Genomic DNA, 143,153 nt, shown 5'->3' with positions numbered 1-143,153 from the left:
ATTTTCTTTACCCTATTATTAAAATGGTAATTGACAAAAACAAACTACATTGTCACCAGAAGAGCAATACAAAATGTACAAGTGATATATTAAAATCATCTTTCCAGCTTGAATTTCAATGATGCATTGGGGCAACGATTTTGTGAGAAACATCTTCACCCTTAAATAAAGATTTTCTTAATTCCTTACCTGTGTGCTAATTAGATATCACCTTGTTTTCACATTAAACAGACTTCCACATGAGAAAGCAGCAAGGATGCAGTGGCGTTAATGTTTCCTGGTGTCAACCTGTATTATTTCAGTAGATATTGAAATGAGGATGCATCTTGCTGCCTTTCCAATGAAGCAAGTTTAATTTAGTAATAGGTGAAAAACCATCCCTACAAATATGTTAATCAGATACTTGGCTTTGTGGACACTTTTCAGAGAACAAATTAGTTAGCATAAAAATAAAGCCAGAAAATGAAGAGCTGTTTAATCACTCAATTGGATTTTTCTGCCAGCATTTTTCTTTTTCTCTGCAACCCACTGCTAAATTGTGCTTCCTAGCTGTTTTTATAAAATCACTGAATCAAATCTAACTCTGATTACATCAGAGAAGGCCAGGTACCCTACACCATAACAGGGGGTTTGAAATTTTGACTTGTCTACTTAAAGATCACCAAAATCTGATAACAAGGTCAATTAAGTCCCTGGGTGGGATTGAACCACCAACCTTTTGGTTAATAGCCTTACACACTAACTGATTGCGCCACCGCGACACTTTGCAAAAGTACATACTGACAAAGGCTAATAAGCATTCATCTAGAACGATTCCTAGAAACATTTTAAAAAGTCAATAATGTGGAGAGTTTTTGTATGATGTTTCTTCCATCAACCAATGAAGAAACACATTGGTACTTTCCCATGATGAGTGAGTGCTTCAGGATCTCTTGCACTTACATGTGCAGCAGAGTACTGTAATGGAAGCATGCTGGGTCCATAACCCAGAGGTAGGCAGATTGAAACTATCCTCTGCTATATGCATTTTTTTTTTTGTTAATTAAAGTAATCCAAAACTGGGATTGATATTTTTGCTCTTTTATTTTTACTTAAAGTACAATAACTTTTACCATTTTAATTTGTTTTAATAGTATATTGACAGTATTGTTTTCTTTCAAAAATCCAATTAATTTTCTTTACCCGATTATTAAAATGGTAATTGACAAAAGCAAACTACATTGTCACCAGAAGAGCAATACAAAATGTACAAGTGATATATTAAAATCATCTTTCCAGCTTGAATTTCAATGATGCATTGGGGCAACGATTTTGTGAGAAACATCTTCACCCTTAAATAAAGATTTTCTTAATTCCTTACCTGTGTGCTAATTAGATATCACCTTGTTTTCACATTAAACAGACTTCCACATGAGAAAGCAGCAAGGATGCAGTGGCGTTAATGTTTCCTGGTGTCAACCTGTATTATTTCAGTAGATATTGAAATGAGGATGCATCTTGCTGCCTTTCCAATGAAGCAAGTTTAATTTAGTAATAGGTGAAAAACCATCCCTACAAAGATGTTAATCAGATACTTGGCTTTGTGGACACTTTTCAGAGAACAAATTTGTTAGCATAAAAATAAAGCCAGAAAATGAAGAGCTGTTTAATCAGTCAATTGGATTTTTTTGCCAGCATATTTCTTTTTCTCTGCAACCCACTGCTAAATTGTGCTTCCTAGCTGTTTTTATAAAATCACTGAATCAAATCTAACTCTGATTACATCAGAGAAGGCCAGGTACCCTACACCATAACAGGGGTTTTCGAAATTTTGACTTGTCTACTTAAATATCACCAAAATCTGATCACAAGGTCAATTACGTCCCTGGGTGGGATTGAACCACCAACCTTTTGATTAATAGCTGAACACACTAACCGATTGCGCCACAGAGACACTTTGCAAAAAGTACATACTGACAAAGACTAATAAGCATTCATCTAGAACGTTTCCTAGAAAAACTTTAAAAAGTCAATAATCTGGAGAGTTTTTGTAAGATGTTTCTTCCAGCAACCAATGAAGAAACACATTGGTACTTTCGCATGATGAGTGAGTGCTTCAGGATCTCTTGCACTTACATGTGCAGCAGAGTACTGCACTGGAAGCATGCTGGGCCCATAACCCAGAGGTAAGCAGATTGAAACTATCCTTTGCTATATGCATTTTTTTTTGTTCATTAAAGTAATCCAAAACTGGGATTGATATTTTAGCTTTTATTTTTACTTAAAGTACAATAACTTTTACCATTTTAATTTGTTTTAATAGTATATTGACAGTATTGTTTTCTTTCAAAAATCCAATTAATTTTCTTTACCCGATTATTAAAATGGTAATTGACAAAAACAAACTACATTGTCACCAGAAGAGCAATACAAAATGTACAAGTGATATATTAAAATCATCTTTCCAGCTTGAATTTCAATGATGCATTGGGGCAACGATTTTGTGAGAAACATCTTCACCCTTAAATAAAGATTTTCTTAATTCCTTACCTGTGTGCTAATTAGATATCACCTTGTTTTCACATTAAACAGACTTCCACATGAGAAAGCAGCAAGGATGCAGTGGCGTTAATGTTTCCTGGTGTCAACCTGTATTATTTCAGTAGATATTGAAATGAGGATGCATCTTGCTGCCTTTCCAATGAAGCAAGTTTAATTTAGTAATAGGTGAAAAACCATCACTACAAATATGTTAATCAGATACTTGGCTTTGTGGACACTTTTCAGAGAACAAATTAGTTAGCATAAAAATAAAGCCAGAAAATGAAGAGCTGTTTAATCACTCAATTGGATTTTTCTGCCAGCATATTTCTTTTTCTCTGCAACCCACTGCTAAATTGTGCTTCCTAGCTGTTTTTATAAAATCACTGAATCAAATCTAACTCTGATTACATCAGAGAAGGCCAGGTACCCTACACCATAACAGGGGGTTTGAAATTTTGACTTGTCTACTTAAAGATCACCAAAATCTGATAACAAGGTCAATTAAGTCCCTGGGTGGGATTGAACCACCAACCTTTTGGTTAATAGCCTTACACACTAACTGATTGCGCCACAGCGACACTTTGCAAAACTATATACTGACAAAGGCTAATAAGCATTCATCTAGAACGATTCCTAGAAACATTTTAAAAAGTCAATAATGTGGAGAGTTTTTGTAAGATGTTTCTTCCAGCAACCAATGAAGAAACACATTGGTACTTTCCCATGATGAGTGAGTGCTTCAGGATCTCTTGCACTTACATGTGCAGCAGAGTACTGTAATGGAAGCATGCTGGGTCCATAACCCAGAGGTAGGCAGATTGAAACTATCCTTTGCTATATGCATTTTTTTTTGTTCATTAAAGTAATCCAAAACTGGGATTGATATTTTAGCTTTTATTTTTACTTAAAGTACAATAACTTTTACCATTTTAATTTTTTCTAATAGCATATTGACAGTATTGTTTTCTTTCAAAAATCCAATTAATTTTCTTTACCCGATTATTAAAATGGTAATTGACAAAAACAAACTACATTGTCACCAGAAGAGCAATACAAAATGTACAAGTGATATATTAAAATCATCTTTCCAGCTTGAATTTCAATGATGCATTGGGGCAACGATTTTGTGAGAAACATCTTCACCCTTAAATAAAGATTTTCTTAATTCCTTACCTGTGTGCTAATTAGATATCACCTTGTTTTCACATTAAACAGACTTCCACATGAGAAAGCAGCAAGGATGCAGTGGCGTTAATGTTTCCTGGTGTCAACCTGTATTATTTCAGTAGATATTGAAATGAGGATGCATCTTGCTGCCTTTCCAATGAAGCAAGTTTAATTTAGTAATAGGTGAAAAACCATCACTACAAATATGTTAATCAGATACTTGGCTTTGTGGACACTTTTCAGAGAACAAATTAGTTAGCATAAAAATAAAGCCAGAAAATGAAGAGCTGTTTAATCATTCAATTGGATTTTTCTGCCAGCATATTTCTTTTTCTCTGCAACCCACTGCTAAATTGTGCTTCCTAGCTGTTTTTATAAAATCACTGAATCAAATCTAACTCTGATTACATCAGAGAAGGCCAGGTACCCTACACCATAAGAGGGGGTTTGCAATTTTGACTTGTCTACTTAAATATCACCAAAATCTGATCACAAGGTCAATTACGTCACTGGGTGGGATTGAACCACCAACCTTTTGATTAATAGCTGAACACACTAACCGATTGCGCCACAGAGACACTTTGCAAAAAGTATATACTGACAAAGACTAATAAGCATTCATCTAGAACGTTTCCTAGAAAAACTTTAAAAAGTCAATAATCTGGAGAGTGTTTGTAAGATGTTTCTTCCAGCAACCAATGAAGAAACACATTGGTACTTTCGCATGATGAGTGAGTGCTTCAGGATCTCTTGCACTTACATGTGCAGCAGAGTACTGCAATGGAAGCATGCTGGGTCCATAACCCAGAGGTAGGCAGATTGAAACTATCCTTTGCTATATGCATTTTTTTTTGTTCATTAAAGTAATCCAAAACTGGGATTGATATTTTAGCTTTTATTTTTACTTAAAGTACAATAACTTTTACCATTTTAATTTGTTTTAATAGTATATTGACAGTATTGTTTTCTTTCAAAAATCCACTTAATTTTCTTTACCCTATTATTAAAATGGTAATTGACAAAAACAAACTACATTGTCACCAGAAGAGCAATACAAAATGTACAAGTGATATATTAAAATCATCTTTCCAGCTTGAATTTCAATGATGCATTGGGGCAACGATTTTGTGAGAAACATCTTCACCCTTAAATAAAGATTTTCTTAATTCCTTACCTGTGTGCTAATTAGATATCACCTTGTTTTCACATTAAACAGACTTCCACATGAGAAAGCAGCAAGGATGCAGTGGCGTTAATGTTTCCTGGTGTCAACCTGTATTATTTCAGTAGATATTGAAATGAGGATGCATCTTGCTGCCTTTCCAATGAAGCAAGTTTAATTTAGTAATAGGTGAAAAACCATCCCTACAAATATGTTAATCAGATACTTGGCTTTGTGGACACTTTTCAGAGAACAAATTAGTTAGCATAAAAATAAAGCCAGAAAATGAAGAGCTGTTTAATCACTCAATTGGATTTTTCTGCCAGCATTTTTCTTTTTCTCTGCAACCCACTGCTAAATTGTGCTTCCTAGCTGTTTTTATAAAATCACTGAATCAAATCTAACTCTGATTACATCAGAGAAGGCCAGGTACCCTACACCATAACAGGGGGTTTGAAATTTTGACTTGTCTACTTAAAGATCACCAAAATCTGATAACAAGGTCAATTAAGTCCCTGGGTGGGATTGAACCACCAACCTTTTGGTTAATAGCCTTACACACTAACTGATTGCGCCACCGCGACACTTTGCAAAAGTACATACTGACAAAGGCTAATAAGCATTCATCTAGAACGATTCCTAGAAACATTTTAAAAAGTCAATAATGTGGAGAGTTTTTGTATGATGTTTCTTCCATCAACCAATGAAGAAACACATTGGTACTTTCCCATGATGAGTGAGTGCTTCAGGATCTCTTGCACTTACATGTGCAGCAGAGTACTGTAATGGAAGCATGCTGGGTCCATAACCCAGAGGTAGGCAGATTGAAACTATCCTCTGCTATATGCATTTTTTTTTTGTTAATTAAAGTAATCCAAAACTGGGATTGATATTTTTGCTCTTTTATTTTTACTTAAAGTACAATAACTTTTACCATTTTAATTTGTTTTAATAGTATATTGACAGTATTGTTTTCTTTCAAAAATCCAATTAATTTTCTTTACCCGATTATTAAAATGGTAATTGACAAAAGCAAACTACATTGTCACCAGAAGAGCAATACAAAATGTACAAGTGATATATTAAAATCATCTTTCCAGCTTGAATTTCAATGATGCATTGGGGCAACGATTTTGTGAGAAACATCTTCACCCTTAAATAAAGATTTTCTTATTTCCTTACCTGTGTGCTAATTAGATATCACCTTGTTTTCACATTAAACAGACTTCCACATGAGAAAGCAGCAAGGATGCAGTGGCGTTAATGTTTCCTGGTGTCAACCTGTATTATTTCAGTAGATATTGAAATGAGGATGCATCTTGCTGCCTTTCCAATGAAGCAAGTTTAATTTAGTAATAGGTGAAAAACCATCCCTACAAAGATGTTAATCAGATACTTGGCTTTGTGGACACTTTTCAGAGAACAAATTTGTTAGCATAAAAATAAAGCCAGAAAATGAAGAGCTGTTTAATCAGTCAATTGGATTTTTTTGCCAGCATATTTCTTTTTCTCTGCAACCCACTGCTAAATTGTGCTTCCTAGCTGTTTTTATAAAATCACTGAATCAAATCTAACTCTGATTACATCAGAGAAGGCCAGGTACCCTACACCATAACAGGGGTTTTCGAAATTTTGACTTGTCTACTTAAATATCACCAAAATCTGATCACAAGGTCACTTACGTCCCTGGGTGGGATTGAACCACCAACCTTTTGATTAATAGCTGAACACACTAACCGATTGCGCCACAGAGACACTTTGCAAAAAGTACATACTGACAAAGACTAATAAGCATTCATCTAGAACGTTTCCTAGAAAAACTTTAAAAAGTCAATAATCTGGAGAGTTTTTGTAAGATGTTTCTTCCAGCAACCAATGAAGAAACACATTGGTACTTTCGCATGATGAGTGAGTGCTTCAGGATCTCTTGCACTTACATGTGCAGCAGAGTACTGCACTGGAAGCATGCTGGGCCCATAACCCAGAGGTAGGCAGATTGAAACTATCCTTTGCTATATGCATTTTTTTTTGTTCATTAAAGTAATCCAAAACTGGGATTGATATTTTAGCTTTTATTTTTACTTAAAGTACAATAACTTTTACCATTTTAATTTGTTTTAATAGTATATTGACAGTATTGTTTTCTTTCAAAAATCCAATTAATTTTCTTTACCCGAGTATTAAAATGGTAATTGACAAAAACAAACTACATTGTCACCAGAAGAGCAATACAAAATGTACAAGTGATATATTAAAATCATCTTTCCAGCTTGAATTTCAATGATGCATTGGGGCAACGATTTTGTGAGAAACATCTTCACCCTTAAATAAAGATTTTCTTAATTCCTTACCTGTGTGCTAATTAGATATCACCTTGTTTTCACATTAAACAGACTTCCACATGAGAAAGCAGCAAGGATGCAGTGGCGTTAATGTTTCCTGGTGTCAACCTGTATTATTTCAGTAGATATTGAAATGAGGATGCATCTTGCTGCCTTTCCAATGAAGCAAGTTTAATTTAGTAATAGGTGAAAAACCATCCCTACAAAGATGTTAATCAGATACTTGGCTTTGTGGACACTTTTCAGAGAACAAATTTGTTAGCATAAAAATAAAGCCAGAAAATGAAGAGCTGTTTAATCAGTCAATTGGATTTTTTTGCCAGCATATTTCTTTTTCTCTGCAACCCACTGCTAAATTGTGCTTCCTAGCTGTTTTTATAAAATCACTGAATCAAATCTAACTCTGATTACATCAGAGAAGGCCAGGTACCCTACACCATAACAGGGGTTTTCGAAATTTTGACTTGTCTACTTAAATATCACCAAAATCTGATCACAAGGTCAATTACGTCCCTGGGTGGGATTGAACCACCAACCTTTTGATTAATAGCTGAACACACTAACCGATTGCGCCACAGAGACACTTTGCAAAAAGTACATACTGACAAAGACTAATAAGCATTCATCTAGAATGTTTCCTAGAAAAACTTTAAAAAGTCAATAATCTGGAGAGTTTTTGTAAGATGTTTCTTCCAGCAACCAATGAAGAAACACATTGGTACTTTCGCATGATGAGTGAGTGCTTCAGGATCTCTTGCACTTACATGTGCAGCAGAGTACTGCACTGGAAGCATGCTGGGCCCATAACCCAGAGGTAGGCAGATTGAAACTATCCTTTGCTATATGCATTTTTTTTTGTTCATTAAAGTAATCCAAAACTGGGATTGATATTTTAGCTTTTATTTTTACTTAAAGTACAATAACTTTTACCATTTTAATTTGTTTTAATAGTATATTGACAGTATTGTTTTCTTTCAAAAATCCAATTAATTTTCTTTACCCGATTATTAAAATGGTAATTGACAAAAACAAACTACATTGTCACCAGAAGAGCAATACAAAATGTACAAGTGATATATTAAAATCATCTTTCCAGCTTGAATTTCAATGATGCATTGGGGCAACGATTTTGTGAGAAACATCTTCACCCTTAAATAAAGATTTTCTTAATTCCTTACCTGTGTGCTAATTAGATATCACCTTGTTTTCACATTAAACAGACTTCCACATGAGAAAGCAGCAATGATGCAGTGGCGTTAATGTTTCCTGGTGTCAACCTGTATTATTTCAGTAGATATTGAAATGAGGATGCATCTTGCTGCCTTTCCAATGAAGCAAGTTTAATTTAGTAATAGGTGAAAAACCATCACTACAAATATGTTAATCAGATACTTGGCTTTGTGGACACTTTTCAGAGAACAAATTAGTTAGCATAAAAATAAAGCCAGAAAATGAAGAGCTGTTTAATCACTCAATTGGATTTTTCTGCCAGCATATTTCTTTTTCTCTGCAACCCACTGCTAAATTGTGCTTCCTAGCTGTTTTTATAAAATCACTGAATCAAATCTAACTCTGATTACATCAGAGAAGGCCAGGTACCCTACACCATAACAGGGGGTTTGAAATTTTGACTTGTCTACTTAAAGATCACCAAAATCTGATAACAAGGTCAATTAAGTCCCTGGGTGGGATTGAACCACCAACCTTTTGGTTAATAGCCTTACACACTAACTGATTGCGCCACAGCGACACTTTGCAAAACTATATACTGACAAAGGCTAATAAGCATTCATCTAGAACGATTCCTAGAAACATTTTAAAAAGTCAATAATGTGGAGAGTTTTTGTAAGATGTTTCTTCCATCAACCAATGAAGAAACACATTGGTACTTTCCCATGATGAGTGAGTGCTTCAGGATCTCTTGCACTTACATGTGCAGCAGAGTACTGTAATGGAAGCATGCTGGGTCCATAACCCAGAGGTAGGCAGATTGAAACTATCCTCTGCTATATGTATTTTTTTTGTTAATTAAAGTAATCCAAAACTGGGATTGATATTTTTGCTCTTTTATTTTTACTTAAAGTACAATAACTTTTACCATTTTAATTTGTTTTAATAGTATATTGACAGTATTGTTTTCTTTCAAAAATCCAATTAATTTTCTTTACCCTATTATTAAAATGGTAATTGACAAAAACAAACTACATTGTCACCAGAAGAGCAATACAAAATGTACAAGTGATATATTAAAATCATCTTTCCAGCTTGAATTTCAATGATGCATTGGGGCAACGATTTTGTGAGAAACATCTTCACCCTTAAATAAAGATTTTCTTAATTCCTTACCTGTGTGCTAATTAGATATCACCTTGTTTTCACATTAAACAGACTTCCACATGAGAAAACAGCAAAGATGCAGTGGCGTTAATGTTTCCTGGTGTCAACCTGTATTATTTCCGTAGATATTGAAATGAGGATGCATCTTGCTGCCTTTCCAATGAAGCAAGTTTAATTTAGTAATAGGTGAAAAACCATCCCTACAAAGATGTTAATCAGATACTTGGCTTTGTGGACACTTTTCAGAGAACAAATTTGTTATCATAAAAATAAAGCCAGAAAATGAAGAGCTGTTTAATCACTCAATTGGATTTTTCTGCCAGCATTTTTCTTTTTCTCTGCAACCCACTGCTAAATTGTGCTTCCTAGCTGATTTTTTATAAAATCACTTAATCAAATCTAACTCTGATTACATCAGAGAAGGCCAGGTACCCTACACCATAAGAGGGGGTTTGCAATTTTGACTTGTCTACTTAAATATCACCAAAATCTGATCACAAGGTCAATTACGTCCCTGGGTGGGATTGAACCACCAAACTTTTGACTAATAGCTGAACACACTAACCGATTGCGCCACAGAGACACTTTGCAAAAAGTCCATACTGACAAAGACTAATAAGCATTCATCTAGAACGTTTCCTAGAAAAACTTTAAAAAGTCAATAATCTGGAGAGTTTTTGTAAGATGTTTCTTCCAGCAACCAATGAAGAAACACATTGGTACTTTCCCATGATGAGTGAGTGCTTCAGGATCTCTTGCACTTACATGTGCAGCAGAGTACTGTAATGGAAGCATGCTGGGTCCATAACCCAGAGGTAGGCAGATTGAAACTATCCTCTGCTATATGCATTTTTTTTTTGTTCATTAAAGTAATCCAAAACTGGGATTGATATTTTTGCTCTTTTATTTTTACTTAAAGTACAATAACTTTTACCATTTTAATTTGTTTTAATAGTATATTGACAGTATTGTTTTCTTTCAAAAATCCAATTAATTTCTTTACCCGATTATTAAAATGGTAATTGACAAAAGCAAACTACATTGTCACCAGAAGAGCAATACAAAATGTACAAGTGATATATTAAAATCATCTTTCCAGCTTGAATTTCAATGATGCATTGGGGCAACGATTTTGTGAGAAACATCTTCACCCTTAAATAAAGATTTTCTTAATTCCTTACCTGTGTGCTAATTAGATATCACCTTGTTTTCACATTAAACAGACTTCCACATGAGAAAGCAGCAAGGATGCAGTGGCGTTAATGTTTCCTGGTGTCAACCTGTATTATTTCAGTAGATATTGAAATGAGGATGCATCTTGCTGCCTTTCCAATGAAGCAAGTTTAATTTAGTAATAGGTGAAAAACCATCCCTACAAAGATGTTAATCAGATACTTGGCTTTGTGGACACTTTTCAGAGAACAAATTTGTTATCATAAAAATAAAGCCAGAAAATGAAGAGCTGTTTAATCACTCAATTGGATTTTTCTGCCAGCATTTTTCTTTTTCTCTGCAACCCACTGCTAAATTGTGCTTCCTAGCTGATTTTTTATAAAATCACTTAATCAAATCTAACTCTGATTACATCAGAGAAGGCCAGGTACCCTACACCATAAGAGGGGGTTTGCAATTTTGACTTGTCTACTTAAATATCACCAAAATCTGATCACAAGGTCAATTACGTCCCTGGGTGGGATTGAACCACCAACCTTTTGACTAATAGCTGAACACACTAACCGATTGCGCCACAGAGACACTTTGCAAAAAGTCCATACTGACAAAGACTAATAAGCATTCATCTAGAACGTTTCCTAGAAAAACTTTAAAAAGTCAATAATCTGGAGAGTTTTTGTAAGATGTTTCTTCCAGCAACCAATGAAGAAACACATTGGTACTTTCGCATGATGAGTGAGTGCTTCAGGATCTCTTGCACTTACATGTGCAGCAGAGTACTGCAATGGAAGCATGCTGGGCCCATAACCCAGAGGTAGGCAGATTGAAACTATCCTTTGCTATATGCATTTTTTTTTTGTTCATTAAAGTAATCCAAAACTGGGATTGATATTTTAGCTTTTATTTTTACTTAAAGTACAATAACTTTTACCATTTTAATTTGTTTTAATAGTATATTGACAGTATTGTTTTCTTTCAAAAATCCACTTAATTTTCTTTACCCTATTATTAAAATGGTAATTGACAAAAACAAACTACATTGTCACCAGAAGAGCAATACAAAATGTACAAGTGATATATTAAAATCATCTTTCCAGCTTGAATTTCAATGATGCATTGGGGCAACGATTTTGTGAGAAACATCTTCACCCTTAAAAAAAGATTTTCTTAATTCCTTACCTGTGTGCTAATTAGATATCACCTTGTTTTCACATTAAACAGACTTCCACATGAGAAAGCAGCAAGGATGCAGTGGCGTTAATGTTTCCTGGTGTCAACCTGTATTATTTCAGTAGATATTGAAATGAGGATGCATCTTGCTGCCTTTCCAATGAAGCAAGTTTAATTTAGTAATAGGTGAAAAACCATCCCTACAAATATGTTAATCAGATACTTGGCTTTGTGGACACTTTTCAGAGAACAAATTAGTTAGCATAAAAATAAAGCCAGAAAATGAAGAGCTGTTTAATCACTCAATTGGATTTTTCTGCCAGCATATTTCTTTTTCTCTGCAACCCACTGCTAAATTGTGCTTCCTAGCTGTTTTTATAAAATCACTGAATCAAATCTAACTCTGATTACATCAGAGAAGGCCAGGTACCCTACACCATAACAGGGGGTTTGAAATTTTGACTTGTCTACTTAAAGATCACCAAAATCTGATAACAAGGTCAATTAAGTCCCTGGGTGGGATTGAACCACCAACCTTTTGGTTAATAGCCTTACACACTAACTGATTGCGCCACAGCGACACTTTGCAAAAGTACATACTGACAAAGGCTAATAAGCATTCATCTAGAACGATTCCTAGAAACATTTTAAAAAGTCAATAATGTGGAGAGTTTTTGTAAGATGTTTCTTCCATCAACCAATGAAGAAACACATTGGTACTTTCCCATGACGAGTGAGTGCTTCAGGATCTCTTGCACTTACATGTGCAGCAGAGTACTGTAATGGAAGCATGCTGGGTCCATAACCCAGAGGTAGGCAGATTGAAACTATCCTCTGCTATATGCATTTTTTTTTGTTAATTAAATTAATCCAAAACTGGGATTGATATTTTTGCTCTTTTATTTTTACTTAAAGTACAATAACTTTTACCATTTTAATTTGTTTTAATAGTATATTGACAGTATTGTTTTCTTTCAAAAATCCAATTAATTTTCTTTACCAGATTATTAAAATGGTAATTGACAAAAACAAACTACATTGTCACCAGAAGAGCAATACAAAATGTACAAGTGATATATTAAAATCATCTTTCCAGCTTGAATTTCAATGATGCATTGGGGCAACGATTTTGTGAGAAACATCTTCACCCTTAAATAAAGATTTTCTTAATTCCTTACCTGTGTGCTAATTAGATATCACCTTGTTTTCACATTAAACAGACTTCCACATGAGAAAACAGCAAAGATGCAGTGGCATTAATGTTTCCTGGTGTCAACCTGTATTATTTCCGTAGATATTGAAATGAGGATGCATCTTGCTGCCTTTCCAATGAAGCAAGTTTAATTTAGTAATAGGTGAAAAAACATCCCTACAAAGATGTTAATCAGATACTTGGCTTTGTGGACACTTTTCAGAGAACAAATTTGTTATCATAAAAATAAACCCAGAAAATGAAGAGCTGTTTAATCACTCAATTGGATTTTTCTGCCAGCATTTTTCTTTTTCTCTGCAACCCACTGCTAAATTGTGCTTCCTAGCTGTTTTTTTTATAAAATCACTTAATCAAATCTAACTCTGATTACATCAGAGAAGGCCAGGTACCCTACACCATAAGAGGGGGTTTGCAATTTTGACTTGTCTACTTAAATATCACCAAAATCTGATTACAAGGTCAATTACGTCCCTGGGTGGGATTGAACCACCAACCTTTTGATTAATAGCTGAACACACTAACCGATTGCGCCACATAGACACTTTGCAAAAAGTACATACTGACAAAGATTAATAAGCATTCATCTAGAACGTTTCCTAGAAAAACTTTAAAAAGTCAATAATCTGGAGAGTTTTTGTAAGATGTTTCTTCCAGCAACCAATGAAGAAACACATTGGTACTTTCGCATGATGAGTGAGTGCTTCAGGATCTCTTGCACTTACATGTGCAGCAGAGTACTGCAATGGAAGCATGCTGGGCCCATAACCCAGAGGTAGGCAGATTGAAACTATCCTTTGCTATATGCATTTTTTTTTTGTTCATTAAAGTAATCCAAAACTGGGATTGATATTTTAGCTTTTATTTTTACTTAAAGTACAATAACTTTTACCATTTTAATTTGTTTTAGTGCAAAAGGCATATCAGCAGTCAGCACTAACTGGTGACATGCCATTTATACAAGTAAGCCATGTGTGACTAATATATAAACATACTTTATTAAATAACACCTCAAACTATCATACCCTGGATTCAAACCTATAACCTGTTGAATTCTAATCAAACACCCTACCCATGGAGCTACTTGATCCTGCATCTTTTCTAACCTCCAAAAACAGATTCAGTTGCATTTTCCAGCGTGTTTTGTTTGCGCCTTTGCAAATGTCTTACATCGACAAACTTATTTAGTACTATTTTGCAAATAGGGTTACATTGTCGCAACATTGTGTTCCCTAATTGCTTGATTTTTTAAATGCAACAATTGATAAAGACACCTGATAATTGCTCTGTGGAGTCTTATTTTGTGTTTTGTGTTTAGTCTTTAGATCTGAATTTGAATGTACTTGTGAACTAACTTAATTTCCTACTTCTAAATTCATTCCTAAATTCACTACTTACATGAATCCTGTAGTTGGGCATTTTGGGACTTCGATTGTGGGCATTGTTTTGTGTCCAGACCAGCAGCAGGTGGTGTGCATTTGCTGGAAAGGCATCGAAGACCTCCGATATGCTGCATCTCCTGATGTGTGTCTCCCTCAAGTGGCTGTCAGCAAATGCCTGCTAGACACCCCATTCCAAGCTGATTGTGACATCATGGAACATGCATCATAGAACAGGCATGCTAAAACATGGGTCTTCAACCTGCGACCCTCCAGCTGCTGTGGAACTACACATCCCAGCATGCCCTGCCTCAGTTTTAGCATACCTTAATAGCAAAACTGTGGCAGGGCATGCTGGGATGTGTAGTTTCACAGCAGCTGGAGGGCCACAGGATGAAGACCCATGTGCTAGAGCCAAGCCGCAGGTACATTGAATGCTAGCAAGCTGAATATTTAAATCCTTTTTGTTCCGCAGCATTCCAATGCGGAAGATTCCATGGAACCAGAGATCCTTCCATTGAGAAGGACATGCTGCCTGGATGACTACACTGTGCAAATTAAATCACGGAGCCAGTTGGCTTGTGGGTGGCTCTGGTGACTGGGTGGTTGGGTGGGTGGTGTGTCGGAAGTGGAGCGCATGCAAATGATTGTGTATCATCCAGCTAGTGAGAGAGAAAACTCATGCAGGAGTGTGCCTGCTTGTCAGTGGGTTCTGCACCTTGCCAGACGTTAAATCTACATAGAGCAGCTGGAGGGGACAAGAGCAGGTTTGCAAAATATAGATAGAAGAGCATATATGCTGGCGCATTCTCCATGATTGTGTCAGCTTATGTTTTGGTGCACTGCACTTTCCTCCACTAAGTTTTAGCCATTTTTGTTAAGCTCAAGTGTAGTTGCTTCTCGGCCTTTTGGCTGTGATCTTGTATCGTGGTTGAAGGGTCTGCTGGAGGGAGGGATTGTTTTCTTCATTGGCGAAAGACCAAAGATATTCCAGGATGGAAGGCTTGGGAACACTATCTGTTTTTCAGTTGTGGAAGAGCACAGAGGTCGGATTGGACTACATTCTATAGTAAAGGATATCTTTCTATTTATTGACCCTCCCCTTATATGTGTCTGTGTTACAATAAAGCTTCGGTTTTGTGAATCCCTCACCCTCTTACACTCCACACCCATAGCCTTATTAACTGTTGTATTATTGTATAGTTTAAATGTATAGTGCAGTTCATGATTTATAGTGTAGGCTGGCCTGTGCTGTAGTTCTGGAACTGTACTATACCGTCAGCATTTGTATTGTGTTTTGGCTGTGCTGCAACACTGTACTTATGTGTGTAATGTTTATGTATGTTTTTTTAATGTCAATAAAAACTGCTTTTTCAAGCCAATATCTGAAAACAATCAATGTTTATCTTTGATGGCAATAAAAGTGGTATGATATTTGATGCTTTTGAAAGGCAATATCTGATATGTCCCCTATCTGGGAACCATATATTAAATGGCTTTTCAGAAAAGGGAGATGGGAGAAGAGCTTTCAGTACTTGTAGGACCGATGCACATAAAGAAGCAAAAAAACATACATAAACATTACACACATAAGTACCGCGTTGCGGCAATGCCAAAACACAATAGAAATGCTGACGGTATAGTACAGTTCAAGAACTACAGCACAGGCCAGCCTACACTATAAATCATGAACTGCACTATACATTTAAACTGTACAATAATACAACAGTTAATAAGGCTATGGGTGTGGAGTGTAAGAGGGTGAGGGAATCACAAGCCCAAAGCTTTATTGAAAGACTGACACATATAAGGGGAGGATTAATAAATAGAAAGACATCCTTTACTATAGAATGTAGTCCAATCCGGTCTTTCAACTCTTCCACAATTGAAAAACGGATAGTGTTCCCAAGCCTTCCATCCTGGAATATCTTTGGTCTTTCGCCAATGAAGAAAGCAATCCCTCCCTCCAGCAGACCCTTCAACCACAATACAAGATCACAGCCAAAAGGCCGAGAAGCAACTACACTTGAGCTTAACAAAAATGGCTAAAACTTAGTGGAGGAAAGTGCAGTGCACCAAAACATAAGCTGACACAATCATGGAGAATGCGCCAGCATATATGCTCTTCTATCTATATTTTGCAAACCTGCTCTTGTCCCCTCCAGCTGCTCTATGTAGATTTAACGTCTGGCAAGGTGCATAACCCACTGACAAGCAGGCACACTCCTGCATGAGTTTTCACTCTCACTAGCTGGATGATACACAATCATTTGCATGTGCTCCACCTCCGACACACCACCCACCCAACCACCCAGTCACCAGAGCCACCCACAAACCAACTGGCTCCGTGATTTAATTTGCACAGTGTAGTCATCCAGGCAGCATGTCCTTCTCAATGGAAGGATCTCTGGTTCCATGGAATCTTCCGCATTGGAATGCTGCGGAACAAAAAGGATTTAAATATTCAGCTTGCTAGCATTCAATGTACCTGCGGCTTGGCTCTAGCACATGGGTCTTCATCCTGTGGCCCTCCAGCTGCTGTGAAACTACACATCCCAGCATGCCCTGCCACAGTTTTGCTATAAGGTATGCTAAAACTGAGGCAGGGCATGTTGGGATGTGTAGTTCCACAGCAGCTGGAGGGTCGCAGGTTGAAGACCCATGTTTTAGCATGCCTGTTCTATGATGCATGTTCCGTGATGTCACAATCAGCTTGGAATGGGGTGTCTAGCAGGCATTTGCTGACAGCCACTTGAGGGAGACACACATCAGGAGATGCAGCATATCGGAGGTCTTCGATGCCTTTCCAGCAAATGCACACCACCTGCTGCTGGTCTGGACACAAAACAATGCCCACAATCGAAGTCCCAAAATGCCCAACTACAGGATTCATGTAAGTAGTGAATTTAGGAATGAATTTAGAAGTAGGGAATTAAGTTAGTTCACAAGTACATTCAAATTCAGATCTAAAGTCTAGGTAGGCCTCACGTCCTGGCAGCCGCCAGCATTTAAAAATGCCTTGATTAGAGGTACGGAATTAAATGTAGATAAGAAGTAGACACAAAATAAGACTCCGCAGAGCAGTTATCAGGTGTTTTTATCAATTGTTGCATTTAAAAAATCAAGCAATTAGGTTGCAACAATGTAACCCTATTTGCAAAATAGTACTAAATAAGTTTGTCGATGTAAGACATTTGCAAAGGCGCATCCAAAACACGCTGGAAAATGCAACTGAATCTGTTTTTGGAGGCTAGAATAGGAAATGTGCATCGGTCCTACAAGTACTGAAAGCTCTTCTCCCATCTCCCTTTTCTGAAAAGCCATTTAATATATGGTTCCCAGATAGGGGACATATCAGATATTGCCTTTCAAAAGCAGCAAATATCATACCACTTCTATTGCCATCAAAGATAAACATTGATTGTTTTCAGATATTGGATTGAAAAAGCAGTCTTTATTGACATAAAGAAGCAAAAAAACATACATAAACATTACACACATAAGTACTGTGTTGCAGCACAGCCAAAACACAATACAAATGCTGTCGGTATAGTACAGTTCAAGAACTACAGCACAGGTCAGCCTACACTATAAATCATGAACTGCACTATACATTTAAACAATACAATAGTTAATAAGGCTATGGGTGTGGAGTGTAAGAGGGTGACGGAATCACAAGCCCAAAGCTTTATTGAAAGACAGACACATATAAAGGGAGGATTAATAAATACAAAGATACCCTTTACTATAGAATGTAGTCCAATCCGGTCTTTCAACTCTTCCACAACTGAAAAACGGATAGTGTTCCCAAGCCTTCCATCCTGGAATATCTTCAGTCTCTCGCCAATGAAGAAAACAATCCCTCCAGCAGACTCTTCAACCACAATACAATATCACAGCCAAAAGAGCGAGAAGCAACTACACTTGCGTTTAAACAAAATGGCTAAAACTTAGTGGAGGAAAGTGCAGTGCACCAAAACATAAGCTGACACAATCATGGAGAATGCGCCAGCATATATGCTCTTCTGTCTATATTTTCCAAACCTGCTCTTGTCCCCTCCAGTTGCTCCATGTAGATTTGACGTCTGGCAAGGTGCATAACTCACTGACAAGCAGGCACACTCCTACATGAGTTTTCTCTCTCACTAGCTGGATGATACACATTCATTTGCATGTGCTCCACCTCCGACACACCGCCCACCCAACCACCCAGTCACCAGAGCCACCCACAAGCCAACTGGCTCCGTGATTTAATTTGCACAGTGCAGTCATCCAGGCAGCATGTCCTTCTCAATGGAATAATCTCTGGTTCCATGGAATCTTCCGCATTGGAATGCTGCGGAACAAAAAGGATTTAAACATTCAGCTTGCTAGCATTCAATGTACCTGCGGTTTGGTTCTAGCACATGGGTCTTCATCCTGTGGCCCTCCAGCTGCTGTGAAACTACACATCCCAGCATGCCCTGCCACAGTTTTGCTTTTAAGGTATGCTAAAACTGAGGCAGGGCATGCTGGGATATGTAGTTCCACAGCAGCTGGAGGGTCGCAGGTTGAAGACCCATGTTCTAGCATGCCTGTTCTATGATGCATGTTCCGTGATGTCACAATCAGCTTGGAATGGGGTGTCTAGCATGCATTTGCTGACAGCCACTTGAGGCAGACACACATCAGGAGATGCAGCATATCGGAGGTCTTCGATGCCTTTCCAGCAAATGCACACCACCAGCTGCTGGTCTGGACACAAAACAATGCCCACAATTGAAGGCTCAAAATGCCCAACTACAGGATTAATGTAAGTAGTGAATTTAGGAATGAATTTAGAAGTAGGAAATTAAGTTAGTTCACAAGTACATTCAAATTCAGATCTAAAGACTAGGTAGGCCTCACGTCCTGGCAGCACCCAGCATTTAAAAATGCCTTGATTATAGGTAGGGAATTAAATGTAGATAAGAAGTAGACACAAAAGAAGACTCCACAGAGCAATTATCAGGTGTCTTTATCAATTTTTGCATTTAAAAAATCAAGCAATTAGGGAACACAATGTTGCGACAATGTAACCCTATTTGCAAAATAGTACTAAATAAGTTTGTCGATGTAAGACATTTGCAAAGGCGCAAACAAAACACGCTGGAAAATGCAACTGAATCTGTTTTTGGAGGTTAGAATAGATGCAGGATCAAGTAGCTCAATGGGTAGGGTGTTTGATTAGAATTTAACAGGTTTTAGGTTTGAATCCTGGGTATGATAGTTTGAGGTGTTATTTAATAAAGTATGTTTATATATTAGTCACACATGGCTTACTTGTACAAATGGCATGTCACCAGTTAGTGCTGACTGCTGATATGCCATTTACACAAACATGCCATGTGTGACTGTATATGCATTTAAGGAGGGCACCCCTGCAATACCACAAACCATTGAGTGTCAAGTATACTAGATATATCTTCATATCTCATGTGCTTTCTCTGAGACCAATCTTGTTATGCCCCTTCCCCACAAGGCATGCGCCTTTTGTCCATATTGCAAAAATGGGGGGGAGGGCATATAATTCTCTGTCACAGGGCACCAAAAAGTCTAGTTATGGCTCTGGTATGCATTATGTAATCTGGCAGACCATCTCTCCAACACTGGCTGGTTGGAATAGAAATCCGGTTATCTATGTGAGCAAATGACCATCAACGATTTACTCTCAAACACTAAAAAATGGACAAAAATGGTCCCCTAAACAAATTGGTTAAATTTTGGGTTTAACCAATTTGTGTAATGACCATTTTTGACCACTTTTCTAGTGTTTGGGAGCAAATGGTTAATTGACATTTGCTCCTATACATTACCAGATTTTCATTCCAACCATCCAGACTGGATAGATAGCCTGACAGATAATTGTGTAGTGTACGCCCAGGATAACTGTTAGTCATGCTTTATTTTATGGCGGCACATAAATGGGTGGACAGATCCAGGGCAAGCACTGCCCACTCATGCATAGTTGTCAACTGATGTGAAGTTCCAGGGGGCAATCTCAGTTATAAAGGGAAGTATCTGGAAATTGTCCCTAGTTAAAAAAAAAAAAAAAATTTGATCAACTCCATTTATTTAGTATGATATCCCAGGTGATAGGATGCCGGCAGTCAGAACAACATACTTTATTAAATAACACATCTCAAACTACCATACCCAGGATTCAAACCTATAACCTGTTGAATTCTAATCAAACACCCTACCTATTGAGCTATTTGATCCTGCATAAAAATTGTGAACATTATATGAAGCTATTGGTACTTTGCAAAAAAAAAGAATCAGCATTACAACGCAGCAGATCCATGCAGTTTGCAGCCACACACTACATGTATCTGCTCAGCCACAATGCTGATTATTTCTTCACAAAGTACAAGGTGAGCTCCAAACAGAATTCTCTAGCTTAGAATTATACCTTTCTTTGCCAAACCTAGAAGTCGGGCCCCCCACCCTGGGATCCCCCAGAGGGAGGCCTGCACCGTCATGCGGCAGGCTTGTCCGTTTTGGAAGCAGGCTGATGGGCAGCCCAGGATTGCTTCAGTCTGGGCTTGGCAGGTCTGGAAACATGAGCTTGCTTTGGGTATGCCTGACCTTGGGTACGCTTTACCTGGAGGATGAAAGGGCCAAGAAAAGTACTTTTAGCCTTCTGCGTGGTAGGAGTCATACTAGGTAGGCAAGCTGTTTTAGCAGTAGCCAGATCAGCTACAATCTTATTGAGGTCTTCTCCAAAAGGAGATTCAACTGAGGCAGCACAAGGGAACTCTCATCTGGGGACAACAACTGCAGGGAGAACACATATTTTCAGATGAACATGGTAGGGCAGAAGGCTGCCTAATACTGAAGCACCCCCAAACAACAAATCAAATGCAACTTACTTGACAGAGATGTGCCTGAGCAACGGCCCTCCCCAGCCCTATCCCAAATCATACTTATTTTGCATAGGAGATACCATGGTCATGAAGATTGTTCTCCCAGGGTTAGGTTCATTCATTGCATTCTGGGTATGCTGACCCCTGTGATTTCCCCAAATGTGGGAAACTCGACTGCATTATTTGTGGTAGTGGGGGACTGTATTTGTGCTTTCCTCTGGTCAGCTCTGGTAAAATTCAGATTTCTTTGTCTCAGATCTTCCTCTAGCCTTGTTCTTCTTTCGAGAGTTCCCTTGTGCTGCCTCAGTTGGATCTCCTTCACTTGACAGGGGGGTGCCCGAGCAGCGACCCTCCCCAGCTCTAGCCCAACTCCTACTTACCTGCCAGGTGAGATACTATGATCATGAAGTTGCTTCTCCCAGGGCAAGGCTCACCCATTGCACTCTGGGTGTGCTGCCCCTGCGATTTCCCCAAATGTGGGAAACTTGACTGCATAATTTGAGTTTTCCCTGGTCGGCTCTCATGTAATTCAGATCTCTTTGTCTCAGGTCTCTCTCCAGCCTAGTTTGCTGTCTGGTTCCACTTCTTTTTTCTTGAGCCCCTCCCTTCTATACCCTTGTGCACTATCCTGACTTCTCCTCCCGTCTGCTTACTTTGTGCCTCCCAATGCACAATGCAAACTACGGGTAGTGCTGCAGGGCCCACACCCTTTTACTTGCTTTACAGAGCAGCTCTGGAGCTGTTACAGTGCCCAGCTGCTGCAAGAAATCAGCTTGAATGCTTCAGGGGCTGGGGAATGGCCAACATGAGCCCCACACTGAAGGAAGGTGGGGGTGCTTAATGCCAACTAGGGGTCATCCAAGCACCACAAAAGGCCTCCATGCCCTGCACGCTCCTTTTCTCTTTTCATATGCAGACAAGGGTTGAAGCCACCTTTGACCCACTGCTTGGATGACATCACCATATTCAAATCCATCTGCTGCAGGCCATCCCCCAGGAATGCTTGCACTAGTTGTTGCATTTGGTTTGTTGTTTGGGGGTGCTTCAGTATTAGGCAGCCTTCTGCCACCCCATGTTCATCTGAAAATATGTGTTCTCCCTGCAGTTGTTGTCCCCAGATGAGAGTTCCCTTGTGCTGCCTCAGTTGAATCTCCTTTACTTGACAGAGATGTGCCTGAGCAGCGGCCCTCCCCAGCCCTATCCCAAATCATACTTATTTTGCAAAGGAGATACTATTGTCATGAAGATTGTTTTCCCAGGGTGAGGTTCATTCATTGCATTCTGGGTATGCTGACCCCTGTGATTTCCCCAAATGTGGGAAACTCGACTGCATTATTTGTGGTAGTGGTGGACTGTGTTTGTGCTTTCCTCTGGTCAGCTCTGGTAAAGTCAGATTTCTTTGTCTCAGATCTTCCTCTAGCCTTGTTCTTCTTTTGAGAGTTCCCTTGTGCTGCCTCAGTTGGATCTCCTTCACTTGAAAGGTAGTGCCCGAGCAGCGACCCTCCCCAGCTCTAGCCCAACTCCTACTAACCTGCCAGGTGAGATACTATGATCATGAAGGTGCTTCTCCCAGGGCAAGGCTCACCCATTGCACTCTGGGTGTGCTGCCCCTTGCGATTTCCCCAAATGTGGGAAACTTGACTGCATAATTTGTGTTTCCCCTGGACGGCTCTCGTATAATTCAGATCTCTTTGTCTCAGGTCTCTCTCCAGCCTAGTATGCTGTCTGTTTCCACTTCTCTTTTCTTGAGCCCCTCCCTTCTATAACCTTGTGCACTATCCTGACTTCTCCTCCCGTCTGCTTACTTTGTGCCTTCCAATGCACAATGCAAACTACAGGTAGTGCTGCAGGGCCCACACCCTTTTACTTGCCTTACAGAGCAGCTCTGGAGCTGTTACAGTACCCAGCTGCTGCAAGAAATCAGCTTGAATGCTTCAGGGGCTGGGGCATGGCCAACATGAGCCCCACACCGAAGGAGGGTGGGGGTGTTTAATGCGAACTAGGGGTCATCCAAGCGTCGCAAAAGGCCGCCATGCCCTGCATATCCCTTTTCTCTTTTCATAAGCAGACGAGGGTTGAAGCCAACTTTGACCCACTGCTTGGATGACATCACTTGCTGCCTTTCCAATGAAGCAAGTTTAATTTAGTAATAGGTGAAAAACCATCCCTACAAAGGTGTTAATCAGATACTTGGCTTTGTGGACACTTTTCAGAGAACAAATTAGTTAGCATAAAAATAAAGCCAGAAAATGAAGAGCTGTTTAATCACTCAATTGGATTTTTCTGCAAGCGTATTTCTTTTTCTCTGCAACCCACTGCTAAGTTGTGCTTCCTAGCTGTTCTTTTATAAAATCACTTAATCAAATCTAACTCTGATTACATCAGAGAAGGCCAGGTACCCTACACCATAAGAGGGGGTTTGAAATTTTGACTTGTCTACTTAAAGATCACCAAAATCTGATGACAAGGTCAATAACATCCCTGGGTGGGATTGAACCACCAACCCTTTGGTTAATAACCAAACACACTAACCGATTGCACCACCGAGACACTTTGCAAAAGTACATACTGACAAAGGTTAATAAGCATTCATCTAGAACGTTTCCTAGAAAAACTTTAAAAAGTCAATAATCTGGAGAGTTTTTGTAAGATGTTTCTTCCATCAACCAATGAAGAAACGCATTGGTACTTTCCCATGATGAGTGAGTGCTTCAGGATCTCTTGCACTTACATGTGCAGCAGAGTACTGCAATGGAAGCATGCTGGGCCCCTTAACCCAGAGGTAGGCAGATTGAAACTATCCTCTGCTATATGCATTTTTTTTTTGTTAATTAAAGTAATCCAAAACTGGGATTGATATTTTTGCTCTTTTATTTTTACTTAAAGTACAATAACTTTTACCATTTTAATTTGTTTTAATAGTATATTGACAGTATTGTTTTCTTTCAAAAATCCACTTAATTTTCTTTACCCTATTATTAAAATGGTAATTGACAAAAACAAACTACATTGTCACCAGAAGAGCAATACAAAATGTACAAGTGATATATTAAAATCATCTTTCCAGCTTGAATTTCAATGATGCATTGGGGCAACGATTTTGTGAGAAACATCTTCACCCTTAAATAAAGATTTTCTTAATTCCTTACCTGTGTGCTAATTAGATATCACCTTGTTTTCACATTAAACAGACTTCCACATGAGAAAGCAGCAAGGATGCAGTGGCGTTAATGTTTCCTGGTGTCAACCTGTATTATTTCAGTAGATATTGAAATGAGGATGCATCTTGCTGCCTTTCCAATGAAGCAAGTTTAATTTAGTAATAGGTGAAAAACCATCCCTACAAAGATGTTAATCAGATACTTGGCTTTGTGGACACTTTTCAGAGAACAAATTTGTTAGCATAAAAATAAAGCCAGAAAATGAAGAGCTGTTTAATCACTCAATTTGATTTTTTTGCCAGCATATTTCTTTTTCTCTGCAAACCACTGCTAAATTGTGCTTCCTAGCTGTTTTTATAAAATCACTGAATCAAATCTAACTCTGATTACATCAGAGAAGGCCAGGTACCCTACACCATAACAGGGGTTTTTGAAATTTTGACTTGTCTACTTAAAGATCACCAAAATCTGATAACAAGGTCAATTACATCCCTGGGTGGGATTGAACCACCAACCTTTTGGTTAATAGCTGTACACACTAACTGATTGCGCCACAGCGACACTTTGCAAAAGTACATACTGACAAAGGCTAATAAGCATTCATCTAGAACGTTTCCTAGAAAAACTTTAAATAGTCAATAATCTGGAGAGTTTTTGTAAGATGTTTCTTCCATCAACCAATGAAGAAACACATTGATGCTTTCCCATGATGAGTGAGTGCTTCAGGATCTCTTGCAATTACATGTGCAGCAGAGTACTGTAATGGAAGCATGCTGGGTCCATAGCCCAGAGGTAGGCAGATTGAAACTATCCTCTGCTATATGCATTTTTTTTTTGTTAATTAAAGTAATCCAAAACTGGGATTGATATTTTTGCTCTTTTATTTTTACTTAAAGTACAATAACTTTTACCATTTTCATTTGTTTTAATAGTATATTGACAGTATTGTTTTCTTTCAAAAATCCACTTAATTTTCTTTACCCGATTATTAAAATGGTAATTGACAAAAACAAACTACATTGTCACCAGAAGAGCAATACAAAATGTACAAGTGATATATTAAAATCATCTTTCCAGCTTGAATTTCAATGATGCATTGGGGCAACGATTTTGTGAGAAACATCTTCACCCTTAAATAAAGATTTTCTTAATTCCTTACCTGTGTGCTAATTAGATATCACCTTGTTTTCACATTAAACAGACTTCCACATGAGAAAGCACAAAGGATGCAGTGGCGTTAATGTTTCCTGGTGTCAACCTGTATTATTTCAGTAGATATTGAAATGAGGATGCATCTTGCTGCCTTTCCAATGAAGCAAGTTTAATTTAGTAATAGGTTAAAAACCATCCCTACAAATGTGTTAATCAGAAACTTGGCTTTGTGGACACTTTTCAGAGAACAAATTTGTTAGCATAAAAATAAAGCCAGAAAATGAAAAGCTGTTTAATCACTCAATTGGATTTTTTTGCCAGCATATTTCTTTTTCTCTGCAACCCACTGCTAAATTGTGCTTCCTAGCTGTTTTTATAAAATCACTGAATCAAATCTAACTCTGATTACATCAGAGAAGGCCAGGTACCCTACACCATAAGAGGGGGTTTGAAATTTTCACTTGTCTACATAAAGATCACCAAAATCTGATAACAAGGTCAATTACGTCCCTGGGTGGGATTGAACCACCAACCTTTTGGTTAATAGCCTTACACAGTAACTGATTGCGCCACAGCAACACTTTGTAAAAGACCATACTGACAAAGGCTAATAAGCATTCATCTAGAACGATTCCTAGAAACATTTTAAAAAGTCAATAATGTGGAGAGTTTTTGTAAGATGTTTCTTCCATCAACCAATGAAGAAACACATTGGTACTTTCCCATGATGAGTGAGTGCTTCAGGATCTCTTGCACTTACATGTGCAGCAGAGTACTGTAATGGAAGCATGCTGGGTCCATAACCCAGAGGTAGGCAGATTGAAACTATCCTTTGCTATATGCATTTTTTTTTTGTTCATTAAAGTAATCCAAAACTGGGATTGATATTTTAGCTTTTATTTTTACTTAAAGTACAATAACTTTTACCATTTTAATTTGTTTTAGTGCAAATGGCATATCAGCAGTCAGCACTAACTGGTGACATGCCATTTGTACAAGTAAGCCATGTGTGACTAATATATAAACATACTTTATTAAATAACACCTCAAACTATCATACCCAGGATTCAAACCTATAACCTGTTGAATTCTAATCAAACACCCTACCCATGGAGCTACTTGATCCTGCATCTTTTCTAACCTCCAAAAACAGATTCAGTTGCATTTTCCAGCGTGTTTTGTTTGCGCCTTTGCAAATGTCTTACATCGACAAACTTATTTAGTACTATTTTGCAAATAGGGTTACATTGTCGCAACATTGTGTTCCCTAATTGCTTTATTTTTTAAATGCAACAATTGATAAAGACACCTGATAATTGCTCTGTGGAGTCTTATTTTGTGTTTTGTGTTTAGTCTTTAGATCTGAATTTGAATGTACTTGTGAACTAACTTAATTTCCTACTTCTAAATTCATTCCTAAATTCACTACTTACATGAATCCTGTAGTTGGGCATTTTGGGACTTCGATTGTGGGCATTGTTTTGTGTCCAGACCAGCAGCAGGTGGTGTGCATTTGCTGGAAAGGCATCGAAGACCTCCGATATGCTGCATCTCCTGATGTGTGTCTCCCTCAAGTGGCTGTCAGCAAATGCCTGCTAGACACCCCATTCCAAGCTGATTGTGACATCATGGAACATGCATCATAGAACAGGCATGCTAAAACATGGGTCTTCAACCTGCGACCCTCCAGCTGCTGTGGAACTACACATCCCAGCATGCCCTGCCTCAGTTTTAGCATACCTTAATAGCAAAACTGTGGCAGGGCATGCTGGGATGTGTAGTTTCACAGCAGCTGGAGGGCCACAGGATGAAGACCCATGTGCTAGAGCCAAGCCGCAGGTACATTGAATGCTAGCAAGCTGAATATTTAAATCCTTTTTGTTCCGCAGCATTCCAATGCGGAAGATTCCATGGAACCAGAGATCCTTCCATTGAGAAGGACATGCTGCCTGGATGACTACACTGTGCAAATTAAATCACGGAGCCAGTTGGCTTGTGGGTGGCTCTGGTGACTGGGTGGTTGGGTGGGTGGTGTGTCGGAAGTGGAGCGCATGCAAATGATTGTGTATCATCCAGCTAGTGAGAGAGAAAACTCATGCAGGAGTGTTCCTGCTTGTCAGTGGGTTATGCACCTTGCCAGACGTTAAATCTACATAGAGCAGCTGGAGGGGACAAGAGCAGGTTTGCAAAATATAGATAGAAGAGCATATATGCTGGCGCATTCTCCATGATTGTGTCAGCTTATGTTTTGGTGCACTGCACTTTCCTCCACTAAGTTTTAGCCATTTTTGTTAAGCTCAAGTGTAGTTGCTTCTCGGCCTTTTGGCTGTGATCTTGTATCGTGGTTGAAGGGTCTGCTGGAGGGAGGGATTGTTTTCTTCATTGGCGAAAGACCAAAGATATTCCAGGATGGAAGGCTTGGGAACACTATCTGTTTTTCAGTTGTGGAAGAGCACAGAGGTCGGATTGGACTACATTCTATAGTAAAGGATATCTTTCTATTTATTGACCCTCCCCTTATATGTGTCTGTGTTACAATAAAGCTTCGGTTTTGTGAATCCCTCACCCTCTTACACTCCACACCCATAGCCTTATTAACTGTTGTATTATTGTATACTTTAAATGTATAGTGCAGTTCATGATTTATAGTGTAGACTGGCCTGTGCTGTAGTTCTTGAACTGTACTATACCGTCAGCATTTGTATTGTGTTTTGGCTGTGCTGCAACACTGTATTTATGTGTGCAATGTTTATGTATGTTTTTTTTTTATGTCAATAAAGACTGCTTTTTCAAGCCAATATCTGAAAACAATCAATGTTTATCTTTGATGGCAATAAAAGTGGTATGATATTTGATGCTTTTGAAATCCAATATCTGATATGTCCCCTATCTGGGAACCATATATTAAATGGCTTTTCAGAAAAGGGAGATGGGAGAAGAGCTTTCATTACTTGTAGGACCGATGCACATAAAGAAGCAAAAAAACATACATAAACATTACACACATAAGTACCCGCGTTGCGGCACAGCCAAAACACAATAGAAATGCTGATGGTATAGTACAGTTCAAGAACTACAGCACAGGCCAGCCTACACTATAAATCATGAACTGCACTATACATTTAAACTGTACAATAATACAACAGTTAATAAGGCTATGGGTGTGGAGTGTAAGAGGGTGAGGGAATCACAAGCCCGAAGCTTTATTGAAAGACTGACACATATAAGGGGAGGTTTAATAAATAGAAAGACATCCTTTACTATAGAATGTAGTCCAATCCGACCTCTGTGCTCTTCCACAACTGAAAAACAGATAGTGTTCCCAAGCCTTCCATCCTGGAATATCTTTGGTCTTTCGCCAATGAAGAAAGCAATCCCTCCCTCCAGCAGACCCTTCAACCACAATACAAGATCACAGCCAAAAGGCCGAGAAGCAACTACACTTGAGCTTAACAAAAATGGCTAAAACTTAGTGGAGGAAAGTGCAGTGCACCAAAACATAAGCTGACACAATCATGGAGAATGCGCCAGCATATATGCTCTTCTATCTATATTTTGCAAACATGCTCTTGTCCCCTCCAGCTGCTCTATGTAGATTTAACGTCTGGCAAGGTGCATAACCCACTGACAAGCAGGCACACTCCTGCATGAGTTTTCACTCTCACTAGCTGGATGATACACAATCATTTGCATGTGCTCCACCTCCGACACACCACCCACCCAACCACCCAGTCACCAGAGCCACCCACAAACCAACTGGCTCCGTGATTTAATTTGCACAGTGTAGTCATCCAGGCAGCATGTCCTTCTCAATGGAAGGATCTCTGGTTCCATGGAATCTTCCGCATTGGAATGCTGCGGAACAAAAAGGATTTAAATATTCAGCTTGCTAGCATTCAATGTACCTGCGGCTTGGCTCTAGCACATGGGTCTTCATCCTGTGGCCCTCCAGCTGCTGTGAAACTACACATCCCAGCACGCCTTGCCACAGTTTTGCTATAAGGTATGCTAAAACTGAGGCAGGGCATGCTGGGATGTGTAGTTCCACAGCAGCTGGAGGGTCGCAGGTTGAAGACCCATGTTTTAGCATGCCTGTTCTATGATGCATGTTCCGTGATGTCACAATCAGCTTGGAATGGGGTGTCTAGCAGGCATTTGCTGACAGCCACTTGAGGGAGACACACATCAGGAGATGCAGCATATCGGAGGTCTTCGATGCCTTTCCAGCAAATGCACACCACCTGCTGCTGGTCTGGACACAAAACAATGCCCACAATCGAAGTCCCAAAATGCCCAACTACAGGATTCATGTAAGTAGTGAATTTAGGAATGAATTTAGAAGTAGGAAATTAAGTTAGTTCACAAGTACATTCAAATTCAGATCTAAAGTCTAGGTAGGCCTCACGTCCTGGCAGCCGCCAGCATTTAAAAATGCCTTGATTAGAGGTACGGAATTAAATGTAGATAAGAAGTAGACACAAAATAAGACTCCGCAGAGCAGTTATCAGGTGTTTTTATCAATTGTTGCATTTAAAAAATCAAGCAATTAGGGAACACAATGTTGCAACAATGTAACCCTATTTGCAAAATAGTACTAAATAAGTTTGTCGATGTAAGACATTTGCAAAGGCGCATCCAAAACACGCTGGAAAATGCAACTGAATCTGTTTTTGGAGGCTAGAATAGGAAATGTGCATCGGTCCTACAAGTACTGAAAGCTCTTCTCCCATCTCCCTTTTCTGAAAAGCCATTTAATATATGGTTCCCAGATAGGGGACATATCAGATATTGCCTTTCAAAAGCAGCAAATATCATACCACTTCTATTGCCATCAAAGATAAACATTGATTGTTTTCAGATATTGGATTGAAAAAGCAGTCTTTATTGACATAAAGAAGCAAAAAAACATACATAAACATTACACACATAAGTACTGTGTTGCAGCACAGCCAAAACACAATACAAATGCTGTCGGTATAGTACAGTTCAAGAACTACAGTACAGGTCAGCCTACACTATAAATCATGAACTGCACTATACATTTAAACAATACAATAGTTAATAAGGCTATGGGTGTGGAGTGTAAGAGGGTGACGGAATCACAAGCCCAAAGCTTTATTGAAAGACAGACACATATAAAGGGAGGATTAATAAATACAAAGATACCCTTTACTATAGAATGTAGTCCAATCCGGTCTTTCAACTCTTCCACAACTGAAAAACGGATAGTGTTCCCAAGCCTTCCATCCTGGAATATCTTCAGTCTCTCGCCAATGAAGAAAACAATCCCTCCAGCAGACTCTTCAACCACAATACAATATCACAGCCAAAAGAGCGAGAAGCAACTACACTTGCGTTTAAACAAAATGGCTAAAACTTAGTGGAGGAAAGTGCAGTGCACCAAAACATAAGCTGACACAATCATGGAGAATGCGCCAGCATATATGCTCTTCTGTGTATATTTTCCAAACCTGCTCTTGTCCCCTCCAGTTGCTCCATGTAGATTTGACGTCTGGCAAGGTGCATAACTCACTGACAAGCAGGCACACTCCTGCATGAGTTTTCTCTCTCACTAGCTGGATGATACACATTCATTTGCATGTGCTCCACCTCCGACACACCGCCCACCCAACCACCCAGTCACCAGAGCCACCCACAAGCCAACTGGCTCCGTGATTTAATTTGCACAGTGCAGTCATCCAGGCAGCATGTCCTTCTCAATGGAATAATCTCTGGTTCCATGGAATCTTCCGCATTGGAATGCTGCGGAACAAAAAGGATTTAAACATTCAGCTTGCTAGCATTCAATGTACCTGCGGTTTGGTTCTAGCACATGGGTCTTCATCCTGTGGCCCTCCAGCTGCTGTGAAACTACACATCCCAGCATGCCCTGCCACAGTTTTGCTATTAAGGTATGCTAAAACTGAGGCAGGGCATGCTGGGATATGTAGTTCCACAGCAGCTGGAGGGTCGCAGGTTGAAGACCCATGTTCTAGCATGCCTGTTCTATGATGCATGTTCCGTGATGTCACAATCAGCTTGGAATGGGGTGTCTAGCATGCATTTGCTGACAGCCACTTGAGGCAGACACACATCAGGAGATGCAGCATATCGGAGGTCTTCGATGCCTTTCCAGCAAATGCACACCACCAGCTGCTGGTCTGGACACAAAACAATGCCCACAATTGAAGGCTCAAAATGCACAACTACAGGATTAATGTAAGTAGTGAATTTAGGAATGAGTTTAGAAGTAGGAAATTAAGTTAGTTCACAAGTACATTCAAATTCAGATCTAAAGACTAGGTAGGCCTCACGTCCTGGCAGCACCCAGCATTTAAAAATGCCTTGATTATAGGTAGGGAATTAAATGTAGATAAGAAGTAGACACAAAAGAAGACTCCACAGAGCAATTATCAGGTGTCTTTATCAATTTTTGCATTTAAAAAATCAAGCAATTAGGGAACACAATGTTGCGACAATGTAACCCTATTTGCAAAATAGTACTAAATAAGTTTGTCGATGTAAGACATTTGCAAAGGCGCAAACAAAACACGCTGGAAAATGCAACTGAATCTGTTTTTGGAGGTTAGAATAGATGCAGGATCAAGTAGCTCAATGGGTAGGGTGTTTGATTAGAATTTAACAGGTTATAGGTTTGAATCCTTGGTATGATAGTTTGAGGTGTTATTTAATAAAGTATGTTTATATATTAGTCACACATGGCTTACTTGTACAAATGGCATGTCACCAGTTAGTGCTGACTGCTGATATGCCATTTACACAAACATGCCATGTGTGACTGTATATGCATTTAAGGAGGGCACCCCTGCAATACCACAAACCATTGAGTGTCAAGTATACTAGATATATCTTCATATCTCATGTGCTTTCTCTGAGACCAATCTTGTTATGCCCCTTCCCCACAAGGCATGCGCCTTTTGTCCATATTGCAAAAATGGGGGGAGGGCATATAATTCTCTGTCACAGGGCACCAAAAAGTCTAGTTATGGCTCTGGTATGCATTATGTAATCTGGCAGACCATCTCTCCAACACTGGCTGGTTGGAATAGAAATCCGGTTATCTATGTGAGCAAATGACCATCAACGATTTACTCTCAAACACTAAAAAATGGACAAAAATGGTCCCCTAAACAAATTGGTTAAATTTTGGGTTTAACCAATTTGTGTAATGACCATTTTTGACCACTTTTCTAGTGTTTGGGAGCAAATGGTTAATTGACATTTGCTCCTATACATTACCAGATTTTCATTCCATCCATCCAGACTGGATAGATAGCCTGACAGATAATTGTGTAGTGTACGCCCAGGATAACTGTTAGTCATGCTTTATTTTATGGCGGCACATAAATGGGTGGACAGATCCAGGGCAAGCACTGCCCACTCATGCATAGTTGTCAACTGATGTGAAGTTCCAGGGGGCAATCTCAGTTATAAAGAGAAGTATCTGGAAATTGTCCCTAGTTAAAAAAAAAAAAAAAAATTTTTTATCAACTCCATTTATTTAGTATGATATCCCAGGTGATAGGATGCCGGCAGTCAGAACAACATACTTTATTAAATAACACATCTCAAACTACCATACCCAGGATTCAAACCTATAACCTGTTGAATTCTAATCAAACACCCTACCTATTGAGCTATTTGATCCTGCATAAAAATTGTGAACATTATATGAAGCTATTGGTACTTTGCAAAAAAAAAGAATCAGCATTACAACGCAGCAGATCCATGCAGTTTGCAGCCACACACTACATGTATCTGCTCAGCCACAATGCTGATTATTTCTTCACAAAGTACAAGGTGAGCTCCAAACAGAATTCTCAAGCTTAGAGTTATACCTTTCTTTGCCAAACCTTGAAGTCGGGCCCCCCACCCTGGGATCCCCCAGAGGGAGGCCTGCACCGTCATGCGGCAGGCTTGTCCGTTTTGGAAGCAGGCTGATGGGCAGCCCAGGATTGCTTCAGTCTGGGCTTGGCAGGTCTGGAAACATGAGCTTGCTTTGGGTATGCCTGACCTTGGGTACGCTTTACCTGGAGGATGAAAGGGCCAAGAAAAGTACTTTTAGCCTTCTGCGTGGTAGGAGTCATACTAGGTAGGCAAGCTGTTTTAGCAGTAGCCAGATCAGCTACAATCTTATTGAGGTCTTCTCCAAAAGGAGATTCAACTGAGGCAGCACAAGGGAACTCTCATCTGGGGACAACAACTGCAGGGAGAACACATATTTTCAGATGAACATGGTAGGGCAGAAGGCTGCCTAATACTGAAGCACCCCCAAACAACAAATCAAATGCAACTTACTTGACAGAGATGTGCCTGAGCAACGGCCCTCCCCAGCCCTATCCCAAATCATACTTATTTTGCATAGGAGATACCATGGTCATGAAGATTGTTCTCCCAGGGTTAGGTTCATTCATTGCATTCTGGGTATGCTGACCCCTGTGATTTCCCCAAATGTGGGAAACTCGACTGCATTATTTGTGGTAGTGGGGGACTGTGTTTGTGCTTTCCTCTGGTCAGCTCTGGTAAAAGTCAGATTTCTTTGTCTCAGATCTTCCTCTAGCCTTGTTCTTCTTTCGAGAGTTCCCTTGTGCTGCCTCAGTTGGATCTCCTTCACTTGACAGGGGGGTGCCCGAGCAGCGACCCTCCCCAGCTCTAGCCCAACTCCTACTTACCTGCCAGGTGAGATACTATGATCATGAAGTTGCTTCTCCCAGGGCAAGGCTCACCCATTGCACTCTGGGTGTGCTGCCCCTGCGATTTCCCCAAATGTGGGAAACTTGACTGCATAATTTGAGTTTTCCCTGGTCGGCTCTCATGTAATTCAGATCTCTTTGTCTCAGGTCTCTCTCCAGCCTAGTTTGCTGTCTGGTTCCACTTCTTTTTTCTTGAGCCCCTCCCTTCTATACCCTTGTGCACTATCCTGACTTCTCCTCCCGTCTGCTTACTTTGTGCCTCCCAATGCACAATGCAAACTACGGGTAGTGCTGCAGGGCCCACACCCTTTTACTTGCTTTACAGAGCAGCTCTGGAGCTGTTACAGTGCCCAGCTGCTGCAAGAAATCAGCTTGAATGCTTCAGGGGCTGGGGAATGGCCAACATGAGCCCCACACCGAAGGAGGGTGGGGGTGCTTAATGCGAACTAGGGGTCATCCAAGCACCACAAAAGGCCTCCATGCCCTGCACGCTCCTTTTCTCTTTTCATATGCAGACGAGGGTTGAAGCCAACTTTGACCCACTGCTTGGATGACATCACCATATTCAAATCCATCTGCTGCAGGCCATCCCCCAGGAATGCTTGCACTAGTTGTTGCATTTGGTTTGTTGTTTGGGGGTGCTTCAGTATTAGGCAGCCTTCTGCCACCCCATGTTCATCTGAAAATATGTGTTCTCCCTGCAGTTGTTGTCCCCAGATGAGAGTTCCCTTGTGCTGCCTCAGTTGAATCTCCTTTACTTGACAGAGATGTGCCTGAGCAACGGCCCTCCCCAGCCCTATCCCAAATCATACTTATTTTGCATAGGAGATACTATTGTCATGAAGATTGTTCTCCCAGATTTTATTAAGTGATTTTATAAAAAACAGCTAGGAAGCACAATTTAGCAGTGGGTTGCAGAGAAAAAAATAACATTTTAAACCTACCGGTAAATTTTTTTTCTCGTAGTCCGTAGAGGATGATGGGGACTCCGTAAGGACCATGGGGGATAGACGGGCTCCGCAGCAGACATGGGCACTTTAAGAAAGACTTTAGATCTGGGTGTGCACTGGCTCCTCCCTCTATGCCCCTCCTCCATACCTCAGTTAGAGAAACTGTGCCCAGAGGAGACGGACAGTACGAGGAAAGGATTTTTGTTAATCCAAGGTCAAGATTCATACCAGCCACACCAATCACACCGTATAACTTGTGATATACTACCCAGTTAACAGTATGAAAACAACATAGCATCAGTCCAAGACCGATGAAAACTAACATATAACCCTTATGTAAGCAATAACTATATACAAGTCTTGCAGAAGTAGTCCGCACTTGGGACGGGCACCCAGCATCCTCTACGGACTACGAGAAAAAGATTTACCGGTAGGTATAAAATCTTATTTTCTCTTACGTCCTAAAAGATGCTGGGGACTCCGTAAGGACCATGGGGATTATACCAAAGCTCCCAAACGGGCTCCTGCGGATGACTCTGCAGCACCGATTGAGCAAACAGGAGGTCCTCCTCAGCCAGGGTATCAAACTTATAGAACTTTGCAAAGGTGTTTGAACCCGACCAAGTAGCAGCTCGGCACAGCTGTAGTGCCGAGACCCCCGGGCAGCTGCCCAAGAAGAGCCCACCTTCCTAGTGGAATGGGCCTTGACTGAATTAGGCAACGGCAATCCCGCCATAGAATGCGCCTGCTGAATCGTGTTACAGATCCAGAGAGAAATAGTCTGATTTGAAGCAGGGGTGCCAATCTTGTTGGCTGCATACAGGACAAACAGTGCTTCTGTTTTTCTGACTCTAGCCGTTCTGGCCACGTAAATTTTCAAAGCCCTGACCACATCAAGGGACTCGGAATCCTCCAAGTCACGCGTAGCCACAGGCACCACAATAGGTTGGTTCATATGAAAGGATGAGTCCACTTTTAGCAGGAATTGAGGACGGGTCTGCAATTCCGCTCTATCCATATGGAAAACCAGATAGGGGATTTTATGTGATAAAGCTGCTAATTCCGACACTCGCCTAGCGGAAGCCAAGGCTAATAACATGACCACCTTCCAAGTGAGATATTTAAACTCCACCATTTTAAGTGGTTCAAACCATAACCTTAACACCACGTTAAGGTCCCAAGGGACCACCAGAGGTACAAAAGGAGGCTGAATATGCAGTACTCCCTTCACAAAAGTTTGTACTTACTTCAGGAAGAGAGGCCAATTCCTTTTGAAAGAAAATGGATAAGGCCAAAATCTGAACCTTAATAGAGCCTAATTTTAGGCCCAAATTCACTCCAGTTTGTAGGAAGTGAAGGAAGTGGCCCAGGTGGAATTCTTACGTATGAGCATTCCTGGCCTCACACAAAGAAACATATTTTTGCCATATACAGTGATAATGTTTAGATGTCACGTCCTTCCTAGCCTTTATTAGCGTAGGAATGACCTCATCTGGAATACCCTTTTCCGCTAGGATCCGGCGTTCAACCGCCATGCCGTCAAACGCAGCCGCGGTAAGTCTTGGAACAGACAGGGCCCCTGTTGCAACAGGTCCTGTCTTAGAGGAAGTGGCCACGGATCTTCTGTGAGCATTTCCTGCAGATCTGGATACCAGGTCCTTCGCGGCCAATCTGGAACAATGAGAATTGTTCTTACTCCTCTTTTTCTTACTATTATCAACACCTTGGGTATGAGAGGTAAAGGAGGAAATACATAGACCGACCGGAACACCCACGGTGTCACTAGGGCGTCTACAGCTACTGCCCGAGGGTCTCTTGACCTGTTGCAATACCTCTGTAGCTTTTTGTTGAGGCGGGACGCCATCATGTCTATCTGGAACAGTCCCCACCGACTTGCAATCTGTGCGAAGACTTCCTGATGGAGTCCCCACTCTCCTGGATGTAGGTCGTGTCTGCTGAGGAAGTCTGCATCCCAGTTGTCCACTCCCGGAATGAACACTGCTGACAGTGCGCTTTGATAAAGCTAAATATTTATCTTATTTAAAACCCTTTGTGAGGTCTAAGAACACAGTACGCTATTTGCGTATGGAGTACCGTAAGGGTACGCTCGTTGCGTAACAATCGCTTAGCCGTGGTCGAGACGCTCAAGCGTCACGTTCGCTCACGGCCAAGAGATCACAGGCAGGCACGCTATTGGCTGCTGACTAACGTAATGGTTCGCTATAGCGTAACGGACGCTGTATCGGGAGCGGGCTGCTCGAGCGATACAGACGCTCACGAGAATACGCTGTTGGTATCGGGCACACTTATAGGTGAGCGACTACCGTAATGCTACGCTATCAGCGTAGCGGACGCTCGAGACCACGAGGAGATCACGAGCGGCGCCGACGCTCACAATGTTAAACCTTTATGTCTAAACCACAAACAATGTAATTTGCTGTAAAACCTTAGTGTAGAGATAGGGTGTAAATGCAACACTGTATAACCTTATTAACTCAAAAGCTGTTCGAGCGTCACCGACGCTCTGAGAATACTTAACACTATAAGAAATACACAAATACCGTGCTTAGGGTCCAACGCCTAATATATATATTATGAATGTTATACTTGCAAAAGAATTAATACAATACAAGTCATACACTACAATATAACATAGACTAACTAACCAGGTAACTACACAGTAAATACAATACAAGTACGTTTAAGAGAAAATGAGAGAAAGAGAAGAGAGAGAGAGAAAGATATGGCCCATAATAACAAGAAAAGACAATATGATTACGGAGAAAACTTACGCACAAAGGAAACGATCGCATGCGCCTCTGGACATCCAGCTCCCGATTTTCAGCAATGATAACCGATGAAGAGTGAGTGCTGGATGTGATCGGCCTGTCTATTTATGCCCCACACACAATACAATTCAATGGTCCCTACAATCTCATTGTTCATTGGACACAGGAATTCGTCTTCGCATTATAACAAAAGGTCATAGGTTGATTCATACAGGTGGGCTGTGACTATTTCCAACAGCTCAGGTGGGAGGGAAACTGGGTTTCCCGCCGCATGGATAAGTAAGTGCAAATACAGTAAATGTTCATAAACTTCTTATGTCCATAACTATTCGCACGAGCGATTGATCCGCTTCAAACCAACACCGGAATATTGCTAATTAAATACTCTTCCGATGGATACTAAACACCACTGTATTACTCCTGTCTGACCCTTCGTATCAAACAATGAGGGATCTCTCTGTCCAGGAACATACTACATTAACTAAACTTTCAGAATCTATCAAAGGGACCATAATCTACAAAATGCATTATATGGTGAAAATATGTAACGAAAGAGTCGCCCGCTAGACGCACATAATCTCTACCGTAAATGTGCATACCGTGCGCCTGCGGGTGCCCGCAACAGCGAGTATGCGCACGCACGGTAGAGCGCACGCATGCGCAGCAGGGACACATATGAGGTGCAAATATGGCAGTGTGCATCGTGATATTTTTCTGACTTTGACAGTCCACCCTTTGGCAGTCAACAATAACTGCCACTTCCTAAAACATTTCAAAAAGAGAAAAATATATGTCAGGGGTTAATACATTTACATGGTTGGGTAGGGGAGGAGAGGAGAAGGTAGGAAAAGGGTATGACCTAGTGAGATAGCAGAAGCATGTGTGTATGAATCCATGTTTGGGGGGTCATGTATCATCGTGCCGTACGTGTTTTAAATCAAGCTTTGAGGTATTGCGAAGTATACATTTGAATTCCTTCTTATCCCGTGGTACGGGTCTGTGGATGGGCTGTCAAACTTTACCGAGCTTTTTTCGGATTTTGGTTGTAACAAAAATGGGGAGCACATTTTAGTTGATGATACATGAATGGGGGAATATGTGATTGCTGATATCTGTGCCTGTATTCCCTATACTATGTGTGTAATTACCTGAAGGTTGTAGAGATGAAGAAAATACATAGTTACGGTAAATGCAGTGGTATTCTATGTCAGGTTAATGAACATTCGTCGATTGAGGTCTTGTTTGGTGTCTGTTGAATGCAGTCTTCTTTGTGCTTTTGCCCATAAGGTGCGAGCAAAAAGCTTTGTCAATGTCCATAGATTTACAAAAGTGTTGGGCTAGAGTAATTTTAAAATTTCTAGGGAAACTGGGGATCTATGGCATAGTTCATCAAAAATCTGTGTATAAGGTTGTCAAAACTTCTTCTTTAATCCATCTGTTGTCTGTATATCGGCTCATCAAATTCCTCGTCCAAGTGGGTCTTTTTACCTCAGAGGAAAACGGAAAAACAGGTGAAAGAAACGGACCGTAGAAATCGCATTACAATTTCCTCACTCCTTAAACTCATCACCCTGGTACTTCGTTTGCACTTCGTTAAAGCCTGACCGCATCTAAATATCAAGCCAATCGTTATGATAACACCTAAGATACATAGGAGAAACTTCCCTACATCCATTATAACTCCTTGAGCCCATTCTCCTAAACCGGAGAACCAATTTCGCGGGTTCAACCATGACACCCAACTAGTCAGCTCATTACTCACAGCAGCAAGGGTGAGATTGTGTCTCCTGCGAAATTCCCACTTCAATTGGAGAATATCGTCCATCTTTTGGTCTATGACCTCGACCGGGTCCTCGGTACTATTCGTTATATATGTGCAGCATTTCACGCCGTACTGCGTTGCCAGTGTGACACAATATCCACCTGTTACTGCTGTGAGATAATTGAGAATCATTCTATGCTGAACTAGTTCTGTTTTATAAGCTTGAAGTTCTCTTCCAGTATACCTAAACGTGTCATCATACATTTCTGTGATATTGTCTAACAAATTTGCGAGCGCAGATATGTATTTATAATTCAACACTCCTCTGGCGGTGCGAGTGAGGTCTAACGCAAGTAGAAACTGAATCCCGGTGGATTCATGGATCATGTCAGAGGCCGGGTGCTCTGTTCTTTCTATCAGGTGCCGTTTAACTACGTGCTCGTAATGGGTGTGAGTATAAGGAGTTTGGGCAACACAGTGTATGTCTTTCATTTTGGCATGTGATACAGTCATTACCTCAGGCAATACTTTTCCAATATAACACAATCCTTCAGAGTTTGGGGCAAGCCACTTATACGCCTTCCTCCCGCATATGAAATATGCATCATCGGGGAGAACATATGGGACGGAGTAGGACATAACCATATTACACATTTTCCATGTGAAATCTCCTAACCCTAATTCTCCCATCTGTCTAGTACACGTATCAGCTTGTACGATATGTGCACAGTATCCTGGTGATACCTCTCCAACTCTCGTAATCCTACTTCCTAGGGTATACCTATACCGGAAAGATTTTCCTCTACTGGCTATGTGGCGTATAAGCTCTGTATCTGTCGGCATTCTATCTGCTCTATATGAAAAGGTCATGGTTTGGTTACTCCATGACACTTCCCAATTTCCCGGCTTTCGGGGATTGGAAATGTTAAAACATATGAGGGATCTATCCACATGATATTGGTGGAGCTTCAAACTAGGAGGACTGGAGATATTAAACCTCCTGTCCACCGGTCTCCCACCACTTAGCTCAAGTACCTCCCCTATCGTTAAAGGAAATGGTACTAGTCCTGATTTGCTATGACCTTGAGGTACTTGAGAGCATACCCAACAATCTGTTTGATTTAACACGCTACCCACTAAGGAGTGATAGTCACTCAAGGGATGCCGGTCCATGTGGATATTAAAACTGGATTGGCATTTCTTAATGCACCCATCCTCGACTACGTTGTCACAGAGCCTACAGATACAGTTTTCTTCAGCTAACAATCCTTCACAATTCCTTCTATTGTCAATGCTATCGGATCGTTTTCTGATACTCGCCTTTGCTTGTTGATTATGTTGTTCTCGGAAAACTACGCCTCCATCTCTGTCATCAGAACCCATTCCAGAACCTCTCTCGACCTCCATGGTACTCTCGCCGGAACAGACTGCTCTGGTCAACATCATGGTCAACAGGAAAATCCGGATCACAGTCTCTTGGGGCAAGTCCATCTTATAGGAGGAAACGAAGAAGAATGAGAAGGGGGGGAAAATAATTTGAGGGAGAGGGGATGGGAAGTTGGAGAAAAACAATAAAAGGGAACAGGGAATCGACAACTGCTTTTGATCTTGTGATTTTCAATGCTCAGGTGCCGCCTCAGTCCTCCTGGAACAGACACTCCAGTGATACAACGTCCTCTACCGTCTGTTCCTTATCACGGGACCTCTCTGGATCAGCAACCTTCTTACAATGGGACGAATGAACCCAAGTCTCTCTCTCGGCAACTTTCAATGCTGTAGTGCTAGTCAATAAGACTTGGTATGGTCCTTCCCATCTGTCAATAAGGCAACCTGAGCGTAGAAAATTTTGTATCATTACATACTCCCCAGGTTCAATGTCATGACAATTACTATCTGGTAAATCAGGAATCACCAACTTCAAATTATTATTTTGATTCCTTAGCTGTTTACTCATATTAACCAGGTACTTTACAGTCACTTCATTGTTACACTTCAAATCATCCTGAGGGTTAATCATAACATGCGGTTGTCGACCAAACAAGATTTCAAAAGGGGACAGATTAAGAGGGGACCTGGGAGTGGTTCTGATGCTGTACAGTACAATGGGTAAAGCTTCTGGCCATGTCAATCCTGTTTCTGCCATAACTTTGCTCAAATTATTTTTAATAGTGCTATTCACTCTTTCCACCTTCGCACTCGCCTGTGGACAGTATGGAGTGTGCAGCTTGCTATCAATTCCCATCAACTTACACATTCCTTGAAAGACATCACCTGTAAAATGGGTACCCCTATCACTTTCGATAATTCTAGGGATACCATATCTACATACAAATTCCTGCACAATTTTCTTAGCAGTAAACATAGCGGTATTTGTGGCCGCCGGGAATGCTTCAACCCAATTTGAGAACACATCTATACAAACAAGTACATATTTCAAATTTCGACAAGGGGGTAATTGAATGAAGTCAATCTGTATTGCCTGGAAAGGACCGCCTGCAGGTGGGATATGAGATGGTTCTGTTGGTATTGCCTTTCCGATATTCTTTCTCAAACAGGTAAGGCATGACATTGCTCTCTTACTTGCATGAGATGAAAATCCTGGGGCGCACCAATATGCTCTTACCAACTTGCACATTCCTTCCTTGCCCAGATGAGTCAGCCCGTGAGCTGCCTCAGCTAAACATGGAAGATATGCTCTGGGGGCCACCGGTTTACCTTGTCCATCCGTCCAGAGTCCTGAGGACTCCTGGCCATATCCCTTCGCCTTCCAGACTGCCTTTTCCTGTGTGGAACACAAATTTTGCATTTCACACAACTTCTGTGTGTTGATGGTATTAAATACCATCAGTTGTGTGGTGTCTGTCTGTCTGGGGGTACCAGCTGCTAACTTAGCTGCTTCGTCTGCTCGGCTGTTACCAAGTGATACTGGGTCCTGGCTATATGTGTGTGCTTTACACTTGATAACAGCCACTCTGTCGGGTTCCTGTATCGCTGTTAGAAGCCTTTTGATGTGAGCTGCATGCGCTACCGGTGTACCAGCTGCCGTCATGAAATTTCTGAGGCGCCATAGGGCTCCGAAATCATGGACTACCCCGAATGCGTATCTAGAGTCGGTGTAGATATTGGCTGATTTGCCCTTAGCCAATTCACATGCTCTGGTTAGGGCGACCAGTTCAGCAACCTGGGCTGAGTGAGGTGGGCCTAGCGGTTCCGCTTCTATGGTGCCTTGGTCATCTACGACTGCGTATCCAGTACACAAGTCTCCCGAGTCTGACTGTCTGTGACAACTACCGTCCGTGTAGAAAGTTAGATCTACATTTTCCAGCGGGTTGTCACTGATGTCAGGCCTTGCGGTAAAATTTTGGGTCAAATATTCCATACAATCATGTGTGTCCTCCTGTGTGTTAAATTCTCCTTCCCCACCACTCTCATCCTCCACCCTTTGTGCCTGTCCAGGCACACCTGGGAGATATGTTGCAGGATTTAATGCACTGCATCTCCTTATGGTGATGTTTACGGGGGCCATTAGTGCCAATTCCCATCTTGTAAACCGCGCTGATGAGACGTGCCTGGTTTGGGCAGAATTTAGCAAGGCTGACACTGCATGTGGTGTATGAATTGTGAGGTTGTGACCTAGCACTACATCTTCGCTTTTCGTTACTAGCAATGCTATCGCAGCGACGCTTCGCAAGCATGTGGGGAGGGATCGCGCTACCGTGTCTAGCTGAGCGCTGTAGTATGCTACTGGCCTGCTGGCATCACCGTGCTTTTGGGTTAAGACGCCTGCCGCGCAACCAGCACTTTCTGTTCCGTACAGCTCAAAGGGTTTCCCATAGTCTGGCATACCTAATGCTGGTGCCTGCGTTAGGCACTGTTTAAGTCTCTCAAATGCCATCTCGGACTCGTCTGTATGCGAAATCCGATCAGGTTTGTTTGAGGAGACCATCTCCTGCAGAGGTAACGCTAGAATGGAAAACCCTGGGATCCAGTTACGGCAATACCCACACATTCCTAAAAATGTTCTGATCTGTTGCTGGGTTTTTGGCAGAGTCATGCCTCTAATTGCTTGAATTCTATCAGTGGTCAGGTGTCTCAGTCCTTGTGTTAGACAGTGTCCCAAATATTTTACCTTAGTTTGGCATAATTGCAACTTGTCTTTGGAAACCTTGTGTCCTGTGTCTGAAAGATGAAACAGGAGCTGTTTCGTATCCTTCAGGGATGCTTCCAATGAATCAGAACACAGTAGTAGATCATCCACGTACTGTATTAATACTGATCCACTCTCTGGTTGGAAAGACTGTAAACAATCATGCAAAGCCTGGGAAAATATACTTGGACTGTCTATGAAACCTTGTGGTAATCGAGTCCATGTGTATTGGACTCCTCTGTATGTGAATGCAAACAAATATTGGCTGTCAGGGTGCAGAGGTACCGAAAAGAAAGCGGAGCAGAGGTCAATAACAGTGAAAAATTTCGCAGTGGGAGGGATTTGCATAAGGATGACAGCTGGATTTGGCACTACGGGGAACTGACTCTCAACTATTTTGTTGATCCCCCTTAGATCCTGCACTAGCCGGTAACCCCTCCCCCCACTCTTTTTCACAGGGAAGATGGGACTATTGGCAGTGCTGGACGTTCTTACCAGAATACCCTGTTGTAGCAAGCGCTCTATTACGGGATACACTCCTAACTCCACCTCTGGCTTCAGAGGGTACTGTGGGATTTTTGGAGCTATCCTACCATCTTTTACTTGTACAACTACAGGAGCTACGTTTGCCATTAATCCAGTGTCCTGTCCATCTTTAGTCCAAAGTGACTCTGGTATCTGGGATGTCATTTCTTCTACTTTGGATGGAGTCCTATTTGTCATAATGGTATGTGACATTAATTTTGATGGGGAGTCTAACATGTCTCGCACTTCCTGAGCGTGATTCTCAGGTATGTCCAAGAATACACCTTCAGGAGTACAATAAATGACGCACCCCATTTTACACAATAAGTCTCTTCCCAGGAGATTAGTCGGTGCCGATGCAGCCAGCAAAAAGGAATGCTTGGTATGTAAAGGCCCTACTGTAATCTCGGCTGGTTTGCTAACAGGGTAGTGCTGGACTACTCCCGTTACCCCTATGGCTGGAATTGTCTTACCAGTGGTTCTCATGCCCACTGTCGAATTTATCACTGATTTGGCCGCCCCTGTGTCTACAAGAAAGTTTAATGATTTACCAGCTACATTGATTGCAATTTCAGGTTCACTCCCAAGGCTTGCAATCAATTTTACTGGCTGCAGATTACAGGTATGGCTACACCCCTATTGGGTATGGTGACCTCCCTGAATCCCGCTGGCAGCAACTACTTGTGAAGGGGTTAAATGGGAACTGCCAGGAGTTTGCCAGTCTCTGTTCGGGGGGTATCTTTTTGTTTCTCCTGCATGTGGCTCATAACTCCGTCTCTGCGGACCTTGCTCCCAATGTCGTGTGTCGTGTCGTTGTCTAGGGGGTTGGTAAGATCTTTGCGAATTTTTCGCTCTACAGTCTCGTGCTATGTATCCCTGTTTATGACAAAAATAACATGTTACCACATTTGACTTACCCACAGGGTTTGGTGATATAAACACAGGCTGTTTTGTGGTCAGGGCCTGTATACTTACTGACATTAACTTATCACCTTGCGACTCCCTGTGTCTGGTGATATTCCGGTCGTGATCAATAGCAGCCTCTCTCAAAGTAGCCACTGACAGACCTCGCCAACATGGTTGCGTGGTCTGTACCCTTGTCTTTAATGCTTCTTTTAAACCATCCATTAGCACAGATACTGCTACTTCTTGATGGTTTGCATTGGTCCTAATGTCCTCTATGCCAGTGTACTTTGCCATTTCTAATAATGCCCGGTGAAAATAATCAGCAGCTGTTTCTGTCTCTTTTTGTTTAATGGAAAAAATTCTATTCCATTTGGCTACAGCTGGGAAATACTCCTTTAACTGTAAATTTATTCTTTTTACGTTATCTTTGTTGTACACATCTGTAAGAGGTACATCCAGATCCAATCCACAGTCAGCTAAAAATTGAGCTGAGTCGACATTGGAGGGTAAACATGCCCTCAGCAATATCTGCCAGTCTTTGTTATTGGGCTCTAAAGTGTTTCCTAGGTCTCTGATGTATTTTTGGCTAGCAACTAAGTATTTTCTGGGGTCAGGGAATTCAGACACTATGGTCCTTAATTCCATTCTGGAAAATGGGATATACATGGCAATGTTCCTGATAGGAGTGACTCCTGATGTGTCAGTTTTCCCATTTGGAACAGCTATTACCCTAACAGGATTAAGTCTACTAACATCATTCTGTGTAGATTCTACAGCCTGTGGTGAAATGGTTTCAGCATAGTGTAAGGTGCCGTACTTACCCGTTGATACGACCTCACCTGTCCCTCCGCTAGGGGGCTTTGTTACTAATCTTATGGGTTGGGCCGTGCCTACTGTCGTTTCTGATATAGTGGCTGCTAGAGAGAGCGCCGATATTGTTGCCGATTCGTCCTCTTGATCACACTCCTGGGGAAAGTTCAAAACAGGGTACAACTTGCACGGGTTAATGCTTGCATTGGTTAACTTATTAACATTATCCTTAACATTTATACAGTTGCTAAGTGCCTGTTTGTTACCCCCTGATGCGTCATTCTCCGCAACCAATTTCTCTCCTGATATGTATGGTGGCGGCGGGGCCGTGGCTATCAGTTTCCTGATAGGGCCAGATCCCGCAGCCAGAGCCAATCCTCTCTGTATTTCACCCTCCTGTTGCCATAGCTGCAAATAATCATAATGTTGGATTCGTCTCTTTGTTGATTTAATGAGACATATCCTCCTCCTTAAATTCATTAACACTTCTGGGCTGAAGCTACCTACTCTTGGGAATTTCTCCCCGTCATGTACTGTCATTCTCTCCCATTCATCACATAAAATTTCTGTATGTAAACCATATTTTTCACACATTACATACCTTGCCGACCCGACTGGTCGGTTTACTGAATCAACCCGAACCGAGGTTGATCGCCCCCTTCCTGAACAACTGGCCCCCATAATTTGCAGGTGTTGCTTGCTCTACCTCTGACCTTTATCTCAGGGTCTTCTGCGAACCCTTACAAAAAACCAAAATATTAAAAGATAGGTTGACGGTGAAGTTTACCGAGCACCTCACTCACTCGCCCACGCCGACCAATACGCCCACACACTGATATAGCGCTGGCGTACTCGACCCAGGGCCCCTATGAACCTCTATTTACTGGAACATGCGAGAGATATCCGAAGAACACTTACTCTTTCCAGTAACTATTGGTTGTTGGACAATTCCTGAGTGACCAGCGAACTTCCCTTCAGAAAATAAAAAATTACACAAATAACGTCAGAATGTACAAATAGTTTTATGACCGGGTTTGTACACAAATGGTACTGGTCAGACTAACTTAATGCACACAATTACGTGCGGTACAATCGTTCAGCACATAAGCAACTAATCTTATGTACGGAGCGACCAGTGGAATCGACATTCAGCAGCTGCGAATTCCTTCAGCCTGAGCTTTTTATGGCCTATATGGGTGTCGCACCAACCCTTCTTGGTGTTGTGCCTTGTCTCTATAGCGGACTTCCTTGTCTGCTGTACTTGGACCTCCTGGTCTGTTATGCGACCTCCTGGTCTGACCTCCTGGTCTGTTACAGTATGACCTCCTGGTCTGCTACACTCTAATGCTCAAATTTTATGTTTAACCAGAGATGCCTCCCTAGCCACCACGTATGTCACTTACACGTATGTACTTCACGAGAACTCGATGATTTCTGTGGTTCAATCCCCAAAATTGTAAAAACAAACACTCACTCACCACATACACACTTTTGTTTCTATTTCTATTTCTGCGCAGAAATTTTTCTTTAGACCAGATGTGTTGTAAATTTGGAGAAGGATCTGTTAATTTAAATTTCGGATTTAAAATAGATTTGCGCTATTTATCGCCTGTTGCGCTATTTATCGCTTGTTGCGCTATTTATCGCCTGTTGCGATATTTATCGCTTATTGCGCTATTTATCGCTTATTGTGCTATTTAAAAATCAACACTATCGTGTGACTTGAGTTACGTGGGCGTACCCAGACGCTCCGTTGCATAATTTACGCTGCGTGCGTCGGCCTTTGCGTACGCGAGTCTCAGCCTTTTGTTAGAGACACGTGTATACAAAACCAATGTCCACCGTAACACAACTAACACGTTTTATCAATGTAGATGATCCTCAGTCGTCTACCGTGCAACACACCAATCTCTCCTTTTACCTTTAGGTAGAGCTGCGTGTGTGCTTTACACTTTATCCCTTAACGCATTACTTTTACACTTTAACTATGAAATAGCGACAAATCTCTCTTAGCACGTTTTATCAATTATAAAATGGCAAACAGGAGAGTGATATATGAAAATACATGAATGAAAAAGAAATGCAGATATGCGTGTGTGCGTACGCAAGATAGAAATAAACAGTTTTAAAAGACACTAGTGTGTTGTTCTTACCTCCGGTTCCCGGATTCCTTCAGCACCCTTTACTAAGCGAAACAGACGCTTATCCCGTCAGCACTGCGAAGAATATGATCTCCCGCCCTTTGCTGATGGATAATGTCTGCTGAAATTACCTAGCAGAGATATGTGAAGGACAGGACGAGCCGCCAATTGATAAAGCTAAATATTTATCTTATTTAAAACCCTTTGTGAGGTCTAAGAACACTGTACGCTATTTGCGTATGGAGTACCGTAAGGGTACGCTCGTTGCGTAACAATCGCTTAGCCGTGGTCGAGACGCTCAAGCGTCACGTTCGCTCACGGCCAAGAGATCACAGGCAGGCACGCTATTGGCTGCTGACTAACGTAATGGTTCGCTATAGCGTAACGGACGCTGTATCGGGAGCGGGCTGCTCAAGCGATACAGACGCTCACGAGAATACGCTGTTGGTATCGGGCACACTTATAGGTGAGCGACTACCGTAATGCTACGCTATCAGCGTAGCGGACGCTCGAGACCACGAGGAGATCACGAGCGGCGCCGACGCTCACAATGTTAAACCTTTATGTCTAAACCACAAACAATGTAATTTGCTGTAAAACCTTAGTGTAGAGATAGGGTGTAAATGCAACACTGTATAACCTTATTAACTCAAAAGCTGTTCGAGCGTCACCGACGCTCTGAGAATACTTAACACTATAAGAAATACACAAATACCGTGCTTAGGGTCCAACGCCTAATATATATATTATGAATGTTATACTTGCAAAATAATTAATACAATACAAGTCATACACTACAATATAACATAGACTAACTAACCAGGTAACTACACAGTAAATACAATACAAGTACGTTTAAGAGAAAATGAGAGAAAGAGAAGAGAGAGAGAGAAAGATATGGCCCATAATAACAAGAAAAGACAATATGATTACGGAGAAAACTTACGCACAAAGGAAACGATCGCATGCGCCTCTGGACATCCAGCTCCCGATTTTCAGCAATGATAACCGATGAAGAGTGAGTGCTGGATGTGATCGGCCTGTCTATTTATGCCCCACACACAATACAATTCAATGGTCCCTACAATCTCATTGTTCATTGGACACAGGAATTCGTCTTCGCATTATAACAAAAGGTCATAGGTTGATTCATACAGGTGGGCTGTGACTATTTCCAACAGCTCAGGTGGGAGGGAAACTGGGTTTCCCGCCGCATGGATAAGTAAGTGCAAATACAGTAAATGTTCATAAACTTCTTATGTCCATAACTATTCGCACGAGCGATTGATCCGCTTCAAACCAACACCGGAATATTGCTAATTAAATACTCTTCCGATGGATACTAAACACCACTGTATTACTCCTGTCTGACCCTTCGTATCAAACAATGAGGGATCTCTCTGTCCAGGAACATACTACATTAACTAAACTTTCAGAATCTATCAAAGGGACCATAATCTACAAAATGCATTATATGGTGAAAATATGTAACGAAAGAGTCGCCCGCTAGACGCACACAATCTCTACCGTAAATGCGCATACCGTGCGCCTGCGGGTGCCCGCAACAGCGAGTATGCGCACGCACGGGAGAGCGCACGCATGCGCAGCAGGGACACATATGAGGTGCAAATATGGCAGTGTGCATCGTGATATTTTTCTGACTTTGACAGCTTACATGATTCTCCGCCCAGCGAAGAATTCTGGTGGCTTCCGCCATCGCCACTCTGCTCCTTGTGCCGCCTTGGCGGTTTACATGAACTAGTGCGGTGACGTTGTCTGACTGGATCAGAACTGGTTGGTCGCGAAGTAAGGTCTCCGCTTGACATAGGGCGTTGTATATGGCCCTTAGCTCCAGGATGTTGATGTGAAGACAAGTCTCCTGACTTGACCAAAGACCTTGGAAATTTCTTCCCTGTGTGGCTGCTCCCCAACCTCGGAGGCTCGCGTTCGTGGTCACCAGGATCCAGTCCTGAATGCCGAACCTGCGGCCCTCTAGAAGGTGAGCACTCTGCAGCCACCACAGGAGAGATACCCTGGCCCTGGGGGACAGGGTGATCAACTGATGAATCTGTAGATGTGACCCGGACCACTTGTCCAGTAGGTCCCATTGCAAGATCCTCGCATGGAACCTGCCGAAGGGAATGGCCTCGTATGATGCCACCATCATTCCCAGGACTCGAGTGCAGTGATGCACTGACACCTGTTTTGGTTTCAATAGGTTCCTGACCAGAGTCATGAGTTCCTGGGCCTTTTCTATCGGAAGATAAACCCTTTTCTGGTCCGTATCCAGAATAATGCCCAAGCAAAGTCAGACGAGTCGTAGGAACCAACTGCGACTTCGGGATATTGAGAATCCAGCCGTGTTGCTGTAACACCTTCAGTGAAAGTTATACGCTGTTCAGCAACTGCTCTCTTGATCTCGCTTTTATGAGGAGATCGTTCAAGTACGGGATAATTGTGACACCTTGCTTTCGCAGGAGCACCATAATTTCCGTCATTACCTTGGTGAAAATTCTGGAGAGACCAAACGGCAACGTCTGAAATTGGTAATGACAATACTGTACCGCAAATCTTAGGTACGCCTGATGAGGTGGATAAATGAGTACATGAAGGTATGCATCCTTTATGTCCAGAGATATCATAAAATCCCCCCCTTCTAGGCTGGCGATGACCGCTCTTAGCGATTCCATCTTGAACTTGAACCTTTTCAAGTATAGGTTCAGGGATTTTAAATTTAATATGGGTCTGACCAAACCGTCCGGTTTTGGGACTACAAACAGGGTCGAATAATTTCCATTTCCTTGTTGAAGCAGGGGAACCTTGACCACCACCTGTTGAAGATACAATTTGTGAATTGCATTTAACACTATCTCCCTTTCCTGGGGAGAAGATGGTAGGGCCGATTTGAAAAACCGGCGAGGAGGCACCTCTTCGAATTTCAGCTTGTAACCCTGAGAAACAATTTCTATTGCCTAGGGATCCACCTGCGAATGAACCCAGATGTGGCTGAAAACTCGAAGACGTGCCCCCAACTGGGCGGACTCCTTTAGCGGAGCCCCAGCGTCATGCGGTGGATTTTTTAGAGGCCGGGGAGGACTTCTGTTCCTGGGAACTAGCTGTGTTGTGCAGCTTCTTCCCTCTGCCCTTACCTCTGGCAAGAAAGGACACACCTCGTACTTTCTTGTTTCTCTGTGATCGAAAGGACTGCATTTGATAATGTGGTGCTTTCTTAGGCTGTGAGGGAATATAAGGCAAAAAATTTGATTTACCAGCTGTAGCTGTGGAGACTAGGTCCGAGAGACCTTCCCCAAACAATTCCTCACCCCTGTAAGGTAAAACCTCCATATACCTTTTTGAGTCGGCATCACCTGTCCATTGCCGGGTCCATAGGACTCGTCTAGCAGAAATTGACATAGCGTTTATTCTAGAACCCAGTAGACTAATGTCACTTTGAGCATCTCTTATATATAGGACAGCATCTTTTATATGCCCTATGGTCAATAACATAGCATCCTTATCTAGGGTCTCAATCTCTGCTGATAAGGTATCTGTCCATGCTGCCACCGCGCTACAACCCCGGCCGACGCAATTGCCGGTCTGAGTAAGGTACCAGAATGTGTGTAAATGGACTTTAGGGTAACCTCCTGCTTGCGGTCAGCATGGTCCCTGATGGTAGCCGTATCCTGGGATGGCAGCGCTACCTTTTTGGATAAGCGTGTCAATGCTTTATCCACTCTAGGGGAGGATTCCCACCGTATCCTGTCCATTGGCGGGAAAGGATACGCCATAAGAATCCTTTTGGGAATCTGCAGCTTTTTGTCTGGAGATTCCCAAGCTTTTTCACATAATTCGTTCAACTCATGTGAGGGGGGAAAGGTTATCTCAGGTTTCTTTCCCTTATAGATGTGTACCCTCGTGTCAGGGACAGGGGACTCTGTGATGTGCAAAACATCTTTTATTGCAATAATCATATATCGAATACATTTAGCCAATTTTGGCTGTAACTTTGCATCATCGTAGTCGACACTGGAGTCAGAATCCGTGTCGGTATCTGTGTCAACTATTTGGGATAGTGGGCGCTTTTGAGACCCCGAAGGTCCCTGCGACATAGGGACAGGCATGGGTTGACTCCCTGACTGTTCCCTAGCTTCAGCTTTGTCTAATCTCTTGTGTAATAAGTTTACATTAGCACTTAAAACATTTCACATATCCATTCAGTCAGGTGTCGGCGTTGTCGATGGAGACACCACATTAATTTGCTCCTGCTCCTCTCTAGGAGAGCCTTCTACCTCAGACATGTCGACACACGTGTACCGACACACCATACACTCAGGGAATCCTCTTATCTGAGGACAGTTCCCCAACAAGGCCCTTTGGAGAGACAGAGAGAGAGAGTATGCCAGCACACACCCCAGCGCTATATGACCCAGGAAAAAAACACAATAATTTTATGTTTACCCAGTAGCGCTGTATTTCCATATATATATGCGCCTAATTATGTGCCCCCCTCTTCTTTAAGACCCTCTTTCTACCGTGGTATAAGCAGGGGAGAGTCCGTGGAGCTTCCCCTCAGCGGTGCTGTGGAGAAAATGGTGCTGGTGAGTGCTGAGGGAGAAGCACCACCCCCTCAGCGACGGGCTTCTGTCCCGCTCAAATATAGTAAAAAAATGGCGGGGGCTCTTATATATATATATACAGTGCCTAGCTGCATATATATTTATTTTGCCAAAGAGAGGTCTATATTGCTGCCCAGGGCGTCCCCCCTGAGCCCTTCACCCTTACACTGACTGCCGTGTGTGAGGTGTATGGGAGCAATGGAGCACAGCTTTACTGCTGTGCGTTACCTCAGTGAAGATCATGAAGTCTTCCGCCGCCTCTGAAGTCTTCTTTTCTTCTCATACTCACCTGGCTTCTATCTTCCGGCTCTGCGAGGGGGACGGCGGCGCGGCTCTGGGACGGACGGCGAGGGTGAGACCTGCGTACCGATCCCTCTGGAGCTAATGCTGTACAGTAGCCTAAGAAGCAGAGCCTATCAACTCACAGAAGTAGGTGTGCATCTCTCCCCTCCGCCCCTCGATGCAGGGAGTCTGTTGCCAGCAGGCTCCCTGAAAATAAAAAAATCTAACAAATATACTTTCTGTCAGGAAACTCAGGAGAGCTCCCTGAAAAGCACCCAGTCTCCTCTGGGCACAGTAGTAAACTGAGGTCTGGAGGAGGGGCATAGAGGGAGGAGCCAGTGCACACCCAGATCTAAAGTCTTTCTTTAAGTGCCCATGTCTCCTGCGGAGCCCGTCTATCCCCCATGGTCCTTACGGAGTCCCCAGCATCCTCTAGGACGTAAGAGAAAAATTATGCTGGCAGAAAAATCCAATTGAGTGATTAAACAGCTCCAGAGCTGCTCTGTAAGGCAAGTAAAAGGGTGTGGGCCCTGCAGCACTACCTGTAGTTTGCATTGTGCATTGGAAGCCTAGTTTGCTGTCTGTTTCCACTTCTTTTTTCTTGAGCCCCTCCCGTCTATACCCTTGTGCACTATCCTGACTTCTCCTCCCGTCTGCTTACTTTGTGCCTTCCAATGCACAATGCAAACTACAGGTAGTGCTGCAGGGCCCACACCCTTTTACTTGCCTTACAGAGCAGCTCTTGAGCTGTTACAGTGCCCAGCTGCTGCAAGAAATCAGCGTGAATGCTTCAGGGGCTGGGGCATGGCCAACATGAGCCCCACACCGAAGGAGGGTGGGGGTGTTTAATGCGAACTAGGGGTCTCGCACAATGCGAACTACAGGTAGTGCTGCAGGGCCCACACCCTTTTACTTGCCTTACAGAGCAGCTCTGGAGCTGTTACAGTGCCCAGCTGCTGCAAGAAATCAGCTTGAATGCTTCAGGGGCTGGGGCATAGCCAACATGAGCCCCACACCGACGGAGGGTGGAGGTGTTTAATGCAAACTAGGGGTCATCCAAGTGCCGCAAAAGGCCGCCATGCCCTGCACGCCCCTTTTCTCTTTTCATATGCAGACGAGGGTTGAAGCCAACTTTGACCCACTGCTTGGATGACATCGCCATATGCAAATCCATCTGCTGCAGGCCTTCCCCCAGGAATGCTTGCACTAGTTGTTGCATTTGGTTTGTTGTTTGGGGGTGCTTCAGTATTAGGCAGCCTTCTGCCCTCCCATGTTCATCTGAAAATATGTGTTCTCCCTGCAGTTGTTGTCCCCAGATGAGAGTTCCCTTGTGCTGCCTCAGTTGAATCTCCTTTACTTGACAGAGATGTGCCTGAGCAGCGGCCCTCCCCAGCCCTATCCCAAATCATACTTATTTTGCATAGGAGATACCATGGTCATGAAGACTGTTCTCCCAGGGTGCGGTTCATTCATTGCATTCTGGGTATGCTGACCCCTGTGATTTCCCCAAATGTGGGAAACTCGACTGCATTATTTAATGCGAACTAGGGGTCATCCAAGCACCGCAAAAGGCCGCCATGCCCTGCATACCCCTTTTCTCTTTTCATAAGCAGACGAGGTTTGAAGCCAACTTTGACCCACTGCTTGGATGACATCACTTGCTGCCTTTCCAATGAAGCAAGTTTAATTTAATAATAGGTGAAAAACCATCCCTACAAAGGTGTTAATCAGATACTTGGCTTTGTGGACACTTTTCAGAGCACAAATTTGTTAGCATAAAAATAAAGCCAGATAATGAAGAGCTGTTTAATCACTCAATTGGATTTTTCTACCAGCATATTTCTTTTTCTCTGCAACCCACTGCTAAATTGTGCTTCGTGGCTGTTTTTTTAATAAAATCACTTAATCAAATCTAACTCTGATTACATCAGAGAAGGCCAGGTACCCTACACCATAAGAGGTGGTTTGAAATTTTTACTTGTCTACTTAAAGATCACCAAAATCTGATAACGAGGTCAATTACGTCCCTAGGTGGGATTGAACCACCAACCTTTTGGTTAACAACTGAACACGCTAACTGTTTGCGCCTCAGAGACACTTTGCAAAAGTACATACTGACAAAGGTTAATAAGCATTCATCTAGAACGTTTCCTAGAAAAACTTTAAAAAGTCAATAATCTGGAGAGTTTTTGTAAGATGTTCCTTCCATCAACCAATGAAGAAACACATTGGTACTTTCCCATGATGAGTGAGTGCTTCAGGATCTCTTGCACTTACATGTGCAGCAAAGGACTACAATGGAAGCATGCTGGGCCTATAACCCAGAGGTAGGCAGATTGCAACTGTCCTCTGCTATATGCATTTTTTTTGTTAATTAAAGTAATCCAAAACTGGGATTGATATTTTGGCTCTTTTATTTTTACTTAAAGTACAATAACTTTTACTGTTTTAATTTGTTTTAATAATATATTGACAGTATTGTTTTCTTTCAAAAATCCACTTAATTTTCTTTACCCTATTATTAAAATGGTAATTGACAAAAACAAACTACATTGTCACCAGAAGAGCAATACAAAATGTACAAGTGATATATTAAAATCATCTTTTCAGCTTGAATTTCAATGATGCATTGAGGTAACGATTTTGTGAGAAACATCTTCACCTTAAATAAAGATTTTCTTAATTCCCTACCTGTGTGCTAATTAGATATCACCTTGTTTTCACATTAAACAGACTTTCACATGAGAAAGCAGCAAGGATGCAGTGGCGTTAATGTTTCCTGGTGTCAACCTGTATTATTTCAGTAGACATTGAAATGAGGATGCATCTTGCTGCCTTTCCAATGAAGCAAGTTTAATTTAGTAATAGGTTAAAAACCATCCCTACAAAGGTGTTAATCAGAGACTTGGCTTTGTGGACACTTTTCAGAGAACAAATTTGTTAGCATAAAAATAAAGCCAGAAAATGAAGAGCTGTTTAATCACTCAATTGGATTTTTCTGCCAGCATTTTTCTTTTTCTCTGCAACCCACTGCTAAATTGTGCTTCCTAGCTGTTTTTTTTATAAAATCACTTAATCAAATCTAACTCTGATTACATCAGAGAAGGCCAGGTACCCTACACCATAAGAGGGGGTTTGAAATTTTGACTTGCCTACTTAAAGATCACCGAAATCTGATAACAAGGTCAATTACGTCCCTGGGTGGGATTGAACCACCAACCTTTTGGTTAATAGCCTTATACACTAACTGATTGCGCCACAGCGACACTTTTCAAAAGTACATACTGACAAAGGCTAATAAGCATTCATCTAGAACGTTTCCTAGAAACATTTTAAAAAGTCAATAATGTGGAGAGTTTTTGTAAGATGTTTCTTCCATCAACCAATGAAGAAACACATTGGTACTTTCCTATGATGAGTGAGTGCTTCAGGATCTCTTGCACTTACATGTGCAGCAGAGTACTGTAATGGAAGCATGCTGGGTCCATAACCCAGAGGTAGGCAGATTGAAACTATCCTCTGCTATATGCATTGTTTTTATTAATTAAAGTAATCCAAAACTGGGATTGATATTTTTGCTCTTTTATTTTTACTTAAAGTACAATAACTTTTACCATTTTAATTTGTTTTAATAGTATATTGACAGTATTGTTTTCTTTCAAAAATCCAATTGATTTTCTTTACCCGATTATTAAAATGGTAATTGACAAAAACAATCTACATTGTCACCAGAAGAGCAGTACAAAATGTACAAGTGATATATTAAAATCATCTTTCCAGCTTGAATTTCAATGATGCCTTGGTGCAACAATTTTGTGAGAAACATCTTCACCCATAAAGAAAGATTTTCTTAATTCCTTACCTGTGTGCTGATTAGATATCACCTTGTTTTCACATTAAACAGACTTCCCCATGAGGAAGCAGCAAGGATGCAGTGACGTTTATGTTTCCTGGTGTCAACCTGTATTATTTCAGTAGACATTGAAATGAGGATGCATCTTGCTGCCTTTCCAATGAAGCAAGTTTAATTCAGTAATAGGTGAAAAACCATTCCTACAAAGGTGTTAATCAGAGACTTGGCTTTGTGGACACTTTTCAGAGAGCAAATTTGTTAGCATAAACATAAAATCAGAAAATGAAGAGCTGTTTAATCACTCAATTGGACTTTTCTGCCAGCATAATTTTTTTTCTCTGCAACCCACTGCTAAATTGTGCTTCCTAGCTGTTTTTTATAAAATCACTTAATCAAATCTAATTCTGATTACATCAGAGAAGGCCGGGTACCCTACACCATAAGAGGGGGTTTGAAATTTTGACTTGTCTACTTAAAGATCACCAAAATCTGATAACAAGGTCTACTACGTCCCTGGGTGGGATTGAATCACCAACCTTTAGGTTAATAGCCATACACACTAACTGATTGCGCCACAGCGACACTTTGCAAAAGTACATACTGACAAAGGCTAATAAGCATTCATCTAGAACGTTTCCTAGAAAAACTTTAAAAAGTCAATAATCTGGAGAATTTTTGTAAGAAACACATTGGTACATTCCCATGATGAGTGAGTGCTTCAGGATCTCTTGCACTTACATGGGCTATTAACCAAAAGGTTCCCACCCAGTGATGTAATTGACCTTGTGATCAGATTTTGGTGATCTTTAAGTAGACAAGTCAAAATTTCAAACCCCCTCTTATGGTGTAGGGTACCTGGCCTTCTCTGACGTAATCAGAGTTAGATTTAATTAAGGTGCACAAGGGCATAGAAGGGAGCGGTTTAAGAAAAGAGAAGTGGAAACAGACAGCAAACTAGGCTGGAGAGAGACCTGAGACAAAGAGATCTGAATTATACGAGAGCCGACCAGGGGAAACACAAATTATGCAGTCAAGTTTCCCACATTTGGGGAAATCGCAGGAGCAGCACACCCAGATTGCAATGGGTGAGCCTTTCCCTGGGAGAAGCACCTTCCTGATCATAGTATCTCACCTGGCAGGTAAGTAGGAGTTGGGCTAGTGCTGGGGAGGGTCGCTGCTCGGGTACCCCCCTGTCAAGTGAAGGAGATCCAACTGAGGCAGCACAAGGGAACTCTCGAAAGAAGAACAAGGCTAGAGGAAGATCTGAGACAAAGAAATCTGACTTTTACCAGAGCTGACCAGAGGAAAGCACAAACACAGTACCCCACTACCACCAGGAAACATTAACGCCACTGCATCCTTGCTGCTTTCTCATGTGGAAGTCTATTTAATGTGAAAACAAGGTGATATCTAATTAGCACACAGAAAAGAAAATTAAGTGAATTTTTGAAAGAAAACAATACTGTCAATATACTATTAAAACAAATTAAAATGGTAAAAGTTATTGTACTTTAAGTAAAAATAAAAGAGCAAAAATATCAATCCCAGTTTTGGATTACTTTAATTAACAAAAAAAATGCATATAGCAGAGGATAGTTTCAATCTTTCTACCTCTGGGTTATGGGCCCAGCATGCTTCCATTGCAGTACTCTGCTGCACATGTAAGTGCAAGAGATCCTGAAGCACTCACTCATCATGGGAAAGTACCAATGTGTTTCTTCATTGGTTGATGGCAGAAACATCTTACAAAAACACTCCAGATTATTGACTTTTTAAAGTTTTTCTAGGAAACGTTCTAGATGATTGTTTATTAGCCTTTGTCAGTATGTAATTTTGCAAAGTGTCGCTGTGGCGCAATCAGTTAGTGTGTATGGCTATTAACCAAAAGGTTGGTGGTTCAATCCCACCCAGGGATGTAATTGACTTTGTTATCAGATTTTGGTGATCTTTAAGTAGACAAGTCAAAATTTCAAACCCCCTGTTATGGTGTTAGGTATTTAGACTTCTCTGATGTAATCAGAGTTAGATTTGATTCAGTGATTTTATAAAAACAGCTAGGAAGCACAATTTAGCAGTGGGTTGCAGAGAAAAAGAAATATGCTGGCAAAAAAAATCCAATTGAGTGATTAAACAGCTCTTGGATGGTTTTTCACCTATTACTAAATTAAACTTGCTTCATTGGAAAGGCAGCAAGATGCATCCTCATTTCAATATCTACTGAAATAATACAGGTTGACACCAGGAAACATTAACGCCACTGCATCCTTGCTGCTTTCTCATGTGGAAGTCTGTTTAATGTGAAAACAAGGTGATATCTAATTAGCACACAGGTAAGGAATTAAGAAAATCTTTATTAAAGGGTGAAGATGTTTCTCACAAAATCGTTGCCCCAATGCATCATTGAAATTCAAGCTGGAAAGATGATTTTAATATATCACTTGTACATTTTGTATTGCTCTTCTGGTGACAATGTAGTTTGTTTTTGTCAATTACCATTTTAATAATCGGGTAAAGAAAATTAATTGGATTTTTTAAAGAAAACAATACTGTCAATATACTATTAAAACAAATTAAAATGGTAAAAGTTATTGTACTTTAAGTAAAAATAAAAGAGCAAAAATATCAATCCCAGTTTTGGATTACTTTAATTAACAAAAAAAAATGCATATAGCAGAGGATAGTTTCAATCTGCCTACCTCTGGGTTATGGACCCAGCATGCTTCCATTACAGTACTCTGCTGCACATGTAAGTGCAAGAGGTCCTGAAGCACTCACTTATCATGGGAAAGTTCCAATGTGTTTCTTTATTGGTTGATGGAAGAAACATCTTACAAAAACTCTCCACATTATTGACTTTTTAAAATGTTTCTAGGAAACGTTCTAGATGAATGCTTATTAGCATTTGTCAGTATGTACTTTTGCAAAGTGTCGCTGTGGCGCAATCAGTCTGTGTGTATGGTTATTAACTAAAAGGTTGGTGGTTCAATCCCACCCAGGGACGTAATTGACCTTGTTATCAGATTTTGGTGATCTTTAAGTAGACAAGTCAAAATTTCAAACCCCCTCTTATGGTGTAGGGTACCTGGCCTTCTCTGATGTAATCAGAGTTAGATTTGATTAAGTGATTTTATAAAAAAACAGCTAGGAAGCACAATTTAGCAGTGGGTTGCAGAGAAAAAGAAATATGCTGGCAAAAAAATCCAATTGAGTGATTAAACAGCTCTTCATTTTCTGGCTTTATTTTTATGATAACAAATTTGTTCTCTGAAAAGTGTCCACAAAGCCAAATATCTGATTAACATCTTTGTAGGGATGGTTTTTCACCTATTACTAAATTAAACTTGCTTCATTGGAAAGGCAGCAAGATGCATCCTCATTTCAATATCTACGGAAATAATACAGGTTGACACCAGGAAACATTAACGCCACTGCATCCTTGCTGCTTTCTCATGTGGAAGTCTGTTTAATGTGAAAACAAGGTGATATCTAATTAGCACACAGGTAAGGAATTAAGAAAATCTTTATTTAAGGGTGAAGATTTTTCTCACAAAATCGTTGCCCCAATGCATCATTGAAATTCAAGCTGGAAAGATGATTTTAATATATCACTTGTACATTTTGTATTGCTCTTCTGGTGACAATGTAGTTTGCTTTTGTCAATTACCATTTTAATAATCGGGTAAAGAAAATTAATTGGATTTTTGAAAGAAAACAATACTGTCAATATACTATTAAAACAAATTAAAATGGTAAAAGTTATTGTACTTTAAGTAAAAATAAAAGAGCAAAAATATCAATCCCAGTTTTGGATTACTTTAATTAACAAAAAAAATGCATATAGCAGAGGATAGTTTCAATCTGCCTACCTCTGGGTTATGGACCCAGCATGCTTCCATTACAGTACTCTGCTGCACATGTAAGTGCAAGAGATCCTGAAGCACTCACTCATCATGTGAAAGTACCAATGTGTTTCTTCATTGGTTGATGGAAGAAACATCTTACAAAAACTCTCCACATTATTGACTTTTTAAAATGTTTCTAGGAATCGTTCTAGATGAATGCTTATTAGTCTTTGTCAGTAAGTACTTTTGCAAAGTGTCGCTGTGGCGCAATCAGTTAGTGTGTGAGGCTATTAACCAAAAGGTTGGTGGTTCAATCCCACCCAGGGACTTAATTGACCTTGTTATCAGATTTTGGTGATCTTTAAGTAGACAAGTCAAAATTTCAAACCCCCTGTTATGGTGTAGGGTACCTGGCCTTCTCTGATGTAATCAGAGTTAGATTTGATTTAGTGATTTTATAAAAACAGCTAGGAAGCACAATTTAGCAGTGAGTTGCAGAGAAAAAGAAATATGCTGGCAAAAAAATCCAATTGAGTGATTAAACAGCTCTTCATTTTCTGGCTTTATTTTTATGCTAACAAATTTGTTCTCTGAAAAGTGTCCACAAAGCCAAGTCTCTGATTAACATCTTTGTAGGGATGGTTTTTCACCTATTACTAAATTAAACTTGCTTCATTGGAAAGGCAGCAAGATGCATCCTCATTTCAATGTCTACTGAAATAATACAGGTTGACACCAGGAAACATTAACGCCACTGCATCCTTGCTGCTTTCGCATGTGGAAGTCTGTTTAATGTGAAAACAAGGTGATATCTAATTAGCACACAGGTAAGGAATTAAGAAAATCTTTATTTAAGGGTGAAGGTGTTTCTCACAAAATCGTTGCCCCAATGCATCATTGAAATTCAAGCTGGAAAGATGATTTTAATATATCACTTGTACATTTTGTATTGCTCTTCTGGTGACAATGTAGTTTGTTTTTGTCAATTACCATTATAATAATAGGGTAAAGAAAATTAAGTGGATTTTTGAAAGAAAACAATACTGTCAATATACTATTAAAACAAATTAAAATGGTAAAAGTTATTGTACTTTAAGTAAAAATAAAAGAGCAAAAATATCAATCCCAGTTTTGGATTACTTTAATTAACAATAAAAAATGCATATAGCAGAGGATAGTTTCAATCTGCCTACCTCTGGGTTATGGGCCCAGCATGCTTTCATTGCAGTACTCTGCTGCACATGTAAGTGCAAGAGATCCTGAAGCACTCACTCATCATGCGAAAGTACCAATGTGTTTCTTCATTGGTTGCTGCAAGAAACATCTTACAAAAACTCTCCAGATTATTGATTTTTTAAAGTTTTTCTAGGAAACGTTCTAGATGAATGCTTATTAGTCTTTGTCAGTATGTACTTTTTGCAAAGTGTCTCTGTGGCGCAATCGGTTAGTGTGTTCAGCTATTAATCAAAAGGTTGGTGGTTCAATCCCTCCCAGGGACATAATTGACCTTGTGATCAGATTTTGGTGATATTTAAGTAGACAAGTCAAAATTGCAAACCCCCTGTTATGGTGTAGGGTACCTGGCCTTCTCTGATGTAATCAGAGTTAGATTTGATTAAGTGATTTTATAAAAAAACAGCTAGGAAGCACAATTTAGCAGTGGGTTGCAGAGAAAAAGAATAATGCTGGCAGAAAAATCCAATTGAGTGATTAAACAGCTCTTCATTTTCTGGCTTTATTTTTATGATAACAAATTTGTTCTCTGAAAAGTGTCCACAAAGCCAAATATCTGATTAACATCTTTGTAGGGATGGTTTTTCACCTATTACTAAATTAAACTTGCTTCATTGGAAAGGCAGCAAGATGCATCCTCATTTCAATATCTACGGAAATAATACAGGTTGACACCAGGAAACATTAACGCCACTGCATCTTTACTGTTTTCTCATGTGGAAGTCTGTTTAATGTGAAAACAAGGTGATATCTAATTAGCACACAGGTAAGGAATTAAGAAAATCTTTATTTAAGGGTGAAGATGTTTCTCACAAAATCGTTGCCCCAATGCATCATTGAAATTCAAGCTGGAAAGATGATTTTAATATATCACTTGTACATTTTGTATTGCTCTTCTGGTGACAATGTAGTTTGTTTTTGTCAATTACCATTTTAATAATCGGGTAAAGAAAATTAAGTGGATTTTTGAAAGAAAACAATACTGTCAATATACTATTAAAACAAATTAAAATGGTAAAAGTTATTGTACTTTAAGTAAAAATAAAAGAGCAAAAATATCAATCCCAGTTTTGGATTACGTTAATTAACAAAAAAAAAATGCATATAGCAGAGGATAGTTTCAATCTGCCTACCTCTGGGTTATGGACCCAGCATGCTTCCATTACAGTACTCTGCTGCACATGTAAGTGCAAAAGATCCTGAAGCACTCACTTATCATGGGAAAGTACCAATGTGTTTCTTCATTGGTTGATGGAAGAAACATCTTACAAAAACTCTCCACATTATTGACTTTTTAAAATGTTTCTAGGAATCGTTCTAGATGAATGCTTATTAGCCTTTGTCAGTATGAACTTTTGCAAAGTGTCGCTGTGGCGCAATCAGTTAGTGTGTAAGGCTATTAACCAAAAGGTTGGTGGTTCAATCCCACCCAGGGACTTAATTGACCTTGTTATCAGATTTTGGTGATCTTTAAGTAGACAAGTCAAAATTTCAAACCCCCTGTTATGGTGTAGGGTACCTGGCCTTCTCTGATGTAGTTAGATTTGATTCAGTGATTTTATAAAAACAGCTAGGAAGCACAATTTAGCAGTGGGTTGCAGAGAAAAAGAAATATGCTGGCAGAAAAATCCAATTGAGTGATTAAACAGCTCTTCATTTTCTGGCTTTATTTTTATGTTAACTAATTTGTTCTCTGAAAAGTGTCCACAAGCCAAGTATCTGATTAACATATTTGTAGGGATGGTTTTTCATCTATTACTAAATTAAACTTGCTTCATTGGAAAGGCAGCAAGATGCATCCTCATTTCAATATCTACTGAAATAATACAGGTTGACACCAGGAAACATTAACGCCACTGCATCCTTGCTGCTTTCTCATGTGGAAGTCTGTTTAATGTGAAAACAAGGTGATATCTAATTAGCACACAGGTAAGGAATTAAGAAAATCTTTATTTAAGGGTGAAGATGTTTCTCACATAATCGTTGCCCCAATGCATCATTGAAATTCAAGCTGGAAAGATGATTTTAATGTATCACTTGTACATTTTGTATTGCTCTTCTGGTGACAATGTAGTTTGTTTTTGTCAATTACCATTTTAATAATAGGGTAAAGAAAATTAAGTGGATTTTTGAAAGAAAACAATACTGTCAATATACTATTAAAACAAATTAAAATGGTAAAAGTTATTGTACTTTAAGTAAAAATAAAAGCTAAAATATCAATCCCAGTTTTGGATTACTTTAATGAACAAAAAAAAATGCATATAGCAAAGGATAGTTTCAATCTGCCTACCTCTGGGTTATGGGCCCAGCATGCTTCCATTGCAGTACTCTGCTGCACATTTAAGTGCAAGAGATCCTGAAGCACTCACTCATCATGCGAAAGTACCAATGTGTTTCTTCATTGGTTGCTGGAAGAAACATCTTACAAAAACTCTCCAGATTATTGACTTTTTAAAGTTTTTCTAGGAAACGTTCTAGATGAATGCTTATTAGTCTTTGTCAGTATGGACTTTTTGCAAAGTGTCTCTGTGGCGCAATCTGTTAGTGTGTTCAGCTATTAATCAAAAGGTTGGTGGTTCAATCCCACCCAGGGATGTAATTGACCTTGTGATCAGATTTTGGTGATATTTAAGTAGACAAGTCAAAATTGCAAACCCTCTCTTATGGTGTAGGGTACCTGGCCTTCTCTGATGTAATCAGAGTTAGATTTGATTAAGTGATTTTATAAAAAAAACAGCTAGGAAGCACAATTTAGCAGTGGGTTGCAGAGAAAAAGAAAAATGCTGGCAGAAAAATCCAATTGAGTGATTAAACAGCTCTTCATTTTCTGGCTTTATTTTTATGATAACAAATTTGTTCTCTGAAAAGTGTCCACAAAGCCAAGTATCTGATTAACATCTTTGTAGGGATGGTTTTTCACCTATTACTAAATTAAACTTGCTTCATTAAAAAGGCAGCAAGATGCATCCTCATTTCAATATCTACAGAAATAATACAGGTTGACACCAGGAAACATTAACACCACTGCATCTTTGCTGTTTTCTCATGTGGAAGTCTGTTTAATGTGAAAACAAGGTGATATCTAATTAGCACACAGGTAAAGAATTAAGAAAATCTTTATTTAAGGGTGAAGATGTTTCTCACAAAATCGTTGCCCCAATGCATCATTGAAATTCAAGCTGGAAAGATGATTTTAATATATCACTTGTACATTTTGTATTGCTCTTCTGGTGACAATGTAGTTTGTTTTTGTCAATTACCATTTTAATAATCGGGTAAAGAAAATTAATTGGATTTTTGAAAGAAAACAATACTGTCAATATACTATTAAAACAAATTAAAATGGTAAAAGTTATTGTACTTTAAGTAAAAATAAAAGCTAAAATATCAATCCCAGTTTTGGATTACTTTAATGAACAAAAAAAAAATGCATATAGCAAAGGATAGTTTCAATCTGCCTACCTCTGGGTTATGGGCCCAGCATGCTTCCATTGCAGTACTCTGCTGCACATGTAAGTGCAAGAGATCCTGAAGCACTCACTCATCATGCGAAAGTACCAATGTGTTTCTTCGTTGGTTGCTGGAAGAAACATCTTACAAAAACTCTCCAGATTATTGACTTTTTAAAGTTTTTTTAGGAAACGTTCTAGATGAATGCTTATTAGTCTTTGTCAGTATGTACTTTTTGCAAAGTGTCTCTGTGGCGCAATTGGTTAGTGTGTTCAGCTATTAATCAAAAAGTTGGTGGTTCAATCCCACCCAGGGACATAATTGACCTTGTGATCAGATTTTGGTGATATTTAAGTAGACAAGTCAAAATTGCAAACCCCCTCTTATGGTGTAGGGTACCTGGCCTTCTCTGATGTAATCAGAGTTAGATTTGATTAAGTGATTTTATAAAAAAACAGCTAGGAAGCACAATTTAGCAGTGGGTTGCAGAGAAAAAGAAAAATGCTGGCAGAAAAATCCAATTGAGTGATTAAACAGCTCTTCATTTTCTGGCTTTATTTTTATGATAACAAATTTGTTCTCTGAAAAGTGTCCACAAAGCCAAGTATCTGATTAACATTTTTGTAGGGATGGTTTTTCACCTATTACTAAATTAAACTTGCTTCATTGGAAAGGCAGCAAGATGCATCCTCATTTCAATATCTACGGAAATAATACAGGTTGACACCAGGAAACATTAACGCCACTGCATCTTTGCTGTTTTCTCATGTGGAAGTCTGTTTAATGTGAAAACAAGGTGATATCTAATTAGCACACAGGTAAGGAATTAAGAAAATCTTTATTTAAGGGTGAAGATGTTTCTCACAAAATCGTTGCCCCAATGCATCATTGAAATTCAAGCTGGAAAGATGATTTTAATATATCACTTGTACATTTTGTATTGCTCTTCTGGTGACAATGTAGTTTGTTTTTGTCAATTACCATTTTAAAAATCGGGTAAAGAAAATTAATTGGATTTTTGAAAGAAAACAATACTGTCAATATACTATTAAAACAAATTAAAATGGTAAAAGTTATTGTACTTTAAGTAAAAATAAAAGCTAAAATATCAATCCCAGTTTTGGATTACTTTAATGAACAAAAAAAAAATGCATATAGCAAAGGATAGTTTCAATCTGCCTACCTCTGGGTTATGGGCCCAGCATGCTTCCAGTGCAGTACTCTGCTGCACATGTAAGTGCAAGAGATCCTGAAGCACTCACTCATCATGCGAAAGTACCAATGTGTTTCTTCATTGGTTGCTGGAAGAAACATCTTACAAAAACTCTCCAGATTATTGACTTTTTAAAGTTTTTCTAGGAAACGTTCTAGATGAATGCTTATTAGTCTTTGTCAGTATGTACTTTTCGCAAAGTGTCTCTGTGGCGCAATCGGTTAGTGTGTTCAGCTATTAATCAGAAGGTTGGTGGTTCAATCCCACCCAGGGACGTAATTGACCTTGTGATCAGATTTTGGTAATATTTAAGTAGACAAGTCAAAATTGCAAAACCCCTCTTATGGTGTAGGGTACCTGGCCTTCTCTGATGTAATCAGAGTTAGATTTGATTAAGTGATTTTATAAAAAAAACAGCTAGGAAGCACAATTTAGCAGTGGGTTGCAGAGAAAAAGAAAAATGCTGGCAGAAAAATCCAATTGAGTGATTAAACAGCTCTTCATTTTCTGGCTTTATTTTTATGATAACAAATTTGTTCTCTGAAAAGTGTCCACAAAGCCAAGTATCTGATTAACATCTTTGTAGGGATGGTTTTTCACCTATTACTAAATTAAACTTGCTTCATTGGAAAGGCAGCAAGATGCATCCTCATTTCAATATCTACGGAAATAATACAGGTTGACACCAGGAAACATTAACGCCACTGCATCTTTGCTGTTTTCTCATGTGGAAGTCTGTTTAATGTGAAAACAAAGTGATATCTAATTAGCACACAGGTAAGGAATTAAGAAAATCTTTATTTAAGGGTGAAGATGTTTCTCACAAAATCGTTGCCCCAATGCATCATTGAAATTCAAGCTGGAAAGATGATTTTAATATATCACTTGTACATTTTGTATTGCTCTTCTGGTGACAATGTAGTTTGTTTTTGTCAATTACCATTTTAATAATCGGGTAAAGAAAATTAATTGGATTTTTGAAAGAAAACAATACTGTCAATATACTATTAAAACAAATTAAAATGGTAAAAGTTATTGTACTTTAAGTAAAAATAAAAGAGCAAAAATATCAATCCCAGTTTTGGATTACTTTAATTAACAAAAAAAAAATGCATATAGCAGAGGATAGTTTCAATCTGCCTACCTCTGGGTTATGGACCCAGCATGCTTTCATAACAGTACTCTGCTGCACATGTAAATGCAAGAGATCCTGAAGCACTCACTCATCATGGGAAAGTACCAATGTGTTTCTTCATTGGTTGATGGAAGAAACATCTTACAAAAACTCTCCAGATTATTGACTATTTAAAGTTTTTATAGGAAACGTTCTAGATGAATGCTTATTAGCCTTTGTCAGTATGTACTTTTGCAAAGTGTCGCTGTGGCGCAATCAGTTAGTGTGTACAGCTATTAACCAAAAGGTTGGTGGTTCAATCCCACCCAGGGACATAATTGACCTTGTTATCAGATTTTGTTGATCTTTAAGTAGACAAGTCAAAATTTCGAAAACCCCTGTTATGGTGTAGGGTACCTGGCCTTCTCTGATGTAATCAGAGTTAGATTTGATTCAGTGATTTTATAAAAACAGCTAGGAAGCACAATTTAGCAGTGGGTTGCAGAGAAAAAGAAATATGCTATCAAAAAAATCCAATTGAGTGATTAAACAGCTCTTCATTTTCTGGCTTTATTTTTATGCTAACAAATTTGTTCTCTGAAAAGTGTCCACAAAGCCAAGTCTCTGATTAACACCTTTGTAGGGATGGTTTTTCACCTATTACTAAATTAAACTTGCTTCATTGGAAAGGCAGCAAGATGCATCCTCATTTCAATATCTACTGAAATAATACAGGTTGACACCAGGAAACATTAACGCCACTGCATCCTTGCTGCTTTCTCATGTGGAAGTCTGTTTAATGTGAAAACAAGGTGATATCTAATTAGCACACAGGTAAGGAATTAAGAAAATCTTTATTTAAGGGTGAAGATGTTTCTCACAAAATCGTTGCCCCAATGCATCATTGAAATTCAAGCTGGAAAGATGATTTTAATATATCACTTGTACATTTTGTATTGCTCTTCTGGTGACAATGTAGTTTGTTTTTGTCAGTTACCATTTTAATAATCGGGTAAAGAAAATTAAGTGGATTTTTGAAAGAAAACAATACTGTCAATATACTATTAAAACAAATTAAAATGGTAAAAGTTATTGTACTTTAAGTAAAAATAAAAGCTAAAATATCAATCCCAGTTTTGGATTACTTTAATGAACAAAAAAAAATGCATATAGCAGAGGATAGTTTCAATCTGCCTACCTCTGGGTTATGGACCCAGCATGCTTCCATTACAGTACTCTGCTGCACATGTAAGTGCAAGAGATCCTGAAGCACTCACTCATCATGGGAAAGTACCAATGTGTTTCTTCATTGGTTGATGGAAGAAACATCTTACAAAAACTCTCCACATTATTGACTTTTTAAAATGTTTCTAGGAATCGTTCTAGATGAATGCTTATTAGCCTTTGTCAGTAAGGACTTTTGCAAAGTGTCGCTGTGGCGCAATCAGTTAGTGTGTAAGGCTATTAACCAAAAGGTTGGTGGTTCAATCCCACCCAGGGACTTAATTGACCTTGTTATCAGATTTTGGTGATCTTTAAGCAGACAAGTCAAAATTTCAAACCCCCTGTTATGGTGTAGGGTACCTGGCCTTCTCTGATGTAATCAGAGTTAGATTTGATTCAGTGATTTTATAAAAACAGCTAGGAAGCACAATTTAGCAGTGGGTTGCAGAGAAAAAGAAATATGCTAGCAGAAAAATCCAATTGAGTGATCAAACAGCTCTTCATTTTCTGGCTTTATTTTTATGCTAACTAATTTGTTCTCTGAAAAGTGTCCACAAAGCCAAGTATCTGATTAACATATTTGTAGGGATGGTTTTTCACCTATTACTAAATTAAACTTGCTTCATTGGAAAGGCAGCAAGATGCATCCTCATTTCAATATCTACTGAAATAATACAGGTTGACACCAGGAAACATTAACGCCACTGCATCCTTGCTGCTTTCTCATGTGGAAGTCTGTTTAAAGTGAAAACAAGGTGATATCTAATTAGCACACAGGTAAGGAATTAAGAAAATCTTTATTTAAGGGTAAAGATGTTTCTCACAAAATCATTGCCCCAATGCATCATTGAAATTCAAGCTGGAAAGATGATTTTAATATATCACTTGTACATTTTGTATTGCTCTTCTGGTGACAATGTAGTTTGTTTTTGTCAATTACCATTTTAATAATAGGGTAAAGAAAATTAAGTGGATTTTTGAAAGAAAACAATACTGTCAATATACTATTAAAACAAATTAAAATGGTAAAAGTTATTGTACTTTAAGTAAAAATAAAAGCTAAAATATCAATCCCAGTTTTGGATTACTTTAATGAACAAAAAAAAAATGCATATAGCAAAGGATAGTTTCAATCTGCCTACCTCTGGGTTATGGGCCCAGCATGCTTCCATTGCAGTACTCTGCTGCACATGTAAGTGCAAGAGATCCTGAAGCACTCACTCATCATGCGAAAGTACCAATGTGTTTCTTCATTGGTTGCTGGAAGAAACATCTTACAAAAACTCTCCAGATTATTGACTTTTTAAAGTTTTTCTAGGAAACGTTCTAGATGAATGCTTATTAGTCTTTGTCAGTATATTCTTTTTGCAAAGTGTCTCTGTGGCGCAATCGGTTAGTGTGTTCAGCTATTAATCAAAAGGTTGGTGGTTCAATCCCACCCAGGGACGTAATTGACCTTGTGATCAGATTTTGGTGATATTTAAGTAGACAAGTCAAAATTGCAAACCCCCTCTTATGGTGTAGGGTACCTGGCCTTCTCTGATGTAATCAGAGTTAGATTTGATTAAGTGATTTTATAAAAAAACAGCTAGGAAGCACAATTTAGCAGTGGGTTGCAGAGAAAAAGAAAAATGCTGGCAGAAAAATACAATTGAGTGATTAAACAGCTCTTCATTTTCTGGCTTTATTTTTATGATAACAAATTTGTTCTCTGAAAAGTGTCCACAAAGCCAAGTCTCTGATTAACACCTTTGTAGGGATGGTTTTTCACCTATTACTAAATTAAACTTGCTTCACTGGAAAGGCAGCAAGATGCATCCTCATTTCAATATCTACTGAAATAATACAGGTTGATACCAGGAAACATTAACGCCACTGCATCCTTGCTGCTTTCTCATGTGGAAGTCTGTTTAATGTGAAAACAAGGTGATATCTAATTAGCACACAGGTAAGGAATTAAGAAAATCTTTATTTAAGGGTGAAGATGTTTCTCACAAAATCGTTGCCCCAATGCATCATTGAAATTCAAGCTGGAAAGATGATTTTAATATATCACTTGTACATTTTGTATTGCTCTTCTGGTGACAATGTAGTTTGTTTTTGTCAGTTACCATTTTAATAATCGGGTAAAGAAAATTAATTGGATTTTTGAAAGAAAACAATACTGTCAATATACTATTAAAACAAATTAAAATGGTAAAAGTTATTGTACTTTAAGTAAAAATAAAAGCTAAAATATCAATACCAGTTTTGGATTACTTTAATGAACAAAAAAAAAATGCATATAGCAGAGGATAGTTTCAATCTGCCTACCTCTGGGTTATGGACCCAGCATGCTTCCATTACAGTACTCTGCTGCACATGTAAGTGCAAGAGATCCTGAAGCACTCACTCATCATGGGAAAGTACCAATGTGTTTCTTCATTGGTTGATGGAAGAAACATCTTACAAAAACTCTCCACATTATTGACTTTTTAAAATGTTTCTAGGAATCGTTCTAGATGAATGCTTATTAGCCTTTGTCAGTAAGTACTTTTGCAAAGTGTCGCTGTGGCGCAATCAGTTAGTGTGTAAGGCTATTAACCAAAAGGTTGCTGGTTCAATCCCACCCAGGGACTTAATTGACCTTGTTATCAGATTTTGGTGATCTTTAAGCAGACTAGTCAAAATTTCAAACCCCCTGTTATGGTGTAGGGTACCTGGCCTTCTCTGATGTAATCAGAGTTAGATTTGATTCAGTGATTTTATAAAAACAGCTAGGAAGCACAATTTAGCAGTGGGTTGCAGAGAAAAAGAAATATGCTGGCAGAAAAATCCAATTGAGTGATTAAACAGCTCTTCATTTTCTGGCTTTATTTTTATGCTAACTAATTTGTTCTCTGAAAAGTGTCCACAAAGCCAAGTATCTGATTAACATATTTGTAGGGATGGTTTTTCACCTATTACTAAATTAAACTTGCTTCATTGGAAAGGCAGCAAGATGCATCCTCATTTCAATATCTACTGAAATAATACAGGTTGACACCAGGAAACATTAACGCCACTGCATCCTTGCTGCTTTCTCATGTGGAAGTCTGTTTAATGTGAAAACAAGGTGATATCTAATTAGCACACAGGTAAGGAATTAAGAAAATCTTTATTTAAGGGTAAAGATGTTTCTCACAAAATCATTGCCCCAATGCATCATTGAAATTCAAGCTGGAAAGATGATTTTAATATATCACTTGTACATTTTGTATTGCTCTTCTGGTGACAATGTAGTTTGTTTTTGTCAATTACCATTTTAATAATAGGGTAAAGAAAATTAAGTGGATTTTTGAAAGAAAACAATACTGTCAATATACTATTAAAACAAATTAAAATGGTAAAAGTTATTGTACTTTAAGTAAAAATAAAAGCTAAAATATCAATCCCAGTTTTGGATTACTTTAATGAACAAAAAAAAAATGCATATAGCAAAGGATAGTTTCAATCTGCCTACCTCTGGGTTATGGGCCCAGCATGCTTCCATTGCAGTACTCTGCTGCACATGTAAGTGCAAGAGATCCTGAAGCACTCACTCATCATGCGAAAGTACCAATGTGTTTCTTCATTGGTTGCTGGAAGAAACATCTTACAAAAACTCTCCAGATTATTGACTTTTTAAAGTTTTTCTAGGAAACGTTCTAGATGAATGCTTATTAGTCTTTGTCAGTATATTCTTTTTGCAAAGTGTCTCTGTGGCGCAATCGGTTAGTGTGTTCAGCTATTAATCAAAAGGTTGGTGGTTCAATCCCACCCAGGGACGTAATTGACCTTGTGATCAGATTTTGGTGATATTTAAGTAGACAAGTCAAAATTGCAAACCCCCTCTTATGGTGTAGGGTACCTGGCCTTCTCTGATGTAATCAGAGTTAGATTTGATTAAGTGATTTTATAAAAAAACAGCTAGGAAGCACAATTTAGCAGTGGGTTGCAGAGAAAAAGAAAAATGCTGGCAGAAAAATACAATTGAGTGATTAAACAGCTCTTCATTTTCTGGCTTTATTTTTATGATAACAAATTTGTTCTCTGAAAAGTGTCCACAAAGCCAAGTATCTGATTAACATATTTGTAGGGATGGTTTTTCACCTATTACTAAATTAAACTTGCTTCATTGGAAAGGCAGCAAGATGCATCCTCATTTCAATATCTACGGAAATAATACAGGTTGACACCATGAAACATTAACGCCACTGCATCTTTGCTGTTTTCTCATGTGGAAGTCTGTTTAATGTGAAAACAAGGTGATATCTAATTAGCACACATGTAAGGAATTAAGAAAATCTTTATTTAAGGGTGAAGATGTTTCTCACAAAATCGTTGCCCCAATGCATCATTGAAATCCAAGCTGGAAAGATGATTTTAATATATCACTTGTACATTTTGTATTGCTCTTCTGGTGACAATGTAGTTTGTTTTTGTCAATTACCATTTTAATAATCGGGTAAAGAAAATTAAGTGGATTTTTGAAAGAAAACAATACTGTCAATATACTATTAAAACAAATTAAAATGGTAAAAGTTATTGTACTTTAAGTAAAAATAAAAGAGCAAAAATATCAATCCCAGTTTTGGTTTACTTTAATTAACAAAAAAAAATGCATATAGCAGAGGATAGTTTCAATCTGCCTACCTCTGGGTTATGGACCCAGCGAGCTTCCATTACAGTACTCTGCTGCACATGTAAGTGCAAGAGATCCTGAAGCACTCACTCATCATGGGAAAGTACCAATGTGTTTCTTCATTGGTTGATGGAAGAAACATCTTACAAAAACTCTCCAGATTATTGACTATTTAAAGTTTTTCTAGGAAACGTTCTAGATGAATGCTTATTAGCCTTTGTCAGTATGTACTTTTGCAAAGTGTCGCTGTGGCGCAATCAGTTAGTGTGTACGGCTATTAACCAAAAGGTTGGTGGTTCAATCCCACCCAGGGACGTAATTGACCTTGTTATCAGATTTTGGTGATCTTTAAGTAGACAAGTCAAAATTTCAAAAACCCCTGTTATGGTGTAGGGTACCTGGCCTTCTCTGATGTAATCAGAGTTAGATTTGATTCAGTGATTTTATAAAAACAGCTAGGAAGCACAATTTAGCAGTGGTTTGCAGAGAAAAAGAAATATGCTGGCAAAAAAATCCAATTGAGTGATTAAACAGCTCTTCATTTTCTGGCTTTATTTTTATGCTAACAAATTTGTTCTCTGAAAAGTGTCCACAAAGCCAAGTATCTGATTAACATCTTTGTAGGGATGGTTTTTCACCTATTACTAAATTAAACTTGCTTCATTGGAAAGGCAGCAAGATGCATCCTCATTTCAATATCTACTGAAATAATACAGGTTGACACCAGGAAACATTAACGCCACTGCATCCTTGCTGCTTTCTCATGTGGAAGTCTGTTTAATGTGAAAACAAGGTGATATCTAATTAGCACACAGGTAAGGAATTAAGAAAATCTTTATTTAAGGGTGAAGATGTTTCTCACAAAATCGTTGCCCCAATGCATCATTGAAATTCAAGCTGGAAAGATGATTTTAATATATCACTTGTACATTTTGTATTGCTCTTCTGGTGACAATGTAGTTTGTTTTTGTCAATTACCATTTTAATAATAGGGTAAAGAAAATTAAGTGGATTTTTGAAAGAAAACAATACTGTCAATATACTATTAAAACAAATTAAAATGGTAAAAGTTATTGTACTTTAAGTAAAAATAAAAGAGCAAAAATATCAATCCCAGTTTTGGATTACTTTAATTAACAAAAAAAAATGCATATAGCAGAGGATAGTTTCAATCTGCCTACCTCTGGGTTATGGGCCCAGCATGCTTCCATTGCAGTACTCTGCTGCACATGTAAGTGCAAGAGATCCTGAAGCACTCACTCATCATGGGAAAGTACCAATGCGTTTCTTCATTGGTTGATGGAAGAAACATCTTACAAAATCTCTCCAGATTATTGACTTTTTAAAGTTTTCTAGGAAACGTTCTAGATGAATGCTTATTAGCCTTTGTCAGTATGTACTTTTGCAAAGTGTCTCTGTGGTGCAATCGGTTAGTGTGTTTGGTTATTAACCAAAGGGTTGGTGGTTCAATCCCACCCAGGGATGTTATTGACCTTGTCATCAGATTTTGGTGATCTTTAAGTAGACAAGTCAAAATTTCAAACCCCCTCTTATGGTGTAGGGTACCTGGCCTACTCTGATGTAATCAGAGTTAGATTTGATTAAGTGATTTTATCAAAAAACAGCTAGGAAGCACAATTTAGCAGTGGGTTGCAGAGAAAATGAAATATGCTGGCAGAAAAATCCAATTGAGTGATTAAACAGCTCTTCATTTTCTGGCTTTATTTTTATGCTAACAAATTTGTTCTCTGAAAAGTGTCCACAAAGCAAAGTATCGGATTAACATCTTTGTAGGGATGGTTTTTCACCTATTACTAAATTAAACTTGCTTCATTGGAAAGGCAGCAAGATGCATCCTCATTTCAATATCTACTGAAATAATACAGGTTGACACCAGGAAACATTAACGCCACTGCATCCTTGCTGCTTTCTCATGTGGAAGTCTGTTTAATGTGAAAACAAGGTGATATCTAATTAGCACACAGGTAAGGAATTAAGAAAATCTTTATTTAAGGGTGAAGATGTTTCTCACAAAATCGTTGCCCCAATGCATCATTGAAATTCAAGCTGGAAAGATGATTTTAATATATCACTTGTACATTTTGTATTGCTCTTCTGGTGACAATGTAGTTTGTTTTTGTCAATTACCATTTTAATAATCGGGTAAAGAAAATTAAGTGGATTTTTGAAAGAAAACAATACTGTCAATATACTATTAAAACATATTAAAATGGTAAAAGTTATTGTACTTTAAGTAAAAATAAAAGAGAAAAAATATCAATCCCAGTTTTGGATTACTTTAATTAACAAAAAAAAAATGCATATAGCAGAGGATAGTTTCAATCTGCCTACCTCTGGGTTATGAACCCAGCATGCTTTCATTACAGTACTCTGCTGCACATGTAAGTGCAAGAGATCTTGAAGCACTCACTCATCATGGGAAAGTAACAATGTGTTTCTTCGTTGGTTGATGGAAGAAACATCTTACAAAAACTCTCCAGATTATTGACTTTTTAAAGTTTTTCTAGGAAACGTTCTAGATGAATGCTTATTAGCCTTTGTCAGTATGGACTTTTGCAAAGTGTCTCTGTGGCGCAATTGGTTAGTGTGATTGGTTATTAACCAAAGGGTTGGTGGTTCAATCCCACCCAGGGATGTAATTGACCTTGTTATCAGATTTTGGTGATCTTTAAGTAGACAAGTCAAAATTTCAAAAACCCCTGTTATGGTGTAGGGTACCTGGCCTTCTCTGATGTAATCAGAGTTAGATTTGATTCAGTGATTTTATAAAAACAGCTAGGAAGCACAATTTAGCAGTGGTTTGCAGAGAAAAAGAAATATGCTGGCAAAAAAATCCAATTGAGTGATTAAACAGCTCTTCATTTTCTGGCTTTATTTTTATGCTAACAAATTTGTTCTCTGAAAAGTGTCCACAAAGCCAAGTATCTGATTAACATCTTTGTAGGGATGGTTTTTCACCTATTACTAAATTAAACTTGCTTCATTGGAAAGGCAGCAAGATGCATCCTCATTTCAATATCTACTGAAATAATACAGGTTGACACCAGGAAACATTAACGCCACTGCATCCTTGCCGATGATAACCTCAAGTTGGGTCATTCGGTGCTGCAGAGTCGTACGCACTCTTCCACCCGTTCAAGAGCTTTGGTATAACCCCATGGTTCTTAATGTGACCCCAGCATCCTCTAGGTCGTATGAGAAAATAGGATTTTAATACCTACCGGTAAATCCTTTTCTCTTAGTCTGTAGAGGATGCTGGAGTTCCCTTGTGCTGCCTCAGTTGAATCTCCTTTACTTGACAGAGATGTGCCTGAGCAGCGGCCCTCCCCAGCCCTATCCCAAATCATACTTATTTTGCATAGGAGATACCATGGTCATGAAGATTATTCTCCCAGGGTGAGGTTCATTCATTGCATTCTGGGTATGCTGACCCCTGTGATTTCCCCAAATGTGGGTAACTCGACTGCATTATTTGTGGTAGTGGGGGACTGTGTTTGTGTTTTCCTCTGGTCAGCTCTGGTAAAAGTTAGATTTCTTTGTTTCAGATCTTCCTCTAGCCTTGTTCTTCTTTCGAGAGTTCCCTTGTGCTGCCTCAGTTGGATCTCCTTCACTTGACAGGGGGGTGCCCGAGCAGCGACCCTCCCCAGCTCAAGCCCAACTCCTACTTACCTGCCAGGTGAGATACTATGATCATGAAGGTGCTTCTCCCAGGGCAAGGCTCACCCATTGCACTCTGGGTGTGCTGCCCCTGCGATTTCCCCAAATGTGGGAAACTTGACTGCATAATTTGTGTTTCCCCTGGTCGGCTCTCGTATAATTCAGATCTCTTTGTCTCAGGTCTCTCTCCAGCCTAGTTTGCTGTCTGTTTCCACTTCTTTTTTCTTGAGCCCCTCCCTTTTATACCCTTGTGCACTATCCTGACTTCTCCTCCTGTCTGCTTACTTTGTGCCTTCCAATGCACAATGCAAACTACACACCCTTTTACTTGCCTTACAGAGCAGCTCTGGAGCTGTTACAGTGCCAAGCTGCTGTAAGAAATCAGCTTGAATAGTTCAGGGGCTGGGGCATTGTCAACATGAGCCCCACACCGAAGGAGGGTGGGGGTGTTTAATGCGAACTAAGGGTCATCCAAGCGCCGCAAAAGGCCGCCATGCCCTGCATACCCCTTTTCTCTTTTCATATGCAGATGAGGGTTCCAGCCAACTTTGGCCCACTGCTTGGATGACATCACCGTATGCAAATCCATCTTCTGCAGAACTTCCCCCAGGAATGCTTGTACTAGTTGTTGCATTTGGTTTGTTGTTTGGGGGTGCTTCAGTATTAGGCAGCCTTCTGCCCTCCCATGTTCATCTGAAAATATGTGTTCTCCCTGCAGTTGTTGTCTCCAGATGAGAGTTCCCTTGTGCTGCCTCAGTTGAATCTCCTTTACTTGACAGAGATGTGCCTGAGCAGCGGCCCTCCCCAGCCCTATCCCAAATCATACTTATTTTGCATAGGCGATACCATGGTCATGAAGATTGTTCTCCCAGGGTGAGGTTCATTCATTGCATTCTGGGTATGCTGACCCCTGTGATTTCCCCAAATGTGGGAAACTCGACTGCATTATTTGTGGTAGTGGGGGACTGTGTTTGTGCTTTCCTCTGGTCAGCTCTGGTAAAAGTCAGATTTCTTTGTCTCAGATCTTCCTCTAGCCTTGTTCTTCTTTCGAGAGTTCCCTTGTGCTGCCTCAGTTGGATCTCCTTCACTTGACAGGGGGTGCCCGAGCAGCAATCCTCCACAGCTCTGGCCCAACTCCTACTTACCTGCCAGGAGAGATACTATGATCTTCACTGTTAGGGCAATCAGGATGTGGAATTCCCTGCCAGGGAAGGTGGTAATGGCGGACTCTGTAATTGGATTTAAAAAAGGAATGGATACATTTCTGAATGAAAAAGCTATCCAAGGTTATAATACTTAAAATATCAACATGGTTAATCCGGGGGTAACATGAGTTGTAGTAGCTAACTAGTCATAAAACATTATTCAGCAAGTATGTAGAATCATCACAACTTAAAACAGGTTGAACACGATGGGCAATTTGCCTCTATTCAACCTCAAAAACTATGTTACTATATGTTACTATATTACTATGTTACTGTAGTATACAGAACACCACAATGCAATGAGCAGTGATAGTGAGCACTGATGAGGATACTAGAACTGACACTGAGCAGCAAGATGCAGCACTGGACTATTAGTAATGTACTGTAGTATGCTGAGCACAACAATGCAGCACAAGACAATGAGCAGTGATACTGAGCACTGATGAGGATACTACTGAGAACTGACACTGAGCAGGAGAGACACACTACTAGTATTACTGAGCAGCAATAAGTATCCACTGATACTGAGCACTGATATTGAGATTTCCACTGAGAGAACATAGCCACGTCCTCTCCGCTCTCTCTTCAATGCACGAGTAAAAATGGCGGCAACGCGCAGCTCTTTATATGGAATCCGAATCTCGCGAGAATCCGACAGCGGGATGATGACATTTTCCCTTGTTCAGGTTTTCCGAGTCAGGCGGGAACAACCGAGCCTGCCTCGTACCAGTGTAAACCACGTGGAGTTCGTGGGGAATTCGGTTCTCGGAGAACCGAACCCGCTCCTCTCTACCTTATACCCATCAATTTTTTTTATTTTCAATCTAAGCCCCTGCAGTTTTCTGTAAGCATCTGCTTTGCTATGATGATCAACAAGTCACAAGGGCAAACACTCAGGGCTTGAGGCGTAGATCTTAGGACCAGCTGCTACAAGCATGGCAGAGGTGTCACTATCACTGGTGACACCCAGAGAGGTGGCGAGGGAGATTGTAATGCAGTGCGCGCAGATAAGCAGCGCAATGGTAAAAAGGAGGCATGGTTTCATAGGTAGGGGCGTGGCCTGGTGGCCTGAATCTACATTTTGTTGCTCCGGGTGTCCCGGGGGTTGGGGGCTGCACCGGGGACTAGTGTGTGAGCGGTGCTGGCTCCTGCACAGTGACATGGCATGGCCACTAGAGATGTGCACCGGAAATTTTTCGGGTTTTGTGTTTTGGTTTTGGGTTCGGTTCCGCGGCCGTGTTTTGGGTTCGAACGCATTTTGGCTAAACCTCACCGAATTTTTTTTGTCGGATTCGGGTGTGTTTTGGATTCGGGTGTTTTTTTCAAAAAACCCTAAAAAACAGCTTAAATCATAGAATTTGGGAGTCATTTTGATCCCAAAGTATTATTAACCTCAATAACCATAATTTCCACTCATTTTCAGTCTATTCTTAACACCTCACACCTCACAATATTATTTTTAGTCCTAAAATTTGCACCGAGGTCGCTGGATGACTAAGCTCAGTGACCCAAGTGGCCGACACAAACACCTGGCCCATCTAGGAGTGGCACTGCAGTGTCACGCATGATGGCCCTTCCAAAAAACACTCCCCAAACAGCACATGACGCAAAGAAAAAAAGAGGCGCAATGAGGTAGCTGTGTGACTAAGCTCAGCGACCCAAGTGGCCGACACAAACACCTGGCCCATCTAGGAGTGGCACTGCAGTGTCACGCAGGATGGCCCTTCCAAAAAACACTCCCCAAACAGCACATGACGCAAAGAAAAAAAGAGGCGCAATGAGGTAGCTGTGTGACTAAGCTCAGCGACCCAAGTGGCCGACACAAACACCTGGCCCATCTAGGAGTGGCACTGCAGTGTCACGCAGGATGGCCCTTCCAAAAAACACTCCCCAAACAGCACATGACGCAAAGAAAAAAAGAGGCGCAACGAGGTAGCTGTGTGACTAAGCTCAGCGACCCAAGTGGACGACACAAACACCTGGCCCATCTAGGAGTGTCACTGCAGTGTCACGCAGGATGGCCCTTCCAAAAAACACTCCCCAAACAGCACATGACGCAAAGAAAAAAAGAGGCGCAATGAGGTAGCTGTGTGACTAAGCTCAGCGACCCAAGTGGCCGACACAAACACCTGGCCCATCTAGGAGTGGCACTGCAGTGTCACGCAGGATGGCCCTTCCAAAAAACACTCCCCAAACAGCACATGACGCAAAGAAAAATAAAAGAAAAAAGAGGTGCAAGGTGGAATTGCCTTGGGCCCTCCCACCCACCCTTATGTTGTATAAACAGGACATGCACACTTTAACCAACCCATCATTTCAGTGACAGGGTCTGCCACACGACTGTGACTGAAATGACGGGTTGGTTTGGACCCCCACCAAAAAAGAAGCAATTAATCTCTCCTTGCACAAACTGGCTCTATAGAGGCAAGATGTCCACCTCATCATCCTCCGATTCATCACCGTGTACATCCCCCTCCTCACAGATTATCAATTCGTCCCCACTGGAATCCACCATCTCAGCTCCCTGTATACTTTGTGGAGGCAATTGCTGCTGGTCAATGTCTCCACGGAGAAATTGATTATAATTCATTTTAATGAACATCATCTTCTCCACATTTTCTGGAAGTAACCTCGTACGCCGATTGCTGACAAGGTGAGCGGCGGCACTAAACACTCTTTCGGAGTACACACTTGTGGGAGGGCAACTTAGGTAGAATAAAGCCAGTTTGTGCAAGGGCCTCCAAATTGCCTCTTTTTCCTGCCAGTATACGTACGGACTGTCTGACGTGCCTACTTGGATGCGGTCACTCATATAATCCTCCACCATTCTTTCAATGGTGAGAGAATCATATGCAGTGACAGTAGACGACATGTCCGTAATCGTTGGCAGGTCCTTCAGTCCGGACCAGATGTCAGCATCAGCAGTCGCTCCAGACTGCCCTGCATCACCGCCAGCGGGTGGGCTCGGAATTCTGAGCCTTTTCCTCGCACCCCCAATTGCGGGAGAATGTGAAGGAGGAGCTGTTGACCGATCAAGTTCCGCTTGACTTGATAATTTTCTCACCAGCAGGTCTTTGAACCCCTGCAGACTTGTGTCTGCCGGAAAGAGAGATACAACGTAGGTTTTAAATCTAGGATCGAGCACGGTGGCCAAAATGTAGTGCTCTGATTTCAACAGATTGACCACCCGTGAATCCTGGTTAAGCGAATGAAGGGCTCCATCCACAAGTCCCACATGCCTAGCGGAATCGCTCTGTCTTAGCTCCTCCTTCAATGTCTCCAGCTTCTTCTGCAAAAGCCTGATGACGGGAATGACCTGACTCAGGCTGGCAGTGTCTGAACTGACTTCACGTGTGGCAAGTTCAAAAGGTTGCAGAACCTTGCACAACGTTGAAATCATTCTCCACTGCGCTTGAGACAGGTGCATTCCACCTCCTATATCGTGGTCAGATGTATAGGCTTAAATGGCCTTTTGCTGCTCCTCCATCCTCTGAAGCATATAGAGGGTTGAATTCCACCTCGTTACCACTTCTTGCTTCAGATGATGGCAGGGCAGGTTCAGGCGTTTTTGGTGTTGCTCCAGTCTTCTGTACGTGGTGCCTGTACGCCGAAAGTGTCCCGCAATTCTTGTGGCCACCGACAGCATCTCTTGCACGCCCCTGTCGTTTTTTAAATAATTCTGCACCACCAAATTCAAGGTATGTGCAAAACATGGGACGTGCTGGAATTTGCCCAGATATAATGCACGCACAATATTGCTGGCGTTGTCCGATGCCACAAATCCACAGGAGAGTCCAATTGGGGTAAGCCATTCTGTGATGATCTTCCTTAGTTGCCGTAAGAGGTTTTCAGCTGTGTGCGTATTCTGGAAAGCGGTGATACAAAGCGTAGCCTGCCTAGGAAAGAGTTGGCGTTTGCGAGATGCTGCTACTGGTGCCGCCGCTGCTGTTCTTGCGGCGGGAGTCAATACATCTACCCAGTGGGCTGTCACAGTCATATAGTCCTGAGTCTGCCCTGCTCCACTTGTCCACATGTCCGTGGTTAAGTGGACATTGGGTACAACTGCATTTTTTAGGACACTGGTGAGTCTTTTTCTGAGGTCTGTGTACATTTTCGGTATCGCCTGCCTAGAGAAATGGAACCTAGATGGTATTTGGTACCGGGGACACAGTACCTCAATCAAGTCTATAGTTGGCTCTGAAGTAATGATGGATACCGGAACCACGTTTCTCACTGCCCAGGATGCCAAGGCCTCAGTTATCCGCTTTGCAGCAGGATGACTGCTGTGATATTTCATCTTCCTTGCAAAAGACTGTTGGACAGTCAATTGCTTGGTGGAAGTAGTAAAAGTGGTCTTACGGCTTCCCCTCTGGGATGACCATCGACTCCCAGCAGCAACAACAGAAGCGCCAGCAGCAGTAGGCGTTACACTCAAGGATGCATCGGAGGAATCCCAGGCAGGAGAGAACTCGTCAGAATTGTCAGTGACATGGCCTGCAGGACTATTGGCATTCCTGGGGAAGGAGGAAATTGACACTGAGGGAGTTGGTGGGGTGGTTTGCGTGAGCTTGGTTACAAGAGGAAGGGATTTACTGGTCAGTGGACTGCTTCCGCTGTCGCCCAAAGTTTTTGAACTTGTCACTGACTTATGATGAATGCGCTGCAGGTGACGTATAAGGGAGGATGTTCCGAGGTGGTTAAGGTCCTTACCCCTACTTATTACAGCTTGACAAAGGCAACACACGGCTTGACACCTGTTGTCCGCATTTCTGTTGAAATACTTCCACACCGAAGAGCTGATTTTTTTGGTATTTTCACCAGGCATGTCAATGGCCATATTCCTCCCACGGACAACAGGTGTCTCGCCGGGTGCCTGACTTAAACAAACCACCTCACCATCAGAATCCTCCTTGTCAATTTCCTCCCCAGCGCCAGCAACACCCATATCCTCCTCATCCTGGTGTACTTCAACACTGACATCTTCAATCTGACTATCAGGAACTGGACTGCGGGTGCTCCTTCCAGCACTTGCAGGGGGCGTGCAAATGGTGGAAGGTGCATGCTCTTCACGTCCAGTGTTGGGAAGGTCAGGCATCGCAACCGACACAATTGGACTCTCCTTGTGGATTTGTGATTTTGAAGAACGCACAGTTCTTTGCTGTGCTTTTGCCAGCTTAAGTCTTTTCATTTTTCTAGCGAGAGGCTGAGTGCTTCCATCCTCATGTGAAGCTGAACCACTAGCCATGAACATAGGCCAGGGCCTCAGCCGTTCCTTGCCACTCCGTGTGGTAAATGGCATATTGGCAAGTTTACGCTTCTCCTCCGACGATTTTTATTTAGATTTTTGAGTCCTTTTTTTACTGATCTTTTGTGTTTTGGATTTTACATGCTCTGTACTATGACATTGGGCATCGGCCTTGGCAGACGACGTTGATGGAATTTCATCGTCTCGGCCATGACTAGTGGCAGCAGCTTCAGCACGAGGTGGAAGTGGATCTTGATCTTTCCCTATTTTTGGAACCTCAACATTTTTGTTCTCCATATTTTAATAGGCACAACTAAAAGGCACCTCAGGTAAACAATGGAGATGGATGGATACTAGTATACTTATGGATGACGAGTGACTGACGACACAGAGGTAGCTACAGCCGTGGACTACCGTACTGCGTCTGCTAGTATAGAGATGATAATTAATGATATAAAAAAAAAATATATATAACTACTGTAGGTATATATAATATAATGACGGACCTGGTGGACACTGTCAGCAGACTGCTAAACTACTAGTATGAAGAAGATAGAAAAAAACTTCCACCACAGGTAGGTAGGTATACAATTATGGACGAGCACTGACGACACAGAGATAGCCACAGCCGTGGACTACCGTACTGCGTCTGCTAGTATAGAGATGATAATTAATGATATAAAAAAAAATATATATAACTACTGTAGGTATATATAATATAATGACGGACCTGGTGTAATTCAGATCTCTTTGTCTCAGGTCTCTCTCCAGCCTAGTTTGCTGTCTGTTTCCACTTCTCTTTTCTTGAGCCACTGCCTTCTATGCCCTTGTGCACTCTCCTGACTTCTCCTGTCTGCTTACTTTGTGCCTTCCAACGCACAATGCAAACTACAGGTAGTGCTGCAGGGCCCACACCCTTTTACCTTGCCTTACAGAGCAGCTCTGGAGCTGTTACAGTGCCCAGCTGCAGCAAGAAATCAGCTTGAATGCTTCAGGTGCTGGGGCATAGCCAACAAGAGCCCCACACCGACGGAGGGTGGAGGTGTTTAATGCAAACTAGGGGTCAGCCAAGCGCCGCAAAAGGCCGCCATGCCCTGCATGCCCCTTTTCTCTTTTCATATGCAGACGAGGGTTGAAGCCAACTTTGACCCACTGCTTGGATGACATCACCATATGCAAATCCATCTGCGGCAGGCCTTCCCCCAGGAATGCTTGCACTAGTTGTTGCATTTGGTTTGTTGTTTGGGGGTGCTTCAGTATTAGGCAGCCTTCTGCCCTCCCATGTTCATCTGAAAATATGTGTTCTCCCTGCAGTTGTTGTCCCCAGATGAGAGTTCCCTTGTGCTGCCTCAGTTGAATCTCCTTTACTTGACAGAGATGTGCCTGAGCAGCGGCCCTCCCCAGCCCTATCCCAAATCATACTTATTTTGCATAGGAGATAACATGGTCATGAAGATTGTTCTCCCAGGGTTAGGTTCATTCATTGCATTCTGGGTATGCTGACCTCTGTGATTTCCCCAAATGTGGGAAACTCAACTGCATTATTTGTGGTAGTGGGGGACTGTGTTTGTGCTTTCCTCTGGTCAGCTCTGGTAAAAGTCAGATTTCTTTGTCTCAGATCTTCCTCTAGCCTTGTTCTTCTTTCAAGAGTTCCCTTGTGCTGCCTCAGTTGGATCTCCTTCACTTGACAGGGGGGTGCCCGAGCAGCGACCCTCCCCAGCTCTAGCCCAACTCCTACTTACCTGCCAGGTTAGATACTATGATCATGAAGTTGCTTCTCCCAGGGCAAGGCTCACCCATTGCACTCTGGGTGTGCTGCCCCTGCGATTTCCCCAAATGTGGGAAACTTGACTGCATAATTTGTGTTTCCCCTAGTCGGCTCTCATATAATTCAGATCTCTTTGTCTCAGGTCTCTCTCCAGCCTAGTTTGCTGTCTGTTTCCACTTCTTTTTTCTTGAGCCCCTCCCTTCTACACCCTTGTGCACTATCCTGACTTCTCCTCCTGTCTGCTTACTTTGTGCCTTCCGATGCACAATGCAAACTACAGGTAGTGCTGCAGGGCCCACACCCTTTTACTTGCCTTACAGAGCAGCTCTGGAGCTGTTACAGTGCCAAGCTGCTGAAAGAAATCAGCTTGAATGCTTCAGGGGCTGGGGCATGGCCAACATGAGCCCCACACCGAAGGAGGGTGGGGGTGTTTAATGCGAACTAAGGGTCATCCAAGCGCCGCAAAAGGGCGCCCTGCCCTGCATACCCCTTTTCTCTTTTCATATGCAGATGAGGGTTCCAGCCAACTTTGGCCCACTGCTTGGATGACATCACTGTATGCAAATCCGTCTTCTGCAGATCTTCCCCCAGGAATGCTTGAACTAGTTGTTGCATTTGGTTTGTTGTTTGGGGGTGCTTCAGTATTAGGCAGCCTTCTGCCCTCCCATGTTCATCTGAAAATATGTGTTCTCCCGGCAGTTGTTGTCCCCAGATGAGAGTTCCTTTGTGCTGCCTCAGTTGAATCTCCTTTACTTGACAGAGATGTGCCTGAGCAGCGGCCCTCCCCAGCCCTTTCCCAAATCATACTTATTTTGCATAGGAGATACCATGGTCATAAAGATTGTTCTCCCAGGGTGAGGTTCATTCATTGCATTCTGGGTATGCTGACCCCTGTGATTTCCCCAAATGTGGGAAACTCAACTGCATTATTTGTGGTAGTGGGGGACTGTGTTTGTGTTTTCCTCTGGTCAGCTCTGGTAAAAGTCAGATTTCTTTGTCTCAGATCTTCCTCTAGCCTTGTTCTTCTTTCGAGAGTTCCATTGTGCTGCCTCAGTTTGATCTCCTTCACTTGACAGGGGGGTACCCAAGCAGCGACCCTCCCCAGCTCTAGCCCAACTCCTACATACCTGCCAGGTGAGATACTATGATCATGAAGGTGCTTCTCCCAGGGCAAGGCTCACCCATTGCACTCTGGGTGTGCTGCTCCTGCGATTTCCCCAAATGTGGGAAACTTGACTGCATAATTTGTGTTTCCCCTGGTCGGCTCTCGTATAATTCAGATCTCTTTGTCTCAGGTCTCTCTCCAGCCTAGTTTGCTGTCTGTTTCCACTTCTCTTTTCTTGAGCCGCTGCCTTCTATGCCCTTGTGCACTCTCCTGACTTCTCCTGTCTGCTTACTTTGTGCCTTCCAACGCACAATGCATACTACAGGTAGTGCTGCAGGGCCCACACCCTTTTACTTGCCTTTCAGAGCAGCTCTGGAGCTGTTACAGTGCCCAGCTGCTGCAAGAAATCAGCTTGAATGCTTCAGGGGCTGGGGCATAGCCAACATGAGCCCCACACCGACGGAGGGTGGAGGTGTTTAATGCGAACTAAGGGTCATCCAAGCGCCGCAAAAGGCCGCCATGCCCTGCATACCCCTTTTCTCTTTTCATATGCAGATGAGGGTTCCAGCCAACTTTGGCCCACTGCTTGGATGACATCACCGTATGCAAATCCGTCTTCTGCAGACCTTTTCCCAGGAATGCTTGTACTAGTTGTTGCATTTGGTTTGTTGTTTGGGGGTGCTTCAGTATTAGGCAGCCTTCTGCTCTCCCATGTTCATCTGAAAATATGTGTTCTCCCTGCAGTTGTTGTCCCCAGATGAGAGTTCCCTTGTGCTGCCTCAGTTGAATCTCCTTTACTTGACAGAGATGTGCCTGAGCAGCGGCCCTCCCCAGCCCTATCCCAAATCATACTTATTTTGCATAGGAGATACCATTGTCATGAAGATTGTTCTCCCAGGGTGAGGTTCATTCATTGCATTCTGGGTATGCTGACCCCTGTGATTTCCCCAAATGTGGGAAACTCGACTGCATTATTTGTGGTAGTGGGGGACTGTGTTTGTGCTTTCCTCTGGTCAGCTCTGGTAAAAGTCAGATTTCTTTGTCTCAGATCTTCCTCTAGCCTTGTTCTTTTTTCGAGAGTTTCCTTGTGCTGCCTCAGTTGGAGCTCCTTCACTTGACAGGGGGGTGCCCGAACAGCGACCCTCCCCAGCTCTAGTCCAACTCCTACTTACCTGCCAGGTGAGATACTATGATCAGGAAGGTGCTTCTCCCAGGGCAAGGCTCACCCAATGCACTCTGGGTGTGCTGCTCCTACGATTTCCCCAAATGTGGGACACTTGATTACATAATTTGTGTTTCCTCTGGTCGGCTCTCGTATAATTCAGATCTCTTTGTCTCAGGTCTCTCTCCAGCCTAGTTTGCTGTCTGTTTCCACTTCTCTTTTCTTGAGCCGCTCCCTTCTATGCCCTTGTGCACTATCCTGACTTCTCCCGTCTGCTTACTTTGTGCCTTCCAAAGCACAATGCAAACTACAGGTAGTGCTGCAGGGCCCACACCCTTTTACTTGCTTTACAGAGCAGCTCTGGAGCTGTTACAGTGCCCAGCTGCTGCAAGAAATCAGCTTGAATGCTTCAGGGGCTGGGGCATAGCCAACATGAGCCCCACACCGAAGGAAGGTGGAGGTGTTTAATGCGAACTAGGGGTCATCCAAGCGCCGCAAAAGGCCGCCATGCCCTGCACACCCCATTTTTATTTTCATATGCAGACGAGGGTTGAAGCCAACTTTGACCCACTGCTTGGATGACATCACCATATGCAAATCCATCTGCTGCAGGCCTTCCCCCAGGAATGCTTGCACTAGTAGTTGCATTTGGTTTGTTGTTTGGGGGTGCTTCAGTATTAGGCAGCCTTCTGCCCTCCCATGTTCATCTGAAAATATGTGTTCTCCCTGCAGTTGTTGTCCCCAGATGAGAGTTCCCTTGTGTTGCCTCAGTTGAATCTCCTTTACTTGACAGAGATGTGCCTGAGCAGCGGCCCTCCCCAGCCCTATCCCAAATCATACTTATTTTGCATAGGAGATACCATGGTCATGAAGATTGTTCTCCCAGGGTGAGGTTCATTCATTGCACTCTGGGTATGCTGACCCCTGTGATTTCCCCAAATGTGGGAAACTCGACTGCATTATTTGTGGTAGTGGGGGACTGTGTTTGTGCTTTCCTCTGGTCAGCTCTGGTAAAAGTCAGATTTCTTTGTCTCAGATCTTCCTCTAGCCTTGTTCTTCTTTCGAGAGTTCCCTTGTGCTGCCTCAGTTGGATCTCCTTCACTTGACAGGGGGTGCCCGAGCAGCAATCCTCCACAGCTCTAGCCCAACTCCTACTTACCTGCCAGGTGAGATACTATGATCTTCACTGTTAGGGCAATCAGGATGTGGAATTCCCTGCCAGGGAAGGTGGTAATGGCGGACTCTGTAATTGGATTTAAAAAAGGAATGGATACATTTCTGAATGAAAAAGCTATCCAAGGTTATAATACTTAAAATATCAACATGGTTAATCCGGGGGTAACATGAGTTATAGTAGTTAACTAGTCATAAAACATTATTCAGCAAGTATGTAGAATCATCACAACTTAAAACAGGTTGAACACGATGGGCAATTTGCCTCTATTCAACCTCAAAAACTATGTTACTATATGTTACTATATTACTATGTTACTGTAGTATACAGAACACCACAATGTAATGAGCAGTGATAGTGAGCACTGATGAGGATACTAGAACTGACACTGAGCAGCAAGATGCAGCACTGGACTATTAGTAATGTACTGTAGTATGCTGAGCACCACAATGCAGCACAAGACAATGAGCAGTGATACTGAGCACTGATGAGGATACTACTGAGAACTGACACTGAGCAGGAGAGACACACTACTAGTATTACTGAGCAGCAATAAGTAACCACTGATACTGAGCACTGATATTGAGATTTCCACTGAGAGAACATAGCCACGTCCTCTCCGCTCTCTCTTCAATGCACGAGTAAAAATGGCGGCAACGCGCAGCTCTTTATATGGAATCCGAATCTCGCGAGAATCCGACAGCGGGATGATGACATTTTCCCTTGTTCAGGTTTTCCGAGTCAGGCGGGAACAACCGAGCCTGCCTCGGACCAGTGTAAACCACGTGGAGTTCGTCGGGAATTCGGTTCTCGGAGAACCGAACCCGCTCCTCTCTACCTTATACCCATCAATTTTTTTATTTTCAATCTAAGCCCCTGCAGTTTTCTGTAAGCATCTGCTTCGCTTTGATGATCAACAAGTCACAAGGGCAAACACTCAGGGCTTGAGGCGTAGATCTTAGGACCAGCTGCTACAAGCATGGCAGAGGTGTCACTATCACTGGTGACACCCAGAGAGGTGGCGAGGGAGATTGTAATGCAGTGCGCGCAGATAAGCAGTGCAATGGTAAAAAGGAGGCATGGTTTCATAGGTAGGGACGTGGCCTGGTGGCCTGAATCTACATTTTGTTGCTCCGGGTGTCCCGGGGGTTGGGGGCTGCACCCGGGGACTAGTGTGTGTGCGGTGCTGGCTCCTGCACAGTGACAGTGCATGGCCACCGAGCATGACGCCTCCATTCTTGACCATGCTGTAATTGCAGTCGCACTGCAGTTCAGCGTGATCATATAAAATGGTGTAGCCTCCTGCTGGTGCAGACTGTATGTGCGCGCAGGAAGCCGCCACCATTTTTGTGATCACAGCGGCTGAATGTGATGTCATACAGCCGCTGTGACCACGCCCCCTGTGTCTCCTCCGTTGCAGACCCCATTTTGAAGCCTTGCCCCCGCACCGCTCCATCCCTGACTTGGAAATGGAGTGTTGCTGACCCCCCTCTCCCCCCCCCCCCGCCCCGATTGACAGGCAGAGGCGATCGCATTCTCTGCGGGGTGCCGCAGAAAATGCAGGCACATGCGTATGCTCTTAGCAATTTTTGCAGTTGGATCGCTTATTGTGATTGCAATCCAACCTGAATCAGGCCCTATTACCTATCACAATGCGCTGCGGGCAGTACAAAATTGGGTTAATATAGGAGTAAAACTCCCAGACCTGTGCTCCTTAACTGTACCTGGTGGCTAGTGGAGCGGCTGCCCAGTAATCAGTGTCCACGCCAGTGCGCACACGGTCCACCCCCTACGGCCACGCTCCCCTTCATCAGCGGCCTCGTGATCCGGAAGGGCGGTGTGTGTGTGACTGACCTTAGGAAGAAACTGGAGCCTCCGCTGCAGTGACCCAGCAACCAGGGCACGGGAGTATACAGCGCCGCTGGGAGTGATGAAGCTGCAGTAAAGATGTCTATTAGACCTAGCCTGCTGCAGCCCTTGTAGATTCTCATAAAACAAGTTCTTCTTTTCTTGTCAAAATTAATAGCTAAGAATAGGCTGCTTGAGGCAGGCCCCTGTTAAGAGGCCTGCTACTGAAGGCACCAACTACAAACTGAGCTCCCTGTTCATGGAAGCGGGGTTATAGAGGAGAATGCACTGAGCATCTTGGGAACAGTCAAAAGCTTTGAGCCGGTTGGTGCCTCAGATCAAGATCCTACTCTACACCCCAATGTGAATCCTTGTGGAGTCCAGTGTACCCCACAGAAGAAATTAATGTGTCACACCCATTGGCAGCAACCTTAGAATAGCTGCTGACGGGCACAATTGAGAAAGGAAGGGGGGGGGGGGGCATTTGAATCCAGCACATAGATGCAATTCAAATATGTAATTTGTACCTTCCTATTTTAAAATATAATGGATGAACCTCACCCTGTGAGAACAATCTTCATGATCAAGAGATCTCATATGCAAAATAAGTATGAGTTGGGATAGGGCTGGGGAGGGTGGCTGCTCGGGCAGCCCCTCCCCCGTCAAGTTAAGGAGATTCAACTGAGGACGCACAAGGGAACTCTCGTCTGGGGACAACAACTGCAGGGAGACCACATCTGTTCAGATGAACATGGGAGGGTGGAAGGCTGCCTAATATTGAAGCACCATCAAATATCAAACCATATGCAACAACTAGTACAAGCATTCCAGGGGGAAGGTCTGCAGAAGACGGATTTGCATACGGTGATGTCATCCAAGCAGTGGACCAAAGTTGGCTGGAACCCTCATCTGCATATGAAAAGAGAAAAGGGGCATGCAGGGCATGGCGGCCTTTTGCGGTGCTTGGATGACCCCTAGTTCGCATTAAACACCCCCACCCTCCTTTGGTGTGGGGCTCATGTTGGCCATGCCCCATCCCCTGAAGCATTCAAGCTGATTTCTTGCAGCAGCTGGGCACTGTAACAGCTCCAGAGCTGTTCTGTAAGGCAAGTAAAAGGGTGTGGGCCCTGCAGCACCACCTGTAGTTCGCATTGTGCGTTGGAAGGCACAAAGTAAGCAGACGGGAGGAGAAGTCAGGATAGTGCGCAAGGGCATCCTTTTCTCTTAGTCCGTAGAGGATGCTGGGGTCACATTAAGAACCATGGGGTATAGACGGGATCCGCAAGAGACATGGGCACTTTAAGACTTTCAAAGGGTGTGAACTGGCTCCTCCCTCTATGCCCCTCCTCCAGACTCCAGTTATAGGAACTGAGCCCAGGGAGACGGACATTTCGAGGAAAGGATTTATTGTTAAACTAAGGTGAGCATCTTACCAGCTCACACCTTAAGCATGCCGCAGAATGTGGCATTCAACAGAACACAAGCCAACGGCATGAACAATTGCAGCAAAAAGCTGACCAGAACCATAACACAACATGTGTATAACCACAAGTAATAACTGCAGACACAGTATGGACTGGGACGGGTGCCCAGCATCCTCTACGGACTAAGAGAAAAGGATTTACCGGTAGGTATTAAAATCCTATTTTCTCATACGACCTAGAGGATGCTGGGGTCACATTAAGAACCATGGGGTTATACCAAAGCTCTTGAACGGGTGGGAGAGTGCGTACGACTCTGCAGCACCGAATGACCCAACTTGAGGTTATCATCAGCCAAGGTATCAAACTTGTAAAACTTAGCAAAAGTGTTTACTAAATAGCTGCTCGGCAAAATTGCAATGCCGAGACTCCCCGACCAGCTGCCCAGGATGAACCCACCTTTCTAGTAGAATGGGTCTTCACCTATTTCAGTAACGGCAATCCTGCCGTGGAATGAGCATGCTGAATCTTACCACAGATCCAGCGCATAATGGTCTACATGGAAGCAGGACACCCAATCCTGTTGGGAGCATACAGGACAAACAGAGCCTCTGTTTTCCTAATCTGAACCGTTCTGGTGACATAAATTTTCAAAGTTCTGACCACAGCCAGAGACTTTGACTCAACGAAGGTGTCAGTGGCCAAAGGCACCATGTGGAAAGATGAACCACCTTCGGCAGAAATTGTTGACGTGTCCTCAATTCTGCTCTATCTTCATGAAAGATCAAATAAAGGCTCTTGTGATACTGCATGGTTTGTACTGTTTTCCATGTGCTCCCAGATCTTTCAAGCAAGTAGCATGGTCAAGAAAGTTCTGTTTGAAAAGTAACAACATTTACTGTCATTGTTATAGAATTTGGGAGAAAAAACAAGAAGAAATCTGCACTGTTGACGCACTGGACAGAATGAATGAATCATAAAATATAACCTTTATTAAGTATGTATTAAAATTGGATAAATATTAATATTATTATCCCAAACTGCAGTGAAACATAAAGGTTAAAATCACAGAACTAACATACATGTGCATAAGAAGAATAAAGAGATGTGAAAAAAAGGTTTAAAAAGCGTGTCCGTGTGTGATTATTTTTGAAGGCACAACCCTGGCGGGGTTGTTTATATAGATATATATGTTGCTAATAATCACTTTCTAGCGTAATGTTATTAAATAGCTGTTAGTATCTATGTCGTCAGGTACCACTGGGTCGTATCCTATATACTCCCTTCACTCAATAGGGGTTACCTCCCGGGAAGCCATCCCCATTGGCGAATTTGTGGGGGTGATTGAGTATAACCGGTAAGCTAACCTCCAATTTGTGGGGTGCTTAGGTAGATGGGGATCACTTATTTCTCTGTGTCCCCTAAGACTATATTCCTAAATTCAATACCATAGGGGGATAGCTTTCTATATCGGATAAGGAATCACTTGATAGGGAAATCTCTATGCATCATGGAAAGATCATATTTATTAATATCCAAACTAAAAAAATGATGAATAGCTTTAATTTAGCTGTTTAGATATAGTTAATTGGCGAGATATACCAACAGGTGCGGTTGCCTTAAGGAATATGGCAATTCCAATATAAATAGCAGCCCTCCTTCATATAATCAGCCAGATCTTATTAAATCTGGTCCAGATATAGCCGTTCAGATATACTTAATTGACAACATATATCAATCGGTGGGGTTGCCTTAAGGAATATAGCAATTCCAATTCTCATATAAATAGCAACCTTCCTTCATATATTCAGCCAGATCTTATTTAATCTGATCTAGGCGTAGGCAATAATGCTTTCCTTAGAGGTATAGCCACCTCAATTCTTATTAGGAAGCAAAGTGTCTGTCATAATGGTTTATCCAATTCATCTAAGAAATAATATATTCCATGTGTCAGAGATTCATTACTCTCTATTTACACTGTTAAAGAGTTAATTCTTATTATGTTACAGTGTAATGAAATTATCATATAGGGAGATGTGGCAATTCCATGTGCTATATATATAATAACCCTTAGTGGTCCAGATTCCACAATGAGGAATTTTCTTATAAACCGCTGAAACACACAGCTGTTTGACTGACTTCCAAATATATCTATCTCACTTTGTAACAGTCTTATGATAGAGAAACTGTTACATATTCGGTCACTTAGTTATCTAAAGGTAAACAGACTCAGTGTGAGGGTAATATAATATATCAAATGCGCTGTCAATAATCGTGGTAACTGGTGTAATAATGTGGTATATTGAGTATGCTAGTAAGGCATATAACTGCTCTCCAGCCTTTAAGTGTTACCAATCAATTTGTTACACTGTAAAGGATTTATGGTGTCCTGTTAGGACATGCAGCTGCTAGGCTGACTCAAAGATTTATCCATTTGTAACAATTATGTAACAGTTATATACATGTTACTGGTATTACATAGAAATAGTATGACACAGGCCAGCAGTCCCATGTGTCTAGATTCCACAATAGGAGATTTTCTTTGTCTTATAAACTGCTGGAACACACAGCTGCTAGACTGACTTCAAATATATATATTACTTTGTAACAGTCTTATAGTAAAGAGACTGTTACACACTGTCATTTAGTTATCTCAAGGTTAGCAGATTCTGTGTGAGGATAGTGTTCTGTTAGAACATGCAGCTGCTAGGCTGACTCATAGAAAATGTATCCATTTGTAACAAATGACACATACAGCATTAAATTAATATCTATAGCAGCCCATGTGACATCTCTACTCTTATCATAATTGTCTGGTTATTGCCAATCTGGACAGCAGGAGTGATATATATTCACTAGTCCCAATATCCCATCATATAAATATACCCACACTGATATACTTTCTTATCAAGAGTTATTAGTAGCTATCTGTATGCACTTTAGACATTGTAATTGCTAAGTGACATCATATCTAGTGTATTCCTTTCTTATAGCTCAGCTTCTATTCCCTATTAGTGGAGACTAACAGCTAACATCATAATCATATATTTTTGTTTTATAACATTTCACATGAGTCAAATACACGAGGACACGCCGTGCCCTACACGCGTGTTTCACTGCATCTATGGCAACTTACATTAAAGCTAACAAGAAAGCACACTCGTTCTGTCTTTAAACAGATAAAAGAAACCCCAATAATATGGGGCATGCAAAAATTTAGATAAAACTCAGTTTTGCTCCTCTCCACGGAAATCTTTAGTAAAAGGCGAAAAATTTGTTCGTTCTGAAGAGAAACCAGAGCATGACCAAGATTCCACCTGTCGCCTGAGTGCCATGCCAGCAGTCCTCATTCAGCTCAAAGTGAGCACCCAATATGAAAGAAAGAAAGCAGATTTCTCACCAGGCTTCCCCTTGCTATAAGCATGGTTTGTACTCTTTTCCATGTGCTCCCAGATCTTTCAAGCAATTAGTATGGTCAAGAAAGTTCTGCTTGAAAAGAAACAGACATTTACTGTCATTGTTATACAAATAAACTTACATTAAAGCCAACAAGAAAGCTCACTCGTTCTGTCTTTAAACTGATAAAAGAAACTCCAATAATATGGGGCATGCAAAAATTGAGATAAAACTCAGTTTTGCTCCTCTCCACGGATAATCTTTAATAAAAGGCGAAAGATTTGTTCATTCTGAAGAGAAACCAGAGCATGACCAAGATTCCACCTGTCGCCTGAGTGCCATGCCAGCAGTCCTCATTCAGATCAAAGTGAGCGCCCAATTTGAAAGAAAGCAGATTTCTCACCTGGCTTCTCCTTGCTATAAGCATGGTTTGTACTGTATTCCATGTGCTCCCAGATCTTTCAAGTAAGTAGCATGGTCAAGAAAGTTCTGTTTGAAAAGAAACAAACATTTACTGTAATTTCTATGCAAATGAGCTTTCATTAAAGCACACTCATTCTATCTTTAAACCGATAAAAGAAACCCCAAAAAGATGGGGCATGCAAAAATTGAGGTAAAACTCAGTTTTGCTCCTCTCCACGGAAATCTTTAGTAAAAGGCGAAAGATTTGTTCGTTCTGAAGAGAAACCAGAGCATGACCAAGATTTTCATCTGAAAATATGTGTTCTCCCTGCAGTTGTTGTCCCCAGATGAGAGTTCCCTTGTGCTGCCTCAGTTGAATCTCCTTTACTTGACAGAGATGTGCCTGAGCAGCGGCCCTCCCCAGCCCTATCCCAAATCATACTTATTTTGCATAGGAGATACCATGGTCATGAAGATTGTTCTCCCAGGGTGAGGTTCATTCATTGCATTCTGGGTATGCTGACCCCTGTGATTTCCCCAAATGTGGGAAACTCGACTGCATTATTTGTGGTAGTGGGGGACTGTGTTTGTGCTTTCCTCTGGTCAGCTCTGGTAAAAGTCAGATTTCTTTGTCTCAGATCTTCCTCTAGCCTTGTTCTTCTTTCGAGAGTTCCCTTGTGCTGCCTCAGTTGGATCTCCTTCACTTGACAGGGGGTGCCCGAGCAGCAATCCTCCACAGCTCTAGCCCAACTCCTACTTACCTGCCAGGTGAGATACTATGATCTTCACTGTTAGGGCAATCAGGATGTGGAATTCCCTGCCAGGGAAGGTGGTAATGGCGGACTCTGTAATTGGATTTAAAAAAGGAATGGATACATTTCTGAATGAAAAAGCTATCCAAGGTTATAATACTTAAAATATCAACATGGTTAATCCGGGGGTAACATGAGTTATAGTAGCTAACTAGTCATAAAACATTATTCAGCAAGTATGTAGAATCATCACAACTTAAAACAGGTTGAACACGATGGGCAATTTGCCTCTATTCAACCTCAAAAACTATGTTACTATATGTTACTATATTACTATGTTACTGTAGTATACAGAAAACCAAAATGCAATGAACAGTGATAGTGAGCACTGATGAGGATACTAGAACTGACACTGAGCAGCAAGATGCAGCACTGGACTATTAGTAATGTACTGTAGTATGCTGAGCACCACAATGCAGCACAAGACAATGAGCAGTGATCTGAGCACTGATGAGGATACTACTGAGAACTGACACTGAGCAGGAGAGACACACTACTAGTATTACTGAGCAGCAATAAGTAACCACTGATACTGAGCACTGCTATTGAGATTTCCACTGAGAGAACATAGCCACGTCCATTCCGCTCTCTCTTCAATGCACGAGTAAAAATGGCGGCAACGCGCAGCTCTTTATATGGAATCCGAATCTCGCGAGAATCCGACAGCGGGATGATGACATTTTCCCTTGTTCAGGTTTTCCGAGTCAGGCGGGAACAACCGAGCCTGCCTCGGACCAGTGTAAACCACGTGGAGTTCGTGGGGAATTCGGTTCTCGGAGAACCGAACCCGCTCCTCTCTACCTTATACCCATCAATTTTTTTATTTTCAATCTAAGCCCCTGCAGTTTTCTGTAAGCATCTGCTTCGCTATGATGATCAACAAGTCACAAGGGCAAACACTCAGGGCTTGAGGCGTAGATCTTAGGACCAGCTGCTACAAGCATGGCAGAGGTGTCACTATTACTGGTGACACCCAGAGAGGTGGCGAGGGAGATTGTAATGCAGTGCGCGCAGATAAGCAGCGCAATGGTAAAAAGGAGGCATGGTTTCATAGGTAGGGACGTGGCCTGGTGGCCTGAATCTACATTTTGTTGCTCCGGGTGTCCCGGGGGTTGGGGACTGCACCCGGGGACTAGTGTGTGAGCGGTGCTGGCTCCTGCACAGTGAAAAGGCATGGCCACCCAGCATGACGCCTCCCTTCTTGACCATGCTGTAATTGCAGTCGCACTGCAGTTCAGCGTGATCACAAAAAATGGTGTAGCCTCCTGCTGGTGCAGACTGTATGTGCGCGCAGGAAGCCGCCACCATTTTTGTGATCACAGCGGCTGAATGTGATGTCATACAGCCGCTGTGACCACGCCCCCTGTGTCTCCTCCATTGCAGACCCCATTTTGAAGCCTTGCACCCGCACCGCTCCATCCCTCACTTGGAAATGGAGTGTTGCTGACCCACCTATCCCCCCCCCCCCCGCCCCGATTGACAGGCAGAGGCGATCGCATTCTCTGCGGGGTGCCGCAGAAAATGCAGGCACATGCGTATGCTCTTAGCAATTTTTGCAGTTGGATCGCTTATTGTGATTGCAATCCAACCTGAATCAGGCCCTATTACCTATCACAATGCGCTGCGGGCAGTACAAAATTGGGTTAATATAGGAGAAAAACCCCCAGACCTGTGCTCCTTAACTGTACCTGGTGGCTAGTGGAGCGGCTGCCCAGTAATCAGTGTCCACGCCAGTGCGCACACGGTCCACCCCCTACGGCCACGCTCCCCTTCAACAGCGGCCTCGTGATCCGGAAGGGTGGTGTGTGTGTGACTGACCTTAGGATGAAACCGGAGCCTCCGCTGCAGTGACCCAGCAACCAGGGCACGGGAGTATACAGCGTCGCTGGGAGTGATGAAGCTGCAGTAAAGATGTCTATTAGACCTAGCCTGCTGCAGCCCTTGTAGATTCTCATAAAACAAGTTCTTCTTTTCTTGTCAAAATTTATAGCTAAGAATAGGCTGCCTGAGGCAGGCCCCTGTTAAGTGGCCTGCTACTGAAGGCACCAACTACAAACTGAGCTCCCTGTTCATGGAAGCGGGGTTATAGAGGAGAATGCACTGAGCATCTTGGGAACAGTCAAAAGCTTTGAGCCGGTTGGTGCCTCAGATCAAGATCCTACTCTACACCCCAATGTGAATCCTTGTGGAGTCCAGTGTACCCCACAGAAGAAATTAATGTGTCACACCCATTGGCAGCAACCTTAGAATAGCTGCTGACGGGCACAATTGAGAATGGAAGGGGGGGGGGGGACATTTGAATCCAGCACATAAATGCAATTCAAATATGTAATTTGTACCTTCCTATTTTAAAATATAATGGATGAACCTCACCCTGTGAGAACAATCTTCATGATCAAGAAATCTCATATGCAAAATAAGTATGAGTTGGGATAGGGCTGGGGAGGGTGTCTGCTCTGGCAGCCCCTCCCCCGTCAAGTTAAGGAGATTCAACTGAGGAAGCACAAGGGAACTCTCGTCTGGGGACAACAACTGCAGGGAGACCACATATTTTCAGATGAACATGGGAGGGCGGAAGGCTGCCTAATACTGAAGCACCATCAAATATCAAACCATATGCAACATCTAGTACAAGCATTCCTGGGGGAAGGTCTGCAGCAGACGGATTTGCATACAGTGATGTTATCCAAGCAGTGGGCCAAAGTTGGCTGGAACCCTCATCTGCATATGAAAAGAGAAAAGGGGCGTGCAGGGCATGGCGGCCTTTTGCAGTGCTTGGATGACCCCTAGTTCTCATTAAACACCCCCACCCTCCTTTGGTGTGGGGCTCATGTTGGCCATGCCCCATCCCCTGAAGCATTCAAGCTGATTTCTTGCAGCAGCTGGGCACTGTAACAGCTCCAGAGCTGTTCTGTAAGGCAAGTAAAAGGGTGTGGGCCCTGCAGCACCACCTGTAGTTCGCATTGTGCGTTGGAAGGCACAAAGTAAGCAGACGGGAGGAGAAGTCAGGATAGTGCGCAAGGGCATCCTTTTCTCTTAGTCCGTAGAGGATGCTGGGGTCACATTAAGAACCATGGGGTATAGACGGGATCCGCAAGAGACATGGGCACTTTAAGACTATCAAAGGGTGTGAACTGGCTCCTCCCTCTATGCCCCTCCTCCAGACTCCAGTTATAGGAACTGTGCCCAGGGAGACGGACATTTCGAGGAAAGGATTTATTGTTAAACTAAGGTGAGCATCTTACCAGCTCACACCTTAAGCATGCCGCAGAACGTGGCATTCAACAGAACACAAGCCAACGGCATGAACAATTGCAGCGTGGCCTAAGTAAAAGGGGGTGTGACTTCGCGGGAGGACCCGCGATCGCGAGTCACGCCCCCGTTTTCGGCACTGAGGGGGCATGCCCAGCGCTCTGTGAGCCGCTGGCATGCCACCTCTCCCTCTGACTTCAGTGAATAGACGCTGTGCGCATGCGCACAGCGTCTATTCACCGCTGCTCTGCTAAGCAGGGCAGCGACAGACAGAGCCTCCCAACTGTCCTCCCCACCGCGGGACACTGCGGCCCGCAGGTGGGACAGCGGGACAGTCCCCAAAAAACGGGACTGTCCCGCGAAAATCGGGACAGTTGGGAGGTATGATATGGGGCATGCAAAAATTGAGATAAAACTCAGTTTTGCTCCTCTCCACGGAAATCTTTAATAAAAGGCGAAATATTTGTTAGTTCTGAAGAGAAACCAGAGCATGACCAAGATTCCACCTGTCGCCTGAGTGCCATGCCAGCAGTTCTCATTCAGCTGAAAGTGAGCACCCAATTTGAATGAAAGAAAGCAGATTTCTCACCAGGCTTACCCTTGCTATAAACATGGTTTGTACTCTTTTCCATGTGCTCCCAGATCTTTCAAGCAATTAGTGTGGTCAAGAAAGTTCTGTTTGAAAAGAAACAAACATTTACTGTAATTTCTATGCAAATGAGCTTACATTAAAGCACACTCGTTCTATCTTTAAACAGATAAAATAAAACCCCAATAAGATGGGGCAAGGAAAAAATGAGATAAAACTCAGTTTTGCTCCTCTCCACGGAAATCTTTAGTAAAAGGCGAAAGATTTGTTCGTTCTGAAGAGAAACCAGAGCATGACCAAGATTCCACCTGTCGCCTGAGTGCCATGCCAGCAGTTCTTATTCAGCTCAAAGTGAGCACCCAATTTGAAAGAAAGAAAGCAGATTTCTCACCAGGCTTCCCCTAGCTATAAACATGGTTTGTATTTTTTTCCATGTGTTCCCAGATCTTTCAAGCAATTAGTATAGTCAAGAAAGTTCTGTTTGAAAAGAAACAAACATTTACTGTCATTTCTATGCAAATGAGCTTACATTAAAGCACACTCGTTCTATCTTTAAACCGATAAAATAAAACCCCAATAAGATGGGGCATGCAAAATTTGAGATAAAACTCAGTTTTGCTCCTCTCCATGGAAATCTTTAGTAAAAGGCGAAAGATTTGTTCGTTCTGAAGAGAAACCAGAGCATGACCAAGATTCCACCTGTCGCCTGAGTGCCATGCCAGCCAGGGCCGGCTCCAGGCCTACTAGCACCCTGAGCGAGAAAATGTAAAAGTGCCCCCCCCCATGCGCGCGCCGAAGGCGCGCGCGCCCTTGGAAAAGTGGGCGTGGCCTCTTGAAAAAGTGGGCGTGGTCTCGTCCCCCAGCAGTGCCAGCTACACATGACATGCCCTCCAGCAGTGCCAGCTACACGTGCTAGTGTTCACTTTTTAGGGCAGGTTGCTGATCACAGGGAGGGCACATTTTTAAGTTAGGTGGGCAAAATGATGTACATACTGTAATGCTTGTTGTTCCCATGTCCACACGCTAAAGCATGGACAGTGCGCGCCGAAGGCGCGCAGCAAAAATTTAGGGGAGTTACTTCGTGGGGAAGGTGCGTAGCCACATTATAGTGGCAATTCACATTACACCACACAGTAGTGCAGCTAATACACATTGCACCAGGTAGAACCTCCTATAAGAGCACGTTAGACACATTGCGCCAGGTAGAGCACTGAGACACACTGCCCAGCCACAGACGCCTAGCGGGAACACTACATGATATGCCCCCCAGCAGTGCCAGCTACACATGACATGCCCCCCAGCAGTGCCAGCTACACGTGACATGCCCCCCAGCAGTGCCAGCTACATAAATGGCCACACAGTTCCAGATGGATAAATGCCCCCACAGCGCAGATATGCCCCCACAGTGCCACATACATTAATGCCCTCACAGTGCAAGATATGCCCCCACAGTGCAAGAAATGTCCCCACAGTGCAAGAAATGCCCCCACAGTGCAAGAAATGCCCCCACGGTGCCAGATACATAAATGCCCCCACGGTGCCAGATACATAAATGCCCCCACGGTGCCAGATACATAAATGCCCCCACGGTGCCTGATACATAAATGCCCCCACGGTGCCAGATACATAAATGCCCCCACGGTGCCAGATACATAAATGCCCCCACGGTGCCAGATACATAAATGTCCCCACGGTGCCTGATACATAAATGCCCCCACGGTGCATGATACATAAATGCCCCCACGGTGCATGATACATAAATGCCCCCACGGTGCCTGATACATAAATGCCCCCACGGTGCCTGATACATAAATGCCCCCACAGAGCCAGATAAATGCCCCCACAGTGCCAGATATGTCCCCACAGTGCCAGATATGCCCCCACAGTGCCAGATATGCCCCCACGGTGCCAGAAATGCCCCCACAGTGCCAGATAAATGCCCCCAGTGCCAGATAAATGCCCCCACAGTGCCAGAAATGCCCCCACAGTGCCAGATAAATGCCCCCAGTGCCAGATAAATGCCCCCACGGTGCCAGAAATGCCCCCACAGTGCCAGATAAATGCCCCCAGTGCCAGATAAATGCCCCCACAGTGCCAGATAAATGCCCCCACAGAGCCAGATAAATGCCCCCACAGTGCCAGAAATGCCCCCACAGTGCCAGAAATGCCCCCACAGTGCCAGATATGCCCCCACAGTGCCAGATATGCCCCCACAGTGCCAGATATGCCCCCACAGTGCCAGAAATGCCCCCACAGTGCCAGAAATGCCCCCACAGTGCCAGATAAATGCCCCCACAGAGCCAGATAAATGCCCCCACAGAGCCAGATAAATGCCCCCACAGTGCCAGAAATGCCCCCACAGTGCCAGAAATGCCCACACAGTGCCAGAAATGCCCCCACAGTGCCAGAAATGTCCCCACAGTGCCTGATATGCCCCCACAGGGCCAGATATGTCCCCACAGTGCCAAATATGCCCCCACAGAGCCAGATATGCAATGCCCCCACAGTGCCAGAAATGCCCCCACAGTGCCAGAAATGCCCCCCACAGAGCCAGAAATGCCCCCACAGTGCCAGAAATGCCCGCACATAACCAAAAATGCCCCCTGTGTGCCAGAAATGCCCCCACAGTGCGGATCTCCCCCCCCCCAAAAAAAAAAATACCTGCGGCGCTGGGGAGGAGTACTGCTGTCCGCCTGTGTGGGAGCGCTGGCGGGCGGGCGGGAGGCCGGGCGAGTGAGCCTGAGCCTGGGTCCGGGCTGGCGGGCGGGTGGGCGGCCACTTGTGCAGGCGGGCTATGCGCGGCGCCGGCGTCTGACGTTAGATACCGGCGCCGCGCAGCGCGCATACACAGCGCGACCGCCAAATGCTGCAGCAGCACACACACAGGGCCGGCTCCAGCATCGAATATGGCGGCGCCAGCGCGTGGCGCCCATTAAGGGTGGCGCCCTGCGCGGCCGCTCTATTCGAACATGCCTAGAGCCGGCCCTGATGCCAGCAGTCCTCATTCAGCTCAAAGTGAGCACCCAATTTGAAAGAAAGAAAGCAGATTTCTCACCAGGCTTCCCCTTGCTATAAGCATGGTTTGTACTCTTTTCCATGTGCTCCCAGATCTTTCAAGCAATTAGTATGGTCAAGAAAGTTCTGCTTGAAAAGAAACAGACATTTACTGTCATTGTTATACAAATAAACTTACATTAAAGCTAACAAGAAAGCACACTCGTTCTGTCTTTAAACTGATAAAAGAAACCCCAATAATATGGGGCATGCAAAAATTGAGATAAAACTCAGTTTTGCTCCTCTCCACGGAAATCTTTAATAAAAGGCGAAATATTTGTTAGTTCTGAAGAGAAACCAGAGCATGACCAAGATTCCACCTGTCGCCTGAGTGCCATGCCAGCAGTCCTCATTCAGATCAAAGTGAGCGCCCAATTTGAAAGAAAGCAGATTTCTCACCTGGCTTCTCCTTGCTATAAGCATGGTTTGTACTGTATTCCATGTGCTCCCAGATCTTTCAAGCAAGTAGCATGGTCAAGAAAGTTCTGTTTGAAAAGAAACAAACATTTACTGTCATTTCTATGCAAATGAGCTTTCATTAAAGCACACTCATTCTATCTTTAAACCGATAAAAGAAACCCCAAAAAGATGGGGCATGCAAAAATTGAGGTAAAACTCAGTTTTGCTCCTCTCCACGGAAATCTTTAGTAAAAGGCGAAAGATTTGTTCGTTCTGAAGAGAAACCAGAGCATGACCAAGATTTTCATCTGAAAATATGTGTTCTCCCTGCAGTTGTTGTCCCCAGATGAGAGTTCCCTTGTGCTGCCTCAGTTGAATCTCCTTTACTTGACAGAGATGTGCCTGAGCAGCGGCCCTCCCCAGCCCTATCCCAAATCATACTCATTTTGCATAGGAGATACCATGGTCATGAAGATTGTTCTCCCAGGGTGAGGTTCATTCATTGCATTCTGGGTATGCTGACCCCTGTGATTTCCCCAAATGTGGGAAACTCGACTGCATTATTTGTGGTAGTGGGGGACTGTGTTTGTGCTTTCCTCTGGTCAGCTCTGGTAAAAGTCAGATTTCTTTGTCTCAGATCTTCCTCTAGCCTTGTTCTTCTTTCGAGAGTTCCCTTGTGCTGCCTCAGTTGGATCTCCTTCACTTGACAGGGGGTGCCCGAGCAGCAATCCTCCACAGCTCTAGCCCAACTCCTACTTACCTGCCAGGTGAGATACTATGATCTTCACTGTTAGGGCAATCAGGATGTGGAATTCCCTGCCAGGGAAGGTGGTAATGGTGGACTCTGTAATTGGATTTAAAAAAGGAATGGATACATTTCTGAATGAAAAAGCTATCCAAGGTTATAATACTTAAAATATCAACATGGTTAATCCGGGGGTAACATGAGTTATAGTAGCTAACTAGTCATAAAACATTATTCAGCAAGTATGTAGAATCATCACAACTTAAAACAGGTTGAACACGATGGGCAATTTGCCTCTATTCAACCTCAAAAACTATGTTACTATATGTTACTATATTACTATGTTACTGTAGTATACAGAAAACCAAAATGCAATGAACAGTGATAGTGAGCACTGATGAGGATACTAGAACTGACACTGAGCAGCAAGATGCAGCACTGGACTATTAGTAATGTACTGTAGTATGCTGAGCACCACAATGCAGCACAAGACAATGAGCAGTGATACTGAGCACTGATGAGGATACTACTGAGAACTGACACTGAGCAGGAGAGACACACTACTAGTATTACTGAGCAGCAATAAGTAACCACTGATACTGAGCACTGATATTGAGATTTCCACTGAGAGAACATAGCCACGTCCATTCCGCTCTATCTTCAATGCACGAGTAAAAATGGCGGCAACGCGCAGCTCTTTATATGGAATCCGAATCTCGCGAGAATCCGACAGCGGGATGATGACATTTTCCCTTTTTCAGGTTTTCCGAGTCAGGCGGGAACAACCGAGCCTGCCTCGGACCAGTGTAAACAACGTGGAGTTCGTGGGGAATTCGGTTCTCGGAGAACCGAACCCGCTCCTCTCTACCTTATACCTATCAATTTTTTTATTTTCAATCTAAGCCCCTGCAGTTTTCTGTAAGCATCTGCTTCGCTATGATGATCAACAAGTCACAAGGGCAAACACTCAGGGCTTGAGGCGTAGATCTTAGGACCAGCTGCTACAAGCATGGCAGAGGTGTCACTATCACTGGTGACACCCAGAGAGGTGGCGAGGGAGATTGTAATGCAGTGCGCGCAGATAAGCAGCGCAATGGTAAAAAGGAGGCATGGTTTCATAGGTAGGGGCGTGGCCTGGTGGCCTGAATCTACATTTTGTTGCTCCGGGTGTCCCGGGGGTTGGGGGCTGCACCCGGGGACTAGTGTGTGAGCGGTGCTGGCTCCTGCACAGTGAAAGGGCATGGCCACCCAGCATGACGCCTCCCTTCTTGTCCATGCTGTAATTGCAGTCGCACTGCAGTTCAGCGTGATCATAAAAAATGATGTAGCCTCCTGCTGGTGCAGACTGTATGTGCGCGCAGGAAGCCGCCACCATTTTTGTGATCACAGCGGCTGAATGTGATGTCATACAGCCGCTGTGACCACGCCCCCTGTGTCTCCTCCGTTGCAGACCCCATTTTGAAGCCTTGCCCCCGCACCGCTCCATCCCTGACTTGGAAATGGAGTGTTGCTGACCCACCTATCCCCCCCCCCCGCCCCGATTGACAGGCAGAGGCGATCGCATTCTCTGCGGGGTGCCACAGAAAATGCAGGCACATGCGTATGCTCTTAGCAATTTTTGCAGTTGGATCGCTTATTGTGATTGCAATCCAACCTGAATCAGGCCCTATTACCTATCACAATGCGCTGCGGGCAGTACAAAATTGGGTTAATATAGGAGAAAAACCCCCAGACCTGTGCTCCTTAACTGTACCTGGTGGCTAGTGGAGCGGCTGCCCAGTAATCAGTGTCCACGCCAGTGCGTACACGGTCCACCCCCTACGGCCACGCTCCCCTTCATCAGCGGCCTCGTGATCCGGAAGGGTGGTGTGTGTGTGACTGACCTTAGGATGAAACCGGAGCCTCCGCTGCAGTGACCCAGCAACCAGGGCATGGGAGTATACAGCGCCGCTGGGAGTGATGAAGCTGCAGTAAAGATGTCTATTAGACCTAGCCTGCTGCAGCCCTTGTAGATTCTCATAAAACAAGTTCTTCTTTTCTTGTCAAAATTTATAGCTAAGAATAGGCTGCCTGAGGCAGGCCCCTGTTAAGTGGCCTGCTACTGAAGGCACCAACTACAAACTGAGCTCCCTGTTCATGGAAGCGGGGTTATAGAGGAGAATGCACTGAGCATCTTGGGAACAGTCAAAAGCTTTGAGCCGGTTGGTGCCTCAGATCAAGATCCTACTCTACACCCCAATGTGAATCCTTGTGGAGTCCAGTGTACCCCACAGAAGAAATTAATGTGTCACACCCATTGGCAGCAACCTTAGAATAGCTGCTGACGGGCACAATTGAGAATGGAAGGGGGGGGGGGGGACATTTGAATCCAGCACATAAATGCAATTCAAATATGTAATTTGTACCTTCCTATTTTAAAATATAATGGATGAACCTCACCCTGTGAGAACAATCTTCATGATCAAGAGATCTCATATGCAAAATAAGTATGAGTTGGGATAGGGCTGGGGAGGGTGGCTGCTCGGGCAGCCCCTCCCCCGTCAAGTTAAGGAGATTCAACTGAGGAAGCACAAGGGAACTCTCGTCTGGGGACAACAACTGCAGGGAGACCACATCTTTTCAGATGAACATGGGAGGGCGGAAGGCTGCCTAATACTGAAGCACCATCAAATATCAAACCATATGCAACATCAAGTACAAGCATTCCTGGGGGAAGGTCTGCAGCAGACGGATTTGCATACAGTGATGTTATCCAAGCAGTGGGCCAAAGTTGGCTGGAACCCTCATCTGCATATGAAAAGAGAAAAGGGGCGTGCAGGGCATGGCGGCCTTTTGCAGTGCTTGGATGACCCCTAGTTCTCATTAAACACCCACACCCTCCTTTGGTGTGGGGCTCATGTTGGCCATGCCCCATCCCCTGAAGCATTCAAGCTGATTTCTTGCAGCAGCTGGGCACTGTAACAGCTCCAGAGCTGTTCTGTAAGGCAAGTAAAAGGGTGTGGGCCCTGCAGCACCACCTGTAGTTCGCATTGTGCGTTGGAAGGCACAAAGTAAGCAGACGGGAGGAGAAGTCAGGATAGTGCGCAAGGGCATCCTTTTCTCTTAGTCCGTAGAGGATGCTGGGGTCACATTAAGAACCATGGGGTATAGACGGGATCCGCAAGAGACATGGGCACTTTAAGACTATCAAAGGGTGTGAACTGGCTCCTCCCTCTATGCCCCTCCTCCAGACTCCAGTTATAGGAACTGTGCCCAGGGAGACGGACATTTCGAGGAAAGGATTTATTGTTAAACTAAGGTGAGCATCTTACCAGCTCACACCTTAAGCATGCCGCAGAACGTGGCATTCAACAGAACACAAGCCAACGGCATGAACAATTGCAGCAAAAAGCTGACCAGAACCATAACACAACATGTGTATAACCACAAGTAATAACTGCAGACACAGTATGGGCTGGGACGGGTGCCCAGCATCCTCTACAGACTAAGAGAAAAGGATTTACCGGTAGGTATTAAAATCCTATTTTCTCATACGACCTAGAGGATGCTGGGGTCACATTAAGAACCATGGGGTTATACCAAAGCTCTTGAACGGGTGGAAGAGTGCGTACGACTCTGCAGCACCGAATGACCCAACTTGAGGTTATCATCGGCAAGGATGCAGTGGCGTTAATGTTTCCTGGTGTCAACCTGTATTATTTCAGTAGATATTGAAATGAGGATGCATCTTGCTGCCTTTCCAATGAAGCAAGTTTAATTTAGTAATAGGTGAAAAACCATCCCTACAAAGATGTTAATCAGATACTTGGCTTTGTGGACACTTTTCAGAGAACAAATTTGTTAGCATAAAAATAAAGCCAGAAAATGAAGAGCTGTTTAATCACTCAATTGGATTTTTTTGCCAGCATATTTCTTTTTCTCTGCAAACCACTGCTAAATTGTGCTTCCTAGCTGTTTTTATAAAATCACTGAATCAAATCTAACTCTGATTACATCAGAGAAGGCCAGGTACCCTACACCATAACAGGGGTTTTTGAAATTTTGACTTGTCTACTTAAAGATCACCAAAATCTGATAACAAGGTCAATTACATCCCTGGGTGGGATTGAACCACCAACCCTTTGGTTAATAACCAATCACACTAACCAATTGCGCCACAGAGACACTTTGCAAAAGTCCATACTGACAAAGGCTAATAAGCATTCATCTAGAACGTTTCCTAGAAAAACTTTTAAAAGTCAATAATCTGGAGAGTTTTTGTAAGATGTTTCTTCCATCAACCAACGAAGAAACACATTGTTACTTTCCCATGATGAGTGAGTGCTTCAAGATCTCTTGCACTTACATGTGCAGCAGAGTACTGTAATGAAAGCATGCTGGGTTCATAACCCAGAGGTAGGCAGATTGAAACTATCCTCTGCTATATGCATTTTTTTTTTGTTAATTAAAGTAATCCAAAACTGGGATTGATATTTTTTCTCTTTTATTTTTACTTAAAGTACAATAACTTTTACCATTTTAATATGTTTTAATAGTATATTGACAGTATTGTTTTCTTTCAAAAATCCACTTAATTTTCTTTACCCGATTATTAAAATGGTAATTGACAAAAACAAACTACATTGTCACCAGAAGAGCAATACAAAATGTACAAGTGATATATTAAAATCATCTTTCCAGCTTGAATTTCAATGATGCATTGGGGCAACGATTTTGTGAGAAACATCTTCACCCTTAAATAAAGATTTTCTTAATTCCTTACCTGTGTGCTAATTAGATATCACCTTGTTTTCACATTAAACAGACTTCCACATGAGAAAGCAGCAAGGATGCAGTGGCGTTAATGTTTCCTGGTGTCAACCTGTATTATTTCAGTAGATATTGAAATGAGGATGCATCTTGCTGCCTTTCCAATGAAGCAAGTTTAATTTAGTAATAGGTGAAAAACCATCCCTACAAAGATGTTAATCAGATACTTGGCTTTGTGGACACTTTTCAGAGAACAAATTTGTTAGCATAAAAATAAAGCCAGAAAATGAAGAGCTGTTTAATCACTCAATTGGATTTTTCTGCCAGCATATTTCATTTTCTCTGCAACCCACTGCTAAATTGTGCTTCCTAGCTGTTTTTTGATAAAATCACTTAATCAAATCTAACTCTGATTACATCAGAGTAGGCCAGGTACCCTACACCATAAGACGGGGTTTGAAATTTTGACTTGTCTACTTAAAGATCACCAAAATCTGATGACAAGGTCAATAACATCCCTGGGTGGGATTGAACCACCAACCCTTTGGTTAATAACCAAACACACTAACCGATTGCACCACAGAGACACTTTGCAAACGTACATACTGACAAAGGCTAATAAGCATTCATCTAGAACAATTCCTAGAAAACTTTAAAAAGTCAATAATCTGGAGAGATTTTGTAAGATGTTTCTTCCATCAACCAATGAAGAAACGCATTGGTACTTTCCCATGATGAGTGAGTGCTTCAGGATCTCTTGCACTTACATGTGCAGCAGAGTACTGCAATGGAAGCATGCTGGGCCCATAACCCAGAGGTAGGCAGATTGAAACTATCCTCTGCTATATGCATTTTTTTTTGTTAATTAAAGTAATCCAAAACTGGGATTGATATTTTTGCTCTTTTATTTTTACTTAAAGTACAATAACTTTTACCATTTTAATTTGTTTTAATAGTATATTGACAGTATTGTTTTCTTTCAAAAATCCACTTAATTTTCTTTACCCTATTATTAAAATGGTAATTGACAAAAACAAACTACATTTTCACCAGAAGAGCAATACAAAATGTACAAGTGATATATTAAAATCATCTTTCCAGCTTGAATTTCAATGATGCATTGGGGCAACGATTTTGTGAGAAACATCTTCACCCTTAAATAAAGATTTTCTTAATTCCTTACCTGTGTGCTAATTAGATATCACCTTGTTTTCACATTAAACAGACTTCCACATGAGAAAGCAGCAAGGATGCAGTGGCGTTAATGTTTCCTGGTGTCAACCTGTATTATTTCAGTAGATATTGAAATGAGGATGCATCTTGCTGCCTTTCCAATGAAGCAAGTTTAATTTAGTAATAGGTGAAAAACCATCCCTACAAAGATGTTAATCAGATACTTGGCTTTGTGGACACTTTTCAGAGAACAAATTTGTTAGCATAAAAATAAAGCCAGAAAATGAAGAGCTGTTTAATCACTCAATTGGATTTTTTTGCCAGCATATTTCTTTTTCTCTGCAAACCACTGCTAAATTGTGCTTCCTAGCTGTTTTTATAAAATCACTGAATCAAATCTAACTCTGATTACATCAGAGAAGGCCAGGTACCCTACACCATAACAGGGGTTTTTGAAATTTTGACTTGTCTACTTAAATATCACCAAAATCTGATCACAAGGTCAATTACGTCCCTGGGTGGGATTGAACCACCAACCTTTTGATTAATAGCTGAACACACTAACCGATTGCGCCACAGAGACACTTTGCAAAAAGAATATACTGACAAAGACTAATAAGCATTCATCTAGAACGTTTCCTAGAAAAACTTTAAAAAGTCAATAATCTGGAGAGTTTTTGTAAGATGTTTCTTCCAGCAACCAATGAAGAAACACATTGGTACTTTCGCATGATGAGTGAGTGCTTCAGGATCTCTTGCACTTACATGTGCAGCAGAGTACTGCAATGGAAGCATGCTGGGCCCATAACCCAGAGGTAGGCAGATTGAAACTATCCTTTGCTATATGCATTTTTTTTTTGTTCATTAAAGTAATCCAAAACTGGGATTGATATTTTAGCTTTTATTTTTACTTAAAGTACAATAACTTTTACCATTTTAATTTGTTTTAATAGTATATTGACAGTATTGTTTTCTTTCAAAAATCCACTTAATTTTCTTTACCCTATTATTAAAATGGTAATTGACAAAAACAAACTACATTGTCACCAGAAGAGCAATACAAAATGTACAAGTGATATATTAAAATCATCTTTCCAGCTTGAATTTCAATGATGCATTGGGGCAACGATTTTGTGAGAAACATCTTCACCCTTAAATAAAGATTTTCTTAATTCCTTACCTGTGTGCTAATTAGATATCACCTTGTTTTCACATTAAACAGACTTCCACATGAGAAAGCAGCAAGGATGCAGTGGCGTTAATGTTTCCTGGTGTCAACCTGTATTATTTCAGTAGATATTGAAATGAGGATGCATCTTGCTGCCTTTCCAATGAAGCAAGTTTAATTTAGTAATAGGTGAAAAACCATCCCTACAAAGATGTTAATCAGATACTTGGCTTTGTGGACACTTTTCAGAGAACAAATTTGTTAGCATAAAAATAAAGCCAGAAAATGAAGAGCTGTTTAATCACTCAATTGGATTTTTTTGCCAGCATATTTCTTTTTCTCTGCAAACCACTGCTAAATTGTGCTTCCTAGCTGTTTTTATAAAATCACTGAATCAAATCTAACTCTGATTACATCAGAGAAGGCCAGGTACCCTACACCATAACAGGGGTTTTTGAAATTTTGACTTGTCTACTTAAATATCACCAAAATCTGATCACAAGGTCAATTACGTCCCTGGGTGGGATTGAACCACCAACCTTTTGATTAATAGCTGAACACACTAACCGATTGCGCCACAGAGACACTTTGCAAAAAGAATATACTGACAAAGACTAATAAGCATTCATCTAGAACGTTTCCTAGAAAAACTTTAAAAAGTCAATAATCTGGAGAGTTTTTGTAAGATGTTTCTTCCAGCAACCAATGAAGAAACACATTGGTACTTTCGCATGATGAGTGAGTGCTTCAGGATCTCTTGCACTTACATGTGCAGCAGAGTACTGCAATGGAAGCATGCTGGGCCCATAACCCAGAGGTAGGCAGATTGAAACTATCCTTTGCTATATGCATTTTTTTTTTGTTCATTAAAGTAATCCAAAACTGGGATTGATATTTTAGCTTTTATTTTTACTTAAAGTACAATAACTTTTACCATTTTAATTTGTTTTAATAGTATATTGACAGTATTGTTTTCTTTCAAAAATCCACTTAATTTTCTTTACCCTATTATTAAAATGGTAATTGACAAAAACAAACTACATTGTCACCAGAAGAGCAATACAAAATGTACAAGTGATATATTAAAATCATCTTTCCAGCTTGAATTTCAATGATGCATTGGGGCAATGATTTTGTGAGAAACATCTTTACCCTTAAATAAAGATTTTCTTAATTCCTTACCTGTGTGCTAATTAGATATCACCTTGTTTTCACATTAAACAGACTTCCACATGAGAAAGCAGCAAGGATGCAGTGGCGTTAATGTTTCCTGGTGTCAACCTGTATTATTTCAGTAGATATTGAAATGAGGATGCATCTTGCTGCCTTTCCAATGAAGCAAGTTTAATTTAGTAATAGGTGAAAAACCATCCCTACAAATATGTTAATCAGATACTTGGCTTTGTGGACACTTTTCAGAGAACAAATTTGTTATCATAAAAATAAAGCCAGAAAATGAAGAGCTGTTTAATCACTCAATTGTATTTTTCTGCCAGCATTTTTCTTTTTCTCTGCAACCCACTGCTAAATTGTGCTTCCTAGCTGTTTTTTTATAAAATCACTTAATCAAATCTAACTCTGATTACATCAGAGAAGGCCAGGTACCCTACACTATAAGAGGGGGTTTGCAATTTTGACTTGTCTACTTAAATATCACCAAAATCTGATCACAAGGTCAATTACGTCCCTGGGTGGGATTGAACCACCAACCTTTTGATTAATAGCTGAACACACTAACCGATTGCGCCACAGAGACACTTTGCAAAAAGAATATACTGACAAAGACTAATAAGCTTTCATCTAGAACGTTTCCTAGAAAAACTTTAAAAAGTCAATAATCTGGAGAGTTTTTGTAAGATGTTTCTTCCAGCAACCAATGAAGAAACACATTGGTACTTTCGCATGATGAGTGAGTGCTTCAGGATCTCTTGCACTTACATGTGCAGCAGAGTACTGCAATGGAAGCATGCTGGGCCCATAACCCAGAGGTAGGCAGATTGAAACTATCCTTTGCTATATGCATTTTTTTTTGTTCATTAAAGTAATCCAAAACTGGGATTGATATTTTAGCTTTTATTTTTACTTAAAGTACAATAACTTTTACCATTTTAATTTGTTTTAATAGTATATTGACAGTATTGTTTTCTTTCAAAAATCCACTTAATTTTCTTTACCCTATTATTAAAATGGTAATTGACAAAAACAAACTACATTGTCACCAGAAGAGCAATACAAAATGTACAAGTGATATATTAAAATCATCTTTCCAGCTTGAATTTCAATGATGCATTGGGGCAATGATTTTGTGAGAAACATCTTTACCCTTAAATAAAGATTTTCTTAATTCCTTACCTGTGTGCTAATTAGATATCACCTTGTTTTCACATTAAACAGACTTCCACATGAGAAAGCAGCAAGGATGCAGTGGCGTTAATGTTTCCTGGTGTCAACCTGTATTATTTCAGTAGATATTGAAATGAGGATGCATCTTGCTGCCTTTCCAATGAAGCAAGTTTAATTTAGTAATAGGTGAAAAACCATCCCTACAAATATGTTAATCAGATACTTGGCTTTGTGGACACTTTTCAGAGAACAAATTAGTTAGCATAAAAATAAAGCCAGAAAATGAAGAGCTGTTTAATCACTCAATTGGATTTTTCTGCCAGCATATTTCTTTTTCTCTGCAACCCACTGCTAAATTGTGCTTCCTAGCTGTTTTTATAAAATCACTGAATCAAATCTAACTCTGATTACATCAGAGAAGGCCAGGTACCCTACACCATAACAGGGGGTTTGAAATTTTGACTTGTCTGCTTAAAGATCACCAAAATCTGATAACAAGGTCAATTATGTCCCTGGGTGGGATTGAACCACCAACCTTTTGGTTAATAGCCTTACACACTAACTGATTGCGCCACAGCGACACTTTGCAAAAGTACTTACTGACAAAGGCTAATAAGCATTCATCTAGAACGATTCCTAGAAACATTTTAAAAAGTCAATAATGTGGAGAGTTTTTGTAAGATGTTTCTTCCATCAACCAATGAAGAAACACATTGGTACTTTCCCATGATGAGTGAGTGCTTCAGGATCTCTTGCACTTACATGTGCAGCAGAGTACTGTAATGGAAGCATGCTGGGTCCATAACCCAGAGGTAGGCAGATTGAAACTATCCTCTGCTATATGCATTTTTTTTTGTTCATTAAAGTAATCCAAAACTGGGATTGATATTTTAGCTTTTATTTTTACTTAAAGTACAATAACTTTTACCATTTTAATTTGTTTTAATAGTATATTGACAGTATTGTTTTCTTTCAAAAATCCAATTAATTTTCTTTACCCGATTATTAAAATGGTAACTGACAAAAACAAACTACATTGTCACCAGAAGAGCAATACAAAATGTACAAGTGATATATTAAAATCATCTTTCCAGCTTGAATTTCAATGATGCATTGGGGCAACAATTTTGTGAGAAACATCTTCACCCTTAAATAAAGATTTTCTTAATTCCTTACCTGTGTGCTAATTAGATATCACCTTGTTTTCACATTAAACAGACTTCCACATGAGAAAGCAGCAAGGATGCAGTGGCGTTAATGTTTCCTGGTGTCAACCTGTATTATTTCAGTAGATATTGAAATGAGGATGCATCTTGCTGCCTTTCCAATGAAGCAAGTTTAATTTAGTAATAGGTGAAAAACCATCCCTACAAAGGTGTTAATCAGAGACTTGGCTTTGTGGACACTTTTCAGAGAACAAATTTGTTATCATAAAAATAAAGCCAGAAAATGAAGAGCTGTTTAATCACTCAATTGTATTTTTCTGCCAGCATTTTTCTTTTTCTCTGCAACCCACTGCTAAATTGTGCTTCCTAGCTGTTTTTTTATAAAATCACTTAATCAAATCTAACTCTGATTACATCAGAGAAGGCCAGGTACCCTACACCATAAGAGGGGGTTTGCAATTTTGACTTGTCTACTTAAATATCACCAAAATCTGATCACAAGGTCAATTACGTCCCTGGGTGGGATTGAACCACCAACCTTTTGATTAATAGCTGAACACACTAACCGATTGCGCCACAGAGACACTTTGCAAAAAGAATATACTGACAAAGACTAATAAGCATTCATCTAGAACGTTTCCTAGAAAAACTTTAAAAAGTCAATAATCTGGAGAGTTTTTGTAAGATGTTTCTTCCAGCAACCAATGAAGAAACACATTGGTACTTTCGCATGATGAGTGAGGGCTTCAGGATCTCTTGCACTTACATGTGCAGCAGAGTACTGCAATGGAAGCATGCTGGGCCCATAACCCAGAGGTAGGCAGATTGAAACTATCCTTTGCTATATGCATTTTTTTTTGTTCATTAAAGTAATCCAAAACTGGGATTGATATTTTAGCTTTTATTTTTACTTAAAGTACAATAACTTTTACCATTTTAATTTGTTTTAATAGTATATTGACAGTATTGTTTTCTTTCAAAAATCCACTTAATTTTCTTTACCCTATTATTAAAATGGTAATTGACAAAAACAAACTACATTGTCACCAGAAGAGCAATACAAAATGTACAAGTGATATATTAAAATCATCTTTCCAGCTTGAATTTCAATGATGCATTGGGGCAATGATTTTGTGAGAAACATCTTTACCCTTAAATAAAGATTTTCTTAATTCCTTACCTGTGTGCTAATTAGATATCACCTTGTTTTCACATTAAACAGACTTCCACATGAGAAAGCAGCAAGGATGCAGTGGCGTTAATGTTTCCTGGTGTCAACCTGTATTATTTCAGTAGATATTGAAATGAGGATGCATCTTGCTGCCTTTCCAATGAAGCAAGTTTAATTTAGTAATAGGTGAAAAACCATCCCTACAAATATGTTAATCAGATACTTGGCTTTGTGGACACTTTTCAGAGAACAAATTTGTTATCATAAAAATAAAGCCAGAAAATGAAGAGCTGTTTAATCACTCAATTGTATTTTTCTGCCAGCATTTTTCTTTTTCTCTGCAACCCACTGCTAAATTGTGCTTCCTAGCTGTTTTTTTATAAAATCACTTAATCAAATCTAACTACATCAGAGAAGGCCAGGTACCCTACACTATAAGAGGGGGTTTGCAATTTTGACTTGTCTACTTAAATATCACCAAAATCTGATCACAAGGTCAATTACGTCCCTGGGTGGGATTGAACCACCAACCTTTTGATTAATAGCTGAACACACTAACCGATTGCGCCACAGAGACACTTTGCAAAAAGAATATACTGACAAAGACTAATAAGCTTTCATCTAGAACGTTTCCTAGAAAAACTTTAAAAAGTCAATAATCTGGAGAGTTTTTGTAAGATGTTTCTTCCAGCAACCAATGAAGAAACACATTGGTACTTTCGCATGATGAGTGAGTGCTTCAGGATCTCTTGCACTTACATGTGCAGCAGAGTACTGCAATGGAAGCATGCTGGGCCCATAACCCAGAGGTAGGCAGATTGAAACTATCCTTTGCTATATGCATTTTTTTTTTGTTCATTAAAGTAATCCAAAACTGGGATTGATATTTTAGCTTTTATTTTTACTTAAAGTACAATAACTTTTACCATTTTAATTTGTTTTAATAGTATATTGACAGTATTGTTTTCTTTCAAAAATCCACTTAATTTTCTTTACCCTATTATTAAAATGGTAATTGACAAAAACAAACTACATTGTCACCAGAAGAGCAATACAAAATGTACAAGTGATATATTAAAATCATCTTTCCAGCTTGAATTTCAATGATGCATTGGGGCAATGATTTTGTGAGAAACATCTTTACCCTTAAATAAAGATTTTCTTAATTCCTTACCTGTGTGCTAATTAGATATCACCTTGTTTTCACATTAAACAGACTTCCACATGAGAAAGCAGCAAGGATGCAGTGGCGTTAATGTTTCCTGGTGTCAACCTGTATTATTTCAGTAGATATTGAAATGAGGATGCATCTTGCTGCCTTTCCAATGAAGCAAGTTTAATTTAGTAATAGGTGAAAAACCATCCCTACAAATATGTTAATCAGATACTTGGCTTTGTGGACACTTTTCAGAGAACAAATTAGTTAGCATAAAAATAAAGCCAGAAAATGAAGAGCTGTTTAATCACTCAATTGGATTTTTCTGCCAGCATATTTCTTTTTCTCTGCAACCCACTGCTAAATTGTGCTTCCTAGCTGTTTTTATAAAATCACTGAATCAAATCTAACTCTGATTACATCAGAGAAGGCCAGGTACCCTACACCATAACAGGGGGTTTGAAATTTTGACTTGTCTGCTTAAAGATCACCAAAATCTGATAACAAGGTCAATTATGTCCCTGGGTGGGATTGAACCACCAACCTTTTGGTTAATAGCCTTACACACTAACTGATTGCGCCACAGCGACACTTTGCAAAAGTACTTACTGACAAAGGCTAATAAGCATTCATCTAGAACGATTCCTAGAAACATTTTAAAAAGTCAATAATGTGGAGAGTTTTTGTAAGATGTTTCTTCCATCAACCAATGAAGAAACACATTGGTACTTTCCCATGATGAGTGAGTGCTTCAGGATCTCTTGCACTTACATGTGCAGCAGAGTACTGTAATGGAAGCATGCTGGGTCCATAACCCAGAGGTAGGCAGATTGAAACTATCCTCTGCTATATGCATTTTTTTTTGTTCATTAAAGTAATCCAAAACTGGGATTGATATTTTAGCTTTTATTTTTACTTAAAGTACAATAACTTTTACCATTTTAATTTGTTTTAATAGTATATTGACAGTATTGTTTTCTTTCAAAAATCCAATTAATTTTCTTTACCCGATTATTAAAATGGTAACTGACAAAAACAAACTACATTGTCACCAGAAGAGCAATACAAAATGTACAAGTGATATATTAAAATCATCTTTCCAGCTTGAATTTCAATGATGCATTGGGGCAACGATTTTGTGAGAAACATCTTCACCCTTAAATAAAGATTTTCTTAATTCCTTACCTGTGTGCTAATTAGATATCACCTTGTTTTCACATTAAACAGACTTCCACATGAGAAAGCAGCAAGGATGCAGTGGCGTTAATGTTTCCTGGTGTCAACCTGTATTATTTCAGTAGATATTGAAATGAGGATGCATCTTGCTGCCTTTCCAATGAAGCAAGTTTAATTTAGTAATAGGTGAAAAACCATCCGTACAAAGGTGTTAATCAGAGACTTGGCTTTGTGGACACTTTTCAGAGAACAAATTTGTTAGCATAAAAATAAAGCCAGAAAATGAAGAGCTGTTTAATCACTCAATTGGATTTTTTTGATAGCATATTTCTTTTTCTCTGCAACCCACTGCTAAATTGTGCTTCCTAGCTGTTTTTATAAAATCACTGAATCAAATCTAACTCTGATTACATCAGAGAAGGCCAGGTACCCTACACCATAACAGGGGGTTTGAAATTTTGACTTGTCTGCTTAAAGATCACCAAAATCTGATAACAAGGTCAATTATGTCCCTGGGTGGGATTGAACCACCAACCTTTTGGTTAATAGCTGTACACACTAACTGATTGCGCCACAGCGACACTTTGCAAAAGTGCATACTGACAAAGGCTAATAAGCATTCATCTAGAACGTTTCCTATAAAAACTTTAAATAGTCAATAATCTGGAGAGTTTTTGTAAGATGTTTCTTCCATCAACCAATGAAGAAACACATTGGTACTTTCCCATGATGAGTGAGTGCTTCAGGATCTCTTGCACTTACATGTGCAGCAGAGTACTGTTATGAAAGCATGCTGGGTCCATAACCCAGAGGTAGGCAGATTGAAACTATCCTCTGCTATATGCATTTTTTTTTTGTTAATTAAAGTAATCCAAAACTGGGATTGATATTTTTGCTCTTTTATTTTTACTTAAAGTACAATAACTTTTACCATTTTAATTTGTTTTAATAGTATATTGACAGTATTGTTTTCTTTCAAAAATCCAATTACTTTTCTTTACCCGATTATTAAAATGGTAATTGACAAAAACAAACTACATTGTCACCAGAAGAGCAATACAAAATGTACAAGTGATATATTAAAATCATCTTTCCAGCTTGAATTTCAATGATGCATTGGGGCAACGATTTTGTGAGAAACATCTTCACCCTTAAATAAAGATTTTCTTAATTCCTTACCTGTGTGCTAATTAGATATCACTTTGTTTTCACATTAAACAGACTTCCACATGAGAAAACAGCAAAGATGCAGTGGCGTTAATGTTTCCTGGTGTCAACCTGTATTATTTCCGTAGATATTGAAATGAGGATGCATCTTGCTGCCTTTCCAATGAAGCAAGTTTAATTTAGTAATAGGTGAAAAACCATCCCTACAAAGATGTTAATCAGATACTTGGCTTTGTGGACACTTTTCAGAGAACAAATTTGTTATCATAAAAATAAAGCCAGAAAATGAAGAGCTGTTTAATCACTCAATTGGATTTTTCTGCCAGCATTTTTCTTTTTCTCTGCAACCCACTGCTAAATTGTGCTTCCTAGCTGTTTTTTTTATAAAATCACTTAATCAAATCTAACTCTGATTACATCAGAGAAGGCCAGGTACCCTACACCATAAGAGGGGTTTTGCAATTTTGACTTGTCTACTTAAATATTACCAAAATCTGATCACAAGGTCAATTACGTCCCTGGGTGGGATTGAACCACCAACCTTCTGATTAATAGCTGAACACACTAACCGATTGCGCCACAGAGACACTTTGCAAAAAGTACATACTGACAAAGACTAATAAGCATTCATCTAGAACGTTTCCTAGAAAAACTTTAAAAAGTCAATAATCTGGAGAGTTTTTGTAAAATGTTTCTTCCAGCAACCAATGAAGAAACACATTGGTACTTTCGCATGATGAGTGAGTGCTTCAGGATCTCTTGCACTTACATGTGCAGCAGAGTACTGCACTGGAAGCATGCTGGGTCCATAACCCAGAGGTAGGCAGATTGAAACTATCCTCTGCTATATGCATTTTTTTTTTGTTAATTAAAGTAATCCAAAACTGGGATTGATATTTTAGCTTTTATTTTTACTTAAAGTACAATAACTTTTACCATTTTAATTTGTTTTAATAGTATATTGACAGTATTGTTTTCTTTCAAAAATCCAATTAATTTTCTTTACCCGATTTTTAAAATGGTAATTGACAAAAACAAACTACATTGTCACCAGAAGAGCAATACAAAATGTACAAGTGATATATTAAAATCATCTTTCCAGCTTGAATTTCAATGATGCATTGGGGCAACGATTTTGTGAGAAACATCTTCACCCTTAAATAAAGATTTTCTTAATTCCTTACCTGTGTGCTAATTAGATATCACCTTGTTTTCACATTAAACAGACTTCCACATGAGAAAACAGCAAAGATGCAGTGGCGTTAATGTTTCCTGGTGTCAACCTGTATTATTTCCGTAGATATTGAAATGAGGATGCATCTTGCTGCCTTTCCAATGAAGCAAGTTTAATTTAGTAATAGGTGAAAAACCATCCCTACAAAAATGTTAATCAGATACTTGGCTTTGTGGACACTTTTCAGAGAACAAATTTGTTATCATAAAAATAAAGCCAGAAAATGAAGAGCTGTTTAATCACTCAATTGGATTTTTCTGCCAGCATTTTTCTTTTTCTCTGCAACCCACTGCTAAATTGTGCTTCCTAGCTTTTTTTTTTATAAAATCACTTAATCAAATCTAACTCTGATTACATCAGAGAAGGCCAGGTACCCTACACCATAAGAGGAGGTTTGCAATTTTGACTTGTCTACTTAAATATCACCAAAATCTGATCACAAGGTCAATTATGTCCCTGGGTGGGATTGAACCACCAACTTTTTGATTAATAGCTGAACACACTAACCAATTGCGCCACAGAGACACTTTGCAAAAAGTACATACTGACAAAGACTAATAAGCATTCATCTAGAACGTTTCCTAAAAAAACTTTAAAAAGTCAATAATCTGGAGAGTTTTTGTAAGATGTTTCTTCCAGCAACCAACGAAGAAACACATTGGTACTTTCGCATGATGAGTGAGTGCTTCAGGATCTCTTGCACTTACATGTGCAGCAGAGTACTGCAATGGAAGCATGCTGGGCCCATAACCCAGAGGTAGGCAGATTGAAACTATCCTTTGCTATATGCATTTTTTTTTGTTCATTAAAGTAATCCAAAACTGGGATTGATATTTTAGCTTTTATTTTTACTTAAAGTACAATAACTTTTACCATTTTAATTTGTTTTAATAGTATATTGACAGTATTGTTTTCTTTAAAAAATCCAATTAATTTTCTTTACCCGATTATTAAAATGGTAATTGACAAAAACAAACTACATTGTCACCAGAAGAGCAATACAAAATGTACAAGTGATACATTAAAATCATCTTTCCAGCTTGAATTTCAATGATGCATTGGGGCAACGATTATGTGAGAAACATCTTCACCCTTAAATAAAGATTTTCTTAATTCCTTACCTGTGTGCTAATTAGATATCACCTTGTTTTCACATTAAACAGACTTCCACATGAGAAAGCAGCAAGGATGCAGTGGCGTTAATGTTTCCTGGTGTCAACCTGTACTATTTCAGTAGATATTGAAATGAGGATGCATCTTGCTGCCTTTCCAATGAAGCAAGTTTAATTTAGTAATAGATGAAAAACCATCCCTACAAATATGTTAATCAGATACTTGGCTTTGTGGACACTTTTCAGAGAACAAATTAGTTAGCATAAAAATAAAGCCAGAAAATGAAGAGCTGTTTAATCACTCAATTGGATTTTTCTGCCAGCATATTTCTTTTTCTCTGCAACCCACTGCTAAATTGTGCTTCCTAGCTGTTTTTATAAAATCACTGAATCAAATCTAACTCTGATTACATCAGAGAAGGCCAGGTACCCTACACCATAACAGGGGGTTTGAAATTTTGACTTGTCTACTTAAAGATCACCAAAATCTGATAACAAGATCAATTAAGTCCCTGGGTGGGATTGAACCACCAACTTTTTGGTTAATAGCCTTACACACTAACTGATTGCGCCACAGTGACACTTTGCAAAAGTACTTACTGACAAAGGCTAATAAGCATTCATCTAGAACGATTCCTAGAAACATTTTAAAAAGTCAATAATGTGGAGAGTTTTTGTAAGATGTTTCTTCCATCAACCAATGAAGAAACACATTGGTACTTTCCCATGATGAGTGAGTGCTTCAGGATCTCTTGCACTTACATGTGCAGCAGAGTACTGTAATGGAAGCATGCTGGGTCCATAACCCAGAGGTAGGCAGATTGAAACTATCCTCTGCTATATGCATTTTTTTTTGTTAATTAAAGTAATCCAAAACTGGGATTGATATTTTTGCTCTTTTATTTTTACTTAAAGTACATTAACTTTTACCATTTTAATTTGTTTTAATAGTATATTGACAGTATTGTTTTCTTTCAAAAATCCAATTAATTTTCTTTACCCGATTATTAAAATGGTAATTGACAAAAGCAAACTACATTGTCACCAGAAGAGCAATACAAAATGTACAAGTGATATATTAAAATCATCTTTCCAGCTTGAATTTCAATGATGCATTGGGGCAACGATTTTGTGAGAAACATCTTCACCCTTAAATAAAGATTTTCTTAATTCCTTACCTGTGTGCTAATTAGATATCACCTTGTTTTCACATTAAACAGACTTCCACATGAGAAAGCAGCAAGGATGCAGTGGCGTTAATGTTTCCTGGTGTCAACCTGTATTATTTCAGTAGATATTGAAATGAGGATGCATCTTGCTGCCTTTCCAATGAAGCAAGTTTAATTTAGTAATAGGTGAAAAACCATCCCTACAAAGATGTTAATTAGATACTTGGCTTTGTGGACACTTTTCAGAGAACAAATTTGTTAGCATAAAAATAAAGCCAGAAAATGAAGAGCTGTTTAATCACTCAATTGGATTTTTTTGCCAGCATATTTCTTTTTCTCTGCAACCCACTGCTAAATTGTGCTTCCTAGCTGTTTTTATAAAATCACTGAATCAAATCTAACTCTGATTACATCAGAGAAGGCCAGGTACCCTACACCATAACAGGGGTTTTCGAAATTTTGACTTGTCTACTTAAAGATCAACAAAATCTGATAACAAGGTCAATTACGTCCCTGGGTGGGATTGAACCACCAACCTTTTGGTTAATAGCCGTACACACTAACTGATTGCGCCACAGCGACACTTTGCAAAAGTGCTTACTGACAAAGGCTAATAAGCATTCATCTAGAATGTTTCCTAGAAAAACTTTAAAAAGTCAATAATCTGGAGAGTTTTTGTAAGATGTTTCTTCCATCAACCAACGAAGAAACACATTGGTACTTTCCCATGATGAGTGAGTGCTTCAGGATCTCTTGCACTTACATGTGCAGCAGAGTACTGCATTGGAAACATGCTGGGCCCATAACCCAGAGGTAGGCAGAATGAAACTATCCTCTGCTATATGCATTTTTTATTGTTAATTAAAGTAATCCAAAACTGGGATTGATATTTTTGCTCTTTTATTTTTACTTAAAGTACAATAACTTTTACCATTTTAATTTGTTTTAATAGTATATTGACAGTATTGTTTTCTTTCAAAAATCCACTTAATTTTCTTTACCCTATTATTATAATGGTAATTGACAAAAACAAACTACATTGTCACCAGAAGAGCAATACAAAATGTACAAGTGATATATTAAAATCATCTTTCCAGCTTGAATTTCAATGATGCATTGGGGCAACGATTTTGTGAGAAACATCTTCACCCTTAAATAAAGATTTTCTTAATTCCTTACCTGTGTGCTAATTAGATATCACCTTGTTTTCACATTAAACAGACTTCCACATGAGAAAACAGCAAAGATGCAGTGGCGTTAATGTTTCCTGGTGTCAACCTGTATTATTTCCGTAGATATTGAAATGAGGATGCATCTTGCTGCCTTTCCAATGAAGCAAGTTTAATTTAGTAATAGGTTAAAAACCATCCCTACAAAGATGTTAATCAGACACTTGGCTTTGTGGACACTTTTCAGAGAACAAATTAGTTAGCATAAAAATAAAGCCAGAAAATGAAGAGCTGTTTAATCACTCAATTGGATTTTTCTGCCAGCATATTTCTTTTTCTCTGCAACCCACTGCTAAATTGTGCTTCCTAGCTGTTTTTTTTATAAAATCACTTAATCAAATCTAACTCTGATTACATCAGAGAAGGCCAGGTACCCTACACCATAAGAGGGGGTTTGAAATTTTGACTTGTCTACTTAAAGATCACCAAAATCTGATAACAAGGTCAATTACATCCCTGGGTGGTATTGAACCACCAACCCTTTGATTAATAACCAAACACACTAACCGATTGCGCCACAGAGACACTTTGCAAACTTACATACTGACAAAGGCTAATAAGCATTCATCTAGAACGTTTCCTAGAAAAACTTTAAAAAGTCAATAATCTGGAGAGTTTTTGTAAGATGTTTCTTCCATCAACCAATGAAGAAACACATTGGTACTTTCCCATGATGAGTGAGTGCTTCAGGATCTCTTGCACTTACATGTGCAGCAGAGTACTGCGTTGGAAACATGCTGGGCCCATAACCCAGAGGTAGGCAGATTGAAACTATCCTCTGCTATATGCATTTTTTATTGTTAATTAAAGTAATCCAAAACTGGGATTGATATTTTTGCTCTTTTATTTTTACTTAAAGTACAATAACTTTTACCATTTTAATTTGTTTTAATAGTATATTGACAGTATTGTTTTCTTTCAAAAATCCACTTAATTTTCTTTACCCTATTATTATAATGGTAATTGACAAAAACAAACTACATTGTCACCAGAAGAGCAATACAAAATGTACAAGTGATATATTAAAATCATCTTTCCAGCTTGAATTTCAATGATGCATTGGGGCAACGATTTTGTGAGAAACACCTTCACCCTTAAATAAAGATTTTCTTAATTCCTTACCTGTGTGCTAATTAGATATCACCTTGTTTTCACATTAAACAGACTTCCACATCCGAAAGCAGCAAGGATGCAGTGGCGTTAATGTTTCCTGGTGTCAACCTGTATTATTTCAGTAGACATTGAAATGAGGATGCATCTTGCTGCCTTTCCAATGAAGCAAGTTTAATTTAGTAATAGGTGAAAAACCATCCCTACAAAGATGTTAATCAGAGACTTGGCTTTGTGGACACTTTTCAGAGAACAAATTTGTTAGCATAAAAATAAAGCCAGAAAATGAAGAGCTGTTTAATCACTCAATTGGATTTTTTTGCCAGCATATTTCTTTTTCTCTGCAACTCACTGCTAAATTGTGCTTCCTAGCTGTTTTTATAAAATCACTAAATCAAATCTAACTCTGATTACATCAGAGAAGGCCAGGTACCCTACACCATAACAGGGGGTTTGAAATATTGACTTGTCTACTTAAAGATCACCAAAATCTGCTAACAAGGTCAATTAAGTCCCTGGGTGGGATTGAACCACCAACCTTTTGGTTAATAGCCTCACACACTAACTGATTGCGCCACAGCGACACTTTGCAAAAGTACTTACTGACAAAGACTAATACGCATTCATCTAGAACGATTTCTAGAAACATTTTAAAAAGTCAATAATGTGGAGAGTTTTTGTAAGATGTTTCTTCCATCAACCAATGAAGAAACACATTGGTACTTTCCCATGATGAGTGAGTGCTTCAGGATCTCTTGCACTTACATGTGCAGCAGAGTACTGTAATGGAAGCATGCTGGGTCCATAACCCAGAGGTAGGCAGATTGAAACTATCCTCTGCTATATGCATTTTTTTTGTTAATTAAAGTAATCCAAAACTGGGATTGATATTTTTGCTCTTTTATTTTTACTTAAAGTACAATAACTTTTACCATTTTAATTTGTTTTAATAGTATATTGACAGTATTGTTTTCTTTCAAAAATCCAATTAATTTTCTTTACCCGATTATTAAAATGGTAATTGACAAAAGCAAACTACATTGTCACCAGAAGAGCAATACAAAATGTACAAGTGATATATTAAAATCATCTTTCCAGCTTGAATTTCAATGATGCATTGGGGCAACGATTTTGTGAGAAAAATCTTCACCCTTAAATAAAGATTTTCTTAATTCCTTACCTGTGTGCTAATTAGATATCACCTTGTTTTCACATTAAACAGACTTCCACATGAGAAAGCAGCAAGGATGCAGTGGCGTTAATGTTTCCTGGTGTCAACCTGTATTATTTCAGTAGATATTGAAATGAGGATGCATCTTGCTGCCTTTCCAATGAAGCAAGTTTAATTTAGTAATAGGTGAAAAACCATCCCTACAAAGATGTTAATCAGATACTTGGCTTTGTGGACACTTTTCAGAGAACAAATTTGTTAGCATAAAAATAAAGCCAGAAAATGAAGAGCTGTTTAATCACTCAATTGGATTTTTTTGCCAGCATATTTCTTTTTCTCTGCAACCCACTGCTAAATTGTGCTTCCTAGCTGTTTTTATAAAATCACTGAATCAAATCTTACTCTGATTACATCAGAGAAGGCCAGGTACCCTACACCATAACAGGGGTTTTCGAAATTTTGACTTGTCTACTTAAAGATCAACAAAATCTGATAACAAGGTCAATTATGTCCCTGGGTGGGGTTGAACCACCAACCTTTTGGTTAATAGCCATACACACTAACTGATTGAGCCACAGCGACACTTTGCAAAAGTACTTACTGACAAAGGCTAATAAGCATTCATCTAGAACGTTTCCTATAAAAACTTTAAATAGTCAATAATCTGGAGAGTTTTTGTAAGATGTTTCTTCCATCAACCAATGAAGAAACACATTGGTACTTTCCCATGATGAGTGAGTGCTTCAGGATCTCTTGCACTTACATGTGCAGCAGAGTACTGTAATGGAAGCATGCTGGGTCCATAACCCAGAGGTAGGCAGATTGAAACTATCCTCTGCTATATGCATTTTTTTTGTTAATTAAAGTAATCCAAAACTGGGATTGATATTTGTGCTCTTTTATTTTTACTTAAAGTACAATAACTTTTACCATTTTAATTTGTTTTAATAGTATATTGACAGTATTGTTTTCTTTCAAAAATCCAATTAATTTTCTTTACCCGATTATTGAAATGGTAATTGACAAAAACAAACTACATTGTCACCAGAAGAGCAATACAAAATGTACAAGTGATATATTAAAATCATCTTTCCAGCTTGAATTTCAATGATGCATTGGTGCAACGATTTTGTGAGAAACATCTTCACCCTTAAATAAAGATTTTCTTAATTCCTTACCTGTGTGCTAATTAGATATCACCTTGTTTTCACATTAAACAGACTTCCACATGAGAAAACAGCAAAGATGCAGTGGCGTTAATGTTTCCTGGTGTCAACCTGTATTATTTCCGTAGATATTGAAATGAGGATGCATCTTGCTGCCTTTCCAATAAAGCAAGTTTAATTTAGTAATAGGTGAAAAACCATCCCTACAAAGATGTTAATCAGACACTTGGCTTTGTGGACACTTTTCAGAGAACAAATTAGTTAGCATAAAAATAAAGCCAGAAAATGAAGAGCAGTTTAATCACTCAATTGGATTTTTCTGCCAGCATATTTCTTTTTCTCTGCAACCCACTGCTAAATTGTGCTTCCTAGCTGTTTTTTTATAAAATCACTTAATCAAATCTAACTCTGATTACATCAGAGAAGGCCAGGTACCCTACACCATAAGAGGGGGTTTGAAATTTTGACTAGTCTACTTAAAGATCACCAAAATCTGATAACAAGGTCAATTACATCCCTGGGTGGGATTGAACCACCAACCCTTTGATTAATAACCAAACACACTAACCAATTGCGCCACAGAGACACTTTGCAAACTTACATACTGACAAAGGCTAATAAGCATTCATCTAGAACGTTTCCTAGAAAAACTTTAAAAAGTCAATAATCTGGAGAGTTTTTGTAAGATGTTTCTTCCATCAACCAACGAAGAAACACATTGGTACTTTCCCATGATGAGTGAGTGCTTCAGGATCTCTTGCACCTACATGTGCAGCAGAGTACTGCATTGGAAACATGCTGGGCCCATAACCCAGAGGTAGGCAGATTGAAACTATCCTCTGCTATATGCATTTTTTATTGTTAATTAAAGTAATCCAAAACTGGGATTGATATTTTTGCTCTTTTATTTTTACTTTAAAGTACAATAACTTTTACCATTTTAATTTGTTTTAATAGTATATTGACAGTATTGTTTTCTTTCAAAAATCCACTTAATTTTCTTTACCCTATTTTTATAATGGTAATTGACAAAAACAAACTACATTGTCACCAGAAGAGCAATACAAAATGTACAAGTGATATATTAAAATCATCTTTCCAGCTTGAATTTCAATGATGCATTGGGGCAACGATTTTGTGAGAAACATCTTCACCCTTAAATAAAGATTTTCTTAATTCCTTACCTGTGTGCTAATTAGATATCACCTTGTTTTCACATTAAACAGACTTCCACATGCGAAAGCAGCAAGGATGCAGTGGCGTTAATGTTTCCTGGTGTCAACCTGTATTATTTCAGTAGACATTGAAATGAGGATGCATCTTGCTGCCTTTCCAATGAAGCAAGTTTAATTTAGTAATAGGTGAAAAACCATCCCTACAAAGGTGTTAATCAGAGACTTGGCTTTGTGGACACTTTTCAGAGAACAAATTTGTTAGCATAAAAATAAAGCCAGAAAATGAAGAGCTGTTTAATCACTCAATTGGATTTTTTTGCCAGCATATTTCTTTTTCTCTGCAACCCACTGCTAAATTGTGCTTCCTAGCTGTTTTTATAAAATCACTGAATCAAATCTAACTCTGATTACATCAGAGAAGGCCAGGTACCCTACACCATAACAGGGGGTTTGAAATTTTGACTTGTCTACTTAAAGATCACCAAAATCTGATAACAAGGTCAATTACGTCCCTGGGTGGGATTGAACCACCAACCTTTTGGTTAATAACCATACACACAGACTGATTGCGCCACAGCGACACTTTGCAAAAGTACATACTGACAAATGCTAATAAGCATTCATCTAGAACGTTTCCTAGAAACATTTTAAAAAGTCAATAAAGTGGAGAGTTTTTGTAAGATGTTTCTTCCATCAACCAATGAAGAAACACATTGGAACTTTCCCATGATAAGTGAGTGCTTCAGGACCTCTTGCACTTACATGTGCAGCAGAGTACTGTAATGGAAGCATGCTGGGTCCATAACCCAGAGGTAGGCAGATTGAAACTATCCTCTGCTATATGCATTTTTTTTTGTTAATTAAAGTAATCCAAAACTGGGATTGATATTTTTGCTCTTTTATTTTTACTTAAAGTACAATAACTTTTACCATTTTAATTTGTTTTAATAGTATATTGACAGTATTGTTTTCTTTCAAAAATCCAATTAATTTTCTTTACCCGATTATTAAAATGGTAATTGACAAAAACAAACTACATTGTCACCAGAAGAGCAATACAAAATGTACAAGTGATATATTAAAATCATCTTTCCAGCTTGAATTTCAATGATGCATTGGGGCAACGATTTTGTGAGAAACATCTTCACCCTTTAATAAAGATTTTCTTAATTCCTTACCTGTGTGCTAATTAGATATCACCTTGTTTTCACATTAAACAGACTTCCACATGAGAAAGCAGCAAGGATGCAGTGGCGTTAATGTTTCCTGGTGTCAACCTGTATTATTTCAGTAGATATTGAAATGAGGATGCATCTTGCTGCCTTTCCAATGAAGCAAGTTTAATTTAGTAATAGGTGAAAAACCATCCAAGAGCTGTTTAATCACTCAATTGGATTTTTTTGCCAGCATATTTCTTTTTCTCTGCAACCCACTGCTAAATTGTGCTTCCTAGCTGTTTTTATAAAATCACTGAATCAAATCTAACTCTGATTACATCAGAGAAGTCTAAATACCTAACACCATAACAGGGGGATTGAAATTTTGACTTGTCTACTTAAAGATCACCAAAATCTGATAACAAAGTCAATTACATCCCTGGGTGGGATTGAACCACCAACCTTTTGGTTAATAGCCATACACACTAACTGATTGCGCCACAGCGACACTTTGCAAAATTACATACTGACAAAGGCTAATAAACAATCATCTAGAACGTTTCCTAGAAAAACTTTAAAAAGTCAATAATCTGGAGTGTTTTTGTAAGATGTTTCTGCCATCAACCAATGAAGAAACACATTGGTACTTTCCCATGATGAGTGAGTGCTTCAGGATCTCTTGCACTTACATGTGCAGCAGAGTACTGCAATGGAAGCATGCTGGGCCCATAACCCAGAGGTAGAAAGATTGAAACTATCCTCTGCTATATGCATTTTTTTTGTTAATTAAAGTAATCCAAAACTGGGATTGATATTTTTGCTCTTTTATTTTTACTTAAAGTACAATAACTTTTACCATTTTAATTTGTTTTAATAGTATATTGACAGTATTGTTTTCTTTCAAAAATTCACTTAATTTTCTTTTCTGTGTGCTAATTAGATATCACCTTGTTTTCACATTAAATAGACTTCCACATGAGAAAGCAGCAAGGATGCAGTGGCGTTAATGTTTCCTGGTGGTAGTGGGGTACTGTGTTTGTGCTTTCCTCTGGTCAGCTCTGGTAAAAGTCAGATTTCTTTGTCTCAGATCTTCCTCTAGCCTTGTTCTTCTTTCGAGAGTTCCCTTGTGCTGCCTCAGTTGGATCTCCTTCACTTGACAGGGGGGTACCCGAGCAGCGACCCTCCCCAGCACTAGCCCAACTCCTACTTACCTGCCAGGTGAGATACTATGATCAGGAAGGTGCTTCTCCCAGGGAAAGGCTCACCCATTGCACTCTGGGTGTGCTGCTCCTGCGATTTCCCCAAATGTGGGAAACTTGACTGCATAATTTGTGTTTCCCCTGGTCGGCTCTCGTATAATTCAGATCTCTTTGTCTCAGGTCTCTCTCCAGCCTAGTTTGCTGTCTGTTTCCACTTCTCTTTTCTTAAACCGCTCCCTTCTATTCCCTTGTGCACCTTAATTAAATCTAACTCTGATTACGTCAGAGAAGGCCAGGTACCCTACACCATAAGAGGGGGTTTGAAATTTTGACTTGTCTACTTAAAGATCACCAAAATCTGATCACAAGGTCAATTACATCACTGGGTGGGAACCTTTTGGTTAATAGCCCATGTAAGTGCAAGAGATCCTGAAGCACTCACTCATCATGGGAATGTACCAATGTGTTTCTTACAAAAATTCTCCAGATTATTGACTTTTTAAAGTTTTTCTAGGAAACGTTCTAGATGAATGCTTATTAGCCTTTGTCAGTATGTACTTTTGCAAAGTGTCGCTGTGGCGCAATCAGTTAGTGTGTATGGCTATTAACCTAAAGGTTGGTGATTCAATCCCACCCAGGGACGTAATAGACCTTGTTATCAGATTTTGGTGATCTTTAAGTAGACAAGTCAAAATTTCAAACCCCCTCTTATGGTGTAGGGTACCCGGCCTTCTCTGATGTAATCAGAATTAGATTTGATTAAGTGATTTTATAAAAAACAGCTAGGAAGCACAATTTAGCAGTGGGTTGCAGAGAAAAAAAATTATGCTGGCAGAAAAGTCCAATTGAGTGATTAAACAGCTCTTCATTTTCTGATTTTATGTTTATGCTAACAAATTTGCTCTCTGAAAAGTGTCCACAAAGCCAAGTCTCTGATTAACACCTTTGTAGGAATGGTTTTTCACCTATTACTGAATTAAACTTGCTTCATTGGAAAGGCAGCAAGATGCATCCTCATTTCAATGTCTACTGAAATAATACAGGTTGACACCAGGAAACATAAACGTCACTGCATCCTTGCTGCTTCCTCATGGGGAAGTCTGTTTAATGTGAAAACAAGGTGATATCTAATCAGCACACAGGTAAGGAATTAAGAAAATCTTTCTTTATGGGTGAAGATGTTTCTCACAAAATTGTTGCACCAAGGCATCATTGAAATTCAAGCTGGAAAGATGATTTTAATATATCACTTGTACATTTTGTATTGCTCTTCTGGTGACAATGTAGATTGTTTTTGTCAATTACCATTTTAATAATCGGGTAAAGAAAATTAATTGGATTTTTGAAAGAAAACAATACTGTCAATATACTATTAAAACAAATTAAAATGGTAAAAGTTATTGTACTTTAAGTAAAAATAAAAGAGCAAAAATATCAATCCCAGTTTTGGATTACTTTAATTAATAAAAACAATGCATATAGCAGAGGATAGTTTCAATCTGCCTACCTCTGGGTTATGGACCCAGCATGCTTCCATTACAGTACTCTGCTGCACATGTAAGTGCAAGAGATCCTGAAGCACTCACTCATCATAGGAAAGTACCAATGTGTTTCTTCATTGGTTGATGGAAGAAACATCTTACAAAAACTCTCCACATTATTGACTTTTTAAAATGTTTCTAGGAAACGTTCTAGATGAATGCTTATTAGCCTTTGTCAGTATGTACTTTTGAAAAGTGTCGCTGTGGCGCAATCATTTAGTGTATAAGGCTATTAACCAAAAGGTTGGTGGTTCAATCCCACCCAGGGACGTAATTGACCTTGTTATCAGATTTCGGTGATCTTTAAGTAGACAAGTCAAAATTTCAAACCCCCTCTTATGGTGTAGGGTACCTGGCCTTCTCTGATGTAATCAGAGTTAGATTTGATTAAGTGATTTTATAAAAAAAACAGCTAGGAAGCACAATTTAGCAGTGGGTTGCAGAGAAAAAGAAAAATGCTGGCAGAAAAATCCAATTGAGTGATTAAACAGCTCTTCATTTTCTGGCTTTATTTTTATGCTAACAAATTTGTTCTCTGAAAAGTGTCCACAAAGCCAAGTCTCTGATTAACACCTTTGTAGGGATGGTTTTTAACCTATTACTAAATTAAACTTGCTTCATTGGAAAGGCAGCAAGATGCATCCTCATTTCAATGTCTACTGAAATAATACAGGTTGACACCAGGAAACATTAACGCCACTGCATCCTTGCTGCTTTCTCATGTGAAAGTCTGTTTAATGTGAAAACAAGGTGATATCTAATTAGCACACAGGTAGGGAATTAAGAAAATCTTTATTTAAGGGTGAAGATGTTTCTCACAAAATCGTTACCTCAATGCATCATTGAAATTCAAGCTGAAAAGATGATTTTAATATATCACTTGTACATTTTGTATTGCTCTTCTGGTGACAATGTAGTTTGTTTTTGTCAATTACCATTTTAATAATAGGGTAAAGAAAATTAAGTGGATTTTTGAAAGAAAACAATACTGTCAATATACTATTAAAACAAATTAAAACAGTAAAAGTTATTGTACTTTAAGTAAAAATAAAAGAGCCAAAATATCAATCCCAGTTTTGGATTACTTTAATTAACAAAAAAAATGCATATAGCAGAGGACAGTTGCAATCTGCCTACCTCTGGGTTATAGGCCCAGCATGCTTCCATTGTAGTCCTTTGCTGCACATGTAAGTGCAAGAGATCCTGAAGCACTCACTCATCATGGGAAAGTACCAATGTGTTTCTTCATTGGTTGATGGAAGGAACATCTTACAAAAACTCTCCAGATTATTGACTTTTTAAAGTTTTTCTAGGAAACATTCTAGATGAATGCTTATTAACCTTTGTCAGTATGTACTTTTGCAAAGTGTCTCTGAGGCGCAAACAGTTAGCGTGTTCAGTTGTTAACCAAAAGGTTGGTGGTTCAATCCCACCTAGGGACGTAATTGACCTCGTTATCAGATTTTGGTGATCTTTAAGTAGACAAGTAAAAAATTCAAACCACCTCTTATGGTGTAGGGTACCTGGCCTTCTCTGATGTAATCAGAGTTAGATTTGATTAAGTGATTTTATAAAAAAAACAGCCACGAAGCACAATTTAGCAGTGGGTTGCAGAGAAAAAGAAATATGCTGGCAGAAAAATCCAATTGAGTGATTAAACAGCTCTTCATTTTCTGGCTTTATTTTTATGCTAACAAATTTGTGCTCTGAAAAGTGTCCACAAAGCCAAGTATCTGATTAACACCTTTGTAGGGATGGTTTTTCACCTATTATTAAATTAAACTTGCTTCATTGGAAAGGCAGCAAGTGATGTCATCCAAGCAGTGGGTCAAAGTTGGCTTCAAACCTCGTCTGCTTATGAAAAGAGAAAAGGGGTATGCAGGGCATGGCGGCCTTTTGCGGTGCTTGGATGACCCCTAGTTCGCATTAAATAATGCAGTCGAGTTTCCCACATTTGGGGAAATCACAGGGGTCAGCATACCCAGAATGCAATGAATGAACCACACCCTTGGAGAACAGTCTTCATGACCATGGTATCTCCTATGCAAAATAAGTATGATTTGGGATAGGGCTGGGGAGGGCCGCTGCTCAGGCACATCTCTGTCAAGTAAAGGAGATTCAACTGAGGCAGCACAAGGGAACTCTCATCTGGGGACAACAACTGCAGGGAGAACACATATTTTCAGATGAACATGGGAGGGCAGAAGGCTGCCTAATACTGAAGCACCCCCAAACAACAAACCAAATGCAACAACTAGTGCAAGCATTCCTGGGGGAAGGCCTGCAGCAGATGGATTTGCATATGGCGATGTCATCCAAGCAGTGGGTCAAAGTTGGCTTCAACCCTCGTCTGCATATGAAAAGAGAAAAGGGGCGTGCAGGGCATGGCGGCCTTTTGCGGCACTTGGATGACCCCTAGTTTGCATTAAACACCTCCACCCTCCGTCGGTGTGGGGCTCATGTTGGCTATGCCCCAGCCCCTGAAGCATTCAAGCTGATTTCTTGCAGCAGCTGGGCACTGTAACAGCTCCAGAGCTGCTGTGTAAGGCAAGTAAAAGGGTGTGGGCCCTGCAGCACTACCTGTAGTTCGCATTGTGCGAGACCCCTAGTTCGCATTAAACACCCCCACCCTCCTTCGGTGTGGGGCTCATGTTGGCCATGCCCCAGCCCCTGAAGCATTCACGCTGATTTCTTGCAGCAGCTGGGCACTGTAACAGCTCAAGAGCTGCTCTGTAAGGCAAGTAAAAGGGTGTGGGCCCTGCAGCACTACCTGTAGTTTGCATTGTGCATTGGAAGGCACAAAGTAAGCAGACGGGAGGAGAAGTCAGGATAGTGCACAAGGGTATAGACGGGAGGGGCTCAAGAAAAAAGAAGTGGAAACAGACAGCAAACTAGGCTTCCAGTGCACAATGCAAACTACAGGTAGTGCTGCAGGGCCCACACCCTTTTACTTGCCTTACAGAGCAGCTCTGGAGCTGTTTAATCACTCAATTGGATTTTTCTGCCAGCATAATTTTTCTCTTACGTCCTAGAGGATGCTGGGGACTCCGTAAGGACCATGGGGGATAGACGGGCTCCGCAGGAGACATGGGCACTTAAAGAAAGACTTTAGATCTGGGTGTGCACTGGCTCCTCCCTCTATGCCCCTCCTCCAGACCTCAGTTTACTACTGTGCCCAGAGGAGACTGGGTGCTTTTCAGGGAGCTCTCCTGAGTTTCCTGACAGAAAGTATATTTGTTAGATTTTTTTATTTTCAGGGAGCCTGCTGGCAACAGACTCCCTACATCGAGGGGCGGAGGGGAGAGATGCACACCTACTTCTGTGAGTTGATAGGCTCTGCTTCTTAGGCTACTGTACAGCATTAGCTCCAGAGGGATCGGTACGCAGGTCTCACCCTCGCCGTCCGTCCCAGAGCCGCGCCGCCGTCCCCCTCGCAGAGCCGGAAGATAGAAGCCGGGTGAGTATGAGAAGAAAAGAAGACTTCAGAGGCGGCGGAAGACTTCATGATCTTCACTGAGGTAACGCACAGCAGTAAAGCTGTGCTCCATTGCTCCCATACACCTCACACACGGCAGTCAGTGTAAGGGTGAAGGGCTCAGGGGGGACGCCCTGGGCAGCAATATAGACCTCTCTTTGGCAAAATAAATATATATGCAGCTAGGCACTGTATATATATATATAAGAGCCCCCGCCATTTTTTTACTATATTTGAGCGGGACAGAAGCCCGTCGCTGAGGGGGTGGGGCTTCTCCCTCAGCACTCACCAGCACCATTTTCTCCACAGCACCGCTGAGGGGAAGCTCCACGGACTCTCCCCTGCTTATACCACGGTAGAAAGAGGGTCTTAAAGAAGAGGGGGGCACATAATTAGGCGCATATATATATGGAAATACAGCGCTACTGGGTAAACATAAAATTATTGTGTTTTTTTCCTGGGTCATATAGCGCTGGGGTGTGTGCTGGCATACTCTCTCTCTCTGTCTCTCCAAAGGGCCTTGTTGGGGAACTGTCCTCAGATAAGAGGATTCCCTGAGTGTATGGTGTGTCGGTACACGTGTGTCGACATGTCTGAGGTAGAAGGCTCTCCTAGAGAGGAGCAGGAGCAAATTAATGTGGTGTCTCCATCGACAACGCCGACACCTGACTGAATGGATATGTGAAATGTTTTAAGTGCTAATGTAAACTTATTACACAAGAGATTAGACAAAGCTGAAGCTAGGGAACAGTCAGGGAGTCAACCCATGCCTGTCCCTATGTCGCAGGGACCTTCGGGGTCTCAAAAGCGCCCACTATCCCAAATAGTTGACACAGATACCGACACGGATTCTGACTCCAGTGTCGACTACGATGATGCAAAGTTACAGCCAAAATTGGCTAAATGTATTCGATATATGATTATTGCAATAAAAGATGTTTTGCACATCACAGAGTCCCCTGTCCCTGACACGAGGGTACACATCTATAAGGGAAAGAAACCTGAGATAACCTTTCCCCCCTCACATGAGTTGAACGAATTATGTGAAAAAGCTTGGGAATCTCCAGACAAAAAGCTGCAGATTCCCAAAAGGATTCTTATGGCGTATCCTTTCCCGCCAATGGACAGGATACGGTGGGAATCCTCCCCTAGGGTGGATAAAGCATTGACACGCTTATCCAAAAAGGTAGCGCTGCCATCCCAGGATACGGCTACCATCAGGGACCATGCTGACCGCAAGCAGGAGGTTACCCTAAAGTCCATTTACACACATTCTGGTACCTTACTCAGACCGGCAATTGCGTCGGCCGGGGTTGTAGCGCGGTGGCAGCATGGACAGATACCTTATCAGCAGAGATTGAGACCCTAGATAAGGATGCTATGTTATTGACCATAGGGCATATAAAAGATGCTGTCCTATATATAAGAGATGCTCAAAGTGACATTAGTCTACTGGGTTCTAGAATAAACGCTATGTCAATTTCTGCTAGACGAGTCCTATGGACCCGGCAATGGACAGGTGATGCCGACTCAAAAAGGTATATGGAGGTTTTACCTTACAGGGGTGAGGAATTGTTTGGGGAAGGTCTCTCGGACCTAGTCTCCACAGCTACAGCTGGTAAATCAAATTTTTTGCCTTATATTCCCTCACAGCCTAAGAAAGCACCACATTATCAAATGCAGTCCTTTCGATCACAGAGAAACAAGAAAGTACGAGGTGTGTCCTTTCTTGCCAGAGGTAAGGGCAGAGGGAAGAAGCTGCACAACACAGCTAGTTCCCAGGAACAGAAGTCCTCCCCGGCCTCTACAAAATCCACCGCATGACGCTGGGGCTCCGCTAAAGGAGTCCGCCCAGTTGGGGGCACGTCTTCGAGTTTTCAGCCACATCTGGGTTCATTCGCAGGTGGATCCCTAGGCAATAGAAATTGTTTCTCAGGGTTACAAGCTGAAATTCGAAGAGGTGCCTCCTCGCCGGTTTTTCAAATCGGCCCTACCATCTTCTCCCCAGGAAAGGGAGATAGTGTTAAATGCAATTCACAAATTGTATCTTCAACAGGTGGTGGTCAAGGTTCCCCTGCTTCAACAAGGAAATGGAAATTATTCGACCCTGTTTGTAGTCCCAAAACCGGACGGTTTGGTCAGACCCATATTAAATTTAAAATCCCTGAACCTATACTTGAAAAGGTTCAAGTTCAAGATGGAATCGCTAAGAGCGGTCATCGCCAGCCTAGAAGGGGGGGATTTTATGATATCTCTGGACATAAAGGATGCATACCTTCATGTACTCATTTATCCACCTCATCAGGCGTACCTAAGATTTGCGGTACAGTATTGTCATTACCAATTTCAGACGTTGCCGTTTGGTCTCTCCAGAATTTTCTCCGAGAATTTTCACCAAGGTAATGACGGAAATTATGGTGCTCCTGCGAAAGCAAGGTGTCACAATTATCCCGTACTTGAACGATCTCCTCATAAAAGCGAGATCAAGAGAGCAGTTGCTGAACAGCGTATAACTTTCACTGAAGGTGTTACAGCAACACGGCTGGATTCTCAATATCCCGAAGTCGCAGTTGGTTCCTACGACTCGTCTGACTTTGCTTGGGCATTATTCTGGATACGGACCAGAAAAGGGTTTATCTTCCGATAGAAAAGGCCCAGGAACTCATGACTCTGGTCAGGAACCTATTGAAACCAAAACAGGTGTCAGTGCATCACTGCACTCGAGTCCTGGGAATGATGGTGGCATCATACGAGGCCATTCCCTTCGGCAGGTTCCATGCGAGGATCTTGCAATGGGACCTACTGGACAAGTGGTCCGGGTCACATCTACAGATTCATCAGTTGATCACCCTGTCCCCCAGGGCCAGGGTATCTCTCCTGTGGTGGCTGCAGAGTGCTCACCTTCTAGAGGGCCGCAGGTTCGGCATTCAGGACTGGATCCTGGTGACCACGAACGCGAGCCTCCGAGGTTGGGGAGCAGCCACACAGGGAAGAAATTTCCAAGGTCTTTGGTCAAGTCAGGAGACTTGTCTTCACATCAACATCCTGGAGCTAAGGGCCATATACAACGCCCTATGTCAAGCGGAGACCTTACTTCGCGACCAACCAGTTCTGATCCAGTCAGACAACGTCACCGCACTAGTTCATGTAAACCGCCAAGGCGGCACAAGGAGCAGAGTGGCGATGGCGGAAGCCACCAGAATTCTTCGCTGGGCGGAGAATCATGTAAGCTGTCAAAGTCAGAAAAATATCACGATGCACACTGCCATATTTGCACCTCATATGTGTCCCTGCTGCGCATGCGTGCGCTCTCCCGTGCGTGCGCATACTCGCTGTTGCGGGCACCCGCAGGCGCACGGTATGCGCATTTACGGTAGAGATTGTGTGCGTCTAGCGGGCGACTCTTTCGTTACATATTTTCACCATATAATGCATTTTGTAGATTATGGTCCCTTTGATAGATTCTGAAAGTTTAGTTAATGTAGTATGTTCCTGGACAGAGAGATCCCTCATTGTTTGATACGAAGGGTCAGACAGGAGTAATACAGTGGTGTTTAGTATCCATCGGAAGAGTATTTAATTAGCAATATTCCGGTGTTGGTTTGAAGCGGATCAATCGCTCGTGCGAATAGTTATGGACATAAGAAGTTTATGAACATTTACTGTATTTGCACTTACTTATCCATGCGGCGGGAAACCCAGTTTCCCTCCCACCTGAGCTGTTGGAAATAGTCACAGCCCACCTGTATGAATCAACCTATGACCTTTTGTTATAATGCGAAGACGAATTCCTGTGTCCAATGAACAATGAGATTGTAGGGACCATTGAATTGTATTGTGTGTGGGGCATAAATAGACAGGCCGATCACATCCAGCACTCACTCTTCATCGGTTATCATTGCTGAAAATCGGGAGCTGGATGTCCAGAGGCGCATGCGATCGTTTCCTTTGTGCGTAAGTTTTCTCCGTAATCATATTGTCTTTTCTTGTTATTATGGGCCATATCTTTCTCTCTCTCTCTTCTCTTTCTCTCATTTTCTCTTAAACGTACTTGTATTGTATTTACTGTGTAGTTACCTGGTTAGTTAGTCTATGTTATATTGTAGTGTATGACTTGTATTGTATTAATTCTTTTGCAAGTATAACATTCATAATATATATATTAGGCGTTGGACCCTAAGCACGGTATTTGTGTATTTCTTATAGTGTTAAGTATTCTCAGAGCGTCGGTGACGCTCGAACAGCTTTTGAGTTAATAAGGTTATACAGTGTTGCATTTACACCCTATCTCTACACTAAGGTTTTACAGCAAATTACATTGTTTGTGGTTTAGACATAAAGGTTTAACATTGTGAGCGTCGGCGCCGCTCGTGATCTCCTCGTGGTCTCGAGCGTCCGCTACGCTGATAGCGTAGCATTACGGTAGTCGCTCACCTATAAGTGTGCCCGATACCAACAGCGTATTCTCGTGAGCGTCTGTATCGCTTGAGCAGCCCGCTCCCGATACAGCGTCCGTTACGCTATAGCGAACCATTACGTTAGTCAGCAGCCAATAGCGTGCCTGCCTGTGATCTCTTGGCCGTGAGCGAACGTGACGCTTGAGCGTCTCGACCACGGCTAAGCGATTGTTACGCAACGAGCGTACCCTTACGGTACTCCATACGCAAATAGCGTACAGTGTTCTTAGACCTCACAAAGGGTTTTAAATAAGATAAATATTTAGCTTTATCAATTGGCGGCTCGTCCTGTCCTTCACATATCTCTGCTAGGTAATTTCAGCAGACATTATCCATCAGCAAAGGGCGGGAGATCATATTCTTCGCAGTGCTGACGGGATAAGCGTCTGTTTCGCTTAGTAAAGGGTGCTGAAGGAATCCGGGAACCGGAGGTAAGAACAACACACTAGTGTCTTTTAAAACTGTTTATTTCTATCTTGCGTACGCACACACGCATATCTGCATTTCTTTTTCATTCATGTATTTTCATATATCACTCTCCTGTTTGCCATTTTATAATTGATAAAACGTGCTAAGAGAGATTTGTCGCTATTTCATAGTTAAAGTGTAAAAGTAATGCGTTAAGGGATAAAGTGTAAAGCACACACGCAGCTCTACCTAAAGGTAAAAGGAGAGATTGGTGTGTTGCACGGTAGACGACTGAGGATCATCTACATTGATAAAACGTGTTAGTTGTGTTACGGTGGACATTGGTTTTGTATACACGTGTCTCTAACAAAAGGCTGAGACTCGCGTACGCAAAGGCCGACGCACGCAGCGTAAATTATGCAACGGAGCGTCTGGGTACGCCCACGTAACTCAAATCACACGATAGTGTTGATTTTTAAATAGCACAATAAGCGATAAATAGCGCAATAAGCGATAAATATCGCAAGAGGCGATAAATAGCGCAACAAGCGATAAATAGCGCAACAGGCGATAAATAGCGCAAATCTATTTTAAATCCGAAATTTAAATTAACAGATCCTTCTCCAAATTTACAACACATCTGGTCTAAAGAAAAATTTCTGCGCAGAAATAGAAATAGAAACAAAAGTGTGTATGTGGTGAGTGAGTGTTTGTTTTTACAATTTTGGGGATTGAACCACAGAAATCATCGAGTTCTCGTGAAGTACATACGTGTAAGTGACATACGTGGTGGCTAGGGAGGCATCTCTGGTTAAACATAAAATTTGAGCATTAGAGTGTAGCAGACCAGGAGGTCATACTGTAACAGACCAGGAGGTCAGACCAGGAGGTCGCATAACAGACCAGGAGGTCCAAGTACAGCAGACAAGGAAGTCCGCTATAGAGACAAGGCACAACACCAAGAAGGGTTGGTGCGACACCCATATAGGCCATAAAAAGCTCAGGCTGAAGGAATTCGCAGCTGCTGAATGTCGATTCCACTGGTCGCTCCGTACATAAGATTAGTTGCTTATGTGCTGAACGATTGTACCGCACGTAATTGTGTGCATTAAGTTAGTCTGACCAGTACCATTTGTGTACAAACCCGGTC

General features: G+C 41.0%; 27 non-coding genes and 3 pseudogenes across 27 annotated transcripts; 20 read left to right on the top strand and 10 right to left on the bottom strand.

Moving 5' to 3' along the window:
* The first annotated feature begins 21,403 nt into the window (after positions 1 to 21,403).
* On the top strand, positions 21,404 to 21,567 carry LOC135009292 (U1 spliceosomal RNA). Its single transcript, XR_010208850.1, has one exon. It is a non-coding gene; the product is annotated as a U1 spliceosomal RNA (small nuclear RNA).
* A 152-nt stretch (positions 21,568 to 21,719) lies between these two features.
* On the top strand, positions 21,720 to 21,882 carry LOC135009172 (U1 spliceosomal RNA). The gene has a single exon (XR_010208754.1). It is a non-coding gene; the product is annotated as a U1 spliceosomal RNA (small nuclear RNA).
* Positions 21,883 to 22,556: 674 nt separating this feature from the next.
* Positions 22,557 to 22,720, top strand: LOC135009037 (U1 spliceosomal RNA). Its single transcript, XR_010208627.1, has one exon. It is a non-coding gene; the product is annotated as a U1 spliceosomal RNA (small nuclear RNA).
* Positions 22,721 to 22,870: 150 nt separating this feature from the next.
* On the top strand, positions 22,871 to 23,034 carry LOC135009100 (U1 spliceosomal RNA). Its single transcript, XR_010208687.1, has one exon. It is a non-coding gene; the product is annotated as a U1 spliceosomal RNA (small nuclear RNA).
* Positions 23,035 to 34,029: 10,995 nt separating this feature from the next.
* Positions 34,030 to 34,193, top strand: LOC135009312 (U1 spliceosomal RNA). The gene has a single exon (XR_010208869.1). It is a non-coding gene; the product is annotated as a U1 spliceosomal RNA (small nuclear RNA).
* A 152-nt stretch (positions 34,194 to 34,345) lies between these two features.
* On the top strand, positions 34,346 to 34,508 carry LOC135009171 (U1 spliceosomal RNA). Its single transcript, XR_010208753.1, has one exon. It is a non-coding gene; the product is annotated as a U1 spliceosomal RNA (small nuclear RNA).
* A 20,201-nt stretch (positions 34,509 to 54,709) lies between these two features.
* LOC135009224 (U1 spliceosomal RNA) lies at positions 54,710 to 54,888 on the top strand (annotated as a pseudogene).
* A 3,251-nt stretch (positions 54,889 to 58,139) lies between these two features.
* LOC135009187 (U1 spliceosomal RNA) lies at positions 58,140 to 58,302 on the bottom strand. Its single transcript, XR_010208763.1, has one exon. It is a non-coding gene; the product is annotated as a U1 spliceosomal RNA (small nuclear RNA).
* Positions 58,303 to 77,242: 18,940 nt separating this feature from the next.
* Positions 77,243 to 77,406, top strand: LOC135009054 (U1 spliceosomal RNA). The gene has a single exon (XR_010208644.1). It is a non-coding gene; the product is annotated as a U1 spliceosomal RNA (small nuclear RNA).
* A 152-nt stretch (positions 77,407 to 77,558) lies between these two features.
* LOC135009111 (U1 spliceosomal RNA) lies at positions 77,559 to 77,721 on the top strand. The gene has a single exon (XR_010208698.1). It is a non-coding gene; the product is annotated as a U1 spliceosomal RNA (small nuclear RNA).
* Positions 77,722 to 78,376: 655 nt separating this feature from the next.
* LOC135009019 (U1 spliceosomal RNA) lies at positions 78,377 to 78,540 on the top strand. The gene has a single exon (XR_010208609.1). It is a non-coding gene; the product is annotated as a U1 spliceosomal RNA (small nuclear RNA).
* A 6,882-nt stretch (positions 78,541 to 85,422) lies between these two features.
* On the top strand, positions 85,423 to 85,586 carry LOC135009039 (U1 spliceosomal RNA). The gene has a single exon (XR_010208629.1). It is a non-coding gene; the product is annotated as a U1 spliceosomal RNA (small nuclear RNA).
* A 152-nt stretch (positions 85,587 to 85,738) lies between these two features.
* On the top strand, positions 85,739 to 85,873 carry LOC135009214 (U1 spliceosomal RNA; annotated as a pseudogene).
* Positions 85,874 to 86,575: 702 nt separating this feature from the next.
* LOC135009305 (U1 spliceosomal RNA) lies at positions 86,576 to 86,739 on the top strand. Its single transcript, XR_010208863.1, has one exon. It is a non-coding gene; the product is annotated as a U1 spliceosomal RNA (small nuclear RNA).
* A 152-nt stretch (positions 86,740 to 86,891) lies between these two features.
* LOC135009161 (U1 spliceosomal RNA) lies at positions 86,892 to 87,054 on the top strand. The gene has a single exon (XR_010208743.1). It is a non-coding gene; the product is annotated as a U1 spliceosomal RNA (small nuclear RNA).
* Positions 87,055 to 87,725: 671 nt separating this feature from the next.
* On the top strand, positions 87,726 to 87,889 carry LOC135009009 (U1 spliceosomal RNA). Its single transcript, XR_010208599.1, has one exon. It is a non-coding gene; the product is annotated as a U1 spliceosomal RNA (small nuclear RNA).
* Positions 87,890 to 88,041: 152 nt separating this feature from the next.
* On the top strand, positions 88,042 to 88,204 carry LOC135009219 (U1 spliceosomal RNA). Its single transcript, XR_010208787.1, has one exon. It is a non-coding gene; the product is annotated as a U1 spliceosomal RNA (small nuclear RNA).
* A 671-nt stretch (positions 88,205 to 88,875) lies between these two features.
* LOC135009296 (U1 spliceosomal RNA) lies at positions 88,876 to 89,039 on the top strand. Its single transcript, XR_010208854.1, has one exon. It is a non-coding gene; the product is annotated as a U1 spliceosomal RNA (small nuclear RNA).
* Positions 89,040 to 95,669: 6,630 nt separating this feature from the next.
* Positions 95,670 to 95,785, bottom strand: LOC135009244 (U5 spliceosomal RNA). The gene has a single exon (XR_010208804.1). It is a non-coding gene; the product is annotated as a U5 spliceosomal RNA (small nuclear RNA).
* Positions 95,786 to 96,071: 286 nt separating this feature from the next.
* Positions 96,072 to 96,188, bottom strand: LOC135009287 (U5 spliceosomal RNA). Its single transcript, XR_010208845.1, has one exon. It is a non-coding gene; the product is annotated as a U5 spliceosomal RNA (small nuclear RNA).
* Positions 96,189 to 96,458: 270 nt separating this feature from the next.
* Positions 96,459 to 96,574, bottom strand: LOC135009241 (U5 spliceosomal RNA). The gene has a single exon (XR_010208801.1). It is a non-coding gene; the product is annotated as a U5 spliceosomal RNA (small nuclear RNA).
* A 144-nt stretch (positions 96,575 to 96,718) lies between these two features.
* LOC135009091 (U1 spliceosomal RNA) lies at positions 96,719 to 96,882 on the top strand. The gene has a single exon (XR_010208680.1). It is a non-coding gene; the product is annotated as a U1 spliceosomal RNA (small nuclear RNA).
* A 3,841-nt stretch (positions 96,883 to 100,723) lies between these two features.
* LOC135009289 (U5 spliceosomal RNA) lies at positions 100,724 to 100,836 on the bottom strand. Its single transcript, XR_010208847.1, has one exon. It is a non-coding gene; the product is annotated as a U5 spliceosomal RNA (small nuclear RNA).
* A 275-nt stretch (positions 100,837 to 101,111) lies between these two features.
* On the bottom strand, positions 101,112 to 101,227 carry LOC135009265 (U5 spliceosomal RNA). Its single transcript, XR_010208823.1, has one exon. It is a non-coding gene; the product is annotated as a U5 spliceosomal RNA (small nuclear RNA).
* Positions 101,228 to 101,502: 275 nt separating this feature from the next.
* LOC135009267 (U5 spliceosomal RNA) lies at positions 101,503 to 101,618 on the bottom strand. The gene has a single exon (XR_010208825.1). It is a non-coding gene; the product is annotated as a U5 spliceosomal RNA (small nuclear RNA).
* Positions 101,619 to 104,177: 2,559 nt separating this feature from the next.
* LOC135009274 (U5 spliceosomal RNA) lies at positions 104,178 to 104,293 on the bottom strand. Its single transcript, XR_010208832.1, has one exon. It is a non-coding gene; the product is annotated as a U5 spliceosomal RNA (small nuclear RNA).
* A 270-nt stretch (positions 104,294 to 104,563) lies between these two features.
* LOC135009239 (U5 spliceosomal RNA) lies at positions 104,564 to 104,679 on the bottom strand. Its single transcript, XR_010208800.1, has one exon. It is a non-coding gene; the product is annotated as a U5 spliceosomal RNA (small nuclear RNA).
* Positions 104,680 to 104,823: 144 nt separating this feature from the next.
* Positions 104,824 to 104,987, top strand: LOC135009008 (U1 spliceosomal RNA). Its single transcript, XR_010208598.1, has one exon. It is a non-coding gene; the product is annotated as a U1 spliceosomal RNA (small nuclear RNA).
* Positions 104,988 to 132,126: 27,139 nt separating this feature from the next.
* Positions 132,127 to 132,289, top strand: LOC135009140 (U1 spliceosomal RNA). Its single transcript, XR_010208725.1, has one exon. It is a non-coding gene; the product is annotated as a U1 spliceosomal RNA (small nuclear RNA).
* A 3,252-nt stretch (positions 132,290 to 135,541) lies between these two features.
* On the bottom strand, positions 135,542 to 135,720 carry LOC135009227 (U1 spliceosomal RNA; annotated as a pseudogene).
* Positions 135,721 to 143,153: the final 7,433 nt, after the last annotated feature.

The sequence above is a fragment of the Pseudophryne corroboree genome, unplaced genomic scaffold, assembly GCF_028390025.1.
Source record: "Pseudophryne corroboree isolate aPseCor3 unplaced genomic scaffold, aPseCor3.hap2 scaffold_225, whole genome shotgun sequence".
Classification (NCBI taxonomy): Eukaryota; Metazoa; Chordata; class Amphibia; order Anura; family Myobatrachidae; genus Pseudophryne; species Pseudophryne corroboree.
The sequence above is the reverse complement of the archived record's forward strand: the minus strand, read 5'-3'. Positions and strand labels throughout refer to the sequence as shown.